This window comes from Sphaerodactylus townsendi, linkage group LG02, assembly GCF_021028975.2.
Source record: "Sphaerodactylus townsendi isolate TG3544 linkage group LG02, MPM_Stown_v2.3, whole genome shotgun sequence".
Lineage (NCBI taxonomy): Eukaryota > Metazoa > Chordata > Lepidosauria > Squamata > Sphaerodactylidae > Sphaerodactylus > Sphaerodactylus townsendi.
In genome coordinates, this window is record NC_059426.1 from 75701835 (window position 1) to 75846013 (window position 144179).

Here is a 144179-nt window from a genome sequence, read left to right on the forward strand (position 1 = left end):
ATAAAGTGGTTGGGCAACCCAGGATTTTTCAAAAATATCATTATTTTGGTGATTTTTGAAAAATCCAGATTGAGGGCAATATAATGGACCAATCTTGCTTTGGGAGAGGGATGCAAAGCACTTCCCCAAACTGGGATATTTTTGTTTATCAATCTGTTATATTTCTACAGTGCAGAATCCTGGGCCTGGTACTTTTCAGTATTTTTATAAATTGTCTGGATGAGGGTGTGGAGGAACTACACATTAAATTTGCAGATTATACCAAATTGGAAGGAGCAATGAACACTCCAGAAGATAGAGACAGAATTCAACAAGATCTGAACAGACTTGAAAAGTGGACATATATGAACAAGAAGCATTTCAGCAAGGATAAGTGTTGTGTTCTACAACTGGGTGACAAAAATAGGGAACATACATGCTGGATGGGGGACACACTACTGAGTGGCTGTGTGTGTGAACAAGACCTTGGGGTACAGCCAGCCAGTGTGATCCAGGGACAAAAAAGGCTACTGTAATCTTAGGGTGTATCAACAGAGGCATAACATCCAAATTGCAAGCTGTTATGTTAAGAACATAAGAACATAAGAACAAGCCAGCTGGATCAGACCAGAGTCCATCTAGTCCAGCACTCTGCTACTCGCAGTGGCCCACCAGGTGCTTTTGGGAGCTCACATGCAGGATGTGAAAGCAATGGCCCTCTGCTGCTACAGCTCATGAGCACCTGGTCTGCTGAGGCATTTGCAATCTCAGATCAAGGAGGATCAAGATTGGGAGCCATAGATCCACTTCTCCTCCATGAATCTGTCCAAGCCCTTTTTAAAGCTATCCAGGTTAGTGGCCATAACCACCTCCTGTGACAGCATATTCCAAACACCAATCACACGTTGCGTGAAGAAGTGTTTCCTTTTATTAGGCCTAATTCTTCCCCCCAGCATTTTCAATGAATGCCCCCTGGTTCTAGTATTGTGAGAAAGTGAGAAAAATTTCTCTCTGTCAACATTTTCTACCCCATGCATAATTTTATAGACTTCAATCATATCCCCCCTCAGACGTCTCCTCTCCAAACGAAAGAGTCCCAAACGCTGCAGCCTCTCCTCATAAGGAAGGTGCTCCAATCCCTCAATCATCCTCATTGCCCTTCTCTGCACTTTTTCTATCTCTTCGATATCCTTTTTGAGATGTGGCGACCAGAAGTGAACACAGTACTCCAAGTGCGGTTGCACCACGGCTTTATATAAGGGCATGACAATCCTTGCAGTTTTATTATCAATTCCTTTCCTAATGATCCCCAGCATAGGGTTTGCCTTTTTCACAGCTGCCATGCATTGAGTTGACATTCCCATGGAACTATCAACTAAGACGCCCAAATCCCTTTCCTGGTCTGTGACTGATAGCACTGACCCTTGTAGCGTGTATGTGAAGTTTGGATTTTTTGCCCCTATGTGCATCACTTTGCATTTTGCTACAATGAACTGCATTTGCCATTTCTTAGCCCACTCACCTAATTTATCAAGGTCCACTTGGAGCTCTTCGCAATCCTTTGTGGTTCTCACCACCCTACATAATTTGGTATCGTCTGCAAACTTGGCCACCACACTACCCACCCGTACTTCCAGGTCATTATGATCCTGATAGCGGAGCCAGGAGAGAATCCCGCTCCTGGAATATGTCTGAACTAAAAACGATTGGAAAATTTATTCTGTCTTGTATTTGTTTAGGTAGAAACTGATTTGTATTAGGTAGAAATAGGATTTGTAAGTTTCCCTGTATTTGTGCTTGTATGGAACCTCCTTGGCCCAGGGCAGGGAGCCATCTCTGCCCCACCCGGACTTATCCCATTCACGTGTAAAGTCTCCTGATGCACGCGGACAAAGGGAAACCTCAGCCGAAGCGCCTTGCCCTGCCTAATCTCGTCAGCAGGCAGATAAGGGGACTCACGTCATCGCTCTTTGCTTCCTGACCCCGGACACCTGGAGAAAATCTTTGTGTGTCCCCCGTCAGTGGACACGTCATCGCCTCGCCCTGCTCTGGCGCGAAACTTGGGAAGAGGATGCCTATCGGACACTGATTGGTTCCTGCATGTTGCAAACGAATGATTGGTTGTTTTGAATGGTGGTGGGCTGTCTTTGATTCTCCCGGGCTCCCGACGGGAGAAAGTGTACTTAAGGTGTTGTAAGGCTGCTAGGCAGCGCAGAGTTTGTGCGGAAGGGAGGTGCTGACACTTAGGTCAGCATCTCAATAAATCACTTTTATTTATCCGAGCCTTGTCGGGTCTTGCTTGGGTTCCTGGGCGCTGCCGAGAGCGGGATACCTCTGGAACGGAAAGTGTTATCCTGAGCAGCGCGGTAACAATCCCACTGTACACTATATTAATCAGGCCTCACCTGTATAGTTCTAGAGGCCTCATTTCAAAAAGGATGTGGATAGATGGAGCAGGTGTAGAGGAGAGCAAAGAGAATAACCAGGGGCCTGAAGATCAGGGGCCCTATGAGGGAATTTGGAGGGATTTGGGAACATTTAATCTGGAGAAGAGGAGATTGAGGGTGGACATGATTACTCTCTTAGAGAAGGGCAGGGAGCTGTTCTTATTGGCAGCAGAGGACAGGACTGGCAATAATCAGATTAAATTAAAGGAAGAAAGGTTCCAACTGGATATTAGGAAAACTTTTTTTTTACATTAAGAATTGTGCAGCAACTGAAAACCATTTGCAGACTACCTACTGAAAACATATTCAAATAGAGAAATAACGGCAGGATTTGAGATTTAAATTAAAATTGCGGACTGGACTAAAGTAATTTTACAAGAAGGACTAAAAGTGAAAGAAATGCAGAAATTAACCATAAACATGAAACTACTGTATATACTTGCATATGAATTGACTTTTTCAGCACATTTTTTGTGCCGAAAAAGCCCTCCTCGACTTATACACGAGCCACCCACTGCTGCTGCCTCTGCCCGTCATCACCCTCCCTCCCTCCCTCCCTCCCTCCCTCACATTTTCCTTTCCCCGCAGTCTCTGAGGCTTGGCTTCAGGGAAGCTGCTGCTTGGGCAATGTTCTTAAAAGGGCAATGTTCCAAAGATTGCCTAAGCAATCCCTATAGCAGCCCCAGCCCTTGACTGTGCTGGCGTTTCCTTGCTTGCAAGCAAGGAAACATCAGACAGAGGAGTCGTCTGCTTTTTGGGTTTCCTTGCTTGCACGAGTCAATATACACAAGTCAATAAGTTTTCCCAGTTTTTGGTGGTAAAATTAGATGCCACGACTAATACATGGGTCGACTTATACGCAAGTACATACTGTAGATTTGTGTTTGGATCCATAATAAGGTAGCTGGAAGTCACCATATATATGTAGGGATGTGTGTGTCAGTTTTTCTTTTCTTTTTACTATGGAGTGACAGGAGATTAGCGTTGTCTATATGTGTTGCCTATATGTGTAAAATAAATAAAACATTCTTTTTTAAAAAGAGTTGTGCAACAGTGGAATCAGCTGCCTGGGGAGGTGGTGAGCTCCCCCTCACTGGCAATCTTGAAGAAGTGGCTGGACAAATACTTGTTTGGGATGCTTTAGGCTGATCCTGAACAGGGCTTTGGACTGGATGGCCTATATGGCCCCTTCCAACTCTGTGATTCTTCAGTTCTATGGATTTTCCTGTCCTTTATCCTTCCTATCTAATTTTTAAGTCTCCCAACTTGTATAGATATTATTTATCCTTCAAAGATATGCTTCCCAAAATGCTTGAAAAGTTAGCATCAACAGAGTGGTTTTTGCTGCCTCATTAGTGATAGCTTTCATTAATAACCAGAATGAGAATTTATTAGTGATTATCTTGATCTGACCTGGATGGCCTAGGATAGCCTGATCTCATCAGCTTCCAGAAGCCTAATAGGGTTGGATCTGGTTAGTATTTGGATAGGAGACCACCAAGTAGGTCCAGGGTTCAAAGCAGAGGAAGTCAATAGCAAACCACCTCTGCTAGTTTCTTGCTGAAGCCAACCTCCCCTCCTTTCCAAGAGAGTAAATGGCTGCTTGGATGCAGATGCTGTATCACTATTACAGCAGTGTTTCTGCAGTGTACATTGGCTATTTAGTTATAATTTATAGCACAAACCATTTAAACAGAAGTAGTTCAGATATTTAAGCTATTAGTGGCAAAGTCAAATCAGCAGCTGATAGTATTTTCACACAGTGGAAATTGGGTCTGGATTTGTCCAACCAGACTGCTTCTAGAAACCATCTTCAAACTGTATGCATTTACTCAGTAACCATGTCCCTAGAGATAGGTGGGTGGTTGTCATATCTGAGGAATAAACATCATGTTTGAGAAACTCAAGAAAGGTCAATAAACAAGGAAAAAGCAAATAGTACCTAAAGCGTGGTGCAACAACATCAAAGGAAGATAATGAGGCATCCAGTTCACAATCAAAATAACCAGGAAAAGAAACTTCAGTAAGTTTTATTTATTTATTTAAAACATTTTATGCTACTTTTCCACCCAATCAGGCCTACAAGGCAGCAGACATTAAAAAGACAGTAAAACATTTAAACATTTAAAATATAAAATTTAATTAAAACACATGAACACATAATATAAAATTCAGTTTAAAACACATGAACAAACAACACTAGAAGGAGGGCCAAAAACTGCTATTGTGGATTTGCCAGACAAAACAAGAAAAGTCTTCACCTGCTGGCAAAAGCCACCAATAGAGTGAGACAGAGGAAACAGAAAAATTTCCATGGGGAGGGAGTTCCAAAGTTTGGCTGCCACTGTGGAGAAGGCCCTTTCTTGGCTCAGATGGCAGGGGCTGAAGAAGGGCCTCTAAAGATGACTGGAGTAAGTGGGTAAGTTCATATGGAAGAAGGAGGTCCTTGAGGTATATTGGTCCCAGAACACAAAGGACTTTAAATAAAGATCGATACCAACATCTTGAATTGAGCTTGGGAGCCAGTATTGGTGGAACAACATGAGTGTTATGGTCCCTAAGGCCCACTCCAGTCAATATTCTGGCTACACCATTTTGTACCAACTGAGGCTTACAAACAGTCATCAAGGGCAGCACATATACAGCATGTTTCTGCAGTCTAATCAAGATGTTTTCAGGGCATGCACCACAATGACCAGATTGCTTCTGTCCAGGAAGGGCCACAGATAGCTCATCAGCCAAAGCTGGTCACCCTGCCACCTGTTCATCCAATACGAGGCCTGAATCCAGGAGCATCCAACGCTATGAACCTGCTCAGAAATGGCAAATGCAGTTCAATGTAGCAAAATGTAAAGTGATGCACATAGGGGCAAAAAAATCCAAACTTCACATACACGCTACAGGGGTCAGTGCTATCAGTCACAGACCAGGAAAGGGATTTAGGCGTCTTAGTTGATAGTTCCATGGGAATGTCAACTCAATGCATGGCAGCTGTAAAAAAGGCAAACTCTATGCTGGGGATCATTAGAACAGGAATTGATCATAAAACTGCAAAGATTGTCATGCCCTTATATAAAGCAGTGGTGCGACCGCACTTAGGAGTTACTGTGTCCCAGTTCCTGGTCGCCTTGCGATCCTCAAAAAAAAAAGGATATTGAGGGAGATAGAAAAAGTGCAGAGAAGGGCAACAAAAGGATGATTGAGCAGGGACTGGAGCACCCTTCCCCTATGAGGAGAGGCTGCTGGCGTTTGGGACTCTTTAGTTTGGAGAGGAGGCGGCTGAGGGGGGATATGATTGAAGTCTACAAAATTATGCATGGGGTAGAAAATGTTGACAGAGAGAAATTTTTCTCACTTTCTCACAATACTAGAACCAGGGGGCATTCATTGAAAATGCTGGGGGGAAGAATTAGGATTAATAAAAGGAAACATTTCTTCACGCAACGTGTGATTGAGGTGTTTGGAATATGCTGCCACAGGAGGTGGTGATGGCCACTCAACCTGGATATTAAGCTTTAAAAGGGGCTTGGACAGATTTATGGAGGAGAAGTCGATGCATACTGGCTCCCAATCTTGAGTCCCTCCCCTTGATCTTGAGATTGCCAAAATGCCTTTAACACAGACCAGGTGATCGGGAGCAACAGCCGCAGAAGGCCATTGCGTTCACATCCTACATGTGAGCTCCCAAAGGCACCTGGTGGGCCACTGCGAGTAGCAGAGAGCTGGACTAGATGGACTTTGGTCTGATCCAGCTGGCTTGTTCTTATGTTCTTATGTTCTTATGCTCCTTTAAGAGAAGTGCAATCCCATCCAGAGCAGAGGATAACCTGTTTACGGGTCAGATCTCCTCCTTACTGATGGTACCTCCACTTTGTTGGAATTAAGTTTCAGCTTGTTAGCTCTCATCCATTCCAAAACTGCCTCCAGCCATCTGTTTACAGTTTCTGCACTCTCCCTGAGATCTGCTGATAGTGAGAGATAGAGCTGAATATCATCTGCATACTGGTTTTTAGGCTGAAAAGTATGGGGGACAAGATGGCACCTTGGGAAACCCCATAGGGTCAAAGGTCAAGCTGTGGAGCAGCAGTCCCCCAGTAAGACAATCTGAAACCTATCTTAAAGTTAGGACCAGAACCACCATAGAACAGTGCCTACTAGTCTCAGTCCCAAAAGGTAATCCAGAAAGATACCATGATTGATGGTATCCAAAGCAGCTGAGAGGACAAGCAGAATTAACTCCCCTTGTCCATTCCCCAGCACATGTCATCCACCAGGGTAACTCAAGGCTGTTTTGGTCCCATAATCAAGCCTGACACCAAATTGGAATTGATCGAACGCTGGCTTGATATTTCACAATAGAAGCTTCTAATTAACGATCTCCAGCACCAGGGATACTGGAGATATGGGCATAGTTTTTATGTTTTATTTTGTAAATATTATTTTAGTATATTTAGACTGCAAATCCTATCAACTTCTTTATAGCATATAAATAAGGGGGTTGTCCATTTTCTTACTTTTTGTTAACAGTGAGGAGAATACTTGGACAATAGTGTTTTGCTGGTGGGCTTTCCAGAAAGTGCTTCTTGATCTCTTTCCTCCTGATCTGCCTGATTTATCTGAGAAGCTTCACTCCCCCCCCCCCCTCCAATCTCTGTAGTTGCTTCATTCCTACATTGATTGGAAACCAATGATTTTGTCAGTCATTATGGGTTTGTGGCCCATGGAGTCCTGAAATGTATTCCTTGATTAATGTGAAGTTCAGTTTTAGTAGAGATGGTGGTTACAGGGACATGGTTCTGGGTATCTGCCATAAAGAGAGTGCTATCACCTCTATTTGCCTGTACAGCTCCTTCATACATACTGAAAACGAGGAATAGGCTCAGTCCATTTACATGGCAGCAAAACTCACAGGAGTTAACTATACTATTAGCACCAGCCTCACTGAAGCTCACCACCCCTAGTTTGTTGCTTGCTATGCCCAACCACCCTGATAATTCTAGCAACATCTAGGCCAAATTTATCTGGACATCATGACAATTACACAGATAAAACATAGCAGTGTCATAGCCTGTGGCCTATACAAATTCAAGCCTTTGAACATTTTAAATAGATAAGTCAAGGACTATGTCAGACAAGGCTCTATGGCCTCTGAGTGACATGCTTGAACGTTTCATGTAATAGGGCGCTCTGAGTGACCTTTCTGATCTTTGTCAACATGCATACAACTTACGCACATGTCGTAATTTCAATTGTTAAATTGTTTCTCCCTTGGAGCTCCTACAGTCTTTTGTGATAGCACTAGCATTACCTTGTAACCTTAGCAAAGGGCACAGACAGCAGTTTTTGCACACTGACAGATTTATAGAAAAACCTGTTACAGTAAATCGCTGAGCAAGTACTTAGAATAATTCCATCACCTTTAACCTACATTCTTGAGTAAGAGTTACAATTCAATAAATGCTAATCCACTTTCCAAACAGGTTATTAGAAGACACGTTACAAAATATTTATTTTTTTCCTGTGGGCATTCTTGAATAGGCAAGTTCATATCATAGCATCAAACAATATATATCATGAAGCAAAGTACCAGTGCCACAGAAGTTAGTCACATTTAAGTCCCAATGAAAACAACTGAATGAGACACTCTTGCAAACAGTAATATGAGTCCAACAGAGTCCAACTGTTTTTTGTTCACCCGTCCCATTTTTTACATTTAAAATATTTAACCCACCTTTGTATAACCTCAAAGCATCTTACAACTGAACATCAAAATCCAATAGGTTAACCCAAACTTACAGGCTACCATCAACCAGCTGTCAGAAGATGTATTAAAACAAGAACACAATTTATTAGGGTTCACATGATAGCAGTGAATTACTTCTATATGGCTGATTATGCACAAAACATCTGCTATGCGATGGGGGCAAATTTCTGCTGCAGTACCCTTCCCATTCCTCACACTGCCATCCATACGTTCCTCTTTGGTCCATTCCATATTGCCTGTTCCTTCCTGCTTCTCTAATGTTCATTTTGATATATCGATATAACAAAGGCTTTTGCAAGGGACAGCACAAGCAGGGTCTGTTTCTGGTTCCAGCCCAGCCCAGCCCAGCCCAGTCCCACCTCCACTCTGCTTCTACCTTTCCTGATCATCGGAAGGGCTTTTAAAATCTTTTTTCCAGACAAGCCTCTGTTTTAAAAAGAAGCCTCTCTCTTGCAACAGCGGCGCTGGCAGCAGAGAGAGAGAGAGAGAGAGAGAATATCAGGTCTACAGTATTAGGACTACTGAGTATTATGAGATCTGTGGCTTTAAGAGGGGCAAAGTTAAGAGAACCAGGAAACAGAGGCTTGTTGAGACTAGCATGTGGAGCTAGGCAGCCTGGCTGTGGGTGGAGGGGAGAGGTCCAGGGCAAAGCTGTGCTCATTAGAACATTTCCCTGTTCTGGTGGCAAAGCAAAATTAAATTTGAAGTAGAAGTGGTCTTGATTGCTGCAGGGAGACTAGAAAGTAAAAGTGGGGCAAGACATCGCATCCATACAAGAAATCTTGTTGTGACAGACATTTGCCCCATGGCACAACAGGTGTTTTGCACTTCATCAGCCTATGAGAACAAAGCGAGGCAGGTCTGCCTAACCTCTCAACTCTCCAGAACAATTCTGGCTCAGGGGATTTTATTCCTCTAGTCTGTACCTGCCCCTGCAGCCTTCTATGTGAGACAGATAAGGGACTCGCTATCTATGAACTTGTTTGAAATTGATTTAGAGCTGATATTGAAATCTCTAAGAATTGTACTGCTTGAGAACTTCCATATCTATGTTTAAGCCACCTTAGCTGAATCAATTCAGGACTTCGTGACCACCATGACAACCATAGGGCTGTCCCAGGACATTCTTGTTTCACTAATGTTAGAGAATATATGCTTGGTTTGGTCTTCTGTACTGATCAGATACTAGATGTTCTGATAGCAGGAGAGACTCATAAAGTTCCCATGTGCTGAACTATTACCTAATGAGGTTAACCTTAATTGGGACTCAGCAAGAGAAAAGAACATTGTTTCCCCCACATCTGTGCTTTTCTCTTGCACATCCGTGCACTCAGTGCTTCAGATTCATTTAGAAGCCCTGAGATAAAACTAATACCCCTTTGAACAACAGGAATTATGAAAGCTGCTCCATTGCATCAGCCAAAAGCATTAAAATGTGAGTTGCATTGCCTGGGCAAATGGCCACCTGATATAATTACTTTGCTTGTTTACATCACTTCTGAAACATTACTTTTCTTTGGGGTCACCCAGTCTTTCTCTGATCAAACAGGTGATGAAGTTCCTGGGCTGTAATATATTTCAAAACGTTGTGATAATGAACTACAGTTAATTTGCTGCAAACACAAAGAACAACAAGCTTTGCTTTCTCATTACATTGCTTAAAATATACCTGCCTTTTCCAGAAGGGTTAGGTTTATATAATGAAATACATGACGATCCCTAGCATGGGGCAGGCAGGAAAGTCTTTTTTACCCCACTAGCAGTAAACTACAGAAGCTGTACATTGTGGCTCTCAGATCAAAATAAGGACACTGATGAGATGTGTCTATCCTTTCATATCTAGGACTCCTACTGCAGTTTACTCTAGAACAGGCCTTGACAAATTTTCTTTGGATGAAGGAGTCAGCCCAAAAAGTTAGGATCCAAGTTCCTTTTTCAACCATCAGTTTTATGTTTTAATAACCAGTCAGTTAATCTTTACGATGGTCATAGACGAGCATAAGATAGATAAAATACAACCAATTAAAATACAAGATATATTTAAACAATTAATATATATTTAAAGGAATCCACTGGAAAGAAAGAAATGGAACATAAGAAAGGTATCCTTATACATAATTTGCTAAGGGTTTGGAATGTCCAGTGATGAACCCTCAGTTAATGAGCATTCAGTTCACAAAGTGAGTCCTGTATGCCCATTGGTTGGAAGTGCATTCCCCCTCCCATCTTTACTCCCCCTCCCATCTACAGCCCATTTTATGTCATTTTTAAATGGGCTTTATGCCTAGTAGGAACATAAAAGAAATAGGATAAGGTAAATTAAAAGGAAACAAAATGTTTAAAAACTAAAAAGGGGACAGGTATAAAGGAACAATGAAACTGTCAGAGGACTATTGGCCGAGTCCAGGTGGGGACAGGAGTACCCACGTCAGCAGTGGGGGAAAGATGCCAGTGGCCCCTTAGCTCTGCAGCAGTGAAAGCTGGAAGTCTGGGCTCCCATGGAGCTGCACTGATGGCCCAATTGGACACCAATGTGGGAGAAAGCCAGTGGTGGGATTCAGCAGGTTCCCACCACTTCAGCAGAACCGGTTGTTAAAATGGTGCTTGTAAACAACCAGTTGTTAAATTATTTGAATCCCACCACTGGAGAAAACGGGTGGGCTGGGGCGTTTCTAAGGATAGAGCCAATGTTAGTTGGCTTCCAACCCAGGTTTGTGACTAGTTGTGCCTTGGCCGGGGTCCTGGACTTAAGCCATGTGTGCACCCTACCACGCCCCCACATCAGCACACGCCCAGTACATTGTGCGCCCCCCCCCCCGGTCCCCTTGGTGCTATGCCACTGGTGACGAGATCTCTGCCTTTTAAGAATGACTTGATGGGCAGAGTTAAGAGAACTAGGAAAAGCAGACCTGGGAGACACCAGCAGACAAACTGCACAGTGAGTGCCTCTTTGTGTGTAAACAGAGAAATGCAAGGAGACTCCACTACAACCCCACTGTGCAGTGAAGGCCCCTGAGGTAAGCATTCCATGCATAATGGGCCTTTGTTGGGTTGTAAGATTCTTAATCTCTGTCCCTTATTTTAATGACCGTATTTAAAAATATTCCTGCTACCACAAAACCTAATCCTAAATGCATCACACTTCCTTGTAATTTTATTAAAGTTATGACAAAAGTGTTGTAGTATAAATAGTTATATGGTTAACCCTGGTTGTTATTATCACAACATGACTACAACTTATGGTTGGTTGGATAGAGCTGAATATTTTAGTTATGTAGTTGAATTGCATTTTGGTATAAATATGAACAGCCATGTTGAGCTGTGTAATGTAACGGCAATTATATTCCTCAAAAAAGCAGGAACATAAAAGTTCTCTTGTGGCATGTGATGGCATAGGGAAGGAACGCAAGGGCTAGATAGGGCAGAGGTTCACAGCAGGCTGGGCAGATGGCAGAGTTCCATCCCCAAATAAAACCTAGAAGCCCTTTACCAGCCTTGTAGTCCATTTATTGCTTCATCAAACTCTTACAACTATATTTATGCCAAACTCAGTCTAACCTACCTCACATGGTTGTTGAGAGGAGACAGTAGAGGAGGTGAGAACTATGTAAGGCACTTCAGGTACCCATTGGAGGGAAAAGTGGAATATAAATGAAGTAAAACAAAACAAAAAGCTAATCTCTGAGCCTAACCTAATTTATCACTAATTTTATCATAATTCCATCCTTGCTTTGAAAAGCATGACTTAATTGAATCTTGGCTCCAGTATAGCAAGCAATTACTTAAACAATTTCATCCACCACCACCAAAAGGTATAAAGTTTACATATAAACAAGAGTTTACATATAAACAAGTAATGATTAACTTCATGCACATTTTATTTTTGTCATACAGCAAAATATTATGATTAAAATGATAAGCTTTATACATATTCTGACAAATGCTGGGACACTTCAATAAATTCATTAATAAAAAACAGGCACACTATGAAATTTTTGCCATGGCAACCTGGCATCTGAGATTTTTTGAGCCCTGCATTATAGAATCATCTGTACATTTTTTTCTTTACAAATAACCTGCCAACTTTACCCCTAGTCCAGACTTCATCACAACGATATTTCCTCCAACGATTGTGGGCAATTATTCACAAGTGCTCTATCCTTCAGTTTCCTCTGGGGCAAAATTTTCTGTACTGACGTGATCCCACTTGCAGCGCTGAAAGTCTTGAAAGCCACTTGGTTAGTGAGAGCAGAGGAACCCTGACATTTCCCCCTCGTTTTAGGGTTTTGCTTCTACTGGGTTGCTTCCCCGCCCAACACAAGAAGATTGCTGGCTTAAAAAAAAACTTTAAATGTAATATATCAATATTGTGCAGACTCATATCATTACTGTTGTTTTTAAAGAAAATACCAGTCATCAATCCCTGTAAGGAGTGAGAAGAAAAAAAATAAACAAACCTGGCAGTGGGGGCAGGCAAGCTATGCAAGTGCATAAACAAGAAAACATGAGGAGACCCACTGTGAAGGCAGTGTTGGGGTGAGCAGCAGGAAGTGATGTGCATAATGGGCCAAAATCACAATTGTCCCAAAACATCACTGGTACTATTCTGTGACAGCACAGTAAAACAATGAAGAAGAGTTTGGATTTATACCCTGCCTTTCTCTCTTGTAAGGAGACTCCAAGGGGCTTACAAACTCCTTTCCCTTCCTCTCCCCACAATAGACACCTTGTGAGATAGGTGGGGCTGACAAGAGTTCTGAAGAACTGTGACAAGTCCACAGACATTCAGCAGGCTTCATGTGTAGAAGCGGGGAAACAAATCCAGCTCACCAGATAAGAGTCTGCCATTCATACAGAGGAGTGGGGAATCAAATCTGGTTCTCCAGATCAGAGAAACTGCTCTTAACCACTGCACCACACTGAGCATCCTATTACAAATAAAGGCTACATTCCTGGAGGTAGGATGGATTGGGGTTTTTTTGTCACATCCATGTGCCTAAGATATTTTCAAACAACCCTACAGAACTAGGAGATCTGTCTATAAAACTTGTTTTCTCAATAGTTTGCAATGTTCTGGGCTGGCAAACAGAATCAAATTACATTACTTAGTTTTCCAGGCTTCCTGCTTTGTTTTAAAAATAAACTAAAATGGTTGAGGTCAGAGGGTACAACCTGCTTCTCCAAATACTGCGCTGCTTCTGCAGCCCCCGCCCCCCCCCCCATTATCAAACGATAGTACCCACGTAAATCTATTAATATGGCAGTCGTGTGCTTATGTTGGAATTCTCTATTATTTTCAACTCAGCCACGAGCAAGCCACTATGTCAGAACTGCATTCCCTCAACACTTCACAACTTTGCTGGATCAATGATTAAGTACTGTATGTGAAGCCATCCGTCGACTATGGCGAAAAAGCCATGATGATAATGATTAAGGTTTTGTAAAAATGGAAATCCCAGGGCTGCCGGAGGGAAAGGGCAAGCCAGTTTTCTACATTTAACGGCGGCGCCACGAGGAACTTGTTTCCTTTTTGAAGTCCAGCCCCCGCTCAGCGAACAACGGGCCCAACAGAGGAAATAGGCTTCGTTCCGGGAAATTAGCTTTTCGCAAGTACAGTTGATTAAAGGAACTCCTTCTGTGTCACTCAGCCACACCACAGAAATAGGTGCGGAGATTCTCCCTCCAGCAGAACTACTTCAAACACTACGTGCAAAAGCCCCACCCCCTTAGGACAATGGCTATCCGCACGTTACAAGACAACGCTCCGCTCCCTCCCTCTCGCCATCGCTCAATACAAGACTTGGCAACGGGGCGTGAAGGAGAAAGGCTGGTGTTGCCGCTTTCCCTGCCTCCTTCCACCCCAGCTCCTCCCACGTGCTCCGGACCGTCCCAGCGCGCGCCCCTGCCGCGCCCCTCTTTCGCTCTCGTTCGACCCAGCCGCACTGCAATACAACCACCTCCTCTAAACCACTAATCCCGCGCGACTCCCCCCTCCCATTTTGGCCAGCGCCCCGCCTACTGCCCGCTCAACCAATCCGGAATCAGCCGGTAGAACCCGCACTCCTGGGGCTTCGCTGCGCGCGGGCCACACTCTCGCGCGCTTCTCCCTGCGCTCTCTTTCTTTTGCAGACGGACGCCTGCGGCACCTCTCCCCCTTCCGCCCTGAGCGTCTCCCCTCGAGCGGTAAGCGACACTTAGGTTTTCTCCACGTGCCTGTCGCCTTTGTGGCTGTTCTGCCCTTTGAGAATTGGAAGGAGCCCCACGAAAAGGGTGGGGTGGTGGGGAAGAGGAGTATTATGCGAGGGGATATGACAGATTCCAGGGTGGGAGCGGCCGGGAGCGCATTTTGCTGTCAGTATGAGGGACTGTCTAGGAGAATCTGCTCTTCGCGAGTGTCACCTGCTTGGCTTTCCTGGGAGAAGGAAGTCTTAGGGGATACAACAATCTTGTGCAAAGTGCAAAAAGCATGGCATAAAAGTGCAGACTCTGGGAGAGAAAGCGACTTAGAATGACGTGGATCGGCCCCCCCCCCTTGCACAAGTTACAAGTGAAGATCATGAATGGGGAGGAGCTTCCTTGAAGAAGCTTCAGTCCAGCTGATTCACTGACGTCTCCCCTCCCCCCTCCTTTCAAGCTGTCCTTGGCAGTGCCACACCTGTGTAAATCTGCTCCTTTTCTTCCTGTGCTAAGCTTAAACTAGCTGAAAGTGCATTCTGTTCAGTGTTACTATGTCATCTTTAGCCAACCCAGATGTGTACTTCTTGGAGTACTGCAGTGTTCACCTGACTTAGTAATTAAGCCTTTAATAATTATGGATTAAAATCCTTCCTCCCACCCCCCATTAATGGACGAAGCAGGAATAGAAGGACTCCCTGCTTATGTAAGGCTAACTTGTTTCACTCTCTTTACTAAATTTTATGAAGAATAATTTGAAAACAGATGTTTCCTTGTATCCTTAACCAGTTGGCAGTTTTGAGTGTGGAGCTACTGTGTTTTTCCTGTTCTGGTGTGTCAGTCAGTCAAACAGGGAATACTCAGTTCATATAAGCATTTTAAAAAATCTGTTATCTTCTACAATACTGTTAGGATTTTGACCTTTTAAAAATGTTACTGAAGATTTGCTGTATGTTTGCTATTTCAGATTCCCATGTTTATTAAAAGAAAACATTAGACGACCTTATCTGAACCGTGGGTCACGTAAGAGAATTTTTTACCAGTCAGTATTAACAGGCAGACAATGCAATTTAAATAAGCTTCATTGTATATAAAACAGAATCAGTAGATTAAAAACCTGATAAAAGGGTTAAGAACATAATTTAATTTGGCTAAGACACAGGTTAGTGCTCCAAAAATACAGTGTCATGTTTCCCAAGTAAAATTCTTCAGTGTTTAAAATGAAATAATGATTTTTTTTCCAAAGAGAATTTCCTTCTTAGGAAGGGCAAATTTATATCCCATATAATTGGTGTAAAATGAACTGGCTGCATTTTTTTAGCTCTTGATTTCATATTAGTTAAAAGCTGAAGGTGTGGGGATGCATGATGGGATCAGGTAAATAATATGTAATCTGTGGTATTGTGTACTGGTAAGTCTATACCTGTAAACTTTAGAGAGTCTTGGAACTGCATCTGTTCAGGTTGCCAAGAAGCATTTCGGCCTTGTAGATACCTGTTTTGATAATGGGGAAACAAATGACATTGTGTAATATCTGGGATTAAGGACATTTCTGTTTAAATACAAATTTTATATTTGTAGAATGTGGTGACATTATATGCTTGGTGAAGGGAATCAGGGATTCTTGCTTGGCTGGTCCCTGCAAATATCACCTGAAAATCTTCATTTAGAACTTAATATTCCACTATTTTCTTTTTGTGGCCATACATGTCTGGTATCAATTGTCATCAACAAGTATGGTTCTGGTATAACTGGAAAAGCTGGATAAGGCTGAAAAATGTCCAGAATTGCCTTTGGTAAAAAAAAGAAAAGTGTTTTTAATGCTTTTCAGAATTCTTTAGTAGATAGTATACTACGTTGTTTATGTAGTTAAGCAGAAGTGTCAGAATGAGCAAAATTATAGTAATCTATTATGGTAAAACATGCAATATATAGAACCTAAAATGAATTGCAAAGAAAGTGCTAACTCTCCTTATTTCACCTACCAAGACTTCAAGTCACAATCTTTCTTGTTTCTTGTTCATACTACAATTTGTTCTTTCTTCCTTTGTCAGATGATATAGAACAGGCAGTTATGCACCCTAATCTCCAAGGTACTTGGGGGATGTAAAAAATGGAATTTTGTTCATTCTTGTGTGGAACAGCAGATATGCTGGACTAGAGTCTAACAAATCGCAGCAATCAGGTTGCCAAAGTGTCTGGACAGCTTGTTGTGGCACCTAGTGTTTTTGTGGCAGCAATAATTAAAAAATAACCTGGTGCCTAAATTTTTGGACTGGCTTCTAGAGCCAAAGAAAGTTTATTAGGGCATGTGCTGGACCATTTAGTTTTGATCTAGAAATGCTGGGATTCTTAGCTATATCCACAGTACTTACTCTAGATCTGCCTCAGATCTTATTCTGTAGAACAGTCACAAGTACTTTTCATAAATGGGCTGAATGTCCTGCCACCATATCTAGATAATTACAGCTAGTTCCCTGTGCATATTTATTTATTTATTTATTTATTTATTTATTTATTTATTTATTTAATTCGCTTTTTATACCGCCCCATCCCTGGGGGGCTCTGGGCGGTGTACAGCATTTAACAGTGCAATTAGATAACATTTAAAAGCAGCGGTAAAAACTCCCAATATGGTGTTTAAAGTAATTTTACTCCTAATGTTGCATTCTGTCCGGGAATGCTTCAGTTCTTCCAAGCCTTGTGTGAGAAATGAAGCCATGCTTATTGGAGGAACATATATTTTGTAAATCTAATTTTGTTGTAACCAGGTTTTCTCCCCAGTGGGGACCCAAAGCAACTTCCATCATTTTCCTATGCTCTATTATATCCTTACAATAGCCCTGGGGAGCAGGTTAACCTGAGAGTATGTGATTGGCTCAAGATCACTTAGCAAGCTTCCATGGCAGAGCAGAGATCTGAGTGTGGTTCTCCTATATCATAGTCTGACACTCTTACATATGTTGACTCTATTTTATCTTCACAACAATCTTGTGAAGTGGGCCATGCTAAAAGCAAGTGACTGCCCAAGGACACCCGGTAAACCACCATAACCAAATGGGGATTTGAACCTGGATCTTTCAGATCCTAGTCCACATTAACCACTGCAGTGAATAGCTAGATTCCAGTAACACCTCAGAGACCAATACAAGTTTGGGGTATGAACTTTAAAGAGTCAAAGCTCACTTTGGTGGACATAGCTGTGGACAGTTCCTGCTTTGACTGAAAACGAAAGAAGTTAATGAATCTCTGCAGTGTAAAGTGAGTTCTTAACGTTCTTTTAGGAGGGAACATAATATAAAAAATCCATCCAATTACTAAAGACAAAAGTTCAGAAACTTCAAGTAAAAATGCTTTGAGTGTTCTCTCTGGTATAATTTGTAAAACAAATTATATTTGAGCAACCACAATGTTCACTCACCTGAATTCATAGCAGGGCAGTCAACATACAGTTTCCATATTATACTCAGAGTTGCATAAGAAAACATGCAATTACCTATCTAGCACAAAGTGAGAGGGAACAATTAGAGTAAAATAAATCCTTGCTGATGAGGTGGTATGATTTCTGCTTACTAGAATTTGGAATGTTGAATGGAGTGAATCTAAAAGTTTGTAATGAATTTACTTGTTGAGCTGTCTTAGGAAATTTTATCACAAGGAGGCAAAGAAAGGGTGTGAATTTGTATGTGGGTTTTTTAAAGCTATTTTTCATATTTTCTCTTTTCCCCACATTGGCATTTTAAAACAGTTTGAAACCAAAAGTGGCTTTGAGATATTGTGACAGATTTTACAGTATTTAGAAGTTGAGTTTGTGATTGGCTTTTGAGTGCAAACTGCACAGAGGTTTACGAGTTTCTTTGTTTATATGAATTGTAACTTGAGAGAGACAGATGTTTGACTATAGATGGACAGTTGGAGGATAAGAAAACTTAACTTCAAGTTCTGAGGTTTAAATTCAGAATCTAATAACTGCAGTTTGCATGTTTTTTTAGATTTCTCAGTGATTTATTCCCCAGTAATTCCTTGTGGGGCTCCTGTCTAAGTCATTTTCTCCAAGAACTATAAGGTCATAGCGACTCAAAGTAGGTCTTTCTGCCCCCCCCCCCCCCAATTTGATGTCTCACTTCCCTTGGCATTGTGTACTTCCTACAGTATGGGTGAAATTTACCAAGCCACATCATCCTGCATTTTTAGAGAATTTTCCATACTAAGGATTCTCCACCATATTTCACTGACCTGACTTTAGGTGCTCGATCCATGTCATTTACTATTTAGAAGGGATGATTGTCTCTGGATAAACTCAAATGCTAGTGAGATGGTAGGGTGCCTTTATCTTCCTACCAAAAAAGTACATATTCTTCCTAATTTGGTTGACAATGTAATACATTATTTTAACTTTTTGGAAGGTTATTAGATTGAAGAAGTAATTATTGCTAACAATATCCTAATGACTAGACTCCACATGTGGGATATTAGCAAACTCAAATATATTATTTTTTCTATTTTAAGTATAAAAATGCCTTAATTAAAATGTAGTCTCCTGTAACAAATTTTTGTTGTATATTTGTATTTAAATTAATGATACCAGTAGTCATTGTTACTTCTAACACATACACAATTTGTGCTTACATTTTATCCTGTGCTAAAACTGAGAAGATCAAATTGGCTGCTAGATTGGCTTGAGTTGAATGCAGACATATTTTCCTTTCATGCCATTTTGGCATGTGCTTATTCGGAGTTGATCATAGTTTTCATGGGAAGTCAGTGTTGTTTCCTGTTTTGGTAAGAAGTGGGACACAGAAACGGAATTTTTAGTCCGGAGAATGAAAGACAAATCAAGCTTTTGCAGTCTAGTGTTGTGTTGATCATCAGCATAACCTTTTACCCACTTTTCTCAGTCTGTCATATGATCTTTCTTTGCTTGTGGAGGAAGGGTGGAGTTTCAAGAAGTTCACTGCCTTGCAGAAATGCCTTTGAGGTGACGTTGTGAATGGCTTCATAAAATTAAACCACAATTCTCAACCAAATTCTATAGGTGGGCTGGAGCTGGAGTAAGTACGGGACTGAAAAAGACACAGCAAACAACTGTTTCTGGAACTTAATGGTTGTGTGTATATTTGCTTCTTGATCCAAACAGAAATAATAGGATTGTTCTTTAAAGTTCTACTTCTGGAGAATATTCAGTATACACAGGCAAAAGTGGCAGTTTACACTGTAGCTGTAGGTGTCTGCAACATTGCTAGTTCCAAAGTATTAGGGAATTCTCTCCTGAACGTTTATTTATTTGATTTTTATCCCACCCTTTCCCAATGTAGCTCAGGGCAGCTAACAACATGTAAAATATTCAGTAAAAAGGATGCCCTATATAGTGTAAAGGCTAACATTAAAATCCTGACCAAATGTAAAATGTAAGACAGCACACTATAAAACTGATACCAATAATAGGGAGAACAATCTGGGAGGTGACAAAAAGAGAGGGAAGGGGGAAGAGGAGAGGAAGGGGGGCACAAGGAGGAAGAGAAAGGATGGCACAGGAGGAGGGAGGCCAACTAGGGTGGAACTGTAGCTCATCCATAGGCTTGGTAGAAGTTAATTATGTTCCTGATTCAAAACAATCACTATATTGATATTCAGCTGTTTGCCAGTAAAGATTATGTCTAAATGTCTCTTCTTTCCTTGTTTAAAGGGAAACCAGTTTGTCAGTACACTTTCTATCCTTAACCACACTATAAAAATGATTCCATGCGCTTTGGCCTCTTCGTGTTATGTAGTAATGTTATTGAAAAAAGCATCAAATTACATTCCCTCGTACTCAGGGTTTTTTTTAAACCATTTTTTTTAGTTATTGGGAAAGTATGTGAACTAACCAAAATAATGGTTAAGTAATCAAAGTTGTTTCCTATATATTGCCTCAAATGCATCTTTTCTTTTGCTACTGTTTCCATGCAGCTATGATAAGTATACACAGTGTCCTTCTAAGAATGATATGTAGACTCTGTAGTTGCATGAGTCCAAAGTTTTCTCCTTACCTTCTGAACTGGTGAATAATTAGTGAAGTATTATTTACTTAGGACTTAGAGCTGGAGAAGAGATTGGTTCCCTGACTCTTTTATGAGAGGAAAGGGGCTGGTACTACTGCCTCATTTGTGAAAAATTAACTATTTTTATGAGTAATCCGAATCATTGGGTTTTTTTTTAACATTAGAGACTTTATAGCCTATTATGCATGCAGTGCTTACCCCATGGCTTCCTTGCAGGGTATTTCCCCTGGAGTTGTTTGTTTAAACTATGGTTTCTTCCCTAGCCAAGCCAGCTGCTTTCCACCACTTCCGATGTTGTCTGCTGCCTTTTTTGTTTGTTTTGGCCCTAATTTTTTTAAAAGAAAGAAACCCTTTGGGCCTTTCTGCTGGTCTGTAGAGTGGTAGGAATTGCTATTGGATAAGCAGGGGAAGGAGGAAAAAACAGTAGGTATGAACAAAGCCTAAGTGAGCTGAGGAAAAGTCACACTTTTGGAGGTTTTGGAAACTGCAGTTGTTCTCTGATCTGCAGTGCAGTGAGTTTAGGAGTGGGAAAAACATGTGTGCAACCAAGAATCTGACCTGAAGGGAATGTGCACTTACTGTGGGGCAGATCACAAGTGCATAAATGACCCATGTATACATCTTAACATGAATCGTTAGTCTGCTTCCCTTTGTTAATCTGTGAATGTATGCATTGGTGAAGCCACATAACCCATAATATAATAATGTCTTACATCTCTTCTGCATGGGCATTTCCATTATAAACGTTGCTTGTGTCCCATGAGAAGCAGCCGTACAGAGGTGATAATCTATTGTGGTGTTTGCTTTTGTCACCAAAGCCTGCTTTGACATACATGCATGAAGGCTGTAAGGAATGACATGTCTGTTTATTGTAGGGTTGTTGTTGTTTTTTTGGTAAATGTTTTGCACCATATCTCCTGCCCATCCCTTACAGTTCATTTATGATTTGAATCTATTGTTTCTGCTTTCTGGTCATCTTAAACCCTTTAGGTCCCAAATTTGGCAATAAAACAGTCCTGATCAAAAACTGCAGAAATTTTTGTGCATAATTCATAGCCTAAATTCACTGTGGCTGTTGTCTACCTAAATCTACAGAGAGAAAGGTAAATCCTAGATAGCTGAATGAAATTACACAATCATGGATTGCACAATCCTGTGATCTAGTAGGTTTGTTCCAGATTTTCTTTGAAGCTTTGGTTCATTAAGGATAAGCTATTCATCGTAAGGTTTATTGGTCAGGGGCAAGCTGGGTTTAAAGGATAACCTTTGTTCTTGGTAACAGAATGACAAACATATTAGCATACATTGGTGGAGGTCAGATAAGGAGAGATTCTGTTTTTTCACAGTTCAACCTGTACTGTTTTGTATGGCTAGGAGGCTATTTTAGCAATTTGAATTTTTATTACATTGTAAAAAATGGACTAAGGCTGTTGTTGGGTCCAAATTAGAGGTCTTTCTCTGTCTCTTTTTAAAGTCCTTTGTGTACCTGCAAATATGAATAAAAATTTCACCCCTGCTCAATTAAGCTGTTGAAATCATTACTCTAAGGAACGAAACTGAAGTTGGTTTCTGCTTCCTTTGAGTCTTTCACAATATAGTGTGTTGGCTCCAAGCTCACACAGCATGAACAAATGCGTAACTCTGCTGGCCCAAGGAGTAAGTGTATGGGGGAGGGGAGAGGGAATTCCCACAGTTCCCTCTTCTCACTACAACCTCCTGTGCTGCATCGTATACTATTCTCGAGAGTCATCTTGAAGCTTTCAGGGAGATGCAGGGCATTGCAATATGGAAGAACAGATAATATTTCTTTAATATTTCTGTTAATATTTCTTTGGATCAAATACATTATTCCCATCCTTTTTTATAATATTTTGCAATGAGAACAAAGGAAATGATTAAGAATGGACGTTTCTGGCATAGGCAACTCTAAAACTATGAAGGTTTGCAAGTGAAGCGACTGAAAAGCTCTGCTTTTTATAGCCCACGTCTTAATATCCTTAGTAAGAATTGTACTCAGATATTAAAGCGATAACCACTGCAGCCCAAATAAACATGTTTCCTCTTCTTTCCATTTGAGTAATTTCCTGTGGCTTCTGCATTCCTGGCAGCAAAGAGATCTGCATTTCTAAATCAAGACGCATGCTCTGTAACACTGTCCCCTTTTACCTACTTTTCTGGATAAACACGTGACTGCTACAGAAATGTGGAGGCGGGGAAAATGCTCTGCAGTAGACTATTAAAAGCTTGTTGCAGAGCAACAGAATGATCTCAAAAGAGATATGAATAGCCCAATCCTATGAACATTTCCTCAGAAGTGATTCCCTCTGAATGTAAGGATGCCTACTCTCAAACTCTGACTCCTGGGTTGTATTGCATAGGATTGCAGTGTCCTTTTTGCCACAGTGTACTTTTCTGTGAGACTGGGATTTTTTTGTCACAATGTGCATTATGCATGACATTGCCATGTTTTGAAGGCATGTGCCTCTCAATTTATATCATAGTTGTATTTTACAGCTCTTGAATATGGTTCTGTATGTAAGGGAGAATACTCTATTTGAGATTTCTAGTGCAATTCTAATTGAGAGGGTGGCCAGGGATGGGAAAGCTGCCACACAACCTCCAGAGGGCTTTCTGGCAGTGTGTGGAGGCAGAGGAAGCAAAAAACCTCCCTGGCTCCCCAAAAATCCTCTAGAGGGGAAATGGTTATGCCAGCAAGTCCTTCTTCCCTGCCGCTGGTGTTCCTGGGGCCAAAGCCCAGTGACTAACGTTGGCTCTGCGTCTGGAAGCACCCCCTAATTGTCCCCCAGTTGCATTGGCCAGAAGTGGGTTGGCCACCATGGAGGTCCGCAGCGCCTCCCTACTTCCCTGTTTGCCCTCCCATCTGGCGTAAATGCCGCTTACACTGACCAGGAGGGCAAACGCATCTGCTTAAGCCCATGCCACCTTGTCTGGCCATTCCACCCCCACCCCTTGCCCATCTGGACTGGGCTGCTTGTAAAGGTGAAGCATTCAGTTTTTAATGTCAAGAAGCAGCTGCATTTTCAGTATCTTGAAGGTCTAGCTGATTATCGCAAGAGAACTGTGACAAGCCCAAGGTCACCCAGCTGGCTTCGCGTGGAAAAGTGAGGAATCAACCTGGTTGTCCAGATTAGAGTCAGCCACTACACCATGCTGGCTTTCACCAGCATACTCCTTTGCATACTCCTTGTTGCATCTAATGACATTCTTTCCCCTATGTCTTTCTCCAGCTTCTCTTTTCTTACCTTATGAAATATTTTCATAGTTTATTGTTGCTTAACCTAAAATGCACATATTTATTTTAAATGCAACTACTGAAGATTTAGACTATAATGTGGTAGTGAAAGAAATGAGCTGTGAGGAAATCCTTCTGTCAAGTCTTATCTTGCCCAAGAACTCAGTCAGTGATCTTATTCAGCATAATACTTCTTAGGCTGCATTCAAATGTTTTAGAACCTCCCCTCCCTTCTGTTGAGGAAGCTTGGCTTTGCACCCATTTTAACATGCAAAATAATAGAGTACGTAGCAGTAATTCCAGAGCTGAGACTCACATTGGCTATCCCTCTCCCCTTGTGCTGCAGGAGGGCTTGCTGTATTTTTAAAGTTTTGAAATACAGCATGTGCAGTTAAATGTTAATTTTCAGTTAAATGTCATGTTAAAAAGCCCATTTTTAAAATGGAAACACTTGTATAGAATAGAGAGTAGAAGGTCATTTTATGATATCCTATAAGCCAGTTGGTTGGCACTCTGTGAATTTGCAGCAGAGGATGGCTGTGCAGAACAAGTTTTTTTCTGAGCTTCATCCTGAGAAGAAATGATTAATCTGATCAAAATGAAGTGAGTGCACTTCTGAAGTGTCCCCACTGCTCAAATAATGTTTCGCTGTGCATGTTGGGCTATTTTGCAAGATGCAGGTGAGATATGATTATGAGGTACCACATTCAAAAGATTCTGAGTGCTGTATGCAAAATGTTGTATGCGTTGTCCGTCATTATGAAAATTGTTTACTGTATCTGTGATATTGGCTTTTGTGATTTCAAATGCAATAGTCATATTTTGGGAGTTACTATAGAATATTTCCTCCTTAGTTCTGCTGTGTTCTGTAGTTGTTATTGCTGGATCTGGGCGACTCAGGTTCAGATTCCTTCTCTGTCATGGAAGCTTGCTGGGTGATCTTGAGCCAATCACAGTACCCTTAGCCTAATGTGCCTCACAAGGTTGTTGTGAAAATAAAATGGAGGAGAGGAGAAAGGGAAGGCAATTGTAAGCTGCCTTGCCATTCCTTAAAAGTAGAGAAAAGCAGGGTATAAAAACAGTTTCTTAATTGGGGAGAAATGCAGGTTATAAATGAAGTAAATCTATATACTAATAGCCAAGTTGGCCCAATTGAGGATACTTAAATTTGGTGACTGGAGCTGTGACTGGGCAAGACATACCTTTCTATCAAACCTGAAAAAGACCCCAGGTTTGCAGAAAAATGTAAAGTCATTTTAAAAAACTCCTCCCCCACAAAAAGCTAAAAATTAAAAACAGAGTACCTATAGCTTTAAGCAATAGATTTTCTCAGTGGCCATTTTCTAGCAACCACAGATTACAGGCTTGGTTCTGTCAGTAAAAGCTGGGGGCAGGGCTCTTTACTGGATTGTCTTTGGTCTTTGAGGGAGGACTTGTTGGGGTCAGGCCTGGTTAGGGTTGCTAGCTCCAGGTTGGAAATTCCTTGACCTTGACAAGTTGGAAATTCTTTGACCTTGACAATTTGATGTGGAGTCTGAGGAAGGTGGAGTTAGGGGAGGGGAGACACCTCATTATGTCTATGGATGAAATGCCACAGCCCCCAGAGCAGTTATTTTCCCCTGGGAACAGGTCTCTGTTGTCTAGAATTAACTTGGAATTCTGGGAGATCGCCAAGTCCCACCTGGAGGTTGGCAACCCTAGACCTGGAAACAACCACTGGCTGTCACAATATCACCCAGCTTGCATGGTTCAACTAGGCCTGATTACTTGTTACTGTACAACAGCACCCATTATGTGAAAGGCAGTGTGGTTTAGCTGTTAGCATGCCAGAGTAAAGTCTGAGGTTGATTCCACATGGTACAAATATACCAGGTTGACAAAGGGAAATACCTGGGCAAATATTTGGGCAAGAACTTTGTTTGGCTCCCGTTCGTAAAACAGGATTATCCTGTGATATTTCCCTCGTCTTGGGTTTTTCAAAAACTGCTAAAATGTCGATCTTTTCCAAAAATCCCATATTGAACCTGCTTCCATGGGAACACCACAGGTGCCCAAGCGCTTTATTTTCCCCACCCTGCTGCCTGTTCACCCTGCCTGACAACATTTCAGTTTTGTTTCTGTTGAACTGCTGACCAGCATGGCAACTCACCCTTTCCGAAACATTCCCTAAGCACGTTTTCTGCCCATGGCAGCGACCGAGTGCCATTTCACCCAAATGTGCATGGGAGTGGATTCACAACAACGTTTCAGTGCTTCAGCCAAGCAGATCCAGCCGGCATTGCCGCTGCCACTATGCACTGTGCAGGATGCCTGGCCTAAAAGTCTCAATGGCCTTTGACAGCTCTTCTGGGACCCCAGCAAGCCAGCCCATGTGGGAAAGCACGAGCGCTCACCCCGTTCCTGCTTTCTCTTGCCAAGTGCCGCTTGCTAGCCAAGCCACAGTCTGGCTAGCCCAGTCCCGCAGCTCCAGGTTCACATTCCCAATGGGTGTGTGGGAATTTTAATGGTAAGGGAAGTGGAAATAGTGGGAGAGAGGGAAATGAGATGCCTCCTGTTTGTCCTTTCAGATTCCTACTTGTGAAATGTGGGATAGGCTACTGCATTTCTTCTTCAGATCAATAATCTTTCAACCTATCCCTTCCATAAGTTGTGGCTGGATATTAAGACTATACTCAAGTTCTTCCAGGTCTTTCCAGTGGTTTGCTAACTTGCCCTTGATAGTTCTCATGAGAAATGACTGACTTGAATACAGAATTCAGGAACTCTGTATTTGTTCTGATGTTCGCATCTGTGTATGTGGGGGGGAATCTGATCTAGCCTTAGTGAGGTAATGTGACTGTACCACAGCATAGCTTCTCTGTTATCTACTACCTTTGGCCAGAAGTTTCCTCTTGTTATTGTTAGCAAAGTTTTTACCTTCCATACTAGGAATGCCTGTGATATAATCTGAATCCCAAGAATGGCACTTGGACAGTATCTTCCTTGAACATCTGTAAACCCCCCCCCCCCCCAATATGTTCTTGGTCTGCACAGTATAGTATTTTAGATTAATTATTTCTCACATAATAAGTGGTTATTAATATTTATCCTTTTGCTCAACAGATACAGTCTAACCATGGCAGAAGCCCATCAAGCAGTCGCATTTCAGTTTACTGTAACTCCAGATGGAATTGATCTGCGCATGAGCCATGAAGCTCTCAGGCAGATCTATCTATCTGGGCTCTATTCCTGGAAGAAGAAGTTCATCAGATTCAAGGTAATCAGTAATTCAGGACTGAATCTGTTCCTAAGACAAAGTGTGGCCTTTTCCACATGTGTAGCTTACCACAGATTTTTCCAGTGATCAAACTTTGTGTCTTAGAAACATTTTCTGTGAAATCACCCCACACACCTCCTTTCCCCTGTTGGTTTGGGATTCCACCCCCCTTGTCTTTTCAGTTGCATTTATTCCACATGCTACTGTTGAAAACTTATTCCTGATGGTGGTGGGATGCATGATGCATAAGAACAACCTTCCTCAGTTTCCTTCTGCACAGGTGTTCTAGTGTTACTGTGCAGCTACGTTTTGAAGCAGCAATTAAAAAATGACTCAGCCTCCATTTCTACTGTTGAGAACAACCAAACCAAAATGGAAGGCAGAACAACTTCTAGAGCAGGAAGGAATATTCACCACCCCCAAGAACCACATTTTTGGGCCAAATTTGATTTGCAGTAATGCATTATAGTTACTGTAGCAGTCCCTGATTACACGCAGCAATTACTTTTAGTCACCCCAGTATCTCAGCATTCTATTGCTGGTGAAATTACTCTCAGCGTCAAAATTACTCTCTGTTTTAACATTATATATTAAGAAAACCTGGTTTATTTAGGTAATATGAACTCCTGCTCTTAAATATTTATTACCCTGAAAGGCTGAAGTTGCCTATGTTTCTGCCTACCACTTCTGCTGCTTCTCACACCCTATTCTATTCTGTCTAACTGAACCCTTGAAGCATCTTCATCAAACCACAGTTGTTATTGATGTACTGCATCGTCTTTTAGAAGCCTATCTGTTACCTTGAACACTCTTGGGCCTTTTCTGCATGTACAGTTTACTGCAGATTATCCCAGTGGTCAGACCTTTTGTCTAGAAAATGTTTTCCGTGAAATCATTCCACATATCTGCCCCCCCGCCATCATTATGGTGGGGTTCCCCTTGTCTCTTCGGTTGCATTTATTCCACATGCTGCTGCTGAAAATGTCTAATTCCTGATGGTGGTGGAATGTCATCCATGACCCAGAAGAACAACTTTCTCTCCCCCTTTTTTCTTTTGTGCAAGCACTTTATAGAGTTAAATTTTAAAGCAGTAATTCAAATTGTCACAACCTTCATTGCTACTACTGAAAATTACCAACCCAAAATAGAAACCAAAACAACTCTTGGAGCAGGCGCCATTACCCGAACAAACAGAAATACATACCCCCCCTGCCCCCACCACACAGACGGAACCACATTTTTTGGCAAATTTAGTCAGCAGTAAGGCATGATCATCATCTCAGCAGTCCCTGATTACATCCAGCAATTACTTCTAAAACTCTTTTCAATCGCCCAAGCTTCAAAATAACTAATTGCCCTAATATTACACTGCTACTTAAAAATGACAAAGAAAAATAAAAAACACTTTCAAAAATGGAGGAGGAGAGGAGAAAATGACTGAAGGGGAGATTGGGCAACTACACAGGGTATGGATTAGGGCCAGGTGTTTGCACAAAATGGAAGTAAAAAGCACCTTACTTACCATATTTTTAGCCAGATTAGAGCTGCAGTAACATCCAGCCTGTGTCTGTACCCTAACATTACAACCCTCGCACGCACAAAATCGATCCTGCTTTTTTGCATCTGTGCCTGAAGGTACCATTGCATGTTCTGTATGAAACTGAAAAAGCTGATCCAATTGACCCTGTTTGTGTGTGTCTCTGCCTGAATGTTACATCACTAGTTCAATATGACAAGGGGAAAAAATCATTTTAAAAATGGAAGAGGACGGGGAGGAGAAAGTGGGTGAAGGGGAGGTTGGGTGACTACATGGAGGTGTAGATAAGGGGCTGGTGTATGGTGAGATAGAGAACTAAAGATCATTAAACATGATAGTACGCTCAAGGAAATCTGGCTCAGAAACATAGAAAAAAAACATTATGGTAAAAGTGCTCAGGAAAACAATGGAGGAAAAATGAAGGGAAAATGTTTCCAGAACCAAACAGAAGAAGAAATGTGAGGATTTTTTAAAAATGTAGCATTGAGTGGCAAGATATGTAATAAATAACTTGTGCTGCAGAAGGCCTTTGCCAGTTACCCCTTAGATAGTGCGGCCAAGAGCTGAAAGAGATCAAGAAGTCCTCATGTCTCCTTCCTTCTGCTGAATGACGTTATCAATGTCTTTGTTGCCTCTGAGAGTGTATTTTCCTTTGCTAACGTCTGCCTTTCTATGGAAGCAGGCAGTCAAGTGGGAGGTGTGGCAAAATTGTGAATTCCTTCATGTCCTCTGCTGTTCCCCCTGCCCACTTCTTCTCTCACTGTATATTTTTAGGATGTCAGCAAAACTGTCTTAATCCACCTCTGCCATGCTTAAGAAATTTGCTCACTTGCCCAGATCTTTCAGTTTACTTATAGTATATAAATAAAGCTCGTATGAGGTGTTGTGTGGTTTCTGGGCTGTACAGCCGTGTTCTAGTAGCATTTTCTCCTGACGTTTCACCTGCATCTGTGGCTGGCATCTTCAGAGGATCATATGGAAGCTTGTATGTATTCACATAGTTACATTTACCTGTCTGTTGGGTTATTTCAAAACAAGATTTCTCTTGGAAATATGAAATGGAAGCTTCAGAAAACATGAAACAAGTAAAAATTATTTTTCTTTGTAGAATGGCATAATCACAGGAGTTTATCCAGCTAGCCCCTCCAGTTGGCTTGTTGTAGTGGTGGGAGTTATGTCAACAATGTATGCCAAAATAGATCCTTCATTGGGCTTAATAGCAAAAATTAACAGAACCCTTGACACAACGTAAGTATATCATGCCTTCTTTTTTCTCTTTAATCATATTTTTCTGGTTACATGTGAAGTATTTAAACATCTTTTTCCAATAAATAGTAACACAGGAGTCCATGTTATGGATGTTTATGTACATGAAGTGAGACACATGGCATTGGTTTGGCATTTTTTCTATTACTAGAACATTGAAAGACTCTCATCACCCACCTATAATTCTAGTCCTCCTGGCTATTTGGATCTGTTGATTTCGGCCATATTACTCATTTTAATAGTCCTCACTGCTATCATTTGGGTTATCTAAGAGACTCAGGTTCAAATTTCCACTCTGCCGTTGAAGTTCATTGGGTGACTTTGGGCCAGTTACACATTCTCATTCTAATCTACTTCACTGGGTTGTTGAGATGAGGATAAAATGAAGGCAAACAATGTATGTCACTTTGGGTCCCTTTTGAGGAGAAAGGTAGAGTACGAATGGTATAAATAAACAAACATCCATCAGGTACACATGTGGGGCCAGTTCTTACTCTCTTTCTCTGGATGAAGTGAAATGGCTACTTGCTGGGCAGTTCTGATAGGAGCTTGCCACTTCCTGTAAGAAACTCTAATATTGGACATGTGTGCTTAGAAATGTAGGGAATAGGAGTGGAATAGTGCAACTGACTGGTGTCTCCCAGAGCCCCAAAGTTTCAAGTTTCAGTCCTTTTTCTGGTCTGCTTTTGTTCCCTCTGGGGTAGAAGTATACCCGTTAGAAATGACAGGGAAAAGAATCCCAAAGTGTAATGCTCATTCACGTGAATGCTTATATTGTTCATGTGTCATCAAGTTGCAGCCAACTTATGGCAAGCTCAGCAAGGAACTTTCAAGGCAAGTGAGAAGGAGAGGTGGTTTGGCATTGCCTTCCTTTGCAGAATCTTTCTGCTTAGCTTCTGAGATCTGACAAAACTGGGCTGTACCATGCAACCTTCCTTCCCTGTTGTTATTCTACTGTTGCAATTCTCTTCCTGGAGGTGGGGAATTCTCTGCTCCAAGCCTCCTTCTCTGGCATCATTCGGCTGGCCTATAGGGAACTTACTAGAGGTCAAGGTCGAAATGATGACACCACTTCCAGAAGTGATGTTATCATGTAGTTAATGATCCCAGGGATGCTCTGGTATTCAGGCAAACTCTATGGTAAAAAATGGCTTGTACCCTATAATTTTTGTCCAAAGGGAGCTTTAGAAGTACCCAGGACTTTGATTCTGCAGGGAGTACTCGTTCAGAAACATTATAGAAGGATGTTTGGCCCAATAACTCCCAACATTTTGTGAACGGCCAAACGTATAATGACAGCCATTTTGTAGATGACTTCATTCCCCATAGCAGCCATTTTGTGGTGGTCTCCATTACCTGTCTTTAAATGTTTGAAAATACCCATAGGTTCAGCAAGGGTGGAGACTTCTGGCATTAGAGCCTTTATAAAATCTCATACGAGGTATGCATTTAATATATATATATATATTTAATTTAATATTGCTATTATTTTAGAAAATTATGCAATTCTACTTATTTTTTTAGGTAACATAACGTTCATTACTCCAAATAGAGCTCCTCTCACAACTTGCACCATAGTAGATTTTTATGGACAACTACTGATTAGAATCAACACTAAAAGGTTGCAGTGGATGGTCCTTTCCACTTTAGTATACTCCTTTCTCTTTGTCATGTAACTGCCCTGCTCTACCCTACAAAAGTAAATCATTTCAGCCAGAAGCAAATGGTGATAATAACAGATATTAGGCAGATGGGTATTCTTCAGGAAATGGAAGGCAAATATACGTTTATTCGAGTCATAAATATATGTAATTAGAGGACTGAGCAATTTGCAGAGGTCAGGAAGTTACTAGATACAAGATAGAAGTAAAAGGTTATCGAGACAGATCAGTAGGTGACCTCAGGGGTAGCCACTAGTATAAACCTTACGTGCAAGTAAAAAGACTACTGTGTTGATTACCAATGAAAATATTTCTCCCAGATTTGTCTTTCAGAGAACAGCTTTTCTTAAGTTCCTGAGAATATAAGTTAAGTTCCTGAGAATATAAGGGTGTATATTTCTACTGATCAGGTCCTATTTTAAACCAAGTTATTTTTACAAGAAGAGTTCATAAAAGAGGGTTTAAAAATCTATTTCATTTTTATCCACCAAAAGTGTAGAGCTTGATATTTTAAACAATACAGACTACTGTATAAGTTACTGGAAAAAACTACCAGTAGAATAGTCACCCCAAGATGAGTTACTACTGATAAGTTACTCTTTGTATCCAGTTGATGGTAGAATTACCTTGGGAAAAATTTTGAGTTGACTGACACACTGTGGCAAGAACATTTTGTTTGGTACAGTGGGAGTTTTTACTAAACCAAATTGCTTATTGCTTTTGCAAGAAAGCTGTAAAGAAATATGTCAGGTAAATGAAATTATTTATACCCTGTCCCACCAAAAGATAAAAAATGTGGTTCTATGTTGTTCAAAGGAAGTGAAAGCTTGATGCTTCCGCTGTAGGAAAAAAAATCAGATATTAAAATGGTCTCTGCGGATAAAGCAACTTGTATCTCTGGAATCCTGAGGATTCTCCCCCACTCATCATTTTTTTAAAATTCAGACCCCCTCAATTTTTTCAAAATGGCTACCACAGTTAAAAACACCTGAATCTCTGGAATCCCCTGGACTCAAACCTTCCAATTTCATCATTTTTTCTTGGTCCCCGTAAGATGGTTACCACCTCCTTTCAATACGAAGAAGGTTGAGGAAGTGGCTGCAGAATGATTCCACATTGTTGTTCATCCACGTTTATAGGGATAGACTTTTTAAAGTCTCCTGATTAGTACTGAGATTACAGGTTTGACCTCTTTTTTATGACAGCTCTCTTAGCTATTTAAAAAAAGAAAAAAGAGGCAGGAGGATGATTCAAAGCCCTATCCCTGGTTGGACATCTGTGATTCCACCATGTATCTTTGAGGCTACATGTCTGTCTGAGGAGAGCAGTCTGGTTCCTGATTGAAGGCTTTATTTCATTGGCTATTTATACAGATCCAGCCCAAGTAATCTCAAGTAGAGTCTGTCTTTAGCTACCTGGCTAGATGCTTGCCCTTCACTACATTGTATGTTATTTAGCTAGACTCTCTTCTAAATCAGAATTTCATACCAAACCCTGAAAGTTCCAGCTGCTTTAGAGTCTTGACCGGCTTAAGAAACTTTTCCTTCAAATGGCAAAGCCCTCATTGATTGTTCCTTAAGCTTGTTTCCAGATTATAACTGAAACAGTATCAGGATCTAAAACTATTAAACTTTAAGAAAAATGAGCACGAAAGGGCTATGAGTGTCCAACTCGAAAGAACCAGTGGCAACCTCAGAGGGGGAACTGGAGGCTTTGCTAAAGAAGGAGCAGAAAAAGTGGCAAAGGCTAGCTGCTGACTGACAGGACTTCCCCCCTCTTCAAGGGCAGTGTAAAATGATGACTGAAAGGTTGTTTCTAGGGGAGTACATTAGCAGGGTGGGGGAGGGGGCAGTTAGAAGTCTGCAGTGAAATGGAGGGATCTGTGAGACCCCCCCCCCCTTGACATTTTCTATGGGATTCAGTCTTTTACTTTGTGAGGATCCAGATCTGGGTGAATGAAAGCAAGTGTCTAAAAATTAACTTCTGAAATTAATGGGGTACAGGAAAATAAATTCAGACCAGAACAAGATCAGATACCATTAAATATTACCTCTGTCACAATCTGGAAACAAGCTAGTACAGAAGTATTACTGGTCAAGAGAAGTTTGATAAAATAAGAATATAATTTGCTGTGCATAACAGCTGTTCTATCCACCCTACATTTTTACTGATATCTCTCCCTTGTGATACTGTCTGATGAGTGAACTCATTGGAAAATCTTCACTTTCTGGACACCCTTGGTTTTCAGAACATGAGTGAGAAATGAAGGATGTTGTAGGATTTTCTGTTAAACAAACAGCAACAACAAAATAAAACTGAAGATAAGATTATTGTGTTCATTTCAATGCTGTTACATGTTGTTATTCCCATAACAGGATATATTGTTATACATAATTTGTACAACTTTCTGTGGGAACAAAGTGGTCAGTTTAGTTCGTAAGAACCAGATGGAAGGACTAAAATTTGTGGGGCCAAGGCTTTGTACTTGTGGAGATTAACTGATGTGTTTTGAAATATGTTGCCTCTTTAGCGTCCTGCTTGAGGAGGCTTCTAAATTAACCCTTCCTTTTCCTCTATAATTAGTACTCTGTTCACACAAGCAATCTCTCAGGTAAACCATCTCAACCTAACTGATTTCTTTTAGATGGTTTATTAACTCTAGATAAATAAGGTTTGCAAACATGTATATATATATATGGTTATAGACGAAAGAAGGCCATAAAATGCAAGAATTATACATTGTGACAAGATTATGTGAAATTCAAATATGGATGAGAAGAGTACAGTGAGCATTTACAATAGCATATTTTGAAACATTGAAGGTTATTCTGAGTAACCTTTTTCAACTTGCAGCTGCAGTGAAAGATAGAGAATGCTGAATGAATTATTTGGACCATCACAATGAGTAGCAATAACTTGCATGCTGGTAAAGAAACATTATAGTTTTTAGTAGCTACAGTTTAGCCCAAATTAAGCATGTTAAAGTCTTACTGTTTTTTAGAGAAAGAATTAAATAATTTTAAACTTTGACTGGATTGTGCTTTGTGGATTTCTATTTTTCTTTACTGTATGTTTAAACAGATTTCTGTTACAGAACATACTGTTACCTGAACTGGTGGAAAGTCTCCCTTTTAGAGTGGGGAATTAGCAGGAGCAGACTCTAGGCTAGCAAAAGGTCAGGCAAGCTTGGAATCTTGGTTGCCTATGTACACAGAGTCTGCTTTCTCAAGAAACTTGCAGGACAGCGAGTAAAGTTTAAAATTTTATTAAGGTATAATGGGAGTACCCAAGCACATAATAAAACAGCAGAACACACACACAGTCCTAGGAGATAAACAGTTTTGAGGGGATAGGTATGGAATAGATGAGAAATATATGGGGAAGGGCACTAAAAATTGTGGTCACCTGATCTTGGAGTGAAATGGTCCAAAGAACAGAACTGAGCAACCCACACTTAGCTCTGGAGGAACAGCTCTGTGGAACAAAGAGATGTCCAGAGATACAGAACACTGACTATTGGGAGAGTGAGCTTCTTATAGAGAAAAATGGACTCTCAGGGTTATACAGAGTGATCTTTAATCTCCCTAGACAAAGGGATTTCCTACCTTTCCTGGGGAAGACAAGAGATAGACATCGACCTTAATGGTTGTGTCGTTGATCTAATGGTTTGAGTCATCAGCCTGATGTTCCAGGCACGAGAGTGTCTCCAAGGGGGAAGTTAGCTGGTGACATTACAGCTGTGAAACAGTGACAATGCAAATAAGGTCATTAAATGTATTAGTCAGAGGAAGAAACATTAGTTAGTACAACACTGGGCAGGTAAGCACATTAGCATATCCATTGTCCCCACTTGGTTGTATGGTCCAGGGCTAGAGATGGAATCTCTCTCCAGGGCAAGGTCTTTGTGTTGACTTAATCCGGTCAGGAAGAGTGTGAGAGAAGCATTGTGCAAGCTGATTTGGAGGGAAACAAATCCAGACATAGTTCTTTCTCCTTAGGATGCACTGAGCAATGGACTTCCTATTTTGGCACTACACTGCTAGGCCCTTCCAAACAGGATTCCCTTGGTCCAACATAGGTCAGTCCGACAATACTGGGTATAGTCCTTACCATATGGGTGTGGTTCATGTGCATGGATTTATTAATTAAAATGTTTATATCTTGCCTTTTTTCATGGAGTAGCAGACAGAACAATTAACTGCCCCAAGAGTCCTACGGGATGGTAGGTGGGTTATAAATAGTTCCTACCTGAGGAGATTAGGAAGGCTTCTACATTGTGGCATTCCACAAAATCTATAAAACTTTGCTATTCAGGAGGGCAGTTCTCTAAATTCACTAGAACCATGTTTTAATTGAATAGTGGACTTGGGGGGGGGGGGCTCTTATAAAAAGAATAAGAGTTTTAACTATATCTCTGTCTTTATATAATATATAATATAATATATAATATAATATATATATATTATATAATATATAATATATAGCATATGTTATCTGTTTGCTGGATGTGCCATCCTACTGTTAATGCCTTGTTTTCATACCTATGAAATAGATTTTCTGCATTGTTATAACGTATCATGCATAAGATTCTGTGCTTTGTTTCAGATTGCTGTAATCCTAGTATATTACTTATTAGATATCTCATCCTTTTGATAGCATCGATTTACATTGTGTAAACTACCTTGATTCTCAGTGAGAAAGAGATTATGAATAACATAAACAAATAAATATGCCTCGTATGCAGAAAAATGTTGATCAGATCCCTTGTATGTTCTCATAAAGGGTGTCTGGTAACATATCTGGGAAAGCTCTGCCTGTGACCATGAAGAACAGCTGCTAGTTGGAGTGGATCTGACTGCACATGTGGCAACTTCATATGATCAAATAGTTATTGCTAACTAGAATGCATCCTCTCAATTTATTTCTTTGTTTTACATTTCCCCAGTATTTTTGGAGTGACAATGTGTGCTATTATTTTTTTTAATAGTGGTTATATGTCCAGCCAAACACAGAATATTGTCAGTGGGATTCTTTTTGGGACAGGACTTTGGGTGGCCCTTATTTTCACAATGCGCTACTCTCTAAAGATGCTGCTTTCCTACCATGGGTGGATGTTTCATGAACATGGCAAACTTTCTACAGGAACCAAGATATGGACGGTAAGGATTTGAAAAATCATCTTCTATTTGAATATGGAGTTGATATTCTTGTCTTATAATATCTACATTTGTTGGAGCATATTCAGTATTTTTCTTTTTAATTTCTTCTTCCTCTAGTAAGCATCCTTCCTTCTTCATTTTTAGTGGAAATCGCTCAGTTGTCGTAGGTGTTTCTTTCCCCCCTAACATTTCCCCATCAGTTGCTTTTTCATAGAATGGCTCTCAACTTTAATATAGCTTAGCTACACTTGACAACGATGTATGAATAGTTAAATGCTCATTATCGTTAGTCTCCCCAGTAGACAGGGCTTTTGAAAATGTCTTGAACATTATAATCAGCAGTGGAGAGGTGTCATGAATGTCAGGCCCATGAGCCAACTCTTACTTTGAGACTTTTGCACCTTTTCCTCATGCTGTAAGAGAGGACTTTCTCTACTTGCTGTTATGCTTTTGGAAAAGGAAGCAATATTTTTTACATGATCCACAGGAAGCATTTTGAATGTGTGTCGGGTTGGTGGCTTAATGAAATAAATAAATAGCTGAATAAATAGAATAGTTTAATGAATCCTATCTGTATTTTTTGCATGCAATCTTTGACTGTAAAAGGGATCAGCTGGAACATAATGTAATAGTATTTTGAATATTTTCTTGGAGCAATGTTTGTTACAAATGAAATGTCTGATAGTTTTCCTCAGATATGATTCTAAGAGCCTTCTTATTTGAATACAGGTTCTGTCTGAATGGTAAGGTCCAGAGTGTTATGTCAACATTGCTTGGAATTGGCTGGATTTTTGGCATGTCTTACAAATTCAATACTTTTTAAAAAGGCTGTTCTATTATAATGCTAAGCTTCAGCAGTGTGAACAACTATGCCTAATTTTCATTTTATATCTGAATTATACTTGTAGATATCAGTTAGAAATTTCTCTGTCACTGTGACTGGAATGGAAACTGTTAAGAAAATGTAGGTGTACTGTTGCTTTTGATCTACCAGGACACAACTTCTCAGATAATGGAGATATTTTAACCTAACTGGCTAACTAACAAGGTTGTAGCATTTGTTCTCACTAAATAGTGTGTCCCATTCTAGTAAGCATCCTTTCTCACACACTACTTTTGTTCCTGCGTGTTTCACATTTTTCTTTGTTCCCTTGATTTAAAAAAATAGAGAGCTGGTCATTGGCCGATTATACACAAAGTCTTTGCTGGATATTGGAGGCCAGTGTTCCCTGCAGCAAGATTTCTTGCACAGATCTATTTTCTGGAGCCCCACATTCACTTTCCATTCTCTTCATGGCAAATGAAACCACTTACACCCCTATTTAAATTTTGTTTTGCTGCCAGAGCAGGACAGATTTGCAAGTGGGCACAGCTTTGCCCTGGACCTCTTCCCTCTGCTCATGGCCAGCCTTCTCACTTCCTCACAGCACTTTGCACGTTTTCCCTCTCACATCCCCCCCCCCCACTTCAAGCTGTCGGCTCCTTCCTCCCTTAATGTGTTGATCAAGAGATTGATAGATCGATCTCATATCTATCTATCTATCTATCTATCTATCTATCTATCTATCTATCTATCTATCTATCTATCTATCTATCTATCTATCTATCTATCTATCTATCTATCTATCTATCTATCTATCTATCTATCTATCTATCTATATATATATATATATATATATATAGTAAGGGGAGAACCCCCCCATCTCTAACATCTGTGTTCAGTCTCACCAGCATAGCCACAGCACTGCCTTAGTTGCCAGGTGCCCTGGAGCCTTCCCCTCCGCCTCCCTCTCCATGTGACTGGCTCCTTCGTGCCTCTCTAAAGTGAACATATTGGAAGATCGAAAGATCGTTTTTTCTATTCAAACTTACAACAAAGAGGTCTTTTGCAAGGAACAGTACAAACAGGCATCCTTTGGGCTCCACCTCACATCCCCTGCTTTGCTTCTGCCCTCCCCGATGGCTGAGAGGGCTTCTAAAACTTTATTTCAGGCAAGATTCTGTTTTAAAACAAGGCTATCTCTTCTCTTGCAATGGTGGCAGAGAGTGTGCATGTGTGGAGGGGAAGGGAATGCAGAAGAGAATATCAGCTCTGTGCCTTTAAGGCTGTTGATGGGCGAATTTAAGAGAACTGGGAGAAGCAGAGACCCAGCAGAGTTCAGCAGAAAAACAGCGCTGCATGCTGTGGGCTACTTCCTCCTATGTAAACAGAGAAATTCGAGGAGAGTCCACTACAAGACCACTGCACAGGGAACAGGCTTGGCATAAGTGTTCTATGAGTATTGGGCCATTATGAATATACTGATCTTTGCTGTTACTATGAGAACCGCAGCATTCTGCACACATTTGGAACATCTGAATTACTTTAGTCAGATGTACTTTGAGGACTGGACTTTATTATACTATGTTAGAAAGTGCTCCTGCATAGTGACAGTCTACTGCAAAGGGTACCATTGTGAGGATACTGTGTAAAACAGGTTGATATAATCTTCTCCATGAGTACAGATCACTGCACTTTCAAGAATGCTGCAGCTATAAGTATTTGCATGCTTGTATTCTGTCATGCAGAAGCTGCAAGATGCAAACCCTTGCTGAGCAGATAGAAAGTTTCTCAAATTATTCTAGTTGGAAATGAAGTTTCCAGCTCCTTAAAGACAACAAATTGATGTCTGAACTGCCATGGTATAGACAAAAGCTAAAACACACATTTAGGAAATAAAGCAGTGACATTTATCTCTGCAGTCCCAAGTTCTGCAAATCTTTATTTTCTTGACCATGTAACGTGTGCTTTGCGTGTGTATGTGTGTAAAGTGTTGTCAAGTCACAGTTGACTTATGGTGACCCCGTAGGATTTTTAAGACAAGAGATGTTTGGAAGTGGTTTGCCACTGCCTGATTCTGGGTGGGCTGAGAGAGTTCTGAGATAACCCAAGGTCACCCCCGCAGGCTTCATGTGGAAGAGTGAGGAACTGAACCCAGTTCTCCAGTTTAGAGTCTACTGCTCTTAACCGCTACAGCATGCTGGCTCTCAAAAATGTGTAATACTGCTTGTTATATTTCATTTCAGACACTGGTAAAACTTTTCTCAGGTCGTAAACCAATGCTGTATAGCTTCCAGACATCTCTGCCACGTCTTCCTGTTCCAGCTGTTAAAGACACAGTAAATAGGGTATGTTATACAGTTTGAAAATCTTCCTCTTCAATTTAAATCAAAAGGTATCAGTGACTTAAATTTGCTTTTTCTGAAAAAAATGCATAAGAACAGAAATATGTGATTAATTTGGTTCTAGGCTACGTTTGGTCGGCAATCCCATACAAAGAAATCAAGGATAGCCATCTGCTAGCACACCCCTCTTTTATCTAGTGTTTATATGCTTAAAGGCACAGTGTTCAAAGTCTTCTGATTGGTATGTCTTTATCTGTCTGCATTGTGTAATCTTCAAATGGCTTAGAGTTTTAAGATTAGCTCATCAGCCAGCTTTGATCTGACAATTTCATCAGGCAAAGAACCAACACGTGATGTATTAAATGTTTTGATTAATTTATTAGATAGGAGACTAGGGGGTCTGCAGTGGGAGGGCAATGGAGATTCTCATCCCTACCAGAATTTTAAATTTGCTGTAATGTACTCTGATGCATGCATACTTTCAATAAGTCAACAAGAAATCTAGAATGACCTGTGAGTGATGTCATTCCCAATTATTTATGCAGATGTGCTTGCTTTACTCTTGACTATAGTAGCAAACAAGTGTGAGAGTATTTAATAGCTAATGCAGACTGCTGCTGTAAAATAATTGATACAAAATACTTTCTTTGAATTCATTTCCAAATAGTCTTTGCAAATTGGCATTTGGTGCCATGTCCAAACATTTGCAGTAAAAGGTTTTGTAGATTAAATGAAAATGTTGGCAGAGGCAGAGCTACAAGGGGGCTGGGGTGCGCGCATCACACCGGGCGCGCGCCTGGGGGGGGGGGAGCAAAAATGTCAGGTTTGTTTTTTGTATTTTTTAATGTTTTTCAGTTTTTGGCCTGCAAGGGGTTCAGTTTTTTAGGCTAGCAGCACCAAAATTTCAGGGAGTTTTCGGGGGACTCTCCTGATGATACCACCCAAGTTAGGTGAGGTTTGGTTAAGGGGGTCCAAAGTTATGGACTCCCAAAGGGGGTGCCCCCATTGTTTCCAATGGAAGCTAATAGGAGATGGGGCTACACCTTTGACGGTCCATAACTTTGGCCCTCCTGAACCGAACTTGACCAAACCTGGCTGGTATCATCAGGATAGTTTCCTACAGAGATAGTCTTCTGAAATTTTGATGCTGCTGGCCTAAAAACTGTACCCCCTGCAGGCCAAAAACTGGAAAAAAAACACTAAGAAATACAAAAAAAACAAATGAACATTGTGGGGAGGGGGCAGCAGAACTCAGATTTTGCACCGGGCTCAATTTCCCTAGCTACACCTCTGAATGTTGGTGACATATTTTCACATTCCTCAGACTCCTTTACATGGAATAATTTTCGTACCAGAAAAATATGTGTCCACTTTGTTGGTGTTAGCCTGAGAAAGAAGTCAGTTGGGGCATCTCCAGTGTCCTGGAGCACTGCAACCTCCAGGGCTGCATCCTGTTCCTTTCTAGTGGTCTGTTGCTTTAGTGAGAATGATTCAAGATATTGCTGAGTGATGTTAGAGGGCTTCATCCAACTCCCTTCTCACTGTCAGGAATTTGAGTATGAAGCTACCTTGTCCTATACACTGTATTTTTGTGACTGTCCAGTCATCTGTAGTACAGAGGTGGCTCACAACCCCAACAAATTGCAGCTGCCGTTCTTGTTTGTCATACCCTGTAGCACTAACCGTTGATACTTTCTTGTGAAATCCTGTTCAGAATATTATATTCATCGATTGTCTATATGTGTGAGAGGGGAGAAAACAGGCTTTTATGGGGAACCGTGTGGCAGTAACACTTTATCTGTTCTTGAAAATTCTAGTATTTGGAGTCAGTTAAGCCACTTATGAATGATGAACAGTATAAAAGAATGGAAGGTCTTGGCAAAGATTTTGCGGTTAATTTGGGACCAAAACTACAATGGTACTTGAAGCTGAAATCCTGGTGGGCTACGAACTATGTAAGTAGATGAATTAAACTCTTGTGAAAATACATTAATTTATGATCTCTTAATACTTAATATCCAGCTTGCTGGGAGTGAAGTGTAGACAACTGGGGAAAGCAATGGCAACCACCTCATAAACAAAGTCTAGTAAATGATGTGTTGTGATATCACCCAATGGGTCAGTAAAGATCTTTAGCTTTTTATACTACTTTAGTTCTCCATGTCTTCCTTCATTTAAAGAGATTACTTTTCAAAAGCAAAATATGTTTACAATTTCTAGGCCGATCGTTATACTGCCTTTCTCGATCTTAAAGAGGCCTTTGACACAATTACAAGAGAGCTTCTGTTGCAGAAACTTGAGGCCTTGGTTATTGATCCCAGACTTTTAGTGCTTATAAAAGCCTTGCACACTAACACCACATGCCAAGTGAAATGTCTGCCCTTTGGCCTATTGACTCCTAAAATCTTAGTAACCAAAGGAGTCAAACAAGGATGTGTTTTGTCCCCTTTTCAGTTTGATTCTTAAATCTAAGAATTTAAGAACCCACTTAAATCTAAGATTTTGGTCTTCTCAAGCATTAAAACAATATTTTAAAATCCTATAATTGCCTAAGTGATGGAATGATGCGATGAGAAACCATCCACCATTCTGCTCTTCCATTGGTGGGCAACATTCCATTCCCTACCTGTTTCCCCCCAGCCCAGGAGCAAGCCTGACTCTGCCTTGCTTCCCAACGCCCTCCCAGTCCCCCCTACAACCCCCAGCAGCCCATCCTGGCCTTCAGAAAAGTGGTGTCTGCTGCTCTGCCGGCCTGGCAAAATCTTCCCAGCTCTCCTCCAACAGGACATTCCGGCCGGTGGAGCAGCGGCAGTTTGGCGTCTGCTGTTCCACCAGCCTTCCTGTCTTCCCCACATACTTAACTCCAGAACTTAACATACTTAACTCCAGAACTAGGGCCAATAACAGTTATTGGGGATATGCCAAAAGTCTTCATCTGCTGGAAGACAGCAGGAGAAGGAGACAGGTGACTTTTCCTGGGAGGGAGTTCCAAAGTTTTGCTGCTACAACAGAGAAGGCCCTTTCCTGCATTTTAAAATTTCTCAAAAGAGGCCCCTTTGGGAGATGACAACATGATGCACTATCTGTCTTCCAACCTGTTTCTCTTCTCCATCTTTCAGTTATTAAGTAGCAAATAAATATCCCCACAGCTTGCTACGTAATTCTCCACATTCATAATGAAAAGGACCAGTGACCGCTCATTTGACTTGATTAGCTGATTAGCATTTAGTATTTTTCATTTTGAAAAGCCAACAGTGAAGCCCTAAGCAAATTTACACCCTTCTAACTAGACTGACTTCAATGGACTTAGTAGGGCGTAACTGTTTGGGATAACACTATAGATGTCTGATACATTTGAGATGATGTTGTTATCCTAATTATTAGAGGCTGTTATTTAACTGGTGACATTTGTTGATTTGAAACATAAATCCTATTTATTCTTGTTGTAGGTTAGTGATTGGTGGGAAGAATACATTTACCTTAGAGGACGAGGCCCAATTATGGTTAACAGTAACTACTTTGCAATGGTGAGTAAATTGAATCCATTTTAGGGTGGTTATCATACTTCCCATGATAGAGAAAGATTGCAAGGATCCATACTTGTCCAAAGGGCAACGGGGGAAGATGATTTTTATTAGGACCAACCAAAATGTCACAAAACAATGTTACTATATGGATTCCCGCCCCCATCCCCTTCTTTTTTTTTGCTCTCATCCTCACAAGAGATCCATGTCTTAAATTTTGTACCGGAGAGACTTTTGATTAACTTCTGCCTTTCATGTTAACAAAGCAAATAGTGCATTTTTCTTTTCTGTTGAAACATGAAAACCTATTTTACACCTGCCACCATCTACTAATTCAGTTTAGACTGCACAGATCTACTTTTCCATTCTAAAAATACATCTGCAAATATTAACTTTGCTCCCACGTCATGAAACAGTGTATTTCCTCTTCTCTTCCTTTGCTTGTTTGTTTTTTTGTACTGAACATCTAGTCTGATGTGGTCTTGAAGGCTTGTTTCATATTTTGGTTGGGTTCTAATAAAGAGAAGTACACGATTTTTGTTCTTGGTGTACTTGCCATGGAGACACTTCCTGTTTCAGTCTACCACTTCTCATGGGCATACAGTTATGCCTGCATAAGACCCTACATTATACTACATGCCCCTTGTCAATTTCCCCAATTTGGATCTGTAGAGAATCACATATCATTTTTCAAACATGTGATGAAGCCCTGTTTAAAACGAATAATGTTTTTTTTTAAGGTTAATTTAGTGAAAGCCATATTGGACCATAATCTAGCCGCAACAGATATTAAGAACATATAAGTACATGACTTCAGTTACAGACTATGAAGTAAAAGAACAGAATCATGAATATAGGTTGTATGTCAGGAGCTGTGTAAAATGAAAACAGGCACATGTGGCATTTGTAGCAGTAGGGTCCTGTGCATTTATGATAGATCTTAATCGTGGACACAGTATGAATCTACTAATGGTAAATTCCTTTCTGTTATCTTCATTCTCTAGGATTTCCTATATTTTACTCCCACCTCCGTCCAGGCAGCTAGAGCTGGAAATGCTATCCATGCCATTTTGCTTTATAGAAGAAAACTTGACAGGCAACAAATCCAGCCAGTATGTACATTGTCCTCACATGGTTATATATTCAGGGTTTTTTTTAATTTATCGTACTTGCTACCTGATGGAGAAGTAACCAAGGGCCTGGAGTAAGGTTCCATTCTGTCCAGTGTAAATGCCATTGACTGTCCAATGGCCATTTTTGGCTGGCAAATGAGTGCTTCCACTTGCAGAGGTCCCACAATGCAGTTTGTGCCCAGAGCTATTCCTGGACATTTTCCAAACCCAAGGGGCAATGTTTGGCTGATGCAGAAGGCTATATTTTATACATGGATCTTCACTCATTGTTGGTTGGATACAACTCTGTGTGCAAGGTCTTATTTTCTAATCTTAGTTAAAATTGCTTCCCATAGTGAAAAATATGAAAATAACTGGAGATCAACAGATGCAAACAAACATTGGCTTCAAGGGCAAATGAGTGGAGCACCTGTTCTGGCCACCTTGGTTAGATTGCTGCTATTGTCTGCCTTTAACTCAAGGTGACTTCCTATCCTATCCACCTGATACTAGGGTAGTTCCGTCACTGTTATTATTGAATGCTTTGGTTGCTTTGGAGGGACTCTTGTGTGCTACTTTTGTGCTTCTCCAAGCGGACCTTGATAAATTAGGTGAGTGGGCTAAGAAATGGCAAATGCAGTTCAATGTAGCAAAATGTAAAGTGATACACATAGTGGCAAAAAATCCAAACTTCACATACACGCTACAGGGGTCAGTGCTATCAGTCACAGACCAGGAAAGGGATTTGGGCATCTTAGTTGATAGTTCCATGGGAATCTCAACTCAGTGCATGGCAGCTGTGAAAAAGGCAAACTCTATAATTAGGAAAGGAATTGATAATAAAACTGCAAAGATTGTTATGCCCTTATATAAAGCAATGGTGCAACCGCACTTGGAGTACTGTGTTCAGTTCTGGTCGCCACATCTCAAAAAGGATATTGAAGAGACAGAAAAAGTGCAGAGAAGGGCAACGAGGATGATTGAGGGATTGGAGCACCTTCCTTATGAAGAGAGGCTGCAGCATTTGGGACTCTTTAGTTTGGAGAGGAGTCTATAAAATTATGCATGGGGTAGAAAATGTTGACAGAGAGAAATTTTTCTCTCTTTCTCACAATACTAGAACCAGGGGGCATACATTGAAAATGCTGGGGGGAAGAATAAGGACTAATAAAAGGAAACACTTCTTCATGCAACGTGTGATTGGTGTTTGGAATATGCTGCCACAGGAGGTAGTGATGGCCACTAACCTTGATAGCTTCAAAAAGGGCTTGGACAGATTTATGGAGAAGTCGATCTATGGCTACCAATCTTGATCCTCTTTGATCTGAGATTGCAAATGCCTTAGCAGACTAGGTGTTCAGAAGCAACAGCCGCAGAAGGCCATTGCTTTCACATCCTGCATGTGAGCTCCCAAAGGCACCTGGTGGGCCACTGCGAGTAGCAGAGTGCTGGACTAGATGGACTCTGGTTTGATCCAGCTGGCTTGTTCTTATGTTCTTATGATTCCCTTCCAATTGGAGGTGGGCAAATGTGACATTCTTGCTTGTGTATCTGTGGATTAAAGACAAATCAGCAGAGCTCTCACTTAACTGCACTACAACAAAGAAAATATGGTTTCTGTAAGTGTTGTAGTACCACAAGAATAAATGAATGACCTCAGTTTCCATTAGCTACTTGATCTTTGAATAACATTTTATTGAAATATTTTTCATGTGATGTTAGACAAAAACCAGCTTTTCTACACCCAGTTACCCACCTGTGCAGAGGTGCTTGGTGGGCAGGAAGCCCATTGAGATGAGATTTCTTGTCCCAAAACTCTTCCTCTTGCCCTGAGTATGCTTCTCACTTTCTCTGGGAAAAGCAAGAGCACTTCTGGCAGGACTTTTTGCACCAGAGCAGAGCAGGGCCGGGGAATACTGGCTGTGGATAATAGGCCCAAATAAACTGTTTGCTTAAAATGCTGTACCTCCTGAATAACAGAATTTGATTTTGTCGTTTGCTATGTCACTGTGGCTCAGGTAAGTAAAGGGAGCCCAGTTTACATCATCTTTTATCTGGCCTGATAAGTTAAATGACAGGGGATGACAAGTATTTAATTAGTTTTCCCTTTTGTTCAGACCTGTCCCATAATTCAAAAGGAACAATGTGGTAGTATTACTTCATGTCTCAAATAAGCCTAGACAACCTAATGGATTTGATCCTGCACAAAATTACCTTTGTCAGAAGAATTTCAGTCAGCCAAATATGACTTTCTCACCTTGCCATCCTTCCTCAACCCAAATATCCTGTAAAATGCTGTTCCTGAGAGATGCAAGACCCACAACATGAGGAAAAAACAGGAGGGGGCAATTGAAGGTCTGCAGTGTGTGTTATTGGGTGGAGGGTTAGGATGGATTGAACATCATGAATCTTAAAATTTCTTTCACCATAATAAATTCAAGCTTTTATAGCAACCTGGGCAGGGCTAAATCAGCTGCAGTTTAGAAAAATCCTTGCTGAATTTTTCCCTGTATTCAGAATATTTAGATTTAGACTTATGTCCGTGTAAGTATTTCACTGACTTTGCATGGTACAATGCTTAAAGGCACACACATGCAGTCTTTCTCTTTGATGCTGTGAAATCTTCTAAGTGACCATTTTCATGTTAGTCTCTGTGGTGGTTCAGTGTGCTTATTCCTGAAAGAGCACTTGTTCAGCTGTTAATTCAGAGTTCTCTCTGTTGAAATTATTTAAGTTTCTTGTTCAACAATGCTCTTGCCAAACCTTCAGACTGCTTTTTAAAGTTTGTGAGTTTGGTAGGGGTAACTTCTGAACAGGAAAGTCACAGACCTGTGATATGCATATGGCTTTTGAACAATGTCTGAAATTGGACCAATTGTAAAAACTGATGGATTTTAAATAATTGATTTTATATTTGTGTTCTTTCAAATGTGTTTTTATGAGTTGGTTGTCTGTTTATAGATCTGATCCTTTCCCTTTTTTTGAATTTCAGTACTTGATCTCTGCATTTATTTGGCACTTTAGTGGTCATATATGGGATGTGAAATCTATTTTTCTACAATATTATAATTTAAAGGATATTGGAAAAAGACCTGAGTATGAAAACAATTGTGTTTAAAGTGTCAAGGCATAAATGGTAGTCCTTATCTAGATCACATAAACTTAATGTACATGTTGACGTTTAAAACAAATTTGACATTTTAAACACAGCCAAGTAACTGTCATAGATTCTGCTGTTGATAGATATCTAAAAGAGCTGTAGGGGAATATTTTTTTGGCAGCTGGTATTCTGAAAGTTGCTTCATGCAAGACAAAAAAATCTCCCAGAGGGACACATGTATGTTTTGTGAACATGCAACAGAATACATAAATGCATTATTCAGAGATAATAAAGTACTTGTGAGGTTCGTGACATTTCCTTCTCATGGAACTGATTCCTGCATAGGAAATTTCAGTTTGTGTGAAGTGATCCTAAACATCTCCAGATCTTCTATCTTTCTAACAAGCATGTGTGGTTTTTTTTTCTCTTCACGTGCTAATTGTATCTATTAAAAAAATAACAATGGGAACACTCATTGACGGCATAGATTCTTCTGATGGGATCCACTGTTCCACTCTGCTCAGCACAATGGGAGAGGATGTTTAATGCCTCCCGTATTCCAGGAGAAGAAACAGGTAAGGAGCAGCTGAAGTCCAAGAATCTTAGGGAATCCAAAGAGTATGAAATCCTTGACAGCGTTCTCTTGCATATATTAGGCAGCTAACAAATATTTGCAGTATATAACTTGAGGAAAATTGAACAAACTGTGCTTTTGAAGTAGGTGGTAGCCACTGAGAAAAACCCAAACCATGTTAAAATATGTTGCTTAATAACCAAACACTTTAACTTGTTTGAAACACTGCTCATTCTTCTCTTTTTTTAAAAAGGTGTTCCTGGGAAATGATTTGCTATCATTTTTTGATTTTTGTGTGTGTGATCATTCCTATTTATGTTTACCTTCCTTCAGATCCTGTTGGTTTCCGTTGCCTTCTTAACCTTCACGGGAGATCGTATGTTCCATATAGCATAATTGTTTTGAAAATTTAGAGTGTGGGGTTTTTTTGACTTTCCTTTTTTCCTTTCAGCTTATGATTTACAATACTGTCCCAATGTGCTCTTCTCAGTATGAACGTATGTTCAACACTAGCCGTATACCGGGCACTGAGACAGGTACAGTGTTAGTCCTGTCAATGTATTTGGCCCCTGTTTGCATTTTAATTTTCCTCTGTGTGTCACAAACGTTTGACTTCAGCCTATAATATTTGCATAGTGGTGAGGCTGTGTGATTTTTAAAAAAATTGAGAACTCATTTTAATTTTACCATTGTGTGCCACAAGATTCATTTCTTAAATATTACGAACCTTTTCAGAATTAAGGCAATTCAGTAGTAAGTTGATTGATGCAAAATATAGTTAATGGTCAAAGCTGGCTTCAGGCATCCGAGCTAATTGACTTCAGCATTTCTAATATGTTTTAGGCTGCCAAGGAAGCATTGAAGGCAGAGCGCCGCATAAAAAATAAAAAAATAACCCAGTACAAAAGAAAAATGAATGCAACTAAATTAGAAACCATTTCTCAAAATCAGTAAAATACAATTTTTTAAAAAAGCATAGTACCAAAAAATATCCCTAGGAAACATATCACGATACAATCAAATCAGGATACCTGCAGCCTCTACTGAGGCTCTCAAAGAGACAGATTTTGACTGGTCATCAAAACAGCAAGGGAAAATAGCCTTATCACCTTCTGGTAGGAATGTGTCCTAGAGCATGACGTCAACAGGAAGAAGGCCTTCTGATTTCATGCCCTTACGTGTTTTTGATAGCAGGGACATTGAGCAAGACCACCAATACAGATGTAAGATGAGAAATGTATAAAAGGATGTTGGTGGATATTTTCCACATGGTTTTTTTCTTTTTTTAAAAATTCATATGATGGGGGGATGTGTGTGTGTGTGTGAGGCTGATTGTGTGAAACCAACCTGAGCAGTACTACCAGTGCCTTCAATAATACTCCTTCTTTCATGTGTCCTTTTTCTTAAGCTTTGCTCAGCATGTTAATCTTTGCTAATGAAAAAAAATGATAAATATTTACATTGAATTATTATTTGCTTGATTTCCTTTGAAACAATTATTTTTCTCTGCATTAGTTAACTCATACTTTTTGCTTTAGTGAAAGGTTTGGTATCTGTACCACTTTTCTCCATAGCATGTTATGTGGCAATATTTACATTGCTTGGCTGGAAAACTGTATAGTTAAACTGTATAGTTGATTTATTTCCTGTGATTATGAATACTCATCATGCCCCTTGTAAAAACTTCAGAGAAAATGGGGGGAGGGGGAGACTATCTTCCTCTTTGATTTATAGTTCAATGCTCACATGAAGTCCTTTACGAATTATTCTCTGTGTACAAGAGTGCTATAGTATTCTTTTGTAGTAAAGGGCTCACTAGCTCAGCCAATGAATCTTTGAATCTTTCCACAAAAGGGAGAAGTGAAGAGGGTATAGACTTGTCTTTGAAAAGAAGCATATATGTGTACTTCTGAGCTGTTTTTATGTGAATATTTTGTCAGATTGAGGGGGTATGTAGCTTACCTGCTCAGGTTTTTTTAATGTATTAATTAAGATATTTATTACCCTTCTTTTCTTCATGGTTGAAGGCAGTTTCTCAGTGGAACTTCATCAGAGTTCAGCATTCTATCCCAATCAAATTCTGCAGAGATTCCAAAACATAGATTAAATTGGATAGCATAAAACAGGAGTCCTTGCCTTTTTGAGCCTGCAGGCACCTTTGAAATTTTGACACAGTGTGGTGGCCACAGCCACAAAATGGCTGCCACAGTTTACCATGGCATCACACATTGAATATTTTTATGCTGTAGCGGTTGCTGCTTCTAAAGCAACATTTTTTAAAAACCTGCACAACTAATTAGAATCCCTGCTGGGAGAAAATCCATCTGGTCCTGCACGCTTTCTAAAAACACTTGATAGGCACTAGAAAAGGTGTCCACAGGGACTATGGTACCCACAGGCGCTATGTTGGGGGCCCATGGTTTAGAGCATGCAAATAGAAGCTACTGGTGAGCATAGATCACAAAAAAGAGTCAACTTTATACAGCACAGCATTTGAATATTAAGCATCTTTTTCATGTACATTTTTTGATCAAGAATGAACAGTAAGACTGGGCAAATGGTTTTTTTCCTTAATAAATTATTTTACAATTTTGAGTTGTACTCTTTTGTTCCAAATTGTATACTACCAAATGCTTACTCAATTCTAAACTTCGGTTTGTAATTCTAGATACCGTCCAGCATATAAAAGACAGCAAACACATTGTTGTGTATCATAAAGGATGCTACTACAAAGTGTGGCTCTATTATGATGGCAGACTATTGACTCCACGGGAGGTTGAACACCAGATGCAATGGATTTTATATGACAAATCAGAGCCCCAGCCCGGTGAAGAGAAGTTAGCAGCTCTTACTGCAGGAGATAGGTGTGATCATTTTAAATTGCTGTTATTTTGCATAATTGACAACAATGTAGGCCTTTTCCAACTCCTAAAATAATATAAACAAGTTTGCTTCTATGTTTTTTCTAAACCATTTGTGGCTTGCTACTGTTAAATGTCAGTAGAACTCTTCTGTATAACATGTTCTGTATAATATTCAAAAACTTCAGAACTCTGGCTTCTTCAAATTGATTGCATGATACTGGCATTAAAAGTAAAGTAAAGCTCTAGGTGACCACTACAGTATTCAAAAGGTTCATGCAAGGAGTGGGTGTCCCTTTAAATACCTTGGTCTGTCATTGTGTGGATCTTAAGAACATAAGAACATAAGAACAAGCCAGCTGGATCAGACCAAAGTCCATCTAGTCCAGCTCTCTGCTACTCGCAGTGGCCCACCAGGTGCCTTTGGGAGCTCACATGTAGGATGTGAACGCAATGGCCTTCTGCGGCTGTAGCTCCCGATCACCTGGTCTGTTAAGGCATTTGCAATCTCAGATCAAGGAGGATCAAGATTGGTAGCCATAAATCGACTTCTCCTCCATAAATCTGTCCAAGCCCCTTTTAAAGCTATCCAGGTTAGTGGCCATCACCACCTCCTGTGGCAGCATATTCCAAACACGAATCACACGTTGCGTGAAGAAGTGTTTCCTTTTATTAGTCCTGATTCTTCCCCCCAGCATTTTCAATGAATGCCCCCTGGTTCTAGTATTGTGAGAAAGAGAGAAAAATTTCTCTCTGTCAACATTTTCTACCCCATGCATAATTTTGTAGACTTCAATCATATCCCCCCTCAGACGTCTCCTCTCCAAACTAAAGAGTCCCATACGCCATGCCTCTCCTCATAGGGAAGGTGCCTCCATTCGCCCAATCATCCTTGTTGCCCTTCTCTTTGCACTTCTTTTTTTTTCTATCTCCTCAATATCCTTTTTTTTTGAGATGCGGCGCACTCAGAACTGGACACACAGTACTCGGCATAGTGCGGTCGCGACCACGCAAGTTTTATATAAGTATGGGCATGACAATCTTTGCAGTTTTATTCTCTCAATTCCTTTCCTAATACTATCCCCAGCATAGAGTTTGCCTAGTCTTTTTACAGCTGCCATGCATTGAGTTGACATTCCCATGGAACTCCATTTCAACTAAGACGCTCTAAATCCCTTTCCTGGTCTGTGACTGATAGCACTGACCCCTGTGAAGAGTAAGTATGTGAAGCTTGGATTTTTTTTGCCCCTATATGTGCGCATCACTTCTACATTTTGCTACATTGAACTGCATTTAAGCCATTTCTGAGCCCACTCACCTAATTCTATCAAGGTCCGCTTGGAGCTCTTCAAGCAATCCTTTGCGTTCTCACCAATTCCTACATAATTTGGTATCATCTGCAAATCTTGGCACACCACGCCTTTTACTCCACCCCCTTACTTCCAGGTCATTTATGAATATGTTAAAGAGCACTGGTCCCAAAACGGATCCTTGGGGGACACCACTCCTGACATCTCTCCATTGTGAGAACTTCCCATTTACATCCACTCTTTGTTTCCTGTTTCTCAACCAGTTTTTAATCCATAGGAGGACTTCCCCTCTTATTCCTTCATTGCTGAGTTTTCTCAACAGTCTCTGGTGAGGAACTTTGTCAAAAGCCTTTTGGAAATCCAAGTAGACAATGTCCACCGGGTCACCCCTGTCCACATGCCTGTTTACACCCTCAAAGAACTCTAATAAGTTTGTAAGACAGGATTTGCCTCTGCAAAAGCCATGCTGACTCTTTCTCAGCAGGTCTTGCTTTTCTACATGTTTTATAATTCTTATCTTTAATGACAGATTCTACTCAATTCTTACTTCAGGAACAGATGTCAAACTGACTGGCCTGTAATTTCCCGGGTCCCCCCCTAGATCCTTTCTTAAAGATTGGTGTGACATTGGCCATCTTCCAGTCTTCAGGGATGGAGCCTGATTTCAGGGATAGGTTATATATTAAAGTGAGAAGATTCAGCAATTTCATGCTTGAGCTCTTTAAGAACTCTTGGGTGAATGCAATCTGGGCCAGGGGTTTGGGTAACATTTAGTTTATCAATGGCTGCCAGAAACTTCTTCCTCTTGTCTACCACTATCTTTGCTAGTCTCCTCGGATTTGCCTCCTAAGAAGCTTCTGGTTCAGGTGCAGGAATGTTCCTCACCCTCCTCTTGGGTGAAGACAGATGCAAAGAATTCATTCTGAAGCTTCTGCAAAATCTCCCTGCCATCTTTTAGCACACCCTTTGTTCCTTTTGTCATCTAACGGGCCTACCGCTTCCCTTTGCTGGCTTCCTTGCTTTTGATGTACTTGAAGAACTGTTTGTTGCTGGTCTTGATGTCGTTCACAGCCATGCTTCCTCTCATAATCCTTTTTTTTTTGCCTCCCCTTTACAGCTAACTTGCTTTCTTTTGCCACCATTTGTGTTCCCTCTCACATTCTTCATCAGTCAAACTGGACTTCCATTTTCTTAAAAGACATTTTCTTTTTTTCTGATAATTTCCTCAACCTCTCTTTGTTAACCATGGTGGCTTTCTTTTTGGACTGGGTGCTGCCTTTTCTAACCTGTGGAACACATTCCAGCTGGAGCTTTTATTATTACTGTGTTTTTAAATAACTCCAAGCATCCTGGACACGTTTTTTTGACTCTCTTGATTTTCCCTTTCAGCTTCCTACACTCATCCCCTCATCTTTGAGAAATTTCCCTTTCTGGAAGGCTTTTAATGTAACTACATTAGTAGTTGCCACTTCTGTTTCTGCATTGCTGAGATACAGAATCTGACAGCGTTGTGGTCGCTGTTCCCTATCGGCTCAACAACACTGACTCTCCTGCACCAGGTCAGTCCTCGGTCCCACATAGAATTAGATCTAGGATCACCTCTCCCCTGGTTGGTTCCACAACCATCTGCTCTAAGCCACAGTCATTTAGCATATCCAGGAATGCTCTCTCCTTACTATGACCTGAACATGCATTTTTCCAGTTTATCTGGGGATAGTTAAAATCACCCATTACCACTACATTTTTGTTTTTGTTGGCCTCTGTAATTTCTTTTTCCATCTCAGAATCCTCTTGTGCACTTTGGTCTGGGGGACGATAATATATTCCTAATATTAAACTGTCCTTCACACCTGGTATTGATATCCACAGTGATTCTGTAGGGGAACCAGCTCCCCTTGCATTGTCTATCTTAAAAGGCCATAACCAGCTCCTTTAGCACAGATTAAATACGTGCTCTGTAACTTATGCCATATTGTAATCTTGCTGCTGTGTGTTGAAGTATTTGAATGTTTCAAAATGTCTTCAAAAACAAACCTACATAGAACACATTGCAGTAGTCTCACTGGAATGTGAGTAGAGCATGGTTGACAGTTGCCATCACCTTTCATAAAGAGGGATTGAGTCTAATGAACCAACTGAAAGGGATGTAAAGTGTGACAACCCGCAGTAGATTTTTGTAGTTTTCAGCTGGGCATTTCCAGTGGGAGGTATATAGATGAAATAAATTTGGAGAGCTGTGTATACAGACTGATAATCTCTGAAACAGTCTTTAGATGATGATAATCACAACCTCTGAAATGTGTCCGTCTGACAAATATTGGGAGATGGCATTTGACTCTGTGACCCCCTTTGACATCTGGATGTAAAATGTGATGCCTGAACACTGAGATAACTTGTTAAACATATAGTGTGTGCATTGAGGGGAGCAGGGATAGAGACTGACAAATTTGAAACCCACTTGTGATTTTATTGCACATGAAGGTTCTTGTTTATCGGAATGTACTTTGAAAATCACTGTCTTACAGAGATTGTGTTATTCAGTGTTGTGGGTGCTATAGCAATTTTTGCTACTAGTTCATTCAAAACAAACAACTTAAATATTTGAGAAAATCTGATATTCTTTTTGAGGTTGGTTATACTCACTAACTAGATATGACTTCTGTGTATTGTGCCAGAGTACCTTGGGCTAAGGCTCGCCAGACTTATTTTGCCCGTGGAAAGAACAAGCAGTCTTTGGATGCCATTGAAAAGGCAGCTTTCTGTGTGACTTTGGACGACACTGTTCAGGGATACAGGGAAGAGGATCCGGTGACATCAATGGATGCCTATGCGAAGGCACTTCTGCATGGCAAATGCTATGACAGGTACATTACTGAGTGCATGGACAGAAATTCTCTGGGATCTTAAAGTTATGTACCCAACCTTCCTTTGCAGTAGGCAGAACAGTAGATTTGTTTTATATCCTGTGATTTTTGTGTCCTGTGTATCTCTTGCTCTGAGGTTCAGCATAGTGCAGAAAGTTTTTCTGATTAGCAGTGTGTGCATGGATAGTATGATTTTCTTTAACATAGTTTGGTACAGGCTTCACCCAGAGAATATTTACATGTAGATGATGGCTTTTATTTTGTAAATCTGTGTTAAGATGTATGATATTTTTTCTTACATTACCATTCAGTCAAGTATTCATGAATCTGTCTAGAGACATATGTATTTTATACCTGTATAATTATCATGGTTTTTCTCAAAGATTCTTAGGAATTGTAGTTTCTGATGAAGATATTCAGAATCGCCCCCCACCCCAAGTGCTCAGTTGCTTGGGAGAACAAGGGGTAGCTTGTTTGTTATATAGATATGCCAGAATTATAACTCTTGGTGAAAACCAACTTTGTACCAATGATCAGTCTTTGTTTTGTTTTCTTTTATGTAGAATGTAATTAAGCCATATCTCCTAGTTACAGGCAGTTATAATAGACATGAATATATTTCATGTTCAGATTCTTAAATATTCCCTATAATGATGAACTTGTTATATTGCAGACTGTTGTGGATTTGCTGCTTTATATTTACAGCTAATTACTTTGGCATTTCATCTTAGGTCAGTATCATGTATTAAAACTCAAAGATAAATCCTGAGGTATTGAATAACTTTATGTTGAATGGGAAACTTTCTGTCTTTCATAGGTGGTTTGACAAGTCTTTCACTTTCATAGTGTTCAGGAATGGTAAAATGGGCTTGAATGCTGAACACTCCTGGGCAGATGCTCCTATTGTTGGACATCTTTGGGAGGTGAGTGTTGACAGTGAAATAGAAGTGAACTAGCAGAAATTTTTGTTAAACCTGTCTTTTGAAACAAATTAACCAATCATTTCACTGCTGAAATGAACTTTTAGGTAGTAGCTCCTCCTTAATTATGTATTTTAAAAAATCTGCCCACCCAAAACAGTGAAAGTTCCTGTAACATGAAATAGTCTTCACGATAAAACGAATGAAAAGTAAAATACTAAAAGGTTCAAGGTGGTTTCCTTCTCGCATCACCATCCTGTTCTTGTGATAAGAGTATACTGCAGTTAGGTAAGTGAAGAAGTTGGCAAACCAGTGCAGTAGAACTTAAAGATTCCAGTATTCTTGGCAAACAAATTCAGAATTTTTACAGTGGTTCTGAGCACCTGGTATGCTAAGGCATTTGCAATCTCAGATCAAAAAGGATCAAGATTGGTAGCCATAGATCAGCCCGGAAAACCCACCAGAACCATATGAATCCGGCCATGAAAGCCTTTGACAATACAGAAAATCATTTAATAGAAAATTTGACAGCAGTAATTGTTTATTAGAGCTCAAGAAATTCCTTTGAAATTAAAGAACCACAACGTACATATGTGTTTTCTCCTCCAGAATGTCATGTTTACTGACTGTCTTGAATTGGGGTACACAGAAGATGGCCATTGCAAAGGAGAAGTTAATTTAGGCATTCCTTTGCCTACAAGACTACAGTGGGAAATCCCTGAAGAGGTAAGCACAAAACCATTCATGCAATTGTTATTCTCCTGAATGAAGTATATTTCTGCCTGGTTTTGAATAGAGATGCTTGTTGCTCCGATTAGTCATTGGGTGCATCCAACTAGGGATCTTTTTTATGAGATCTGCCTACAGAAAAAATGTACTGTGGTGTTGGCATGTAATGAAAACATAGAAGTCCTATAAAGATGTTTAGTGGTGATTTTAATTGGGTTGGCTTTTACTTTTTAGCTGGATCAATCTCATTCAGTTTCCCTCACTTTTCCGGCTTGGTAGAGTGGTTAAGAGCGGCAGACTCTAATCTGGAGAACCAGGTGTGATTCTTTACTCCGCCACATGAATTCTGTTGTGTGAGCTAGAGTCAATCACAGTTCTCTCAGAAGTCTCAGCCCTACAGAGAAGCTGAACAGGACTGCTTGTCTCTCCCTTGTAGAGAGGAACCTCACTGATTACAAAGGGATTAGGTTTTAACCAAACCCCATACACACCCACCCCAGATAAAAAGGGAGTGTCTGATGTATGAAATAAAGACTCCTGGGAGACTACCAGCCCAGGTCTGGAGGCAGGAGTTGCCTCCAAGATGTGGAGGGAGCCAAAGAGAGAATAGAACACCATCTTGGAGCAGTGAGGCCTTGGAAAGCCCTGCAGACTTGACTTTCAGTAACAAAAGGAGAAACTGAAGAAGAAAGCTATGAAATTTCAGTGCTTAAAGGTAGGAATAAAAGACAGTGAGAAGATCGCTTCATTCTGAATAGTAAGAATTTCTATTACTTTATTCTGTGATCAAGCAGTGACAGGGGCAGAAGAAAGTAGCCTCTGGAAAGAAAGGTCTGGTAAAGAGGGAGTCACAGTGAAGTGTATGTGGATAAGAATTGGACTTTAGGGGACTGGCACAAAGAAATTGAGAGGAGAGGAAATACAAGAGTGGAAAAGGGTCATAGCATCATTAAGAAGGAAGAGGGGAGCAAGCGAGCAGAGAAAAATAAGAAGAGAAATGGAACCTAAGCCAGAGTTTGGAAACAGAAACAGTAGTTGGAATAAAGAGAAAAAGTTTAGAGACAGAGAAAAGTGGAGGATAATGGATAATAAATAGCTATAAAAGGTAAAGGCATTTGCTGGACAAAGATTGTCTGAATGAGGTTAAAGTCTTGGAGAGAATGATAGAAGAGCAGGGAGACCCAGAACATGTCTGCTGACCGAGAGTGAAAGAATCATGGTGAGGAAAGGAGTGAAAACTGAAAGTGCTGTGGAGAGATTTACATAAAATAAAATTAGTAAGAAATAATATTTGGCTTAAGAAAGAAAATTGGCAAATACAAGGAAAAATATTACAAAAGGGAATAATGCAGTAGAATTAAAGATGGGTGCTGTGTGGTTTCCGGGCTGAATTAAAGATGCCTGAGAATTAAAGATGCCTGAGAATTAAAGATGCCTGAGAAAATGTTAACAGAGCCATACCAAAGGCTAGAACAACTAATAGAATTGACAGTTTCCAACAAGAAATGTTTCAATCGATTAGACAACAAACTCAAAGAGATGAAAAAAGAGCTGGGACAAATGAAAAATATTGAAAGTTCAACAAAGCAAATAAATGATGGACTTAAAGATACAAATGAAAAGGTAGAAGTGATAGAAGACAAGTGGAAAATTTTCCAAGAACAAGTAGACAGTTACTTAGATAACATGGTTCTACTGGAATTGAAGCAAAAAGATAATATATTAAGATTTCGAGGTTGAAAGAAACAAGAAAACCAAAATGTAAGAGCAAGAATAGACCAAGCACTGGCAGAATTTCTGGGATTGAAAATGGTGGAGACAGACATGGAAACAGAATGTTTCATGTAAATCCAAGATTTGCAAAGGAAAAAGGGGAAAAAGGCATTCCATTACTTTAAACAGATGAATAATGATGTAACATGTATACAAGAAACATGTATTTAAAAATCAGGAGAAATATTTAAAATGTGATTAACTGGGAACTTCAGTACATGCAGCTAACACAAAAAAGAGTAGCTTCATGATTGAAAAAACCCATTTAAGTCTAAAATTAATTTTTGCAGACTCAGGGGCAAGGTATCTGGGAGTGGGAATAATAGTTCAAGAGATTAAAATGCTTGTGGTTGGTGTGTACGCACCCAATGAAAACAAAGCAAAATTTTATGAAGAATTTCTAAATAAATTACTAAAGTACACATATGAAAAAATGGTGATACTAGGAGACTTTAATGGCATAGTCGCACCAGGGGTAGATAAGAAAGTGGAGAAAGTGAATCAAAGCTGAAACAAAATATATTACCTAAATAGTTTACAAACTTCATGCAGAAACTTGATTTAAAGGAAGGAAAGGCTAAGGATTTTAATTTCTTTTCAAACAGACACAAAAGTTTCACAAGGATTGATATAACCTGGGCATCAGGACATTTATGCATGCAAATGCAGAAAATTAAAATTCCACCCAAATCAATATCAAATCATAACCCAATTCAGAGGGAAATAATAATTGGACATAAACAAAATAATTGGATGTATTGTCAAAGGCTTTCATGGCCGATTGAACTGGTTGTGGTGGGTTTTCCGGGCTGTGTGGCTGTGGTTCGGTTTTGCCTGCATCTGTGACTGGCATCTTCAGAGGAGTATCACAGAGGGAAGTAATTAAAGGATGGCTGTTACAAAATAAAAAGTGAAATACTGTGAGAAAAGTTTAAAAGAATTTTTTGAAATTACCGTATATACTTGCGTATAAGCCAACTTGCATATAAGCTGCGGCACCCACTTCTACCTCAAAAAACTGGGAAATGTTATTGACTCGCTGAGGGTGGGAAAGATCCATATAAGCTGAGGGTGGGAAAGATCCATCAGGAGGCGGGGTGCTGAGCTGGCAAAGGAACCACAGCTGGAGGAAAGGAGCGCCCCAGAAGCCTTTGGGAGGCTTTTTAAGGAGGGGCAAGGCGGCGCGCACGGGTCTGGGGAGAAGGAAAGTGGCTGAAAGCAGGAGAAAGTGAAGCAGAGAATGCCTCCTTCCCCTCACTAACTCACGCTTTCTTTCTTGCAGGCTCAAAGTTTCAGGGAAGCTGCCAGATTTCTAAACTCTAAGTCTACAGGGAAGCTGCCACTCGAGGCAGCCTGTCTATGGTTTCCTGCAGCATTGCCCTTTTAAGAAAACCATAGACAGGCTGCCTTGAGCGGCAGCTTCCCTGTAGACTTAGAGCTTGCAAGAAAGAAAGCCGGCAGCTTCTCTGAAACAACATCTTAAACTTTGAGCCTGCAAGAAAGAAAGCGTGAGTTAGTGAGGGGGACGAGGCTTTGCCACTCATAAGTAAGCGCTGTGACTCTGCGCGGCGGGGGGAGTGGGTGACCCGCGTATAAGCCGAGGGGGGCATTTTTCAGCCTAAAAAAAGGCTGAAAAATTCGGCTTATACGCGAGTAGAAGGCCCCACCATGGATACAAGTAAAGCTTTAATGAGAGGGATTCTCTTACCAAAAAGAGTTTTAAAGAGAAAAGGAAAGGGAAAAAAAATAAAGCTAATCACAGAGGGGATTGAGAAAAAAGGAAAAGAATTACAAAAGACCCCAAACAACAACAAAAATAAAACCAGTAATAACAGGATTGAGAAAACAACTAGAATTACAATGGACAAATGAAATGACTACACAATTGAAATATTTGAAACAAAGATTTTGAATTGGCAAATAAATCTGGTAAATGGCTAGCAGCCAAATTAAGGAAGGAAAGGGAGAAAAAGATAAGACCCCCAAAGGGGAGAAAAGACTCCCAAAGGAGGTGCTCCCATTGTTTCCAATGGGAGGTAATAGGAGAGGGGGGCTACACCTTTGAGGTCCATAACTTTGGACCCCCTGAACCAAACTTCACCAAACCTGGACGGTATCACCAGGAGAGTCTTCTAAAGATACCCTGAAATTTTGGTGCTGCTAGCCTAAAAACTGTATCCCCTGCAGGCCAAAAACTGAAAAAGCACTAAAAAATACAAGAAACGTAAACGAACATGGGGGGGTGGGGGGTTGTGCAAAACTCAACTTTAGCACCGGGCTCCATTTTCCCTAGCTATGCCTCTGCTGTGTCATTTTGTGCTCGTGGGTTGCTTAGTCTCTGGTAGAGCTTTTCAGGGACTCAAAAGGAGCTGCTGGGAGAAGGGGAAAGCATGGAACAATCGGTTTCTGCCAGTAGAGAACTAGAAAGATCAGCCTGTTACCATTTTCAAAACCTAAATAACATTGTTAAATCAAAATTTTTGACTTTTCATTGTGTTTGTTATTTTGTGCTGCTTTTAGCGTAATGTAAAATTTATGTTGCTGTTTAGTGCCAAGAAGCGATAGAGATGTCCCTGGCCATTGCAAGGCCTTTAGCAGATGATGTGGATTTTCATTCTTTTCCTTTTGATACATTTGGGAAAGGATTAATGAAGAAAACAAAAACTAGTCCTGATGCGTTTGTGCAACTTGCGCTACAGCTTGCTCACTACCGGGTAGGTCCAGCTGGTATTTGCTTGTAAAACTAGTATAGAAAATGTTTTTATTCATGATTACAGTTAGACTCTGGTCCACCTACTATTACTTTAATTGGAGAGGAAATTGTACTAAGCTCTTAACGATCTGCTGTAAAGATTCGTATGGTTCCATAGATTGTGATTCACAATTAATTTTGTGATTCAGGTAATTCATTCAGATGCATTGGCAGATGGTATCTTTATGTGCTGTGTGTATATGAGGAAGTGTGAGCACAGATTTCACAAAGGCAAATCTATCCATACAATGTTCAAAGAATCATAAAAAGCATGTGATGCTATTAGCTTTATAATTTTTTCTTCAAGATGTTTTTGATGGAGTTTGTCCTGAAATTTTCTAAGGAGAAATGTAACAAATGGGTATGAGCTTATGTTAGTGATGATGGCTAACATAACTTTCACAATGAGGTAATGCACTTAATTGAGTCTCTCAATTTGGGACCAGCATTACTTAACCTCAGATATTCAGGCAACTAAATTGCTAATTCCAAACTATTATAAATAGTAAAATCTAAAAGGATCTCTCCAAAATGGGTGTCTCTTTTATTTTATTATTTATTTATTCAGTTTTACAGTGTAAATACAGTAGTTGACATTTTTGAACAAAAAAAATCCCAGTAGAAATATAGTGTAGTAAAATAAAAAATAGAAGGATAAAAAGAAAAAAAGAAAGAAAAGTGTAGCTTGGAAGTACACCTACTACATAGATTATATGTTGTGTAGACATACTGTGCTTTGAACAGGGATTGTTGAACACAGTCAGTTACAAGGAGCATTGAATGAAAATAATAGATGGATCAGATCAGACATGTTATTAATGTGGCTTATACATTTCCTCAGCACTTATGTGTTTCTCACGTAAAAGTAATTCACAGTGTGATATTCAAACATTGTGTTCTGGTTTTCTGATTGCTTCCATAAGAATCCTTCTGTGCATTTTTCTTTTAAGGACATGGGAAAATTTTGCTTAACTTATGAAGCATCTATGACCCGCCTCTTCAGAGAAGGTAGAACAGAAACAGTTCGCTCATGTACTGTTGAGTCATGCAACTTTGTGCATGCTATGGATGACACAGCAAAAAGTGTGAGTTTATTACAGCAATATATGTTCATTACATGTAAGTCTTTTTAGCTGCATTCAGCTGCTCAAAAAAATCAGTATAATAAACTCTTCCTTATTGAACATATCATTAACTGCATTCATGGTGAGATGAATGTTGTAATAAATTGTCCAGTTACCTGTCAGTTGTTTTTCCTCATAGGTGTTAGTTGCAAATATCTAAGCATAAGTTCAGATGTTTTCAGGCAATCTTGAGCCATCAGGAGAAACTATACAACTTTACAAAAAGAATTTTACCTGATTCCCTACCCATGACACCTCCACCTGCTTAAAATAAGTGTATTGTTCCTCCTGTCTGATGTTTTCTGTCCCCATCCAGCCAACTGGGAAATGATCCCTGGCTCTCTGCGTGCAACGTATTCCCTCTGCCTCATTCTGTAACTTGTGTGCCATGAAGCAAATCCCTTTTCTGCAGCAAGTAGCATGTGATTCACCCTCGAGTAGTAGTCAATGGAGAGCTCGCTGGTTGAACCAGGTGTGACTGGGCCCCCAATAAAGCATTTGATGCGCTTGATGTCAGGACATCAATTCCACAGAACTGTTTGGGATCCCAGTGGGCCGCAGACGCTACCTGATGAGCCCTGGTTCTGATTATAGGATTGATGAAGTGTAGTGTGTCTGGAATCATAGAATCATGATTGGTCATGCCTGCCTTGACCCTAAAGAGGCAGGGGTCAGCCCCTTGTATAGTGGTGACGGCAGACTTAAATAAAATCATCCACCACTAGATTCATCAAGGTTGTCACTCCATGCTCAGCATCCAGTTCCAACTCAGTTTTGTAGCAAAAGTCACACACTTGCATCCTGCTCCCTGTACTGGCTTGCACTAGAACACCTTGCAAAATGTGAGGGAGACTTCGGCCTATTATGCATGCAGAACATACACTGTGGCTCTTTTCTTTACAGTGCATTTTTGCTGTGGTTTTCATACTGGGGATTCTTCTACTACGAAGCTTCCCCAGCTCAGCCAGTTGCCATTTCCCTCACCTTCACCCACAACTTCTCTTGTTGCCTTCCACTTTTTCAGTGATGGAGCACCAAGGGGGGGTGCGTCATGCACCGGGCCCATGCCTGGGGGGTGGAAAATAGCCCCCGGCCCCTCCCCCTTTTCCCTGTGCCCCCCTCAGCCCCCCGCGGCGCCCCCCCCACAGCACACATACACCCCGCCCCCTTCCCACACTTACCTACGTTCCTTTTCTTTTTTTTAGTACTTTTTGAGGCTGAAAAAAGTGGCCTATTTACAGTTCAGGGAAAAAACTTCCTGAAGAACTACAGTTCCCAGGAGACCTTGGGGCTCACAAGGTCTCCTGGGAAGTATAGTTCGTCAGGCAGTTTTTTCCCTGAACTGTGAAGAGGCCCCTTTTTTCAGCCTCAAAAAATACTAGAAATAGAAAAGGAGCATAGGTAATTGTGGGAAGGGGGCATGGGGGCACCGCGGGGGGTGCTGGTGGGAGGGCGCCATGGGGGGCAGAAAAAACACACTGCGCACCGGGCGCAGTTTGGCCCAGCTACGCCTCTGCACTTTTTCTCTCTCTCTAAACACAAAACAAAACTCTTTGGGTTGCTCGGGTGCCAAGAATGGGAGCAATTGCTGTCGGATGGGCAGGGGAAGGTGGGAGGGGAGAACTAAGCTGAAGTGAGTTGAACACACAACAAAGGTTGCTTTCTCAGCAACAAGAAAGGAAGCATCACACTTTTAGAGCTAATGGAACCTGTGGCACTTCTTCGATCCACAGTGTAGGGAGTTCAGGGGAGTGGGGTGGGGGAAAACATGCACAACAAGAATCTGACCCAAAGGAACTGTATGCTCACTGTGAAACAGACCACAGGTCACATACATGACCTTTGTTGCCAGTGAAATATTTCAACCAAGAAAAGACTAAGAAAAAAAATAAGCTGAACCCCTTGTTTTAATTGTGAACTGAACAGCTTTGCTTTACTGAGATAATGTTTTAAAAAGTATGCTCATTCTGGATGCAATATTTTTCAGTAGTTATTTCTGAAATAGGTATGAAAACACTTCTTCCCTAGAAAGCAGCTTTTTCTTCCCTGTGACGTTTCCAAGGGATGCAGAAGGGGAAAAATAGTGTTAAATACGTTGCAGAAGTGCAAAATATAATTTCATCCCCTACTTTTTCCCTGTTGAAACATACTGTTTTCTCCAATTACATCATACTTTTCTACCAGTCATTAGAAGGTAATGTGGATTATAGATGCAGCCACATCATGAGTGAATCTCTTGACGATATAAATATTAATAAGTAAGATGGAATGGCTAGTCATGTTTCCAGAAAGATGTATTTGTGTTTTTCTTCTAGAAGTGTATACCAACAGTCATTAGACTGTTGAAAGGATAAAGGACTCAGCTATGTTGCATGAGTTGCATGAGTTGCATGAGTTGAAATCATGTGTAAATACTGTTCTGAGAACAGCAGTATGCTATTTAGTGTAATTATCCTTATTCTGATCAGCTGACCAAATCTAAACTTTTAACAGTGACAACTTGTACTATGGGTGCTGTGTGGTTTCCGGGCTGTATGGCCGTGTTCTAGCAGCATTCTCTCCTGACGTTTCGCCTGCATCTGTGACTGGCATCTTCAGATGATCCTCTGAAGATGCCAGCCACAGACTAAGCTAGCTATCGAGAGAATACCCTGCTAGAATTCTGTTAACTCCAGCTACAACATAATATTCGGCCATGAAAGCCTTCGACAATAACTTGTACTATGCTGTAATTAGCTCTTGCTTCCAATATTGGCTGGAGTGGCTATTTTGTTGCAACTTCATTTTTGTATGTAAAAATATAGAGACTACATACAGAAGGAACCCATTAATCATCAAACTAAAATAATTTTCCTTTGGATTATTCCTGTTAGAATATACTTTTTTAAATGAATATGTTTGTTATGTGGATTTTGTCCTGTCTAGATATTGCGTACAGATACCCAACTGTGCTGTTTCCCAATTTTCTACCCCATTCTCCCATCATTGTGCCATTCCAGACAACCAACAGTCTTACTATAATACTCACAGGTGTCTCAAAAGCCATTTGCAGTGTGGTTATAGTTGTAGGATCCTGCAGGTCAGCAAAGCGGTGGGCAGGGGTTCTCTTGGCTTGATTATTTTAACAGGGCTTTTAGGATTGGAGCTGCTGTGAATATTCTTGTTGTAGGCTTGACAGTTATTGTAATAGTATTTTAAAATGGGGGTCTTGGGTTGTTTTTTTTAGCCTGAGAAGAAGTCCGCGCTATTCAAGGCTGCTGCTGCTAAACATCAGCTTTTATATCGTCTTGCCATGACTGGTGCTGGCATTGATCGTCACCTCTTCTGTCTATATGTGGTATCTAAATATCTTGCTGTTGACTCTCCTTTCCTTAAGGAAGTGAGTAATCAAATAATATGTACTGATAAAGCAAATGGGTGAAAATTATGTATATTATCAAGAAGTAAAATTTCCAGAAACCTTGCAAAATAGAACAAAACTGCTTTTCAGGGGGGAAAGCAGAAATTTGGCAGAGAGGTTAAATTGAAGCAGTATTTTAACAGTGTTTCATATTGTTGAAGTACGTAGATCTTAGCTCTACTAGCAGCTTTCTTGTTGTGCAAGAGGTCTGCTTACATGAAAATTTAGCTAGAGTAAACTTACTGCCCTGATGAAAATCTAAGAATACTGGTGTTCTAGAGTGTTTGCATAACTCGCACTCCACTAGTCACAACTGATAATGCAGTGTAAAAGTAATGGTATCATCGTTGCTTGCTGAATTACTTCCACTATTAAAACTTTCAGATTACCATGTCTTTGCTGAAAATTGCAACACAATCGTTACAGAAAGAAAGGGTTATTTAAGAATCTCTCTTCTCTTTCCTTTCTGCTCCCCCAGTAATTTGGTCCTGTGAAATTAATATTTGTTAGAATGGAAATAGATTCAAAAATGTTTGAGTCCAGTGGCACCTTTAAGATGAAGTTTTATACTTGGTGTAAGCTGTATCTGAAGAAGTGTGCATGCCCACAAACACCTATACAAAGAAAAAAACACCTTTGGTCTTACAGGCCACTGGACTTAAAACTTTTATTCTGTTAGAATGAAAATTTTCTCGTGTCAAAATTACCCCATATTGCAAACAGGTCACAAATGTGCTACTCTGTTTTCATGTGTCCATTTACTTCATTTGTTAGGTTTTGGCAGAACCCTGGAGACTTTCAACAAGTCAGACACCACAACAGCACATTGACCTGAACAAAAATCCTGGAATGGAATCCAGTGGTGGTGGCTTTGGACCTGTAAGTTTTAATGACTGAAGGCACTTGTGTTTGAGAGGGGTTGGTAACAATTGTGCCAGTATAGTAGCAGTATACTGTGCCAGTATATCAGTCTGGTATCATATTAAAACCACCAATGTAATGTTGAGTTTTGTGACTCCCAAGACATAAAATGTGATCCAGAGGTGTAGCTAGGGAAAATGGAGCCCGGTGCAAAATCTGAGTTTTGGGGGGGGGGGGGCATGTGATGGCCTCCCCCACTACCATCAAAGAATAATTTTTTGCATTTCATCCCAAAGTCACAATCACACTATAGAACATGCCCCAACTCACAAATCTGAACACATGCCCCAACTCACAAATCTGGGCTCCCTAGTTGAAACAACATTGAAAGGAATCCACCCTGAAACAGCATCACTTTTAATGTTGTTTAGACTAGAGAACCCAGATTCTCCTTTTAAATCCACCTTAAAGGGAGCATCTGGGCTCCCTAGTTGAAACAACATTGAAAATGATGCTGTTTCAGGGTGGATCCCCCCTCCCCCCAGCAACAGCATCACTTTCAATGTTGGTTGTTGTGGGTTTTCCAGGCTGCATGGCCATGGTCTGGTAGACCTTGTTCCTAACGTTTCGCCTGCATCTGTGGCTGTCATCTTCAGAGTTGTATCACAGAGAGAAGATACACTGTGTCCAGACTTCTCTTATTAAATACTTTTCTCTGTGATACGCCTCTGAAGATGCCAGCCACAGATGCAGGCAAAACATTAGGAACAAGATCTACCAGACCACAGACACACGGCCAGAAAACTCACAACAACCAGTTGAATCCATTTGTGAAAGCCTTTGACAATATGGGTGCTGTGTGGTTTCCGGCCTGTATGGCCGTGTTCTAGCAGCATTCTCTCCTGACGTTTCGCCTGCATCTGTGGCTGCCATCTTCAGAGGATCTGATATTGGGAAAGCAAGTGGAGTATATATATCTGTTGGAGTGTCCAGGGTGGGTGGAGAAACATTGTCTGTGAGTAACAAAGAAGGCAACCAGGTCAATAGTTGAGGGCATCTGAATAGAAGTATGAGTAACAATGAAGACTATAGCATGGGAGTAACAATGGAGATAGCAAGGTCACTGGTGGGAGCATCTGAATAGAAGTATCCTGGCCTTTGTTTCTTTTGTCTATGGTCATCCTGTGTTTGTGTGGAGCTGGTTAGACACTGTCTTGACTCTAGTATTTTTCAACACTGGCAGCCAAGTTCTGTTCATTTTCATAGTTTCTTCCTTTCTGTTAAAATTGTCCATCTGCTTATGGATTTCAATTGCTTCTCTGTGTAGTCTGACGTAGTGGCTTTCAGAGTGGTCCAGAATTTCTGTTTTTTTCAAATAATATTCTGTGTCCAGGTTGGTTTATCATGTGTTCTGCTATTGCTGATTTTTCTGGCTGAAATAGTCTGCAGTGCCTTTCGTGTTCTTTGATACGTGTCTGCGCGCTGTGTTTGGTGGTTCCTATGTAGACTTATCCACAGCTGCATGGTATGCGATAGACTCCTGCAGTAGCTACCCAAGTGATTCTGGCTGTGAAAGCCTTTGACAATACCTTCGACAATACTTTCAATGTTTTTCAATCTAGGGAGCCCAGATTCTCCCTTTAAATCCACTTAGAGGGGACCAGAATCTGGGGAAAATTTGAGGGTTCCTCTCAGGGGAGCAATGTTTACGTTAGCAGTACCAAAATTTCAGGCTACTTTCAGGAGACTATCCTGATGATACCACCTAGGTTTAGTGAAGTTTGCTTCAGGGAGTCCAAAGTTATGGACCCTCAAAGGGAAGCCCCAACTACTATCAGCTCCCATTGGAAACAGTGGGGAATGGGGCACCCCTTTTGGGGGGGTCCATACCTTTGGATCCCCTAAACCAAACTTCACCAAACCTGGCGGGTATCAGAAAGAGACTATCCTGATGGCACCACCCAGGTTTGGTGAAGTTTGGTTTAGGGGGTCCAAAGTTATAGACCCTCAAAGGGAAACCCCATCTACTGTTAGCTCCCACTGGAAACAATGGGGGACGGGGCACCCCCTTTGGGGGTCCATAACTTTGGACCCCCTAAACCAAACTTCACCAAACCTGGCTGGTATCAGAAAGAGACTATCCTGATGATACCACCAGGTTTAGTGAAGTTTGGTTCAGGGGGTCCAAAGTTATAGACCCTCAAAGGGAAGCCCCATCTACTATTAGCTCCCATTGGAAACAATGGGGGATGGGGGCACCCCCTTTGGGGGTCCATAACTTTGGATCCCCTAAACCAGTGGTGGCGAACCTTTGGCACTCCAGATGTTAAGGACTACAATTCCCATCAGCCCCTGCCAGCATGGCCAATTGGCCATGCTGGCAGGGGCTGATGGGAATTGTAGTCCTTAACATCTGGAGTGCCAAAGGTTCGCCACCATGGCCCTAAACCAAACTTTACCAAACCTGGCTGATATTATCAGGAGTGTCACCTGATGATAACCTGAAATTTTGGTGCCACTAGTCTAAAATTGCGCCCCCTGCCGGCCGACAAAGTAAAAACACAAAAATATTTTTTAAAATGCATTTTTTATTTTAGCGCCCCCTGCAGGTGTGCGCCTAGTTCATCGCGCACCCTCCCCCTCCCCCTGGTGGCTACACTTCTGATGTGATCTGATCATTTTGTGCTTATAAGCAGTCATTCTATGTGTGAATTTTAATTGTTTGTCTCTTAGTAGTAGTAGTAGTAATGCAAATCAGCTGTGAATTAGGAACACCTCAGTGCAAATCTCATTTCATGGCATGATGGCAATTTGAAGCTGGTTCTATCAGATTCTGCCCAGATCTTTAAACACTATACGACACCAGCTCTAAAGGTTATGTTTATGGAGTAAAATTTAGTTTTATATTCATGTGGTTCAACTATTTTCTGTGTATTGTAATGATTTTCACTGGTTTTAGTTTGAAACAGTTTATTATATTGCAGCCAGTATGATAGTGAATTTTGAAAGTAAACTAGTTTTATGTGAACAGTGGCTTTCAGTGGCCTCAGAGCTAAAATAGTCTAAATGCATTTTCTTCAGGTTGCTGATGATGGTTATGGTGTGTCGTATATTATTGTGGGTGAGAATCTTATTAATTTCCATGTATCCTGCAAGTTTTCTTGCCCAGAAACAGTAAGTATGTTTATAACATTTTTGTTCACCAATAATATCACCATATCTAATAGCTAAGAGCCCTGGCTCATTCCGCACATGCAGAATAATGCACTTTCAAACTGCTTCCATTGCTCTTTGAAGCTGTGTGGAATGGCAAAATCCACTTGCAAACAGTTGTGAAAGTGGTTTGAAAACGCATTATTTTGCATGTGCGGAAGGGGCCCCTGTTTCTTGATTTTACAATGTATGTATTCTAGAAAGCTCACTCTGAAGGACTGTATAAAAATAGCCTTTATGTTTTGAAAAAAATGTCTGGTAATTGTGGATACTATGGACTTCTCTTCCCCCCAAACATGCACATTATCTTGATCAGTGATCCCTGACATGGTGCCCATGGGGACCACAGAGCCAACTGATATATTTCCTAGTATCCACTTTTTGCTTCTTTAAAGCAAGAAACCTTTAGTAGCTTTCTTCTTTATTTATTGGAACTGAGGCATTTCAGAAGAATCCAGAATTCCAGGCGTATGCATGAAGTGCTCATTCATAAATGGCTGCCCCCATCATAGCAGTGCGCTTAGCCTGAAGTCTTCCAAAATGTTGTGTTTGCCCTGCACAGCAGCCATTCTAAAGTAAAACTCACTACCTTTTCTCAAAATTTCAAAAGTCCTCTCTCTTAGGTTGGGAATCCTTGATACAAATAGTTTCTGCCACATAGTTCTTCCCAAAGACAATGTATGAAAGAACAAATTAGACAAATCCACAACATGTTGCCAGTTTTCTATACCAGCCTCAAAATAGAGCAATTATGTGCCCTTTTCTTTTAACCTTTCATAAATGAGCAACCTGGTGGGGTTATTGCCAAAGATGCCCTTGATCTGCGCTTTCTTGCGCTGCCCTGGACTTTACATTTAACCTCCACCAGCTATCCTGGTGCTAGATGGGTAGCAAAATGGAAAGGGTGTAAATTGTGTTATGAGCTTTTCAGAACATAACAGCTGGATCTTGTTTCATCTAGTCCAGTGTACTGCTTTACACAGCAATCAACCAGTTATCCTGGAGAATCAATAAACAGGGCATTAGGGCTCTGAGGTTGTCTCCCAGCACTAGTATTCAAAGGTTTTCTGCTTCTGGTGAAGGTTCCCTTTAGACTCTATGGTTAGTAGCTGTTAATAGAGCAATCCTCCATAGATTTATCCAGTTCCCTTTTAAAGCCATCTATGATTGTGGCCACCACTACATTGCCAAAGGCTTTCCCAGAAGTCACACAACACCCCATCACTACATTCTCTGGCAGTGAATTCAACATTTTCATCACTGATAGCAAAAATACTTCATTTTGGCCATCAACCTCATGGAATGTCCCTAAGTTCTAGTATTTTGAGAGAGGGAGAAAAGTTCTTTCTGTCTCCCCCCCCCCCCCCCCCCCCCAATTTTATAAACTTCTATCAAGTTCCTCTTTGGACATTATTTTTCCCCTCTAATTTGGAAAGTGCTAGACTTTTTAGCCTTTCCTCATAGAACAGGTGCTCTGACTTTCCTCATAGAACAGGTGCTCTGACTTTCCTCATAGAACAGGTGCTCTGACTTTCGTCTTGGTTGCCCTCTTTATTGCTTAGACCTTTTTTGAAGTCATTTGGATTACTTCAGGTGCAATTTTCTAATGACATAATTATTGAACGTAATAGCATTGTGGTCACTGTTTGCAGTTGGTGCAGCTATATCTACATCACACATCAGATCTGTGCACTATCTTGTTAATGCTCTTGTGTTCCATGGTTTTACATGCTTTTCGTTGTGCCTGTGTAATTGGTTTTTATCATTTTTTCAAACCATTTTTAAAGATACTGTTTTATTTACTCTGCTTGAGTGTATATCACAGGCAAGCTATAACTAAATCCATTGTTATTTAGATGAAATGATGTCATTTATGTTTGGATCCATAGCTGTTGATTAAACAACATGCTAATTTAATTTGGTCTTGATAATTTCAGTACTTGGGTGGGAAATCATCAAGGAAGTCCTGGGTTGCTGTGCAGAGGCAGGCAATGGCAACTAACTCTGAATGTTTCTTTCCTTGAAAACTCTACAGAGTCTCCATAGATTGGCTATGACTTGATGACCCTTTACATATTTATACTATTATATACGATTATATCATCGGGGGGGGGGGGGGGGGGTTGTCCAGATTTTTTTTGGCTTATTTTTTAAATGAAAGTTCTATGCAGTTATGAATCCAGATTTCTGATTCTTTCTCTTTTTTGGTTTAGGATTCTCATCGCTTTGGAAGCAACATCAAGCAGGCTTTGTGTGACATCAGAGATTTGTTTCATCTTGATAGAAATTCTACTAAGTGACTTCTAATCAGCAGGTCAACCAGTCACCCCGTGTTGGGGGGTGAGAACTCTTCTGATCAGTGAATGAAAGAAAACAAGGCATGTTAAGCAGCACTGGGAGAGTCCATTTGGTCATCATCCTTTCAAGGATATGTACATAAGCATTTAGTATCAGGAGAGATTCATGACTGTAATTGTTCAGAAGAGTTTTCTTTTCCACAAAAGATAATTTTTGACATTCTGTGTATTAGTAAGAGCACAGCAAGATGGTGAAGCATGTATTATGCTAGGCCTGTTTTGATCTGATGTAAATTTGACCATTTTCTACAAAAATCTGTTTGTATTCTGTAAATGAAGGGATAAATGAAACATGTATATTTCAGTCTCGTAACAACAACAGAACTTTGTCTTGAAATGTACCAGTAGCAGGCAAATATCTGCTGTTTTATTAGTGTGAAAACTTGGGGCATTCACCTTAAATAAAGACATTTCATTAAGCTGAACATTTTTTTAAAAAAATCTTGCAATTTTAATGTAGTGAGTTAAGTGGAGAAATGCTTCATTGCTTGTAAAAAGTTTATGCTGTTACAGATGAGTAGTAAAGCATTTGCTATACCTAAAACATAGGCAGTTAATACTTTCATCATATTATTCTTGTCCTCATACATAAGAACATAAGAACAAGCCAGCTGGATCAGACCAAAGTCCATCTAGTCCAGCTCTCTGCTACTCGCAGTGGCCCACCAGGTGCCTTTGGGAGCTCACATGTAGGATGTGAACGCAATGGCCTTCTGCGGCTGTTGCTCCCAATCACCTGGTCTGTTAAGGCATTTGCAATCTCAGATCAAAGAGGATCAAGATTGGTAGCCATAAATCAACTTCTCCTCCATAAATCTGTCCAAGCCCCTTTTAAAGCTATCCAGGTTAGTGGCCATCACCACCTCCTGTGGCAGCATATTCCAAACACCAATCACACGTTGCGTGAAGAAGTGTTTCCTTTTATTAGTCCTAATTCTTCCCCCCAGCATTTTCAATGAATGTCCCCTGGTTTTAGTATTGTGAGAAAGAGAGAAAAATGTCTCTCTGTCAACATTTTCTACCCCATGCATAATTTTGTAGACTTCAATCATATCCCCCCTCAGCCGCCTCCTCTCCAAACTAAAGAGTCCCAAATACATTTCCACATACATTTCTACATCTTAATTTTATTTGGTAAATGGACCTGCATGTATGTGTTTCAACACCTTAAAGGAGGCTCTAAATACAGAATGTTATTACACAGTGGATTACAATAGATGAGAGTTCTAAGCTGAATCTTTGTTAGAATACCTGTATTCGCAGATTATCTAACTGGGTAAAAGTGAGCATGTATTCATATAGCATTATACATAAAAATGTATATTCATAAAAATGGAGCTCACTTCCAGGTCAATGAGATTTACTATTATTACACCTCCCTGGGCTTTAGGAATTGTAGCAATCAGATATAAAAGCTGCTGGACAATCCCCACCATACAAGACAAAGCCTGACAAATATTGTAACTTATCCTCTTTCATGCCTTAAACAGATCTCATCATATGTGCAATCATGGAATATGGAGAACGCCTTTATCATAATAAATATTACACTTCAATCCTTCAAACAAGGAATTATCCTACTCAAAGATGTCGAAGAAGAGAAAGGATGATAAATCATGAGAGATTTGTAGAAAAGATATGTCGTGGAACTTAAAAATTGAAGAAACATGAGTGACATAAAGTTAACCATAAGCATTATGAAACATCTTTCTAAAAATCTTTTAGGCAGTCCTTGCATAAAACAGTCCAAAGGTTTGTCTCAGCAACTGCAGCTGTCTTTCTGAGTACAGTGGTTGTGAAAACATGCAACATCATTTGAGGCTTTAATTTTTAAAAATTCTGATGCACCAGACCTTTTAAAAACTACAATGAATGAGGAAGATATGTCATTCATGTTCACTAGCACAGAACAGAGTAACTTCTGTTTTGTGGGCTACATGGCTAATATGTTTTAAACATCTTGGCTTGGAATGTTAATGAAGAATCAAATATATGATTTTATAAGCAGTGGTATTCAATGCTCTGACAGGAATGTTGGAACAAGTTTTGTGTGAGCAAATACATTAAAAAGGAAAAATATTATGGGAAAGAATGTATATCTTCTAGAATGCAGCATGGTATCCAGTAAAAGAACTGCAAAGAGCAGTATGTATAGACTCTTTATATTGACCACTGACCAACAACTGATAACCTTAAAATACTCTTGTAGGAACTTTTTAAAGGAGCACCCTTAGGTTTTACTCTCAGGTTTTAGGTGTTTCATTTGTAATCATAATTAAATTGTGCATTATCATTGCAGATTTGCAGGAATGTAAATATGTAATTGGCTGCAGATAACCAGATTTTTATTGCAAGTATTTGAAGGACTGCCATGCGTTTTTTTAATTTGACAAATTCGTAAACAAGCTACACCTTTATGTTCTTAGGATGTCAACTGCATGTAAATAATGTTCCTTTTGCTGTAAATCTAAAATGCACAGTAAACATAGGCTATGCTTAAATTAATATTTGAATGTGTGTGATCTTGTACACAGTAACATTGTTTTTCATTGGTTCGGTAGTAATTCCAGAGGGAACTAATTTTAAAAGAATTGTCAAGGAATATGATCAGTAGTAGGTACTTAACTGCTGAAATGTGTTGATCTTGTATTTCTTTTTAAGAGCATGCTTGACAAATGTCAACATGGACAATATGCATGGATAGAAATTAATAATATCTAATTGGCTAAATACTTGTGGCTTCTGGTAATCCATAAGATATTAAGACAATTTTTGTAACTCACACAAATGTTTGTAACTTAATTAGAAATTCTATACTGGTTCGACTACTTTTAAAATTGCCTTGCTTGGGCTCTTTATTCCATGTTTGCTACATTCATAAGTACAGTATACTTTTTAGACTACAAATGATCCTTTTTGAAAGCACCCTAATCTTAAACATATGGCGTAACTGGCTGTGTGCTTAATGTATCTTGCAGATGTTTAGACTTAGTTGTATTATTTAATTACAAAAGTTGGCATATCCAGACCCTGCTTAATTCTTGATACAATATTTTCAATAATAATACATTAATCTCAATTCTTTATTAAATCCAATATTATTATTCCAAATTGGTAAGGAATTTCAGAATACCTACATGTAGATTACGTGATGAGATAGGGCTGTGGACTAAATGGCTGGCTCAGTTCTCTCAGGAGGTATTAACTTGAAGGTAGAGAAGCCAAATCTGGGCCTCTTCTTTTTCCCCACAATAAAATTACTGGTGCAGTTTTGAACCCCGCATCAATATAGTGGTATAATTCCTCCTCTATGTAAGTATTAAACTGTCAGTTGTTCCTATGAAGAAGAAGAGTTTAGATTTACACCCCCCCCTTTCCTGTAAGGAAACTCAAAGGGGTTTACAATCTCCCCCCACCCAAACACCCTGTGAGGTGAGTGGGGCTGAGAGAGCTCTGAAGAGCTGTGACTAGCCCAAGGTCACACAGCTGACATGCCTGGGAGTACACAGGCTAATCTAGTTCCCCAGATAAAGCCTCCACAGCTCAAGTGGCAGCGTGCGGAATCAAACCCGGTTCTCCAGATTAGAGTGCATCTGCTCTTAACCACTACACCACTGCTGCTCCTGTGGATTACATCAAGAAGTGGATTACATCAAAATTAAAGAGCCTTAAGGGTAAAGTATCACATTTCACTTGCAGGCAACTTATTAAAGATTTATTTGAAGAAAAAAATATTTGTTGGTTTCAGGGAAGTATTGCTATTTTATTCATTTTTGCAAGGTATGGAATAGCACGGTCCTAGCAGCTACCCCATCCCTTTTCTTTTTGCTCGATTTCATTAGAAGTACTACAGCTGTATGCTATTTTCAATGCACAAACATTTATAACTTATCAGATGCCATTGTATAAGCCTTATTGGACTTCTAGCCATAGTTTGTCTATTCCATCCTTCTGTAAGAAACAAAGTAGGGTCTTTTCTTATTTTCTTGCAAAGCTAAAGGATGCAAATGAAGCAGACTGGATTTTTTTTTTTTGCAAGTGTGTATGGTGGTTTTATTCTGGTACTGAATCGTTCAGTACGCTTTATTCTTTATCATGGTACTTAAAATCTATTTTTGATTATTCATATAGCTGTTCTTACAAAACGCCCATGCTCCAGCGCCCTTGATAACTGATGGGGCCCAGGGCAACTGCAGAAAGATTTGTTCAAAATGCAAGCATCCCTATCTCGCTTGAGGTTCAGGCAAAATTTTCATGGGCGAGCCTGTCGCGGACGCTGCATTCCTTTGTTAGATGCATACTCTAAAACTGCAGGAAGGCAGGGAGCCTCGCCAGCCCATTGTTCCTTGTGAATCTACGTCCATGTGGTGAAACAGACAGAAATATAGAGCTGGAAGGGGAGGAAAACAACTGTCCCTTCTCACTGGGTGCACGTTTTCCCCCGAGATTGAAGGAGCGTTATTACTTTTCCTGCTCCAGCTCGGTCCGTCCTTTCAGCAGGGGGAAGAGAAACCAGTCCCGTCTTTCAGGCTGGCGCGCGCCTCCCTGGCTGTTTCCCAAGAAGCTCCGCAGACCCTCCCAACGGCTCTTTCATAAACTGCGACGGAGTGCTTATGATGGAAAGAAAAAGGCGGGAAAATGTGGAGGGAGAAGGTGAGGGGGGAGAGAGAAAACGACATCAGTGTTGACAGTCCTACAGTATGTATGCAGAAAGAGCCGGTGCAAACCAACGTTATGTCTTATTATTAGGAATGAACACGCCAAGCATTGAGGCAGGTGCCTGAATGCTGTTTCTGCTGTGGCATTCTTGTGAAATACGAGCAGACAGTTAAACATTTGTGCACATATGCGGAGCTATGTTGGATACAGTCGCCGTGTAAAATATGAAGTCTACTTCAAGTGGGGGGCAGGGTGCCTCGCCAGCCCATTGTTCCTTGTGAATCTACTTACATGTGCTGAAATAGAAATATAGAGCTGGAAGGTACGTCAAGAGTAACCTAGTCCAACTCGTCACACAAGGAAGGAAACGCACAACTACCTTTCCCCACTCCCCCAGTGATCTGTGCTCTATGCCCAGAGGAAGACAAAATATGTCCAGGATCCCTGGCTAATCTGGCCTAGATAGAAATTCTTTCCTAACTCCTAAGTAGTGATTGACATTACCCTGGGAATGTGAGAAACTTAAAACTTAACTTAAACAGTTAACTTTTAAGAAACTTAAAAAGGAGAGCCTACCATCTGTTAAGGAAGCCTGTTCTACTGAGGAACTGCTCTGCTCTTCCTAAAATTTAGCTGAAAACTCTTAGCAAACAAATGATTTTGTTTTCATAGCCATTGTATTCAAGCCCTTCAAATTCTCAAAGATGGCTATTATATTACCTCCCAAATTGTCTCCAGGTTAAACATACCCAACTCCTTCAACCTTTTCTTATATGACTTGGTCTCCAGACCTTTCACTGCCCTCCTCTGGACGCATTTCAGTTTGTCAAACATCCTTCTTAAATTGGGGTACCCAAAACTGATCACAATATTTATTTTATTTATTTATTTATTTATTTTTCAAATTTCTAGACCGCCCCATCCCCTAGGGGCTCTGGGCGGTGTACAGCACAATAATGATAATATACAATAAAACAGTTGAAACAATTAAAACCTTTAAAAGCAGCGATAATAAAAACCAAATATAATAGTTAAACTAATTTTAAGATGGCATCCGGTAATCTCATTTTCAGACCCTCTATCAGATTGCAAATGATTGCAGATTGCAAATGAGGCCTAACCAGAGTAGTATAAAGTGATATCATCACTTTACATGATCTGGACACTACATTTCTGACAATGTGGTCCAAAATTGTGATTGCCTTTTCAGCTACCACATCACACTGTAACTCATGTTCAGTGTATAGTCTACTAAGACTTCTAGATCCTTTTTGTGTGTACTACTGCCAAGACGAGTCTCTTCCATGCTATAAGCATTTGATTTCCCTTACCTAAATGGAGAACTGTACATTTATCACTGTTGAAATTCATTTTGTTTGTTTTAGACAGTTTGCCAGCCTGTAAAAATCATATTTGTATCTTGTCTTCCTTCCACTGCACTTGCTGTCCCGCCCAAATTAGTGTCATCTGAAAATTGAATGAGTATTCCCTCTATTCCTTCATCCAAGCCATTTATAAAACTGTTGAACAGCACAGAGGCCAGGAGTGATCCCTGAGGCACTCCCCTTGTCACTCTTCTCCAAGAGGATGAGGAATAATTAACAAGCACTCTTTGGGTGCAATCTGACAACCATTTACAAATCTACCTAACAGTAGTAGCACCCAAACCATATTTTTACCAACTTGTCAACAAGAATCTCATATGTAAGCATATCAAAACCTTAGTGAAATCAAGATAAACTACATCCACAGCATTTCCCTGATTCAACATGGTAGTAACTCGCGCAAAAAAGGAGATATAAGTTAGTCAGGCCTAACTTGTTCTTGAGGAACCCATGCTCACTATTAGTAATCAGAGCCTTCCTTTCTAAATGCCTAAACTAAAGGCAGATTGTTTGATCATTTGTTCTAAAATGTTTGCAGGTATGGATATCAGGCTGATGGCTCAGTAGTTACCTGCATCCTCCCTTTCCCCCTTTTTGAATATGGGGACATTTACCTGCCTCCAATCATCTGGCACTTTACCTCTTCTCCAAGAATCTTCAAAAATAATGGACAGAGGCTGAGAAATTACACCATCAAGTTCTTTTAGTATCCTTCGATGCAATCCATCTGGCCTTGAGGATTTAATTTTCTTTAAATCTGGGGAATTCAGATTATTCAGATTAGCCTGTACACTCCCACACACGCCAGCTGGGTGACCTTGGGCTTGTCACAGCTTCTCGGAGCTCTCTCAGCCTCACCTACCTCACAGGGTGTTTGTTGTGAGGGGGAAGGGCAAGGAGAATGTAAGTCTTTGAGTCTCCTACAGGAGAGAAAGGGGAATATAAATCCAAACTCCTCCTCCTCCTCCTCCTCTTCTTCTTCTTCTTCTTCTTTAAAGAAAACTAGGTGTTTATGTACCACTCCTATGCCTATCCTAGGCTGCAACTGCCTTCCCTCATCATATGCTCCTTTTTCCAGGCTGAGCACCATTTCCCTTCTAAGAGAAAACTGAGGCAAAGTAAGATTTTTTAAAAAAAGAAATTGAGCAGTTCTGCCCTCTCTTCATCCCTTGTTAAAATTTGACTTTCCTCTTCCTGCAATAGGTCTACCACTTCTTTGTTCTTTTTTTATTCTGAAATTAACCAAAGAACCCTTTTTTGTGGCATTTAGCATCTGTCATTATCCTAAGCTCATAACTAAGCTGTAGCTTTCTCTCCCTACAAGTACTGTTATTTGTTTATATTAATATTTCATTATTAGACCCTCCTGCCATTTCCTAAGTGAATCTTTTGACATTCTCAGATCTTTAGAAAGCTGTTCATGGAGCCACCTAGTTTCTTTAGATTCCTCTTATTTCCTTTCTCATTGGAAAGGTTTGTGATTGTACCTTCAATGTCTTACTTCTAAGAACCCCCCCCCCCCTTGAACTCTTTTCTTTTTACTAGGGGATTATACCCAGCATAACTTTAAGTTTGTTAAAATTAGCTTTTCTAAAGCCCTGTTTTTCCCTTCCCCTTAAATTCCAAAATTACATAGTCATTATTACTAAAGGTGCCCACATCTTTTACCTCATCAATCTTCTCTGTTGGTGAGAATCAAGTCTAAGGCCGTTTCCGCACGGGCAATTAATGGCGGCCTGGAGACGGTAAAAATGCCATCTCCAGGCTGCCATTCGCACAGGGGCGCAGCTGCATTGCAGCCGCACCACCCTCGCGCCGCCCGCCCGTCGCGAAGCCAGCATTTCCCCAGAGCGCTTGGAAGCGCTCTTTTTGGGGAAACGCCGCCTCGAAGCCGCTGCCGAGTGAATGGCAGCTGCTTCGCGACGCCTCCCCCACCCGGTACTTACCTTGTCCCCGGGCCTCCGGCGCGTCGCCGAGGCCTGGGGACACGCCCCCTGCACTTCGGCGACGCGCCGGGGCCCGGGGACATGCCGGGTTGGCCGGGCGCCGGAGCTCTGCGGTGCCGGCTGCCCGGCTGTTTCCAGGACCGTCCATGCAGACGGTCCCAGCGTCGTCGGGTCGGCATCGTCAACGCCGACCCGGCCGCTTCCGCCTTCGTGCGGAAACGGCCTAAGATAGCAGATCCCTTTAGAGAGCCAGCATTGTATAGTGGTTAAGAGTAGTAGGCTCTAACCTGGAGAACCAGGTTTGATTCCCCATTCCTTCACATTAGCGTCAGATTCTAAACTGATGAACTGTATTTATTTCCCTGTTCCTCCACATGTGGTCCACTGGGTTCTCTCAAAACTCTCTCAGCTTCACCTATCTCACAAGGTGTCAGTTGTGGGAAGGGGAATGGAAGGAGTTTGTAAGCTACTTTGAGACTCCTTTAGAGTAGAGGGAAGCAGGGTATAAAAACCAATGCTTCTTCCTTTCTTCCTTCCACTCCACCTTCTGGAAAATGAAGTCAGCAGGACAAGTGAGGAATTTATTTGACTTTTATTTTAGCAGAGTTTAACTTCCAGCAGATACATAAGTAATTGAATCTCCCATGACAATTATGTTCTGTCTCTTGGAGAACTTGTAATTTGGTCTAGGAGTGTCTCGTCCAAGTCCTCTTTCTGCTTGGTGGTGTATATCTGACCCACACGATAATATCCCTATTATTTCTTACTCCTTTTATTGTTACCCAGAGACTTTCAACTGACTTTCCATGCTCAGTTTCATGCATTTCCTCACAATTATGCACATTCCTGACAAATAATGCTACTTCTTCCTCCTTCCTTATTAGTCTATTCCTTTTTAAAAAGTTGTACCTTTCAATTCTAATATTCCAATTGTGTGTGCCATCCCACCAAGTTTCAGTAATGTCTATGAAGTCATGGTCCCCTTCCTGTATTGAGCTTTCAAATTCCTCCTGCTTGTTTCCCATACTTTGGGTATCAGTGTAGAGACATCAGAATCAATGGTTTATGTGCCCTCAGTGTTTCATCTCTGCTCTTACCTGCAAATTAATTATTCCCTAAATATGTGCCATTCCCCACACATTCTAGTGTTCTTATCTTCAGTTATTTGCATCATACTAGGCTTTGGATTTTTGTCTCCTTCCCCCATAGGACTTAGTTTAAAGTCCGCCTGTACATGTTTGCAAGACTCTTATCAAACACATTTTTCTACCCCTATGAGGTGCAAGCCATCTTCTGTCAGAAGATCTCCATCTCAAAAGTGTAAGCTATGGTCTAGAAAACCAAACCTTTCCTAACAACACCATCTATGTAGCCAGTTGTCTATTTTCAGTATTCTTTCCCTGCTTAACCCATGGCCTTTGACAGGAAGAACGGACAAAAACTCAGCAGGTGCTCCCAGGTCCTACACCTTTGTACCCAGAGCATCATAGTCCCTTTTATTATGTTCTGGGTTGTGCCAGGCAGTATCATTTGTTATCACATGGATAACAATTTAATAATCTGTGGGCTTGATGCATGTGCCTGTGGGCTGGATAGATGTATCTGGTAAACAATATACCTCTTGAGATGACAAGTCTGGTCAGCACACTTTAGCCTCTACCCCTCTGAGAAGGGAATCCCCAATTAACCACCACTCCTATACTGTGGATTAGAAACTCAAGTCCTCTCATCCACAGATACCTAAAAACATGTGGTAACTTCACAGTTTTATTGTATAAACTAAGATGGCAAACCTTAAACTATGTGCAATGTACCACATGAAGCAGCTACATATATTTATAGTCCAATGCAATAGGCCAGTGGTGGCGAACCTTTGGCACTCCAGATGTTATGGACTACAATTCCCATCAGCCCCTGCCAGCATGGCCAATTGACCATGCTGGCAGGGGCTGATGGGAATTGTAGTCCATAACATCTGGAGTGCCAAAGGTTCGCCACCACGGCAATAGGCTGATGAAATAGGTAAAATCATAGCAGACTTTTCTTAGTAACAAATTCAGTAATTACCACAGAACTCATGTTTGATACTCACATTCATATTAATAGAATGGTTTTAAGCAGATGCTTTGTAAGCAAAGAAATGGTTTTAAGCAAAGAAATAACTGACTGGAAAATTGTAGAAAGCTGATATAAAAGGACGCTGCATTTTATATTAAATGTTTGTTTTCTGTTACATGTACAGGTTATTGGACTCTGTCCTGGATAGCTTTGGCTAGCCTGATCTAATCATATCTCAGAACCTAAGCAGGGTTGACCCTGGCAAGTATTTGAATGGGAGACCATCAAGAAATACCAGGGCTGTGACATGGAGGCAGGCAATGGCAAACCACCTCTGTCTTCTGCCTTGAAAATCCTATAAGGTCGCCATAAGTCAGATGTAATTTGATGGCAGGCCCACATGAGTGTGCACCTGCACTTGCACCTGCACACGCACACACACACAAACACCAAACAGATTGTTGGTGCATACTAGATTTTATGCCTAATATTGGAGCTAATAGTACCAATCTCAATTGAATGTAGTCATATTTCAAGACAGCAGTCTCAGCTGTGCTCATGACCTGAGTCGGTTTCATGCAGCCAGCTCAAGGTTGATTTAGGGTTAGGGTGTTTTATTAACTTTTGCTCATATAATAAACTATGGGAAATTAACCAGCTTATATTGGTATAAAATATGCAAATGTTCTTGTTAAACAAAAGTCTTCAGGGATAATAAAGACAGCAGAGCTGTAGCAAAGGGGAACTGTGCCTGGGGCACGTGTGTGCCCTGCGCCCCTGCCACATCCCACCCCCGCACTGGTGTGTGCCTGGTGCAAGATGTCCCCCTGTCCCCTGGGTGCTACATCACTGCGAGACAGAGATTATTTCACTATATCTAATGGAAATGTGTGGCTGAGTAGATAGACTCTAGCCCAGTGGTGGCAAACCTTTTCGAGACCGAGTGCCCAAATTGCAACCCAAAAGCCACTTATTTATCACAAAGTGCCAACATGGCAATTTAACCTGAATACTGAGGTTTTAGTTTAGAAAAAAATGTTTGACTCCAAGGTGTGTGTTACTCGGGAGTAAGCTTGGTGGTAGTCACTGGCTTTGCTTTGAAGCAACCCTGCAACTCTTCGAATGGGTGAATCACGACCCTAGGAGGGTTTACTCAGAAGCAAGCCCCATTGCCAGCAACCAAGCTTACTCCCAGGTAAAGGATCGTGCTTTAGTTCTTCACATGAAAATCAGTGGGGTTTAACTTAACAGGGTTACCTACACTGCTTCCCCAAAACTAGGTCTTAGGTTTAATGCTAATAATCGAGCCCAGCGGCCCAGGCCATCCTAGATGTGTGTGTGGGGCACTCTGTTTGTGCGTGCCCACAGAGAGGACTCTGAGTGCCATAGGTTCGCCACTACTGCTCTAGCCTAATAAATCATTTGGGACTTCAGACATTTAGGCCCTTTCTGCATGGCCATTGGGCCGCCCCTGTGCCGGCAGGAATTCTGCCAGTGCAAGGGTGGGGGCTGTTCGCACAGAAGCGTGCGAACGGCCCCCGCAGAGGCCGGCGCAGGAGAGGCGGCTCCGCATGGAGCCGCCTCTTCCCCGTCCCTCTCCCACTCACCTCGTCGCCGTCGTCACTTTGCTGGCCTCCGTAGACCCGCCCATGCTGCCCTCTGACCTCCAGGGGTCGGAGGACAGCTAGGGAGGGTCATCGGAGGATAGCAGGGCGACGACGGCAATGAGGTGAGTGGGAGAGGGGCGGGGAAAACAGCACATTCCCGGCGGTGCCGTTTGCACCACGCCTCCGGGAATGCGCTGTTGTTCCAAAAACCTCCCTTCAGGAGGGAGGTTTTTGGAGGCGGCCTGAGGCCGCCCTGGGGGAGGGGGAGGGGAGCCAGGTCGGCGCTGCTGCGTTTTGGCAGCGCCGCCTGTGTGAATGGCTCCCTGGGGACGGCATTTTTGCCATCCCCAGGGCGTCGTTAATGGCCCGTGCGGAAAGGGCCTTAGAAAAGGCTAGCAAGTCTGTAACAATCACTTTATAAGTAAGCAGGCATAGTAGTACTATTTGACATAAATACAACCAATAGCATATTGTCAGATTACTTAAAGTAAAGTGTTATACTAGTATTTTTTTAAGCAGTGCTTTACCTACTGGCATTTGCAAAGTAGTTAACAGTGAAAAAAGCACTAGATATTTCTCCAGTCTTTCTAAGAAAGTTTATATCTGGAGTAAGAATCTAATTTTTTAATTGTTTGTATAAACCAATGGTTGTTTTTTAATTCCAAATTCATATATGTGTGCAATCATATGAATGTAGTCTAACAGATAAATGAGCATATTTTAGGACTAGGGTTTGTGTTGGATATATTCTGCTTGATTATTCATTGAATTATTTATTTTGAAGTGGACTCACCTACCAGGATGAAAAATGACCTAGGACAATTAGATGTCTCCACAGAGAAAAAACACAAACAGATTGAAAGTCTGCCTGTATATGTGGAAAAACATATAAATAGTATGGATAATGGATTTGTAAATGAAGTATTCAACCAGCAGAAGGTATTTAATTTTGAAAAGTTTAACATGAAGAGTGATTTAATTAATAAACCAGTAGACAGATTCCACTATGGTAAATGTACCTGCTTAAGCAATGTGGACAAAACTTCAGTTGATCACTTGACATATACTCTTAAAGAAACTGAAAGTATAGTTCTTGAAGTCAAAATGCAGTCACAAGATTGTGATGAGGACTTTGGAAAACATTAGAGATTACTAGAACAAACTATTTCAGAAGAATCAACATGTGCATTGTTACCTCAGCTGCAATTGCAGTTCTACAATATCCATTTTCTGTCTTCCTTAATGACACAGCATAGAAATTCTGTGTTATCTCTTGATACTAAGTCTTTTGAGGAAGCAGTCAATACAAATGTTGAAATGATAGCAATAAGATTGCCTAAATTAATAATTTTGATATTTGTTCTAAGTAAAAACATTAGTATAAATGTATTCAGATTGAAACAGAGAAGTAACATGAACATGAAAACAACTTTTTCAGTTTGACTGTTAATAAGGCAGACATTCATAGAGCTGACTAAAGGAAATAATGACTCCTTGATTACTTTACTCAGTCATGTTAATATTTTATTTATTTCATTTTTTTTTTCATTTTTAAACCGCCCTCCCCCGAAGGGCTCAGGGCGGTGTACATCAACATAATAATACAAATATAAAACAATTATAACAATTTTAAATTAATAGAATTTAAACAATTTAAATCTCTCACATAGATCACATAATATGCTTGCTTTCTCCAGGTACTGAGACCATCATTAACTTCAGTTGCAGGTGTAAATTGTGTGTCTTGTGACCAAATTAAAGAAATTATTAATAGTTCTCTACCATCAGAAGTCCTACCAGCTTGCTCTGGTGGTAAGTGATTGAAATATTCTTGTGTGTTTGTTTCTATTATTTGTTGGCTCTTTTTTGACCAAGATAAAAATGTTCTGTGAGCAGGTTTGCTTCTGTATAATGCAATTATTAGTAGAAATCAGCATTGATTTATCAAAAACAAATTCTGATAGACTAATCTCACAATTTTTTTTAAAAAATTGGTTTTTTAAACTAACCAGGGGTCGATTCCCCACTCACTATTAGAATGTAGATAGAACCAGGAATGTAGATAGAACGCCTTGATTAGGTGTGTTTGAATGCAGAATAGAAACAATTTTGTCACCCTGGGTTTGCTCATTCTCTTGCGCAGACACACAGACGTTTTATCAAATAAAAGTTCTCTGCCCTTCTATTTTTTGGACTCTCATGCACAGCCCTTTTTAAACTTTCATTTTAATTGTTAAAACGTGTGCGTGTCTGCTTGAGAGAACAAACAAATCCAGGGTGAGAAAATTGTTTCTATTCTGTATTCAAACACACCTAATCAAGGTGTTTTTCCATCAATTAACCACCAAAATTCCTGTGGTGCAATCAGTAGGGCATTCTGCTGCAGACTGAAAGGTTGGTGGTTCAAAACAACCCAGTTGCTTTTATTTTTTATTTTTCTTGGAACTTTTTATTTTTAAATCAGAATTGGGGAAAGGGGTTAGGAAAAAGAAAAAGCAGAAAGCTGATTGTGAGGTGTCAAAACTGTCACGGGCAAGGAGTTGCTAGCGATCAATACTGGAACAGTGTCAGATTGGCAAGGAGGAGTTGGGAGCTCGGCTCACCAGCCCTGCTGCATGCTAATCAGGCCAGCCCGCCTGCCTGTCCGGCTTTGCCCGCCTTCCCTTCTCTGCTGCTTTGCACAAATCCGGGGGTGCCCGAGCCTTCCTCACCCAAGCCCCCTTTGCAAAGTGGGAAGTCTCCTGTTGCTTTTAATAATTGCAACCCATCACCACTTCCACCATCTGCATTTCACGCCACATTAATGTGCCGAAGCCAGGGCCCCCTTTGTTTTGCATCCTGCAGCCATGGTTCAGTGCAGAGTTTGTAGGTCCCTCCAAGTCTCACGAACGCTTCCTGCTGCACAAGCTGGTTATTTTGCACGTTAAATGTAAAAGCCTTAAAAAGTCCCTCCATTGCTGTGTATCCACATATCCACGTGGATCTTGGGTGCGTGAAATAAAAAAAGGGCTGCGCGCACATCGTCACAGCCCACTGCATCCTGATTGGGTGGGAAGCTCCACATCACTTGCAAGGGCGGGTAGTTCGAATCTGGATTCACCCCCCCCCCCCAACTTCCCCACCACTCCAGATTGCACACGCATTTTTTGAAAAGGTCTACTTCCTTCCAGGTTCTAAAATAACACGTGCTGGGCGGGGGGGTGTGTGTGGGGGGGGGAGCGGCAGAACCTGGATGACTCCGTGTTCAGGGCTGGTGTAGTGGGTAACTCTGCTGGAAACCTGGATATTTGGAGTGATGAGTACGCAATTATCGTGAGTGTGGAATCGACCCAGTTTTTTAAAAAATTGGATTGCTGATCAGGTGTATTCACTTTTGGTAGAAGAGCCATACTTCAAGAGTGCTGATCAGTGATACTTTGCCAGTCAAGATAGTAAGTCATGAAAGGGATGTCCATTTCTGGAAGTTCACTTCAAGAAACATGTAGACAAAGTGGGAAAAAGAGGGCAACAAAGATGGCTGAGGTTCTGGAAAACAAATCTGTAAGGAAAAGTTGAAAAACTGGTATGTTTAGCCAAGTGAAGGGAAATGATTGTGCTGTTTAAATACCTGAAGAAATGCCACATAGAAGACAGCAAGGATTTGTTCTGTGCAACTCTAGAGGGCAAGACTAGATCTGATAGAATTAAGTTGCAGGAAGGTTAATGTTATTTGAATAATGTGAAAAAGTTCCTCATGGGAAGAACAGTTTGACTATGAAAATAGTTGCCTAGTGTAAGATAGGGGATGGACTCTCCCTCACTGGGGATCTTCATACAGAGACTGGACAGCCATCTGCTGTGAATATTCTAGTTTTAGATTTCCTGCATAGGCCTAGGTAGGCCTGTAAAGCCCTCTTTCAACCCTGTGATTCTGTTATTGCATTTTCTTATTGAAGATCCAAACCTCTGTGAATGGAACAAAGCATGTGGCAGGCATCTTCACTAATCAACCTTTCCCTCAGAAAATCACCTCCTAAAAGTTGGCAAACCCTTGGCAATAGCATGGGATATGGTGCTTGTTGGAATTGTTTATGTATAGCACACAAAGGTAGGAGAAGAAGATCCTGCAGGGGGCAGGCAAGTGGTCAGCTGTATAGGACAGTAGTGTTAGGGACCTTTATTTATTTATTTGTTTGTTTGTTTGTTTGTTTGTTTATTGAATTTGTAGACCGCCCCATCCCCGAGGGGCTCTGGGCTGTGCACAACAACAATATTCATTACAATCAGTAAAATTATTAAAAATTTCCATCCCTTTATGGCCATTTATGCATTTGTGGTCTGCTCTGCAGTGAGCATACATTCCCTTCGGGTCAGATTATCAGTTGTACACACATTTTCCCCGCTCCCGAACATACGGTGTCACAGATAGAGAATCCCTGCAGTTTCCAAGAAGTGATAAAGTGCAACTTTACCTCTACTTTCACTGGGAAAGCTAAGGTTATGGGTGATGCATTGCTCTTTAGGTTTTCTTGCTTCACCCTGCCATCTCCCTGCCCTACCCAACAGTTGTTCCAGTCATGATGTTCTTTTTTATTTTCATGCTTCTAGACTATCAGTAATTCAATAGACAATTAAATGAAATTTAATAGACAATTGAATTATCAATAGACCAAAAATGGCACCTTCCGCCACAGGCAGCAGGCAATCTCCCAGATGGAGGTTGCTTGGAAAAGAAAGGAAGTGGTGGGCGGGCAAAATGGTAGATCAGATTAGCATGGCTGAGGACACTACAACAGGAGACTTTCCCTTTAAATGGAAAACCATGGGAAAACCCCACTGTGAAGCCCACAGCTGTGCTGCAACCAGTAAGTGCATAAAAGGCCTATTTGTTGCTTCTTGTCTGTCTCTGATATTCTCAGTGGCAATTTCCTTGGAAACACTTCTCTCTCTTAGCCAATTATATAGCTAGAGACTATCCCTGACTTCATGCTTTCCTGTCTGACATGCAATTTTTAAATAAACATTTATTTTTATCTTTAATCAGAGTGTGTGGAATTTTTCTGTGACTTGCACTCTGATAACATATTGTTATGGAGCACCAAACCCTTCTCTACTGATTAAAGTAAAAGTTTGCCAGAAGCTCTGCAGAGCTAAAGGACAAAGGACCATCCATGGAGTGACCACCCATGGAGAATATTATGACCATCCTATCAGTTAAGTCTGTTTGCCTCATCCCAGCCTGCCTGCTGGGTGAGGGGGAGATCAAGTGGGATGGCAGATAGATGGATTCCACAAGGGCTCCTGCCACTATATGGTTCCCCAGCCATTGGAGTGAGGACACTTTGACAGCCTCCAGGCTGGGCATGTCTCCAAAGCACTCACCCAAAATCCCTTAAGGGGATCCCCAAAGATGAGGGGAAGGGGCATGCAGGCCTTTCCCTCCCCCCCTTGAATCTGACTCCATGCTAATACCACATAGTTGTGATATGAAAGGAACCTAGCAAATAATTAAAGTGCAACAAAGCAGATACAACAAAGCAAAAGGAGGACAGGGTGAGAAAAAACAACTAGGCTGACTGAAGCTTCTGTGGAGCAGTAGCAGCATAAACACAGCCAGGAAGGATGTGGAAGGAGCCCCTCCCCATAAGGTCCCCTTCCTCATGTCCAACCCCCGGCAGAGCCTGATTGGCCCAGCTAGGGGGAAGTAGGTCACCTGGCCAGGGAGAAGAAAGTTGCCCAGCCAGGAAAAAGGTCAAACCAGGGGACAGGCCCAGGCAGCCTAAGCCTGCACTGTGGCCTCCCTGACTGTTATGCCGACATGTGAAACAAGCCCGCTTGACATGAGAGGGTCACCTTTCCTCCCCCACACCCAGTGGTGGGATCAGCAGGTTCGGCAGAAACGGTTGTTAAAATGGTGATTGTAAACAACCAATTGTAAAATTATTTGAATCCCACCACCGGAACCGGTTGTTAAATTATTTGAATCCCACCACTGCGCACACCTGTGAGCCTGCAAATAAGACCCAGGTAAGTCCACGGCCCCTTGCTTATAAAAGTAAATACATGCAAATAACATAAAAGTAACACTGTGACTTTCATTGAACTGGGTAGAAGTGGTACACTGATGCAAATGAAGCTGTATATACATATTTGATGCCATTTGTTGCATGCAAGGAGTTACTCAGATCCACAATAACCGCTTTGAACAATGCCTTTGTGAATTTCTGTAAAATAAAATGAATGTTTCTTTGCTAGATATCACATATTTATGGTTTTCCTTTAAAATTAATATTTGAAAAACTTTTTATTTAGATACTGTCAAGGTGAGATTAAGTTTACTATAAAAAAAGTTCCCCAGTGAAATGCTTTTGTCAGGAAAGTTTAGATTTCAGTAAGAGGAGATGGGCTCAAACAACAGTGCCAGTTTTCCCTCCCTCTCCAGTATTTCTGAATAAGTCTGGTGTAATATACCATATATACTCGCGTATAAGCCGAGTTTTTCAGCCCTGTTTAAAGGCTGAGAAAAGCCCCCTCGGCTTACGCCAGTTACCATTTTCTATCCATCACAAGGAGGCTGAGGGTGGGGCCGGGACAACCTTTCTGCCACCTGGAAGCTGCTTGTTGCTGCCCTCCTGGGAGGGTGAAGGGGGAACTCCGAGGCACCCTGGCTGGCTGGGCTTGGTCAAACCCAGGGAGGCAGAGGGAGCTCCTTATTTGGGCAGTGACATCAGGGGGAGTCACTGCCCAAATAAGGAATGCCCTCTGCCTGCTGGCTGGGTTTGACAAAGCCCAGCTAGCCAGAGGGAGCTCCTTATTTGGGCAGTGACTCCCCCTGATGTCACTGCCCAAATAAGGAGCTCCCTCTGCCTGCTGGCTAGCTGGGCTTTGTCAAACCCAGCTGGCAGGCAGAGGGAGCTCCTTATTTGGGCAGTGACTCCCCCTGATATCACTGCCCAAATAAGGAGCTCCCTCTGCCTCCTGGCTTCCACCCTCGGCTTCCCACCCTGGGCTTATCGAGTCAATAAGTTTTCCCAGGTTTGGGCAGTAAAATTATAGAGTCAATAAGTTTTCCCAGGTTTGGGCAGTAAAATTAGGTGCCTCGGCTTATACACGGGTCGGCTTATACACGAGTATATATGGTACTCAGTTTCTAAAGAAGGCAGCATTTTCTGTTTGTTCAATTGTTTCTGAACTCAATAGATTTAATTTAAACTAAGGAGAGACCTAACATTGTCTGCATACTTTTTCTTCCATTCTTTTTTTTTTGTATTATAGAGTCTTGTAATGGTATCAGCACTTTACCTCAAGATACTGATGCTTTCTGTGATGAAATTGTAAGTATGCTATTTGTCTTTTTGCTGTTTTATTGATATTTATATTTTTGTGTCTCAGAATTTTTTTTTTATTATAAAGTCTGTGTAATGATGTTCCTGCTGTTGTTGACTGGTGATAGTCCCAGGGAGGGTTTAGATTATGTTGCTTAATGATTTTATAATTTGCATGTATGATGTTGGTTTTTAAACTGCTTTGGGAAAACCAGGATCCAGCCATTTAAAAACAAATAAATAGGGGTATAAAGTCATGTTGTACTAGAGACATACTATCGTTTCCCTGATAAACTATATGAATATGACCTTGAAATGAAATTTATTAACAGTAGATTCAGAGCAAAGAACCTTATGCATTGTCCTTAATTCACACAACGCATAGTAAATTAACAAAATTTGCTGCCAAAAGATGTGGTAATGGCTGGCCATTTACTTAGGTAGTATTTGATACTTTTATAGAAGATATAAATATATATGGCTACCACTAGCCATGTTAGTTAAACAGAACATGTAGAGGCAAACCAAAAATAAGAAATGCAGTTGCCTTCATTGCTTGTGTTTGTATCTTTCTGACTAGCCACTATTGAAAACAGGATGCTGGACTAGATGACCCCTGGCTTGCAACTAGAAGGGCTCTTACATTCTTACGAATTAATGCTGCTCCTTAGACTCGGGGAAAATCTTAAAAATCATTACATCTTTAGGATTAATATAGCTGAAAGGCATTAGTAATTCATATCATTTCTGTAATTTGTTATCACTTTTATCTAACTGGTGCAATTCAACAGCATACATGTCTTTCAGATTGCTGTATTTTATTTTTATTGTTTAGAATCATCATGAAACAAAATTGAGCTGTAACAATTTGCATTACCCATTCTACCTATTACTTGAGCATAATGGTTGCTGTCAAATTTTTTATTTATAAAATTTAGATTTTTAAAAAAAATCTCATTTTTTAAACATTGCAATAGAATGTGTGCTTTTAAATTATGAAATTGCATGTATTTCAGGCAGAGGTGAGAGAAGCAGTTGTCAGCATTATGGCTAATAATTCAGATGAATTAGTGGGTCAAAGTACAAACTGTGGTGAATCCAGACACAATTTACCTGCTTCACAGAATGCAATGGAGGAACCCAGCTGTTCACACAGAAATTATTCCAGTTCTCAAGTGGTAATACTCACTACTTTTTCCTGACAGTCTTTGAGGATTCCCTGCCATGCAAGTGGTCTTGGTCCAGTAGCTGGCATACCAATAGGACCATAGTTTTCCTAATAGAGGCTGCTGGGGGAGGAAAAGGTTAAGACAGAGGGACAGATAAAAGTTGGTTGACTGTTAAGCAGGAAGGAGATAGGGGTCCCAGCTGAAAGTTTGGAAATTCCTTAGGAGAGAATAAGTGGAAAGGGGAGGGGGGGCTTTCAAAAAAGAGAAAGAGGGAATAATTGGGGAAAGTGCTTGCTGCAAGTCATTACAGGTTACTCTTTGCAGCCTTCTGTGCAGACACACATGGGTCTGTGCATGTGCAGACCTTTAAAGAATTTTCCAGAAACATTCCTGAGTACTCCCTCCCCCTCCCCCCCCTCTGATGTGTGGGAAAATTCCCACCCAACGGTCACAGGGTATAGGCGGGAGAGCTCCCCTCAGTTCTCTTTTCACCATCATGACTACAGGATGTTGTCAGTTTCTGTAGATGACATTCCTGGTTGAGAGCTTCTGATTTAGCAAATGATATCAAAACTAAGCTAGAGGACATGCGTTTTGATGGGAAGAATCTGTTTCACGAACAAACAGATGGTGTATTACAGAATTGCAAAAAAAACCCTAACACTGTAGGCAAGGGAATCACATCTCAATCATCCCAAACTTACAATCCTAGTATTTTCCCAGGCATGCTCCTTATTATTGGAGGAGGGAGGGCAACCACATAACAAGCCTTCTTTTCTAAGGGGTTCTTTTAGGCCTTCTTTTCTAAGGGGTTCTTTTAGGCTAGGGGTTCTAAAACATTTTGCCAATAAGGGAAAGAGGCAATTATGTTCCCCTCATGCTGCTCAACCGAAGCAGAGAAAGACCTTGTGACTAGGGAGGCAGCAGTTTGGTGACCACTTATCTGAGTTCTCATGGGAATGGGAGTTGATCACAATAGATGTTTGGGTTTATCCATAATAAAACATGGTTATGTTTGTGTTCTATTCCTTTGCATGGGGAATCAGAGCTTATCTCTGCAGCACCTCCCCTTCTATTGGTTGAGGAGCTGCAGGCCCTGTCGGACAAAGGGGTGGTAGCAGAAGTATCCCCTGCCCAGTGGCATACTGGACTATTCTCCAAATTTTTCTCATAAATAAAAAAAATCTTGGGGGAAGTGTCCTATATTGAACCTATGCAGTTTGAATAGACGCCTGAGGGTGAGGAAATTTAGGATGTTGTCATTATCAGATGTCATACCTCTGTTATATAACCATTCATGGTTTGCAACTATAGATCTCAGATGCAACTATAGATCTCACATTTTCACGTGTCTACTGCAGGCGTTTCTTCCAGTTTAAGTGGGGGATTGCTGATCCAAGTTCAGAGTCCTTCCTTTCAGCCTGGCCACTGTACCATATGTGTTCACAAAATGTATGGCAGTGAGCTACCATGGGTTGTCAAGTGTTCCCCTACTTAGATGACTGGCTTATCATATGGGATTCTGTGGATGGAAGGACAACACTGTTTGGTGTGTGCTACTTTGCATATGTTAGGTCTCTTCATTAACTCTGACAAGTCAAAATTGACTGCATAACAATCTATAGAGTTCATTGAAGCCCTGCTGGATGCATCAGTGGCCAGGGTATCCTTGCCAGTCCAGAGGACTCGGACTATTGTAGCCTTAGTCGGTAAATTTCAGAGAAAAAGATGTCAGAAGGCATTGTATGTTCAGAAGTTGCTAGGTTTCATCACATCTACTACTGCAGTCCTTCCTTTTGCTAGGTTACATCTAAGGGTATTGCAGAACTGGTTTATCTGTAATTTTGGTTGTTTCCCCACTTACCTCGACCAAAGGTTGCTGCGCGCTACTCCCAGCACGCATCATTTCTGACACGCTCCCGGGCTTCCCCATCAAAAGGCGCCATTTCGAGGAGTGCCAGGAATGACGCGCGCTGAGGGGGCGTGACAGCGGCAGCATCGGGGCGACAGCGGCAGCGTCGGGGCGGCTGCATTGTCGCCGCCCCTGTAGTGGGGAGCGCCGGGGGACCCCGCGCTATTTGGTGACAGTAGCGCTCAGCAGCAGGTAAGTGGGGAAACGACCTTTGAAATGATGCAAGACTCCCAACATAGGAATCTCTGTGTTCCATGATCAGTTATTGCATCCCTCCTTCGGCATCTATGGACAACCTTAGGAAGGGAGTACCTTTTAGAGGGCTGCCCCCCACAGACATCATCCCGTCAGGGTTGAGGAGTCCATTGCAAGGGTAATTATGCTCAGGGCTATTGGTCCCAGGCAGAATCCTCACTGTACATAAATGTCTTAGAGCTCAGAGTCATGAGGAATGCTCTTTCACTCTTTTTCAATTCTTTTTGTGGGCAAGTAGGTGATAATTTGGCCAACAACATGGCCACGAAGCTCCACATAAACAAGCAAAGTAGGACAGGTTCCATCTGTCTGTGCATTGAGGCACACCTCCAGTGACTCTGGGTTATACAACAACAAATTACTCGAACAGCAGTGCACATAGCAGGGCAGTCCAACACCATAGCAGACAGGACCTAAGTCACTAACAGGATTGGTCTTTAAACAAATCCTAACTAGACCTGTTTTTCGACATGTGCGCGGTCCCCAAGATCAATCTGTTTGTTTCACCCCACAACAAAAAGTGCCAGGCCGACTGTTCAAGGGTGGGAGTGAGTGAAGGGTCTTGGGAGGGGGGAATGCATTTCAGTTTGTTTGGAACAGGGATTTTCTTAATATTCCCCCCTGCTCATTTCCCCTGTTGTCTAGGACAGTAACCAAGATAAGGACCTATCAGATGCCCTGCATACTGATCGCTTTTTTTTTTTTGAGCAAGTGCCCATAGTTCTTGACCCTCTACAGGGTAGCCAGGGGAGAGTGTTTATGTTCCCAGAGGCAAAGAACATAGTCATAACATTGGTCAGGAGGGTGAGCAACCTAAGGTCCCTCCTTGCGGGCCCTCCGTTTTTGAACTTCCACCCAGATAATGTTGTCTTGCACTCAGGTCTAAACTACCTGCCCCAGGTGTAAACTATCTGCCAAAGTAGTTTAACCTTTATACCTTTCCCAGAACATTATCCTCCCTGAGTCCTTCCCAAATCCTTTTACAGATGTGGAGTGTGCTCTGCATTTGTTGGATCTTCGTACAGCCCTACTTTTTTATAAAGGGGGAACCGGCCATTTCATCAGGACAACAATTTGTTTATTGCCTTTTCAGGATCTGAAAAGGGGAAAGGTATATTGTCACAACATTGTCCCATTGGGTGTCAGAAGCCATACTGAAGACTTATGATGTGGTGGGATTGGATTGCCCTATTAGAGGTGGGGCACATGCCACTAGAACCCAAACTTCATCAGCTGCCTTCCTTACCCGGGTTGGCATTGTAGATATCTGCAAAGTGACAGCACAGTCTTTTTCTTCAACTTTCATCCAGCGCTATGCAGGGAATGTGGACTCAACAAGGGAATCTGTAGTGTGAAAATGGTTGTTACAATCTTTATTAAAATGAGTGCAGAAATAAAACTCTGTCAGTTACTTGGCTGTTCAAGGTCAAAGTACTTCTTGTGTAACAGCTGCACATCACCACCTTTGGTGTTTTTAGCTTGCTACTCTCCCTTGTGATCTTCTGTGCAGGCACACATACCCTCCCTCCTGCCCTGCTGTGCTCTGTTCCGCAACTTTTCATCATTGTGTACTTGTACTTGGATATTATTCTGCAGCAGCTGGCAAAGAGCAGAGTGGAGTGCTCCCTCCTATACCCTATGACCATTTGGGCAGGAATTTTTCCACTCATCAGAGGAGGGATGGGGAGCGAGCACTCTGGAGAGTTTCTGAAGAATTCTTTAAAGAAGCTTGCTAGTTTCCTCCATGGCAGGTTTGTGCATGTGCAGCCCTAGGTGTGCCTGCACAGAAGACCATTCAACCAACAACAGTTTCAGGTAAGTGCAATGCTGTTCTTCTAAAATGCAAAAATGGTCATTATCAACTTTCAAAATTGACAAGCTGACTTGAACAAAAGTAACTATTCCAAAGAGAACTTCTTTGCATAAATGATTATGCTATCTTAAGAATGAAAACTTCATTATGATAACAATGATTATGCATTTCAGGTTATCTTCCAGCTGAAGGGTGGTGCTCATATACTCTGTGTAAACAGTGCTGACACAATGAAAACTGTTCATCTGATCCCCCAGTTTCAAGATCAGCAAAAATATCTTCAGCCAGGTATCAGGTTTTTGAAAAATATAAATACAACAGATGTAGTCTCAAGTATTTATCATATAGCAGCAAGTTATATTTCTGTATGCAACTTTAGGTAAAGACAGATTAAATACTGTAGGTAATGACAGCTTTATCTGTTGCAAATAATGATGAAATCTGTTCAGGCCACAGCACTTTGTAGAAAAATTTAAAACCTGGAAGGATTTGGGACCATCTAAATCATCCATGCAGCTGATGAATTGGGGCTTACAACTGGGATATGACCTCATCTTTGGTATGTCATGTTAGAGTAGGATAATTGCATTTTAAGGAGCCCTGTGGCACTGAGTGGTAAGCTGGAGTACTCAGTCAAAGTTCTGCTCACCATCGATTCCAACAGAAGTTGGTTTCAGGTAGCCGGCTCAAGGTTGACTGAGCATTCCATCATTCTGAGGTTGGTAAAATGAGTACCCAGCTTGTTGGGGATAAAGTGTAGACAGCTGGGGAAAGCAATAGCAAACCATCTCATAAACAATCTACCTAATGAATGTCATGATGTGACATCACCCCCTGGGTTAGTAATGACCAGGTACCTGCACAGGGGACTACCTTTATCTTTAATTATCTTTTTAAAAGGAAGGAGAGATCACAAGAGAAGGAAAAAACTGACAGACGAAATGGAATAAAGGACAGCCTTACTTCCCTTTACACCTTTTTGTATTATATAAATATTCCTGCACCTTTATATTTGTATGGTTAAAATATTCTATTGCTGGTTTTATAATGTAAGCTGCCTTGAGCACCTTTGATCAAAAATAAAGATGCTCAGTACAACATTAAAAAACAAAAACCCTTGAACATACATACATGAAGACATACTGATGGGGGGGGGGGAGGATAGCTCTGTTGCTCTTTCTAAAAAAAAATCCAAAAATGCATAACAGTACTGGGATAGCACAGCAGAGGGTGGATAGTCTTTTGCTGTTTCTTTTTTTTTTTGCTGTCAAGTCAAAACTGACATGGTGACACTATATGGTTTTCAAGTAAAAAGACATTAAGGTGGTTTACCATACTTCTGTATAACAGACCTAGACTTCCTTGGTGGTCTTCCAAGTACTAACCATAGTTGACTTTGAGCTATTCCGTACAACTCCTGATTTTCTCAGCAGTCCATCTGCTAACATTTAAATTAGCATGCGAAAATTGTTCTGCACACCTGCCCTTTCCTCTGAATCTCTTCTGCTGTGGAGTTGGCATGTTTCTTCTGCACATGGCCAAATAAACAGGAATATCTAGCGAGGGTGCTGCATTTTACCAGTTGCATTGCAGATCCAACCTTCCCTTTTTATTTTTTGCACATGAAATCTAATGCTTCTGCACAGAAAATGCTAGAGACATCTCCACCACCAAAACTGATGTCGCATGTAGTTCTCTGTGTATTGATTGGATGATCAGTACACACATGAGAGAATTCTCAACAAAATGGCTTCTGCATTCATTGGAGCCATTTTAAATACTATACGAAGCAAAATTCCTTCAATGTTGTAGTAATTAACAGAAGCAGTTTCCCTTCAGAATGGCCAGTACAAGTGGCTGCTCACCGCATTTTTTTTAAAAAAGGACAGATTTGCTGATAGAACACAGATGGGGAGGCACGTGTAAAAGATTTGGGAACAGAATGCTAAAGCAAATGGCTCTTGAGTCAGCATTTCTGGTGCAATTTTAAGTAGTGCACGAAGGATTGGTGTCTACCACTCCACCTTGAAGATGAATGATTTTTTTCCTTTTTAAAAAGCAACAAAATATTGCTAGATCACTGGAGCACTGAAGCAATAATCTTAGCAGGTTCTCTGAATTTCCAGCTTTCAGGTTTTTTTTAAAAAAAAGTTTCTCTTCCTTTGTGGAGATATGCCCTTTATTTCTCACTGGGGGAAGGGCTAGAGACTTTAAAAAAAGAGAGAGATGGAAATTCAGAGATTCTGCTGAGACTATTCCTTTAACTCTCCAGTGATCTAACAATATTTTGTTGCCTTTTCTTTTTTTAAAAAAACTGACCAGAAAACTGACCAAACAAACAAAAATCATGCATGTGCAGTAGACCTCTGGCTGACTTCCAAGACTGAGAAGCCTGGGCTAATCTGGCAATCCACTCAGTGCAGATAGTCAATAAGGGCATATATTCCTTTATATTAGAATGTAAATGCTCACAAAATGGTATGAGTATTGAGGGTGGGGTGGAGGAGATAAATGATGTCTCATCACTGGTGAAACAACCATGCTCTCGTCCTCCTTTCCCTTTGTACCAAGAGGCACACAGGATGTGCTATATATTCTTATATACAGATTCTTCATCTAGACTGAGCTGACAGTTTGGAAACAATGTAGCATTTGTTGCACTAAGAAATGGTTGTGCAGAAAGGCCCTTTGGAAACAATGAAAAGTTCATGTGCTATCTGCATTTACACAGAACATCCTCCTGATGTCACTGTTTTCAAACTATACAAGCATTAGATGAGGCAGTGTAAGGCTTTTGATTTAAATAGTAGTATGTAGATAGTTCATTCTCAGTAGGATTATCCTGTGTGGTACAACTCCCTTTACATGATTGATCTGATCAGAACTTTTGCATTGCCCTGTCTTATCATAGTCCAAGTTTTTATAATCAAAGTTTTTTTCTTCTAGTTTTTTAAAATGATGATCATTGTATTCATTCACAAAGGTGACATCTTTTAACTTCGTTTTAGAAACAGAGTAAATCCAGGTCATTTATTATTCTAGAACAAGATTTTCCCTTTGCAGACTAATGCATCTGAAAGTTGCACAAACTTAAGAAAAAAAGCCTGTCTGACTGCTATTTATCAAGTGCATATGAAAGGGAAATGTATAAACATAAGTACTGGGACAGCTAGGAAGAGCTGGTTTGGCCAAAGTTTTAGAAGCTTTATCCCCAAGCTCCTGCTATTCCTGCTGAGGTTCAGGAGCTTGCTGCATGGATATTTTTATCCTTTATTATCTGTGCCTTTTGTACTGATATTTAATAAATATTCATATTTTTATCTGGGGAGAAAAATTGAAGGGTAGATGTCAAACTCATAAACTGTTCCCTTCTTTAACAAGCATCAAACTTATAATCATTTACAGCATATGATTTCTTTGAAATCTATATTGTGTTTACACAAATATGTATTTGTTTAAATCTTTATTGCATTGACGTCAATGAAATAAGCATTTTCTTATTAGATTCAACTAACTCTGTGACATCTGTACTGGGACAGTTTTTACCAGTTGGAGGGAAGATGAATAATTGTGCGCAAGAGGTGAGGATGTTCCTTTCGTCTCCTCTTTAAAAATTCTATTTGACAACCATTCTTTTAATGAATTATAAAAGCAAGACAAAATACTGACCTTCCCTATAATATCATTTGAGACAAATAAACTTATGTGTTCATTGAAAAGTTGCAGGTGGTTACTCCCCCCATATCCTTTCTCTTTCCCTTTTAGTGCTTCAGAGTTTGTTTGTTTATTTGTTTTTGTTTTTTAAAAAGGATTTAATGTCTGTGGAGAGGACACATATCTTTGGACAGTACCACATTGCTGTTCTCCCACTGTTTTCCTGATTTTATTTATTTGTTTATTTAAGCACTTTCACCATGTTCTGAAGGCTGATTCTGCCCTAGCTTTACTAGGGTTTGGTCTCAATGATTTCCGAAGCAACACACACCATAAAACAAAAGGAGGCTTTACTGAAGAAATGTAAGGAAATTATTAAAAAAGGCATATAATTCAGTAGCAGGGAAAGGTACAAAATAACAGAACTGACTAGCTATCTTTCTTGAGTCCTAAGAAAGCCTAGCTTGTTCTTAAAACAAAGAGCTCCAGAGCATAGAACAAATACCTTCTTGGCTGCAAGGAGGAGTAAGAAGGAAAAGGTAAAGAGATAAGAATTCTTCTGCCTAACCATACTTATGGAAAAACGCTGGCTGTAACTTCACAACCTTCCTATATCAGATTCGCAAATGAACTGTGTGAGATAATTAACATGCTCATGTAGACAGCCTTGATGAGAACCTGCCACTGTGTGGGGGGGTGGGGGAGTGCGAATGTGGCTAAACAGAGAACAGTGAACTTAGCTAGAACTAATTGGAATATTATGTTAAGATGACTTCTTTATTAATATATTCTTTCCTTTGCTCAGTGCAGACATAAAGTGGCTTACAATATCATGAAGAGCAACAACAGAAAATCAGTTCTACAAAAAATACATAAAAGTTTCTAAACAAAAATACTGGTCATTAACAACCCTCAGGGAAGGGGGGGATAAAGCAGGTGATAAAAGCTCTGACCTTAATTAAAACAGTCTGTCCTCCAAACAAGCAGTCAAGCAAGCATTTGTTTCCCTCCTTTCAGCAAGCCACTTCCCTTGATCTTTCTGGGAGCTGGAGGGCAGGGGCAAATCAGATTGTTACAGCTTTGCCCATAGTGGAAATAAAAAAGAAGCAAGCAGGTTGGTAGGCAGGTACTTTATTCTTTACCCTTCATCCTTCTTACTTTTTTACTTTCATCTTTCATCTCTTCCTTGCTCCCTGAAGTTTCTGATTCATCTTTTCACCTCTTTCCTTCCTGCTGTCTCCAACAATGTTTCAGAATCGCTTAAATGCCTAAGTTAAATGCCTTTAACTTTTTTCTTTACCCCCACTTTATCATTCTTTACATTTATGACATATGTCATAATTCTCTCTCTCTCTCTCTCTCTCTCTCTCTCTCTCTCCCCTGAATTCCACTACTCCATCATATTCACACTTGCCACTTTCCTTATGCTGTTTGGATGTTCTCTTATTCCCATTCCCATCTCCACCTTTCTCCTACCTTCCACCTGCCATTGTCCTGCCCTACCTCAACCTTCTTCCTTCTGTCCCCACCCAACGTATCCCACCCACTAAAAGAGGTCTTCTGATAGTTGGAGGAAGGCTTAAATCTGGAGCTTATCTTGATCGACAACATTAAAAAGCTGTGTCAGTGCCTAATTGTGTAATGGTGTGAACTGTACTGTAGATTGAATGTAAGATTCCAATATGGCAAATCATAAGAGAATTCCAGGATTTGCATATATATGAAATTATGAATGCTTTAAATTTTATTATTTCTGTCTGTTTATATGTGTTTTTCCTTTTCAATCTGTAAACAGTAAAATTGTGTAAAACACACAATGATGATACACATAATCCCAACCCTCTACCCTGGCAAAACTGAAACCTGGCATCACTTCATTGGCCTCAGGTGTGTGGAAGTTGCTAAGGAAAGTTGCTCTGTTCCCTGGCTGTGAAGTTCCCTGCATGGTAGAACCTCCTACACTGTCTCCTTCTTGACCTTAGTTCAAGTCCACATTTAGAGAAATTTTTCCACACTTTTCTCACCTCCATCAGTGGATCTCCAGTGACTCCTGTGACCCTTGCCAAGTCTCCTCCCTATAGGAAGACCTTTTCCACCAGTTCCACCCTAACTTTCTGGTTTCTGCCGCACCCACAGTTCTTTCCCAGGGCTCTTTTGATTTGACTGTGGTGGGCCTTAGTTAGTTCTGTCCCACCCACTCTCATTCCTTTGCCTCTGCCATAGCTCCCTGCTTGGAGCTTGCCTGGGCCTTGCTGGCAAGCATCAGCCTCAGAGAGGGCTTGTTTCCTGCAGTTGGGACAGAGTGGGTGTCCTATCAGTCCTTAGCCTCTGAAGCTGTACTGTGGACTAGGTTGGTCCTCAGAGGCTCACAGGATGAGTCTGGGTTGTTGGGATGCTTCTAGGGTGGCTTCTAGGGTGGCCTCCTGAGGCATGCTAGGTGCTATCAGGGAGGCTGAATTCTGCCAGAGCTCATGGGGCATACACAGCAGAGAGCTGGGTGCTGTCATGGCATCTGAACCACTAAGGAGAACCCTGAGGATGGCCACAGATGAGCAGGATGCTGCAGGGAAAGTTCAGGATGGCTGGGGCTGTGATGTCCCCAAACAGCATGGTTGTACAATTATCCCTACAATATTTTAAAAAGATAGTTTTCAACAAAAACAGCATTTTATGAACATATGCTTATGTTGATATCTGCAATTAAGTTCTACTGTATTATTCTGCATAATTTCAGTAATATCTGGGATCCTTGACATAGATCTGATGTGTGTAAGAAAAATCCTTGTTTGAATTTAGCATTATATAGTCAACCTCTTGGTTCAGGCTACTTGTTCAGTTATTGATCCATGAAAAAATCTTTACTCAGTGTACCAACAAGTTATGTTACTTGAACAAAGGGAAGACCAGTAAGAAACCTGTATGTTAAATGCTGTCAAGTCACTTCTAATTGCATAGGGTACACTTCTGGCAATCTGAATGTCCTCCAAAATGTCCTGTCATTAACACCCTTGCTCAGGTCCTGCAGCGCTGTGGCTTCCTTTATGGAGTCAATCCATCTCATGTTGGGTCTTTCCCTTTTCCTGCTGCCTTCAAGATTCTTAGCATTATTGTGTTTTTCTAGTGACTCTTGTCTTCTCATAATGTAACCAAAGTACAATAGCCTCAATTTAGTCATTTTAGCCTCTAGAGAGAGCTGAGGTTTGATTTGATCTAGAACCCACTTATTTAGTTTTTTGCCTGTCCACAGTATCTTTTAAACTCTCCTCCAGCACCACATTTCAAAGGAACCACCTTCTGTCAACTTGCTTCATGGTCCAACTTTCACACCTATGCACAGTAATGGAGAATACTATGGCATTAATTAACTTGATCTGGGTTGCCAGTTTATATTCAACCTTTTCTTGCTCCTTTCTTGCGTCCTTCCCCATTTTAATCTGATTTCTTGGTTGCAGTCTCCCTTTTTATTGATAATGGAGCCAAGGAACATACATTATTATTATTTATTTATTATACTTGATAGACCGCCCAGTCCCCAAGGGGCTCTTTAACAATTTCTTTGTTAATCTTTAACAATTTCAGTTTCATCATAATGTCTCCAGTGTAGTCCCAAAATGGGACTGTGCAGATGCAGGCCAACTGTGGCATCCTGACCAAAAAGCTTCTAGAAGCTTTTGAGCACTTGAAATGTTCTCTCCACTCCTCTCCAAAGCTGGTTTCCTGCCCAAATGGTCATATGAAAGAGAGGGAGAGAGCACTCCTCCCTCAGTTGCTGCCATAGAGAGAGGACCTGCTTTGCTGAATGCTTCAACTTACCTCAGAATCTTTTCTCCTTTGACAATGGCGTTACTGAAGAAGCACCCCAAATTTGACATGAAGATGGCTCAGAACAATGAGCATGAAGAATGTCTCTTCTGCATGGGGACGTGGGGGGTCAGATGACCCTGGGCACCGGCCATTTTGTCATGGGTGGGTGTGTGTAAAATCGCCCCCCACACCCCTCCTCCTCCCCGCCCATCTATACACCCTCCCAACCACCCCCAACTCAAGCCAGGCCACAGAGGCCCCGAAAACATCCACCCCAGTCCTGCCCTCTCCCACCCCAAACCTCTTTGGGCTGCAGAAGGCCTGGAGAAAGTGCTCCCCATCCCAACTCAAGCCAGGCTGCGGAGAGCCTGATACATGCCTGTCTTGTTGCCTTTTTACTCCAAAGGCCAGACATGAATGGAGTTCGAGGCTTAAGACCTCTCTGTGGAAAAAAGTCTCTCACTTTGTGGATACTCCCTCTAGTAAGTATTCAAAGAGGACACATACTCCCTCTTCAGTCTTTATGATTCTGTCTAGGCCGTCTTTAGTGATCTTTAGTGATTACAAGGGCTGCTTTGGAGTGCTGTGTTAAGAAGGCCAAAAAGTAGGTTAAAAATATGGCCAGGCTGCTAACTTCGGGGTCCTAAGACTCATCACTGATGCATCCATAGTCAGATTCCTCAATTTGTCTACTGGAGGTCTCTTATTGACATTGATTGCCATCATCTCCTGGACTTTGAGGCCCATTGCAGGTACATCAGCTTGACTCTGTGATTCGGCAATCTGATGTCCTGTCTTGACGTTGATCTTCCTTGTCTTCTTGACAATGAGATACTCCATCTCATCCATACCCTTGATGCCTCCTGTCATAAATCTCCTCATTGGAATTCTCATCATAGTTCTGGTTGGAATCCAGGAATCTCTTGTCAAAACTCCCACTCCCCTCACCATCCATTGTCATTGTCTCCTGTCATGGACTCTGCCATCCCTGTCTGTCCCCAGTTCCTCCATCCTCTGAAGACACCTTCTCCAATGTTCAGCAGACATTCATCTCCCTTGTCAGGAAATGATGTTTTTAAAATCCCTCTGCCACCCTTAGATCAAGAGGAACAGTTGATGCTGGAGATTCGTTTGTCTAGTCAACTTCAAGGGTCAATAGAACAGCATGCAATTTGGCTCTTAACCATGCACTGACAGGACACATTTTTACAAGAATGTTTCTACTATAAACATGAATTATATTTACAATAATGTGACCCCAAGAAAATTGCAGGCAAGAACTAATAACCAACTCTGAAGAAGTGGATTTAATATTTCCAGGAAATGAGCATAGAACCAGGAGGCCTGTCCACTTTGACTACTTGGATATTCAGCGTTTGGATGCTCAAATTGGACTATATGCTTTGCAGGGATATTCCTTTCCCCTGAACTTTGGGTTCATAATAGATGTTTATCTATTTATATGTGTGTATTAAGTGTACACTGTATCTTTGCATGGGCATTTAAGATTATTTGGAGCATTTCGTAGCCTGTGGTATAGTTTATATTATTTTTAGTTTACAATATTTTTAGCTCCAAAAGGGTGCCATCAGTCAACACCCTTTTCTGGATAGAGCTTTTATGCCAGATATGTTTCTTTTTGTTAAGAAAGGTAGTATAAGAGGCCTATCCTGGACTTTAGCCATCTTAACAAATTTTTACACATTTGTAATTCAAGTTGCTTTCCCTTTCAGATTTGTCCCCTTATTGTCAGGGGACATTTAGTTTGCAGTCCTTGACCTAAAGGACATCTATTTTCACGTATCCATTCATAAATCCTATGTAAAATTGGTAAAGTTTCAATATGGGGGCAACTTTTATGAGTGCAACATATTACTTTTTGTTTTAATAGCAGATTTCAAAAGGCCATTCATATCCCAAAACTTCTAGGATTCATGGCCTCTACTAATTCTGTCATTCCACATGCTAGATTAAATAAGATATGTTTAAATAATTGGTTCCTAAAGGAGTTTGGTCCTAACATCGATTCTCAATGTCATAAACTCTCAATACCCAGAAAAGTTCTTAAGTTCGTACATTGGTGAGTGTCTCCAGACAAATTGTTTAAGGATCTTCAATTAGGCACATCTCCTCATGACCTCACCAGTAGTTGTTTGAAGTCTCCACTATTGTTTTCCAGAGCAGTGGTGTCATATGTTTATTTCAAATTGTTAATGTTCCTTACATCAATTTTTCACTCCACCTTCATCTAAATCCAATCCAGCTTTCCTTATGATATGTTTTGCATATAGTTTGTAGAGCTAGGGAGCTAAAATACATCCTTGCCAATTGGATTTGATACCTTTGCCAATTGGAAACCATTTTGCTTTTCCAAATTCTGTCCTAACAGTAGCTCTTGTCCAGAATATAGGTTGTGCACCAAAACAATATGTGTATTGCCTTTCCCTCTTAGAACAGTAGATTGTGAGGACCAAAATATATGTGATGCTAGTTGGGTCACAAGCTGCCACCCAGCTTGTAGCAACATGAATGATCAGGGGAACTCACCTTTGAAGTATTCTGTCGCTCTGTTCAGCTCACCTTATGAGTGCTGAGAGGAGGAAGGAAGAGCTTGATGATTACTTCTCATACTTTTTTCGCCAGCAGCCATGGAAAGATTTTATTTGCCTCCCAGGAGCAGAATGGAGTAACAGAGTACTGTAAAGGTGAGTTATGCTGATGATATTGTAACCCAACTTGTGTTGGGGGTTTATTTGCAGCAAGATCAACGGGGATTATATGGCAAACAGATCTTTACATGGAAGGAATAAAGTTGGGAATCCTACTTTCTTCTAATTCCACTAGTATGTGAATATCATCTCCATAATAGGCATTGCTCTATGAACATTCAAAATAATATCTTTCTATAGGTATAGTTGTATTTTCTGTTTTTGTACCTGTATTATTAGAGCATTGATTTCACTTTTAATTTACAATTATTTAGGTTGCCTTTCAGTTCCTGGGACACAAAGTCTAAAAAGCCATGCAACTGTACAAAATCACAGTGTCTTAAATTGTAAGTAGAGTTCATGTTATTGAAACATGCATTTGGTATGTAGTGAACTTCAGATATAAGTAATCTATTCAGATAATATACTACCAGATGTACTGGGCTTGAAACTATTCAAATCAACAAAACTATAATACAATGTCTACACAAAGAACAGTGTTGGATCTGTTCTTAGCATACCAGAAGTGACTTTTTTTCTTTTCTTGTATACTTGAGGCTTCATTCCACATTAACTGAAAGTAATGTCTGACTTTATAAGCATGTTACGAAGCCTCACACATACTAAATACACTTGTGTTAATTTACTGAAAAATAATCTCGTTACTTTTATATGACATTCATTTTTCCCTCTTTCCCAATTTGATGGCCATGGTATCAAGAATCTTAGCTGAGACTCAGAATAAATGTTGTTTAGCACTTTATTAAGTTATTAATTTAGTTGGAGCATTTCCCACCCCACTTTCTTCCCCATTGGGGATCCAGAGTAGCTTATATTTTCCAGTAAATAAGGCATACCAATGCTGACACATAGTAGTATGACCAATGCAAAGCACCATATGTAAGAATTATAATGTCCTTCCTCTGGTTCTTGAAGATTCAGAAAGGCCATTCCGAGGCATCTTCCTTCTGCATCTGTCATGGAAGGATACAGCAGCTCCACTCTACTCCAGTGGAACACAGGCAGGATAATGCTGCTTCAGTCGTTTTGCTTGTGGCCCTCTTCAAAGCACCTGGTTGGCAACTGTGTGAACAGTCACAACGTGACTTTAGCATGGCTTTTCTTATGTTCTTATGGTAGCTATTCTCATTCAACAATAATACAGGCTTCACATAACCCCATAATAAATGGGCATGGAGCACTAATTTAAGCAAAAGGGTCAGGATGTCATGGGGGGACAGGACAAAAATTAATATCACAACGAAAAGCATCTTTCAGAAATTCTTATTAGGTGGTATATGACCTTGTTACATATGGAGCACGTATCCCAGAGCTTCTATTTTAATGGAGGAAACTTGACTTTATGGGAATGGTACATGTGCTGCCAATCTCCAAACTCCAGCTTTTTTGAGATGTACACATGGAAGGCTCAAATATATAAACAGTCCAACATTTAGTGCTTTTCAGCCTCATGGATAAAATGAGTCACAACTGAAAGTGATGAACTTTTATAAAAATGTATTCTATATGTTGTCTTTGTTAATCACAGATACTGTGATTGTTTTGCCAGTGGTGATTTCTGCAACAACTGCAACTGCAATAATTGTTATAACAGTCCACAGCATGACATAGAACGGTTTAAAGCAATTAAGGTAATGTAAATGTATTTTTTCTTTCTGCTTTTTCCATACAAAATAGGCTGTTTATTCTTTTCTTAAGATATGCTAGGACAGTAGTTCTCTTATTTCTAAAGCATATACACAACTGCCAATAATTTTATCTTTCAATATGAAAAAATTAAATGGATTTATTCACGCAACATGTGATTGGTGTTTGGAATATGCTGCCACAGGAGGTGGTGATGGCCACGAACCTGGATAGCTTTAAAAAGGGCTTGGACAGATTTATGGAGGAGAAGTCGATCTATGGCTACCAATCCTGATCCTCCTTGAACTGAGATTGCAAATGCCTTAGCAGACCAGGTGCTCGAGAGCAATAGCAGCAGAAGGCCATTGCTTTCACATCCTACATTTGAGCTCCCAAAGGCACCTGGTGGGCCACTGCGAGTAGCAGAATGCTGGACTAGATGGACTCTGGTCTGATCCAGCTGGCTTGTTCTTATGTTCTTATGTTCTAAAATATTCCTATTTACAGTACAATCCTGAGGACTGGGAATTGTGCTGCAGCTGACCATGGTGCAATTAAAGTGAAGCTGCTCTGCTCCTAAAATGATACTAACATGGCAGCCAGAGGGAAAATTAAATACTTTATTTTCTTTTTTAAAAAACTTGCATTAGTGATGTGGCTCAATTGCAACCTGCTGTGGAATGGGGTGGTGGAGGCAGGGCCCCGATGGATAGGGCAGCTGCTGCCGATCAGGGGGCCAGAGGAATAGGAATAGAACAAGCTGGCTGAACCAGCTCAGGGAAAAGAGGGATGGAACAAGGCAGATGAGCTGCCAGTCGGTGTTCTGCCCCTACCTCCGTAAAGGGACCATGGAAAGGATGGCAGTCCATCTACAAATCAGAGATCCATTCCTCCAGAGACCATGGCTGAGTCAGAGGGTGGGTTCCATTGCAACCCCAATGGAGGTGTCTCCCATTCAAGGATTCTTCCCTGACAACCCTAGATCCAGAGCAGTCTCAGGATCCTTGGCACTTGCTGCTCTTGGTGTAGTCCCCAGTTCGCCCATCCAACCAATCCACCCACCTAAAGCAGCACCCTTGTGCATAGAGGGCAAACAGGAATGAAGAAGAAGAGTTGGATTTATATCCCCCCTTTCCCTCCTGCAAGGAAACTCTAAGGAGCTTACACACTCCTTTCCCTTCCCTGCTCCCAACAAACACCCCATGAGGTAGATGGGGCTGAGAGAGCTCGGAAGAACTGTGACTAGCCCAAGGTCACCCAAATGGCATGTGTTGGAGTGTGCACGCTAATCTGAATTCCCCAGATAAGCCTCCACAACTCAGGTGGCAGAGCGGGGAATCAAACCTGGTTCCTCCAGATTAGAGTACACCCGCTCTTAACCACTACGCTACTGCTGCTCCTGGGAGGACATCTAGTGCCAGAGGTGCCTTGCCACCCCGAGTGCCTTTCAGCAACTTCATGCTCTAAAATGGATGATGCAGCAGCCTCTAGATGTGCTGTGGCCCATGGACTTTCCCCCATAAGAGGCAGCAAGGACCCTGCCCCTCAAGTGCTGCTTCTCTCCTTCCCATGCCTGGACAAGTGCCACATTCAGGTGAGGGTGGCAATAGATAAGGACTTCTTGTTGACATGTGCTCCCATCCACGTTCCCTCGGATTCGTATCCTGGCCACAGTTGTCTGGGAAAGTGTGGGGAGAAGCTGTGATCTGTAGCACTGACCTCTACAGCAGAATACTGCACTGAAGGTACATGCCAACATGTGACAGGACAGCCAGATGACTAGAGGGGATGGCCATAGGAACCCATGGAGGGAAAGAGAGGAGCCTTCCAAGACTCCCTCCAGAGTGTTTTGTTCTGGTTTTGACTATAGTTTTGTTCTATAGTTTTGATAAAGGGGAAAGGACTTCAGTGACTTCAAGCTAGAAATTCCTACATCCTCTAAGTAAAATATATAATGCCTTTTCAGCACATGGATTTGTTTCTGAACTTCCAGACAACTGGGGATGTAGAGGATAGAGCACATCTGTACAGATGGCTGTTTCCTCCATGGAGCATTTCCCTGAGAACTCACCTACAGTGAGGTTGATCTTTCTAACTCTGAGGGCACTGGGCTCAGGGATGAAAAAGAGGTGACTGAAAACCAGCAGACCATCTATTCAGAGGGCATTCATCATTAGGGTGGCATTTCATCCAGCATGGCCAGACGGAAGCCTAAGCTTCACAATGAGAGCTGACCTAGACTGTTTTGCAAGTGGTTCCTACAAAAGCCAAACTCCATGGCTTTAACTCACTCTGGCCCTTCATTAGCCTATCCAAAATGGGGCTGAGAATACTGGGAGCTATGGCCCTTGCAGGTCTCCATACTGCTAGACCCCCTGAAGTTGACCTGTCTAGCTTTCCATTGTTGAAAGACAGCCATTCAATTCTTAAGGGGCCTGAGAGCCTTTCCTCTGTTTTAACCCTTCCACTGCTCTGCAGAGGGAGTCTTCTGTCCTTGCTTTCAAGACACCAATGGTGGAAGTGTCCTTCAGTAGTGGAAGCCCATCATTGGATACAAGCCACTAACAGGGCAAAATATAATAACTTGTGTCTCAGCTTTTATTTAGACAGTCCAAGAAGTTACTGTAAAGTGTTAGGAAATGTTATATCTACAAATTTCTATTATTTACAAAAGATTATTTTAGTGACTGTTTTGGTAGGTTTGTCCTACCAAATCTTGAAAATCACATATTGGTAATTTTAAACTCATTGTGATTTCATTGTATACAATGAGTGATCTGATTTTCAGTTTTACAAGATAATGCATTAGAAATAATTTTGCAGTAGATTTACCCTAAATTATTAGAGTTGCTTGTAACACAAGTGAAAATGCCAAGCATCAATGAAAACTATCCATGGTATATTTTACAAGTAAAGTAACTTTCTTTTTTCTTTATTCAAATGTTACTTCTTAGCTACACATAAACAAAATGTTTTGTTTTAGGCTTGTCTTGACAGAAACCCAGAAGCTTTCCTGCCAAAGATTGGAAAAGGGAAAATGGGGGATATTAAGCCTCGACATAATAAAGGATGTAACTGTAAGCGTTCAGGGTGCCTGAAGAACTATTGTGAATGCTTTGAGGTTTGTTATTTGGCATTCTCTAACTTGATTTTTTCTACCCAGAAAGAGGCACTCGGTAGCTCAGGTCCATGATTGCCATGTGGACTGGCAATCACACTACAATTACAAGTTTCCCGAAGAAACTTCATTCCAAAACACCACAGGGCCATGATTCAGGACAGCAGTGTTGCGGTAGGAGCTTCAGCCTTCCAACTCATACCACAGTCCCAATCCAAATTGGGTCCCTGTGGCACTTTGGATACAGTTTCCACAGGGAGCTTGCAGTGGCAATGTGACTTCCAATCCCTGTGACAATCATGTTGGACATCATATTTCGTTCAGAACTGAGGAAAAACACACAGGATTTGGTCCCCAGGAGAAACAGGAGACTGCGGCAGTATAGATCCCCAAAGCTGCTGAGATGATGGTGGGTGAAAAAACTGGATTGGAGAGTACATGCCCTACTAACAGATGCAAGTGTGGTATCTTGGGAAGCAGTATGTAAAGCTGAACTCAAATGAGGAAAGCTTTGTTGGCTGATCATGTGATGAATTATAGGCTACCCTATGCGAGAAACCAACCATAAAAAGATCATAGGTACTATCTGATGTCTGGAAATATCTGAACAAAAATCTCTTTATGCTCTCTGTAACATTACTAACTTGTGCTGTAGTATAAAACACGGTAAATACATTTAGAAGAATATAATGAACAGCTATGTTCCTCACTCCTACTTAAAATTTGTCCCTTGGAATCTCCCCAAGGGATTTGTGTCAAAAAGCATTGAAATAATTGAAATATTTCTTCAGATTATACCCCTTTCCAGTTCTCTATAGAAGAGAGATTTCAACTTCTCCCCTGTACATCTAACATCTGAGAGAGAATAATAAATATTAGGCTATCAGGTCAAGCCTGAGAAGATGAGCATTTGAAAATTAATTTGATTTATTTACTTTTTCTACAGCCCAGAGCAATAGTTTGAAGAAGTGCTGCACCATAGTTGCAAACCTCTGCACACTTATTTGAAATTAGGCTGTATTGAACTCAGTGGGATTTACTTCTAAGCAGGATCAGGTTGCAGGGCAGCCAGACCTGTTTGTGTGTTTTTTCTCCTATTACATATTATTATTCAATAATGTTAGTATCTATATAAATTGAAGTATTTTGCATCTTTTAGGCTAAAATTATGTGTTCATCTATCTGCAAATGCGTTGGTTGTAAAAATTATGAAGAAAGCCCAGATCGAAAAACTCTAATGAATATGCCAAACCATATGGAGATTAGAAGTAATGAAGGAAATGACTCTGTATCATTTTCTACCTCTGAAATATTAGCAAAACCCAGAAATGACAGGTGAATATTAAGAATTATCAAAACGATATCCATTTTTTTCTAAAACATATCTTGAAATAGCATGTTGGTATTTATGTATTAGTATTGATTTTTAATTACAGTGTCTGCTCCATTTTATCTGTTTGCTCCTTTTAACATGCTTTATTCTATCTACAATTATTCACTTAGAGCTAGATATTGTTCCAGCTACATACTGCAGCAGTGGTGAGGGAAGTTAACACTACAGCTCTACTTTGAATCAGCTTTGTTACATACGCTATTACATCATAACTGGTTGCCATGTTTTCTTAAATATTAGGTTGAGATATAGACTGATTCAATATAAAAAATTACATCGTATTTCAGGATGTCTTTAGCAAAATGTCAGTTCTACTAAAACTGTAGTAGTAGACTCATAGGTAAGCACTCAAAAACTGTTGCACCGGAAAAACGAATTCTGATCTGCCAATTCTAGCAGATTGTCCGGGTGCGGGGGTAGCACCGACCCCCTCCCCGGCCTTGGCCCCCGCCCCGCAACCGCAACCGGCAGACGACTCACCGGCGGCGCGAGAGGCTGCTGGGCAAGAGCCGCCGCGCCGACGGCTCGGGGGATCGCCCCACTCCTCTTCTGGCTGGCGGAGCATGCGGAGGCTCCGCCGGCAAGGCACGCCACGTTGGTCGGCCAGCAAGGAAGCCGGCCGACGAAGAGCCGTGCCGCCGCAGCTGCGAGGCAAGGACCGCGCCGGGCGAACAGGACCAGCTGAGCCCTCTTGGGCTAATTAGGGGCGGCGGCTGGGAACACAGAGGCAGAGAGGCGGGATTTTCAACCCCCGCGTTAAGGAGCAAGGGGATAAGAAGGGGGAAATCCGGCGTGCAAAGGAAAAAGGACGGGAAGGAGGGAAGGAGTGGGAGTGTGTGTGTGGGGGGAGAGCTGGAAAGAGTTGAGAACAGGCAGGGGAGAGTCTTGGAGGAGAACCCCCTAGAGGGGGAAGAGGAGCAGAGGCCAGAGGGAAAGGACGGGGGAAAGAGGAGGAGCGGCGGGCAGAGAGAGCAGCCCAAAGCCAGGGGGGAGAGAGAGACCGCGAAGACTGGGGTTGGCAGGGAGGCTTCCCTGCTCGCCTGGCTTAGTGTTCTGTGGACCCTGGGCCACCCGTGGATGGCAGGGGCATCCTGTGGCTAAGACGGCGGTCTCAGTTAGTCCACTCCCCGGAGAACGGGAGTGAGGCCGGTTATTCCAGCAACCGGGCAGGGGAAGGTGGGTTGGCAACAGGGGTCCCAGAGGGGACCCGCCCCGGGCACAGGACACAGATACTTTTAATATTGTCATTTCTCTTGAAATAAAGAACATGTTTATTCCAAGCAATTAAGCATGAATGACTGAAATACAAAAGAGACAACTGACAAGGCTCAACAAATTTCTACTGGGGGAAAATGTTTAGAACCTTCAGTTCAAATCACATCTACCTTCTTTGTATCTGTTCAGTGCTAGGCCAGGTTTCCAGATCCCCAAGTGTGTTTAAATAGATGGAGCATTTTAATATTTTTTCAGTAATTTACATATCTAAATGTTAAATATATTCATTATGGTTTTTTCCCAGTAGGCAGTCTACTACATGTATATCATGGGAAGTGGTTGAGGCAACATGTGCCTGTCTCCTGGCTCAAGCTGAAGAGGCAGAAAAAGAATCTTACTCTGTTTGCCTGGCTGAACAAATGATCTTAGAAGAATTTGGGAGATGTTTATCACAGATTCTACACTCTGAATTTAAATCCAAAGGGCTAAAAGTTGAATAATGTGCCTTAGCTGTGAAAACACAATATGGCTTGATATACCCTTTGATAACATTTATAAAAATCATCCTCACTGTTGGTATATCACACTACCTATTCATTATTTCAATCTTATAATAGTTTATATTATCATAGCTGGTAATTTGTTTCAAATATTGTTTTAAATTGACAATACAATCAAAAATCAGTTAACATAGACTGTAGATTTCTGTTACGACTGGCTCAAAGGAGAGAACAATTTAGAATAGAATTTATTAAAATATTCTATAGAACTAGTTTGGGGATCATGCATAAAATTGCTTACAAATTACTTGGATTTGTGACATCACATGCAAGCCCATTTCTTGAAAATAATCTTTAACACAGTTGAAGTTAAAGGTTTTTTGTTTAACATGACAGGGATCATTCAAGGCTCCCTTTTAAATTTGTTACTTTTGCATATTCCAGTAGGAGGTTTCACAATTAAAAGTGCAAAAGTGAAGTGCCTCAAGTATCCTCAAATATTCGGTCTCACTATTTATTTATAATGCTGAATTGTTGGAATTACTTCAATAAGAAAAAACTGTTTTCAGTTTACTAGACTTGTAACGATGAAAACTGTGATATGACTAATGAACATCTTTAATAAGATTTTTTTTCTTGTGCTCAAAAAAAGAAACTTGACAGAATGTAAAAATAAATGTTGAAGTCAGGGAAGTCACAATAAAAATGAATTCTAATTTAAAATCACAAAACTTCTTAATAGGAATCTGCTTTTAAATTTGAAATAAATATGTTGTTAGTCAACATATTCTATAAATTTTCAGCATTTTCATTTGAACGCAACAGTTAAGAAGCTACCTATACTGGGACAATACCATAAAATCAGGACTGGATCTATTTTTTTAGAAAGGAGGCAAAAGTACAAAATGATGCTCTCCATATATGATATACTTTATATACATGTGTCTATAATTGACATATACTATACATATTTAGTCAATAACGTTTTAAAGCAATAGAATAAATTGTATTGACCTCTATTGTTAATAATTACACTTTTATCTTATCTATTGTGCTGTCAAGTTGCAGCTGACTTAAGGAAGTGCCTTTCAAAGCAGGTTTGAGGTAGAGGAGGTTTGCCGTTGCCTTCCTCTGCCATTTTACTTGGAGGTCTCCCTTCCAAGTACTGAACCTGCTTTGCTTCCGAGATCTGGCAAGATTGGGCTATACCATGCTGCCTTCCCTCTCTGTTATCTTTGAATAATTACACTTTTGACGCTTGCAAGCTGATTGGGCTCATAGGTTCGGAGCCTGGAGGATTGGATTGATACTTTTCATAAGATCGATGGGGAAAAAATCATTAACATCAGCCCACAGGCCCTCACTGCATAGCAATGAGGAGACCAGTTAGAGGGGCAATGGAGTGGATGACTTCCCTAATGTGAATGGGTGACTTTATATTAACCAACAGGTTATAATTAGTAGATGGGTGAAGGCAGAGGTGGGATCCAACCAGTTCTCACCACTTCTCTAGAAGTGGTTTCTAATTTTTTCTGAGTGCCAAGAAGGGGTTACTAAAGCAACCTCCCTGCCCAATAGGGACTGGAGGTGCGTGTGTGCGGCGGCGCCACTGTTTGAATCCCACCACTGGGTAAAGGTGGTGGAGACTTTAGGGGAAAGTGACTATTTTTGTACTTCAGATCAGTTAGGTCATTGGTGGACGGATAGTTCTACCTTGGGCAGGGTGATGGAATTAAATCTTTTTCATTCCCTTACACTTCTATTGTCTATAATTTTAATTTCCTCTAGAATTCTTATGTCAGGAGATCAGTGTCACAGATGATATCTGTGTATAACAGCATCTCTGGTTCAATTGCTGGTATTCCCAACTAAAAGGACATCAAACAAACAAATCTTTATTGGCATAAACAAAGTAATACCAATATACAAGATGAATTAAAACTGAGTGGCTAAAACTAATACATAGATTTATCTCTGCGACCAAAGACTTTATATAAAAACTTGGCAACCATCTCTGTGGTATGTAGATGGTGATCACTCAACAAATATGATACTGTATCCCTATCTGATGTCACTGGTTTCCTCTTTAAAATAGCTTCGAGCAAAGAAGAGCGAAGATCCACTGAATCATTGCAGTGAAGAAGCACATGTTTCAGGCAGACCGGCAGTACAGGAACATACTCTATTCTCCTGTGGAATATTATGGATCTACCCCTTGTTTGAGCAGTTGGTAGTGTATTCAGTTGAGCTAGCATAAAAAATCTGTGAAGATAAGGAGTGGTCAAGTTGCTCATATATTTAGGCATAAGACCCTTAAAGGTGGCAGAATGCCGTACAATATAGGAGAACAGATTCTCCTGGCTCTGGCTATGAGTAGCTGGCCTTCAATATCAAGGCTTTGCTGTTTCAGAACCTTGAACGCTTGTCTTTGGTCTAACAGGAGAAGTTGCTCAAATGGGATTCCTATGTTTTTAATTTGGCTGAGAATTGTAGTGTGCCAAATAGAGTTAAAATGGTCGCTTATCAGGAAGTATGACAAGCTGCCCAAAGATACTCTGAAGTGAAGGCAAAGCCAAAATTTAAACACAGAAAGCCAATCTTGAGAGGAGATCATATTAGCTCCAGTTTCTAAGCAAAGGACTTGGTATGTTACAGAGTTTGGAGACCTAGTAGGCGATGAAAAAACAAAGATTTGATGGCAATAATCACTCCCCAGATACACCATAAAGTAACTGGGGCAGTAGTTTAGATTGAAAAACTTTCATCACAGCTGGAAAAAACTGACCGCCTTTGGTGTAAAAAAATCTTGATATTGCAAGCACTTTGGTTTGGGTTTTATTCAAAGCTGTGTGGATGTGAGAGGACCATGTCAGAATGTGGTGGAAAGTGATTCCTAGATATCTAAATGAGTAAACCTGTTCAATCGACATGCCATTTATTTCCCATGTGCTAAGTTTTTTTGACTTCGAGAAGACCAACACTTTTGACTTGTAATTTGTCAAAAATATTGTTTCTGCAATATGTAGTGAAAGCTTGAAGAAGTCTTTGTAAGCCCACCTTGGACCAGGACAACAAAACCACGTCATCTGCATAGAGAAGCTGATAGGTTGGCCTTTGTCCCAGAATAGGTGCATGGTTGTCGATCAAGGACAGATAAGGGGCAAGATAATTTAGATAGAGGTTAAACAAAAAGGAAGATAACATGCATTCTTGCTTAGCTGTTGGAAATTATTGATGAAGTTAAATGGCTGGCACAATCAAAACGAACTTGACAAGTAGTGGAGGAATATAGTTGGCAAATAAGAAACAATAATCTCTGATCTATACCGAATGTTGTCAGTTTGTTCCAAAGCTGTTCTCTGGGGACAGAATCAAATGCACATTTCAAGTCCAAGAAGGCTACAAAAAGTCCCCCCCCCTTTGGGGGAGCTATACTTCTCTGCTAGGTGATATAAGATCAAACAGTGGTCGATAGTGGATTTACCGGTGGCGTATCCTATCTACTCTGGGCCCAACACTTAGGAGGACCATGTAGTTAGGCGTGTCCTAAGATACCTTGTATAGAGCTTACTGGCCACAGAGTGTAGACTGATTGGCCGGTAATTAGATGGATTCAGTGGGTCTCAGCACAAGAAGTCATTGCAGCAAATCCAGATAGTACAGGAAACTAAACAATAAACTAAAAAAGCATAATCTTGCCACTTCCTTCAGAGAGAAAATTCATGATGGAAATAAAAAACGTCCTTTAATTGAACATTATACACCTATCGTATCTTTTATATGCACTGACCTACTTTGCATAATCAGGACGAAGAGCCAGATTGGTCAGTATGGCCCCATATACTTCATATATGTGGGTGTGGTCTCTTCCTTGCATGAGAAAAAAACAGGAGTGACAGCAAGCATATGGTGCTTCTATCCCATCTCCAAGATCACTCGTTAGGGCTTTAATGGTCTAAAAAAACCCTACAAACATACAAACCAATAGGTTTGGTCCAATTTGTGATCTGATTTCAAATAAAATGCTGGAACTGACAGCATAAACAGAGCCCATATTATCTGTATTGTATATGCATGTTACAACCGGGTACATCAGCTTCACAGATGTGATGGAGGGGCAGGAAGTTAATGCAGACCCTAGCTTCTACTCCCAGTCCATCATGCATAGGATAGTGATTAAAAGTCATTGGGGTCATGACTTGGGGTTAAAACAAAAATGCCTCTGAACATATATAGAAGGTGACTTTAAAATTACTTGTGTGTGAGTGTGGTGGATAGTGTCAAACAAGGATCCAGAGGGTTGAATTCCGACTTGTACTATGGAAAGTACTGGGTGATTCTGGTCACCACCATCTCTTAGCCTGGGTTACCTCATATGATTGTTTTTGTGAGAACAAGGAGGAGGGGTGAACAGTGTTCTAAGCAGCTGAGTGTCCAATGGGGGGCGGGGGACAGAAAGGTAAAGTGAAATATAAATGCATTAATGTATCACATATATATGTAAGCTTGCTTGAAGCAGTTGGATAAAAATAAAATAAATAAATACAAATCTGGGATGGGATCAGAAGGCTTTAGGTTGCCTTCTGAGATCAGGATGTCTTCTGAGATTCTAACACTTTCTCTTTTTAGAAATCAGCCATGGCTAACAACATTGCTGTAGAATCCCACAAAAGGAAATCAAGGGCTGCTTCCGCACAGCCACGCTGGGGGTTGGGTCGGCGTACATGACGCCAACCCAACCCCCCCGGGACCATTCGCATGAACAGTCCTGGTAATGACAGGGAAGGCGGCACCGCACTGCGTCGTCGCCTGATCGACTTACCTTCCCTGCAACCGGAGTCGCAGTGCAGGGAGGGCGTGTCCCCAGGCCTCGGCGATGCGCCGGAAGGTCGCAGGGAAGGTAAGTCGATCGGGAAAGGGGGGATGGTACCGATGGTACCGTTTTCCAAAAACCTCGCTCAGGGTTCCAAAAACCTCGCTCAGCTGCGGCCCCCATGCAAACAGCTTCCTAGGGAGTGCGTTTTTGCCGTCCCTAGGGTGCTGTAAACGGCTTGTGCGGAAAGGGCCAAGGTTTCACTTCAGGATCCTTTTGGGGGGAGGGGGGAAGGCATAGAAGCCACGGCCATAATTCTGGAAAGGGATCCCAGTAAGACATTCAACAAAAGTGATGACAAAGGACTCAGTAAATCAGCTGCCTTCCTCAACCCCCACCCCCTCAATCCTCTCGGTCAAAACTCTAATATTTACTTATTTGTTTTATTTATATCCCTCCCTTTCCCAACCAGGTTGGGTGTGACAGATTAGGCTCTTATGGCATTATTTTGCAAAGGTGCAGTTAGCCAGAGCGCAACCTGATTGGCTGGGCTGAGATGTTATAGCTGGCAGCCACAGATAGGGTGCACTAGCTGCTATAAAAGCAGAAAGAAGCCTGTCAGAAGGGTTTTAGTGGGAATTGTGTCTGAGTGGAGAGACACGCAGATTCAGTAGTCAGACACAGATCATGTCAGCTCACAGATCCTTCAGTCTGGAGATCGTGTCTAGTGGCAGTGAGGCCAGTAAGAGAGAGGAAGGCTAGGTGGCCAGATTCCTCTAATCTCAAACTGTCAGGGAGAAACACTGGTTGTTATAGGCTAGATAGCCTGGATCGCTGGATCGCCTCTTTGTTCCATTTGAGAAGCTAAACCAGTCTGTAAATAAAATGTAGTTTTGTCTTAAACTTTAACAAGTACCACAGTGTAACTGATTGAGAGAAAGTGGTAGTGCCTGTACGATTTAAAATCCATCCCTCAAAAACAGAGTTTCCCTCCTTTCTTTCAGAAGGCTCTGTTTTCTCCTCAGAGTGAGAAGGGGTTGTTGTTGCATTGGGCTTAGGGTGGCTTCCAACAATATATCTTACAATGTAAAATATGTAATATAAATTGCCCTGCCTGCAAATTTCAGCAAGCACCAGTTATACATATCCCACTGCCAGATGAATTTCCAACTTTTCCTTCCTGCATAGCATAGGCATCTGGGAGATGTAGTTGTCTGATGGCTCCTTAGTGCTCCACTTTTTCTCAAGGACAATGGACTTTTATATGTTCTCAATTATCTTGTGTCTAATTTTCTGTTTCTTTGGGGAGGAGGATTCCGTTCTTCAATTGTTTTGACCCCTGTGATTATTGATTCAACATCACACAGCTTTAAATAAATCATTTCTCCCCACAGTTTAAATCAGTAGCTTTTGCACTTGATAAAAAAGGAGGAGCAAAACATATGTAGAACTGGAAAAAAACCTGAGGAAACAGAAAATTAAATGTGAGGAAACTAAGAAGACATAAAAGCCCATTGCTGAGTATTAAAGAGGGGTGGATGTGGTGTGCAGTAGCTGGGTAGACCTCTGCCTGCCTCCCAGGGCAGCTGCCTACTTGGCCTTCCCTAGATCTGACCCTGCATAAAATATTGCACTATAGTAAACCCCATGCATGATTACTCATCCCCGCTTACTAAACTTGTAAATTATTATTGTATATCAACAATATATTTCATACAGGCATGTTTCAAACAGAACAGCAAACAATAGTTTGTTGCTACATAAAATGGTTATGCATTCACACTCATGTGCTCCCTGCCCCTCACAAAAGTCTAGATAATTATCTCCACTTTACAGCAAACCATAGATTACCATTAAACATGAACTGGTGAATTATGGCCTTCACTTTCCCTGCAAAGCAAATTCAAGATAGAGGCTTACTTTGATAAGAATGTGGTTTAAAACACTGACTGTTTAACATATGGAAATATGATAGATGTTTAAGGAGAAAGGATGAAGGCAAAAAATTACAGTGGCTATTATACTTTCAAGATTAAGAAAGGAAAGGGGAGGAAAGGGCATCCAAAGGGGGAGGAAAGGGCAGATTGTAAAAAGGAGATTACTCAACAAAAAGAGCATTTACTAAGATGAATTTGTAAACTGTTGCTTCAATTTGATACAGAAACAGAACAAATGAAAACAGGTATGGTGCAGATGGATGCAAAACTTTTAAGAAGAAACATCTGTTCAACAATGAGAAATCTTATGTATGAAAGTTATAAAATTTACAGCCAACCAAACATTAATAGAAAATTGATTCAGGATGTCCTATGGGTGGTATATAATTTCAAAGAATATCAAGAAGGTTGGTAAGAATTACAAAGGGAAATACTGGAAATGTAAAGAGGTGGATGGTGTTTTTTTAATCACATGTGGTGTATGTGTAGAAAAGTTGAAAAATTCTGGAAAGAAATTCATGCAGAAATTCAAAAAAATCTTAAAAAATCAAATTTGCTAAGATTGTTATTATTTAATGACATCACCCAGTACTTGCAATAAAATGGAAGACAAAAGAATGTCCAAGTCAAGAGAATAGGGAAAATAAACCAGTGGAATATGCAACAATAGCCAAAGTAATGAACCTTGTAAATAAATGACCAATTAAAGAATTCCAAGAAAAAGAAAAACATATTATTATAAAAGAAAAAAGAAAATGAATATTGGTAAAAAGTGAAGTATATTATTGAAATTATATATATAAATTAGTATTAACTTCAATTATACGTTGTATATCAGATTAAAAAGGGTTTAAAGGGAAACAAATGATTAATCGCTTCATGAAAAATATGAACACGTTAATACAACTTTCTTTCTTAAGACATTTTTTGCAAACTTTTTGGTATCAGGGAGGTTTGTTTTGCATTTTCAGTCTCCACGCTGCCAAAAAGCCCTCTGGAGGAGACGGGGCAGTGTCACAGCAATGTCATCTCTGACTAACCCAGGGCTCTGGAGACTGCCCATCTTTGGAACTAAATGTAATTATTACTTGATTCAGGATTTTTTTTTCTGTTTTGTTAATTTCTATCTATAAAAATACATTAAAAATTAAAAAGTAACACTAATAGGGTAGGAATAGGAGAGATCTCTGCAAACTGTGAGAAGCTTATCCAATGCAGTGGGTACTATGACTATGACATATAAGCACTAATGGAAGCAGATCTTCTTACGCATCACCCTTCCTCTCCCACACAAACCCAAAGTCATTCTATGCTATGGACTTTCTCAGAGGAGTAAAGGTCCTCCCCTCTTCCTAGTCTTTGGATTGAGCTGTTAGAAATTAATGATAATAATTATTTGTCAGTTATTTTATCTATTTTATCTATTTGATTTTATGTTATAACACACACACACATACAGAGTCACACCTATTTTTAAAAAACTTTTCAGATTTAAAAAAAACTGTGGAACTATCTGTGTGGCGTAAGTTTGCATCCTATCTGTGGATTTAAGTTTCTTCACATTTGAAATATCTACAAATAAGGTGCACAGTTGGGAATTAGATATATAGATTAATGTTTATTGTACTGTCATGCCTTTGCATTCATCTTATAATTGTGTTCCTGCTGGGTGGGAAAAGGCAGGATAAAAGCATTGTAAAATACATAATTAAAATAGAAACATTAATTATTGTTTTTGTGCAGAAGTTATGCTGCCAATTAAATGGATATGTCTGCCTATTTAAACTGCTATCTCTTAAAGGTGAAAACTATCCTCATGAATCTTTATATAATGCTAACATATGAGGCCTTGTTCTTAAGAGAAATCACTGTAATGCAAATAATAGCAATATTATATTAGGATAACAAAGGGATGCAGATTAGTCCTGAAAAGCCAAAAGCTGGTTGGAGAGAACATTTCAAAATAACATTTTTCATAAATCTTAATTATAATGCAGATTTTTGCTATCCCATAGTATCCACTTCAGAGACAAATGTGACTCACTATTAAATTACTACAATCAGTACTGATGTGAGAGCAGTCCTAACACTATCTTTTTGTGAGCCATTTTTGTCAGAATAATTACATTAGTAATAGCTGATTGCACAGTAGTCTTATGTTCCTATGAAATTAAGGTAATTACTGTAGCTAGAAACGCATCCATCTAGGTTACGACGAAATCTGGAAACAAAACAGAAGCCATGCAATGATTTCATGTCTTTAAAGCAGAAGCTCACTATGGTAAAATTATTAATGGAAAGTTTTTCAAATTTGAGAACAGGAAAACTTCACATATTCATCCAAGCCAGAGAAAGGACACTTAAATTCAAATTGAATCTCTGCTTATAAGGAGAAAGTTAACTGGAAAAATATTGTTACTGATGGAATACATCATATTTGCCAGTCAATAGTTATTCAGAACTTATGCTTGTAATTATTTTTGTTTGTCTGTTGAAAGGGCTGGCCACCCGGACGTGGTACCACAGCTGCACTGCCCAGCTGTTCCCGAGTGGGCTTATGTCAGCATGAGGAGGCAAAGAACACAAAGAAGTTTCCCTGCCACCAGAAAGTCCCCATTGGGACATGCTCCACTGCTGTGGAGGGCCACAGAGGCTGCCTGATGGCAGATTCATCCCTCTGCCAGTGCAAGTGCTCTGGGGAGGGCGAATACATGTCCCCATGTCACTTCCCATGTCACTTCCAGAGGCAAATTTGCCCCCCCCTCCTTTGAATGGGGCTGTTAGACTCTTAAACATTTTATTATGCCTTCAACTTTTTAAATAATTTGTCTCACCTATGTATGAAAGGTTTCGAAGAGATTTCAGGTACCATTGTTGATGTACAAGAAGAGGCCATCCCCCCACCCCCCGGGGCAATAAGGCTTTTTGTTTTATTTTTAATTTGGCAATTGAATATAGTTAAAGTGATATAACATTACAATGATCTATATAACAGATTCTCGGAATTTCTGGCTTACGTTAAAAAAGAGTAAGTCTCTAGTATCTTCATTGCAAAAATATAAGGGGAAAGGCATATCTCAGCAACAAAAAGGCTAGAGACTTATTTTTTTAATTGAATGCTGGAAATTCAGAGAATCTGCTACTCATAATTTTATCTTTTAAACAAGATCCAAGATATAAATATATAAAAAATGTAAAAATAGAAGATCTAGGTATTTGCAGTTAGGAGTCACATGATGCTATTAGATATATCAGTTACTGATATACCATACTATGAATACTTGGAATTTCATATCTTCCATCTTGATTCTATTCTATTTCTAATAATAGGTGGTCAAACTCTTGTTTATACTAACAGTTCAGAACTACAATGTACTATATTTTAAAATAATACCCTACTAGGAAGGATTCTTGTTCAATTATTTTAGTTGTACAGCATTTTCAATATGATTAAAGTTAATATTCTCTGAATGTAGTAAGGTGTTTGGTGCAAAACAGGAACAAATGGTTACCTGTGGTCATCTGGTCATGTTACATATCTAAAAAGGAAGTGGCTGAAACTGCAGAAACAATGTAAAACATTTTATGTGAGTAAGAACAATAAAAGAGTAGTTTTGGTAAAGCATTGTAAGTTGCTGTTTTAAAGAGTTTTCTGTAGTTCGCAGGCCGCGTTGGTCACAAGGCAATGTAAGAACGTAGGCTAGGACAGCGGAGATAACATCTGGTGGAGATAGCCAGCAGCGGGGAGCCCGGAGGTCCGATGTTCCTAGCGAGAGTCTCAGCAGTGCTGGTTCCTGGCACCTTTTATTGTTATTGACCTATAGTGTAGGGAGGGAGGGACCCGGGGGGGAGTTCAGCGGAGAGCTGGAGGCCCGAGGAGGTCGGAGAGATCATCATGTGATGCATGATCTCACCTGGCTAAATCTTGAGGAGAGGAGCGTAAGCGTCTGAGCCTAATCCTCACCTGGGGGCAAGACCATTGTCCCTGCGCCCGGTGACATGAGCCAGATAGTTCATGGACCCGTGACTCATAGAGAGGGATGGGCGAGGGTAAGTGCCCCGGTCGCGACCAGAAGGCCGCATTGGAGTCCCAAGCATGCCGTTCCAACGTTTCTACCACCCGGTGCTGCTGGGTCAGCAGTGCATTACTACATCTCCTCCTTTTACATTTTAGAAGGGGACCGAAATGCTATAAGGGTGATTTAAAGTGGCAACGCTTTGTCTCCACTATGCCCGTCTGGTCAAAGCTGACTTGAGCTGCTTGTGTAACATTAGAACTTGGTTATGTGGGGTAAAAGGGGAAATTGAGGGAGCTTCTGCACACACATTACAGGCAATATTATTGCACACATTGAACGTAGAAACAAGATCCGATAACGAAGGCACAATAATTAAACCAATGCAGAGCTGCACAATAGCACTCCAACCATCCTCCTGACAGCCAGCTCCAGAGGGGCTGACCACCAATGGGAGCAAAACATCATATTTCAGATTAGATACAACTTCTTGCAGCTCAATGACTTCTCATATATGAATCCAATTGGGAATTACTGGGGAAAGATTAAAACAACACATATTATTATGTACATTCTCACAACCTTGGTGATGTAATAACAATACAGTAGTAATCAATAAGCGGCACTGATTGGTTCTAGGGTCTAGCTTTAAACGGACCGAAGTTCCTGCTGCCTGGAGGCCAAGAGCATCCAGAGCAATGGAGGTAGAGTTGATGGACTTCTTGGAGGGCACACAGGCTAGCCGGCCAATAGTCTTAGCTGCATTGTAAGGGCAAGGAACGGGGACTCCCACTAGGAAGTTAAGAGGAGACGTAACTCCGCTTTGAGGAGAGAGGCGACCCAGCGCGTGCAGCTCCGACTAGGAGGGGTCAAGGGCAGAGCCGGGAGCGGGCGGCGGCGGGGCGCCCGGGCTCCCGGGTGTGGAGCCACCTGGAATTTGTAGGACGGCGATGGGTGAGAGCTGCACTGAGGCAGCAACAAAGAGTTCGGCAGAGAGTCGGGCGGGAATGTACTCAACGCTCTCCTACCTGCGAGGGTCCAAGAACCAGCCCCTATAGGGGAGCAGGATGTTTCCGAACACCGGGGATGTCCTCCCATGTGACAATGTGCAGTTCCACTTAGCCCACCGAGCAAACCCGAAGGAATGGGCCCGAATTGGTCGGTTCCTCGCTTGGCTGCTACCCGGTTGACAGCGGGCTGCCAGGTGTTAGGATCTGTGGGTATGACAGTCTTGGGTGACAAGGGAGAGAGCGCCAGTCGGGAGGGTTTGGACAGACGTGGGTCCCCAGTCGAAGCTACTGGCAGATTACCTGGATGGATAGAGGCATCTCATGAAGGGGTTTAGCCCAGAACTCACAGCTTAGAGAAGTCTCAGGCGCTGGTAGACGCAAGGGAGCAGGCAGGAGCTTAGCAGGCCTGGAACTCCTGTGGTACTGGGCTCCAGGCAGAAAAGATGAGGCGTTGGCAGCTGGCAGCCAAAAACTGCTCCTAGATGTTGGTCTGGTGAAAGCTTCGTCAGGGGTGGCCGCATGCGCCATGCGGCAGGAGGCAAGCAGAGCAGGCAAAGGATGGTGGCAGCTTCGAAGTTGGGCGTGTGATGATCGTCCATGAGAAGCGGTACAGAGGTTCCCGGGTGTCTCGGGTGGTAGTCTTGCTGGGCACCTTGCAGCTCTAGGAGCTTGGCTGGTGAGACGCCTGGACGTCTCCCAGGGTCATTCTTCGGGTCTTTGGGGCGCGTGGGCGCAGCGGAAGCGTTCCTGTTGAGGGACCCGCTGGGCCAAGGGATCCTTTAGAGAGAGATATGTTCCATCTCCGGGATGGGGTTAGTTTCCTCCCCACGCCATTCCATGGGTTGGCCTGTCATGGCTTAATCCCGGCCAAGTCCCACAGGGACCTGTAGGGAAGAGGTGGGACTGAAACACACCCCTTCCCCAGGTTATGGGGGGGGCGGGTCCCGGGTCCAGGCTCCAAAGGCTCGGTAGGAAGCGGATGGCGGGGAGATCAGGATCGGGTTTTTTGTTTGAGTTAGGGGTTTAGAGTTTGTGGAGTTTAATATAAGAAGGCTTTGCTCTTTGCAGCCTGTGAAGGTTGCTTCTTAATGCAATCCCTACTGGGGGGCCGGCTACTCCCTCTTTCTTTAATTGTTTCACAGGGAGGGGCAGGAGGTGGCTGGCTGACCCTGGAGGTGAGGAACTGGCCTCAGAAGCGTCATCAAGGTGCGTCATCAGGCTGCGTCAAGGAGTCCGAGCCTCGAGGGGAGGGACAGGAGTGGGTCCTAGGGGGGGGATTGTGTGGGTCATGCATGCTTAATCAGCAGCAACACAAAAGGGGGCTTTTGGGAAGGCGCCTTTTTTGGGGGGATGGGTGCATCGAGGAGAATGATGCAATCAAGGCTGCATTAGAGGCAGATTCCTTACACAAGGAAAAACAAAAAGGGGGTTTCTTTGTGCTGGAAAGCACCCTACCGCGGACCTTGGTGGCTAACGCATGAGAAGCTGGATGGTGCTAAAAGTTTTGTGGGATCCGAATTATCTTGGGGAATTGCCGCCTGCCGGCCCGGCTCCTTGTTGGGCGAAACATGAGCGCCTGGCCTGCGTGGTACTGATAAAGTTGCTAGGCTGCTATAAGCTCCATAACCCAAACAAGGTTTTGCATTATTAGGGGGGCATAATGGTGGCAGCCCCTTTTAACCTGGGAGCCTGTCCTGGCAGTGCTGCGGCACTGTGGACGTGGGCCCAGATTTTTAATCCAGGGGAGGAGCCAGTCAGTTGGAAGTTGGCCCCTCCCGCCTCAACTGGCCTGAAAAAACAGAAGGAGAAGAGGAGGGGAGAGGGGAACAGTTTTCTAATGCGAAATTAGAAAGTAATTCTTCGAAGAGCACTCCATTAGGATCAATGATCTGTGACGGCTTTACCCATCCCAGACCAAAGAGTCGCTTTGATCTGGACTCCATGACGGTCCCCTTCCCCAGAGATTGACATGGATGTCTAAAGCGATGGGGCATGGACTGTATCGAGCTGCCGCTCGAGTTCCAGGGCTTGTATTGACCCGTGGTGGATGCATGGATGCTCCGCCTCGCTGGTTTGTCTCCCCCCACTCTGTGATGTGCTGTAGACAGCAAGCCTACGGGTTCGGCCACTGGTCGGGCTACCTTCGGCTGCTCTGATGACGGTAACATCAGCCAGCCGTGTGTCCACCAGGCCCTTGAACATTACATCCTCAGCTATGGCGAAGCTCCAGGTATGGGCGGGAGCTCCCCGAGAAAAACTCCACCCGCTATGACGGTGGTGTAGGAGCTGCTGCCGGTTAGCTGCTGGGGTTTGTAGCCCTTGCTATTGGCTTAAACAGCCAGGGCAGGCTTACGGGGAACCCAAAAGAAGAAGATCAACTGGGCGAAAGCTGGCTCTGACAGAGCAACTCCTGTGGGATGTTTGTCCAGACTTGGAGATGGATGGGTCCTTGGTGCGCGGAGTCAGATCACTCGGGGACGCATGAACAGTCCCCTTGTTCAGCGGTAGAGGCCTTTACAGCAGCACTAGCCCAATAGTCCCTGGTAGGATGATGGGCTACGAATCATACTTGGGTTGGGGCTGACAAGAACTCCTAGGGTGGGAGACTTTAAAGGAGATGTAGGCTGGGTGCATGACGGCCCGAGATGCCACAGAGGGGGGGTGGGATTTCAGGAGGCCGCCTTAGTGCTGGTGTTTGGGGTCTGCTCTAGTATTCTCCTCCTTGGTCCTGGAATTAGGGAGGCAGGCCTGGCCGGGGAGTTTCCCACTTGGCAGTCGCTTCTACTCCAGTGAAGAAACCTTTCTGGCATCGTGGGCACCCGGGTTTTGCAGGCCTTTCTCCTCCTCCTGGGGAGTGACCCTCCCTCCCATCTGGGGTTGTAGGCCCCCCCGGGCTGCACCTACACTCCCTTCCCGGAGAGTGTCCGGGTCTGCCGCCCAGTTAAAGTGAAAGTCATCCTGAGGCTGCCTCACGCCCGCAGTGGAAGGAGAGTGCTTTCCGGCGGCGCAGGGGAGGCTAACCTGGTGGGCGGGAGGATCCGATGTCTCGGCAAGCCTTTAAGCATGTCGGCCAGTTCAGGATTTTTTGCCCAGGTCTTGATTTCTCATGGCACTGGAGTGGGCTCGTTCTCTTTGGTTGGTGCATGCATGAGGAGCTCTGCCTTTGGAGCCTCTTCGCTATCTACCTGCCTCTTGAGCGCTTCCTGGAGCCTGTCTGCCAAACCTTCGGCACTGAGGGCTCTTGGGGTTTTTGGCCGGATGGTGGGAGAAACTCTGGAGTTGGCTGGCCTGACATTGGGGACTTTGATAAATGCCTTATAGGGTACACCCAGAGGCTGGCACCGGCAAGTGGTGGCCTCAGGCAGGACAATCTGATGCGCTAGGGCTTGGCTTAAAGCATGAAACCGTGCAGTTGGCGGCTGTGTAGGAAGAGCGCCGCTGGAAGGCTGCTCCCTGCTGGGATACATTGCTGGCGGAACCCGGCCTTCCCAGATCACAAATGTGTGCAGGGACTCAGGAGCATCGCGAAGGTGGTTTTCCAGTCAGTCCGAAACCATTAGGTGATTCCCTCAAGGATTGCCTCCAGCATGCCTCCCACGTGAGGGGGGGGCTAGTGATTCCTACGTCTGCGCGCATCGCTTCATGGAGCTCCAGTGAGGAATGTTATAGTTTAAAGGGCGGTAATTGGCTAACTCGGCCGAATGGTCAAACCCTCCCCCCCTGCATATCTGTGAAATGGACCGAGGGCACAATGCAAGAATATCGGTATTCGCCGTCTTCCGTCAGGGTTTCTAGCTCTGCAGATCGTGGCCAATGGCTCTGCAAGAGTTTTGAAACCCGCGCTATTCGCCGATATGGGAACGGAGCGGTGTCAGATGGCTTCGGAAAATGAAAGGCGAAGCAGCAGAGGGGCGTTGCAGTCAGCTGGAGAAGTTTGAAAATGGGCCCGAAAAGGGAGCAAAAAGGGGCAGTGAAGGGAGGACGAGGGCGCCCACTTTAGTGGGATAGAGAAAATTCCGGAGTTGGAAATTCGAAGGTGAAAGATCCGAAGGAGGGCGGCCTACAGCAAGGGAGCCATGGGTCTGGCAGGCTGATAATGGCTACGACCCATAACATTGTCTCCAGCGTCAGTAGCAGCCCGACATGTCGGTAGCGCTGTGAGGAGCTCTGTCCCGAATGAATGCGGAGTCCCTGATGTTTTCCAGATCCTGTAGTCCAAGATTCCAATGTCCCCCCCCCCCTCTGGAGTACCATGGACACTGAAGCTTCAATCTCCTCTCAACCAATTATGCGCAGCTCCCTTTCTCTTTACTGGGGACTCCTGCCGCATTTCGCTAATCGCCTTTCAGTTCGCCAGCGTGCTTGTCGCATAAAGCCCTGCTTTTGCAAGCTCCCATAAGCTCACTGCAGTGTTCCGTCGGACTGAAGGAGGAATTGTCCCTAGACGAGTGCAGCGTCTCTCTGGATCGCGCTGATCCAGAGGATAGGCGATACCAAACCGGGTGGTCCCTGGATCGCCCGAACATCCAGCTGGACCCCTCGGGTATCAGCGTCTTCCCAGGCGTGACGGTGAGCAGGGTGGAGGTTCGAGGATTCCCGGGCTCCGGAAAGGCACCAGCTTGTAGCTCCACTCCACGTGGTCACGAAGCGTAAGAACAGGATCGAGACAGCTGGAGATAACATCTTGGTGGAGATCGCCAGCAGCGGGGAGCCCGGAGGTCCGTGTTCCCTAAGCTAGTCTCCGCGTGCTGGTTCCCTGGCACCTTTTATTGTTATTCCCATCGAGTGTAGGGAGTGGGAGTGACCGGGGGGAGTTCGGGAGAGCCCGGGGAGGCCGGGAGGTCGAGAGGAGATCATCATGTGATGCATGATCTCACCTGGCTACGTGCGGAGAGGAGCGTAAGCGTCTGAGCCTAATCCTCACCTGGGGGCAAGACCATTGTCCCTGCGCCCGGTGACTGGAGCTTGTGCCAAATAGTTCATGAATCCGGCGTGACTCATAGGGGGATGAGGAGTGGGGGTGCGGTGCGACCAGAAGGCCGTAGGTCCGTTGGCGTTCCAACGTTCTACCACGGTGCTGCTGGGTCAGCAGTGCATTACTACATTTTCGATTTTTCAAAGTTTCATTGTTATCACTTTATCTAACCATAATGTGGGTGGTTTGTTCCAAGTGGGCTCTCCACATATAAGGTAGAGATTTCTACACACACACGGAGTACTTCTCAGGCATGCAAAAAAAAGCACTTTGTGAATTAACTAATGAACCACTCCTCTACCTGTAAATGAAATATATTAATGAAGACTGAGCATACACCAGAAGCAAATGAATGCTGAAAGCAGCTGAGAGTCAGCAAAAAGAAAAATAAATCTATACATATAAACATGAAATACCACTCACTGACTGACTGACTCATCAAAAGAACTCAAAAACCATCGAAACTCCAAAGTTGAAATTTGGCACACCAGTTCGTTATGTGCTTCAGGTGCTCGCTCAGAAAGGATTTTCCAAAATATTCACTTCCACTCGACTTATTAGATATTTACTGTTCAACTCTGCCCATCTGCACGAACATTCTAAGGGTGGCAGTTAAACACCACAAGTTTCATATCCTTCAACATGGTATTTTCGATGGTTTTTTAGTTCTTTTGATGAGTCAGTCAGTGAGTGAGTGGTATTTCACATTTATATATATAGCTTTGTTTCACAGGACATTTTAATGAAGGGCACTTTGAAGCTCTAACTCCATTTGTCGCATCAACAAGTTCTGCTAATGCCCACCAAACAACAAGCACGATTGATCCAATGGTGCGCCAACTGCATTCTAACACCACACTCCTCAACGCATACGAACCTGTTCCTTCTGCTGAAATCGCTAAAGGGAAAAGAGGAATTAAACGCAGAAAGTGATTTACACATTGTATTAGAAAAAGACAACTACAGGAAGCTGCTGCAAAATATGTGAAAACCAACCCATCAGTCCACAGACAGGCTGTGAGGAAATATGCTGCATGTCACCCCAAGAAGTATGCTGTAAAGAAGTATGCTGAATGTCACCCTGAAATTCATAGAGGCTGTGATGAAGTATGCGTAGTGAAGCACAGGTATCCTGCTAGTGGGGAGTGAATGAATTTTGCTCCAGGCGTCAAAGAAGGCTGGAGCAACTGTGTGCTAATATATAGGGAGTGTGCTCCACCCTTCCAGCTCGTGCGTATCACGCAATCAGGGCCAAGTGTGGCTCAGCTGCCCAGGGCACGCATGCTCACCCACCGGAGTTCACCATGTGCCCTGCCCCCTGTCGCAATTATGGCCTAGTTGATTCTAGGGCCATTATTTCACATTATTAACTTCAGTACATCCAAAACTTCAAATCTAATTTCAATAAAATTAAATAACTCTACTTACTAAAGCAAATTGAATGAAAATAATCAATATTTAATACAGCATTTTGCTTGGTCCAATGTAGTAATGGTATGAATAGGAAAAAAATAAATGTACACTATTTTGAAAATGTGAAGGAAAATAAAAGAAACAGTACTCCAAGCAGTCAGTGTCCATAATTTAAACTGTTAATGTTCTTCTGATATTCAGGAATTTACTGGTGCTGAACTTTTGTAACCTGTATAGATAAAAGAAATGCATGTTTTAAATGTTTATCCATATGAATCCATTTTCTTAAATTGTATACACCACAAACTCCAAATTCATTTAAACCTTTCTACTTCTTTATACCAGAAAAAATTACTTTGTAAAAAATTACTTTTATCATTGTTCCTTTTTTGTTTTTGTTTTTGTTCTGAGGCCTGCAAAGCTACGACAACACAACACAAGAATCTGCAATATGTGCATATTTGAGTTGCCGTAGCTTCACAGGCCTCTTCCTCAAAACAAAAAAGAAAAAACAACATGTGAGTGGGATCGCCAGGCAAAACAAACTTTATCCATATGCACTTTTTCCTGTGAAATCACACATGGATGAGCTGCAAGCAGAGCAAACCTTTTGGGAAACTCTCATCAAATGGAAGAGGCAGGAGGCTCCTGAAGAGGGCAAAAAATGATGGGTGCAACTGCAATGAAAATTAAAGTAAGAGCTGGGAGGCAGAAGAGATAAAGTGTCTCCTGCCTGCTTTTGTGCATACAGGCAAGCAGGAAACATCTTCAACCCTTCATCAGGAAAAAAAGAAGATATCTAGGTTAATGATTTTTGAAAAAGCCAGGTTGAGAAAATTAAGACATTTTGGGGGAGAAAGCTGTTCGAACTTCTTTCCCAAAACGCTTTTTATAACGTCCTCAAGACATTATATTTCTGCTGTGCAGAAAAGACATTTGAGATTGATAATAATGTACTTGGGAAGGCATGAGCTACAATTTCCACATAGCACATATAAAAACGCAGATTCCTGTGATAACTTGGATAGAAGTGATACTCCACGGAGTATTTACCACTCCATTCATGTGACAGGGCTTGGGAATGGATTCTTGCCTAACCCATGTAAGATTGTTATGCTAAATTACATTTAAATTCAACCCTAAATTACCATTTTCTAGTTAGTCAATCCCAAAATTGTTGCACCACTATAAATCCTATGTAACCAACATGTAATTTCAAAAATACAAAATAAAAACAAAACTTAGATAAACAGTTGACAAATTGGAGTCTGTAAACTGGATCCCAGACATGATGAATAAATAATTGGGATTTCATTATACTCATGAATATAAACCTTTCTTGTGAACTGTATTCAGATCATCCAAGTCAAGTTTGTTCCACCACTGTTGTTCATTATCAGCAGAAGCATATCTTCTTCCATCTGCATAAAAAAGAGGAAGTCAAATTACATCTAAAAATTGAGTTGTGTAACTATTTAAATATGAATTGAAGTACAATGATCCTGAAAAAGAGTGAATTTACATGTTCTTTTTAAAATACAGAAATCTCATCATAATGGGGGGAAAGCTCTGTGATTCTTCAATGCCTACTTGTTCTTATAAATCCTATCTGAAATGGTGAAATAGGGAAAACAGACTCTTCATATCAAGGGAAAGCTATGATTTGTTCTGTTACAATCTCAGCACATGAGAGAGAATCTGGAGGAATTTCAATTCAATTTATCCAAACAAATTCTGGAATGAGAAGCCTAGAAATTCAAGGAAACCAACTCCTTTTGGGTCCGTTCCCTTTAATAACCATGCAATTAAGAAATGTTTGCAGGTGCAATTTTTATCAATATTAGAATCATAGAATCACAGCATTGGAAAGAGCCATACAGGCCATGTAATCCAATCCCCTGCTCAATGCAGGATCAGCGTAGAGCATCCCTGAAAAGTGTTCAATCAGCTGCTGCTTCACACTTCTTGCAATCCATCCATACCCCTAGATCTTGTTCATACATTGTGTTATCCAGTTCCAGTGCAATATGAGTTACTGTATGCAAATAAGCATTTAGGTGTAAATTAATTAAGACTTGGGATGCATCTTCAAAGCAGCCATTAATTAATGAGTTACAGATAGGGTCAACCTATGTTATCCAGAAGTGTATCCCCCATCCAATATGCATGCTTCTCATTTTTGTTACTCAGATGTGGAATTCTGCACTTGTCCTTGTTGAATTGCATCTTGTGCACTTTTCTACCCGCTTTTCTAATGCATTCAGATCTTGTTGAATTCTGTATCTTCCAGGATGTTTGCTACTTCTCCCAATTTGGTATCATCTGCAAATTTAATTAGTCTCTCCATTCCCTCACTTAGGCTCATTCCGCACATGCAGAATAAAGCACTTTCAAACTGCTTTCAGTGCTCTTTGAAGCTGTGCGGAATGGCAAAATCCACTTGCAAACAGTTGTGAAAGTGGTTTGAAAACGCATTATTTTGCGTGTGCGGAAGGGGCCACAGATTATTTCTAAAAACATTGAAAAGTGGTGGACGTAGAACCAAGCCCTGTGGCATCCCTCTGGAAACCTCCCTCAAATCAGATGAAATGCCATTGACAAATATTCTTTGGGTGCTGTTCTCCAATCAGTTCCCTATCCACCTAACTATCCTAGAGTCTGCAGTGCTCCAGTTTACCTATTAGAACAGTGGTGGCAAACCAATGGCACCGGTGTGAGAGGTGGCACTCAGAGCCCTCTCTGTGGGCACGCGCACACAGAGTTTGTTTTTTTTGGGGGGCGGGGCGGAGAACCCCACTGATTTTCATGGGAAGAACTAAAGCATGATCCTTTCCCTGGGAGTAAGCTCAGTTGCTGGCAATGGGGCTTGCTTCTGAGTAAACCCTCCTAGGGTCGTGATTCATCCATTCGAAGCGTTGCACGGTTGCTTCACCAAGCTTACTCCCAAGTAACGCATGCCTCGGAGCCAACCGTTTTTTTCTAAACTAAAACCTCAGTTTTCAGGTTAAATTGCCATGTTGGCTCTTCACGATAAATAAGTGGGTTTTGGGTTGCAAATTGAGCACTCGGGTCTCGAAAAGATTTGCCATCACTGTATTAGAACATCATGTGGGACCCGGTCAAAAGCTTTACTGAAATCAAGGTAAACATTGACAGCATTTTCACAACACAGTCAGCTTGTCACTTGATCAAAGGAAACATAGTTGGTCTGGCAGAACCTGTTGAGAATAAATTCATGATGACTTTCCTGGGTCACCAAGTTTTCCGTCAGATGCTTGCAGATTGACCTCTTTAAAATCTGCTCCAATATCTTCTCTGGGACAGACGTCTGTACTGGCCTGTAGTTTTCTGGGTCATCATTTCTCCCTTTTTTGAAGATTGAGATAACATCTGCACACATCTCCCATTCTCCAAGTGGTCTTGAACATGATAGCTATTAGCTCTGCAAGCTCTCTAGAAAATTATTTGAGCACTCTTGGGTGCATCATGTCTGGCTTGGGGGATTTGTACACATCCAGTGCAGCTAAGTGCCTCTCAACAACCTCTCTGTCCATGGCAACCATTTCAACCAGCAACCTCCAACAACATAATGTGAAAAGCTGCACTCCTGCAATTGCTGGAGTCCTAATGGTGCCTCAAATAAACGATTTTTAACATCAGTAGAGTCAGGCTTTCTCAGAATATATCTTATATATCAGTACATTATATATGGAATATGATTTGGCTATAAGAATAATAAAAACAGTGCTCTTCTTGAGAGCATTTCAATGAAGCACAGAGGTTACTATATTGAGAAGTTCTGTGCCATTTCAAATATTTAAATAGCTTTAAATATAAAAGTCTAATGTAAGCAGAACAATTAAAGTCTTGGAGGGTAAGAGGGAGGCAAAATTCCAGCCAATTGTCAGTGTTAAAAGGCTTAAGTACCCCAAGACATCCATGCAGCAAACCTAAATGATCTACAACACATATGAAGCTGAAACAGATTGTTGGTCCATCAAGGTCAGTATTGTCTTATCAGACTGGCAGCTGCTCTCCAGTGTAACCCTGCCCTATATACCCTGCCTTATGAAATATTGGATTTCATATTGTTTCTTATGCTATGTGCTGCAAAATGCCAGTTTCCTTGTTTGTATGGGTGGATAGCAGAGTGTCCAAGCTGAAAGCAGGCCCCAGGCAAAAGGTCTGTTTAGCAAGATTAAATCAATGAATGAGTTACTCCAGTGAGAATCTGGAAGCCTCATTAACTATGGACATGATCTTGATTACCACACCTCACTGAACTACTTTGACACAATAGACACTGAAAACCTCCTTGGTATCTGATGCTACATTTCACTACACCTTTTCAGAAAATGGCTCTGCAACAAATGGTTGCTTCCTTGCATTTCCTCAACCTATTGATACACTTTTCCTAAAACCAATCAATCCCTTCCTAATCTGATGCCTCGGCCAAATTTGAATAACCTGAGTGGAGGCTCCAAAGAATTACTCTGCATAAAGCCATTCTGTGCTTCCTGATTTAATCTACTCCATTGTCCTGGGTACTTAGAACAATAGATAGAGCTTTTGATTAGCTCAAGCCAGCAAGTCCAGCATGGGAAATTCCAGAGAATTTAGGAAAATGAAACTTAAACTTACCTGTCCCTGCCCCTATCCACGCAGAAGGGTATAAAAGTACTGTGCACCTCAACTCCAGTGCTCAATACTGGCTTGCACCTCTCTTGGACTAGTTGGGTTGAGACACGATATCGTCCTTCGCCTGGATTCAGATGCTGGTCATTTGAATCCTTGCCTTCTACCAGATCTTCTTTGCAGATTTAGGTAATGTATAGTCCAGGGGTAGGGAACCTGCGGCTCTCCAGATGTTCAGGAACTACAATTCCCATCAGCCATCAGTCCACAGACAGGCTGTGAGGAAATATGCACTTGCATGTCACCCAAGAGGCTATGCTGTAAAAAGTTGTACTTTGAATGTCACCCTGAAATTCATGCAGAGGCTGTGATGAAATTATGCATTAGTTGAAGCTTTTACAGGAATTATCCCCTACTGAGTGGGAGTGAATGAATTTTGCTCCAGGCGTCAAAGAAGGCTGGAGCAACTGTGTGCTAATATATAGGGAGTGTGCTCCACCCTTCCAGCTTCGTCGATGCGTATCCATAATCTAAGGACCAAAGTGTGGCTCAGCTGCCCAAGAACACGCTGTGCTCACCACGAGGAGTTCACCATGTGCCCTGCCCCCTGTCGCAATTATGGCCTAGTTGATTCTAGGGCCATTATTTCACATTATTAACTTCAGTACATCCAAAACTTCAAATCTAATTTCAATAAAATTAAATAACTCTACTTACTAAAGCAAATTGAATGAAAATAATCAATATTTAATACAGCATTTTGCTTGGTCCAATGTAGTAATGGTATGAATAGGAAAAAAATAAATGTACACTATTTTGAAAATGTGAAGGAAAATAAAAGAAACAGTACTCCAAGCAGTCAGTGTCCATAATTTAAACTGTTAATGTTCTTCTGATATTCAGGAATTTACTGGTGCTGAACTTTTGTAACCTGTATAGATAAAAGAAATGCATGTTTTAAATGTTTATCCATATGAATCCATTTTCTTAAATTGTATACACCACAAACTCCAAATTCATTTTAAACTTCTTTCCACTTCTTTATACCAGAAAAAAAAATTACTTTGTAAAAAAAATGCTTACTTTATCATTGTTCCTTTTTTTGTTTTTGTTGTTTTTTGTTCTGAAGGCCTGCAAAGCTACGACAACACAACACAAGAATCTGCAATATGTGCATATTTGAGTTGCCGTAGCTTCACAGGCCTCTTCCTCAAAACAAAAAAGAAAAAACAACATGTGAGTGGGATCGCCAGGCAAAACAAACTTTATCCATATGCACTTTTTCCTGTGAAATCACACATGGATGAGCTGCAAGCAGAGCAAACCTTTTGGGAAACTCTCATCAAATGGAAGAGGCAGGAGGCTCCTGAAGAGGGCAAAAAATGATGGGTGCAACTGCAATGAAAATGAAAGTAAGAGCTGGGAGGGAGAAGGATAAAAGTGTCTCCTGCCTGCTTTTTTCTGCATGAGACAGAAACAGGAAACATCTTCAACCCTTCATCAGGAAAAAAAGAAGATATCTAGGTTAATGATTTTTGAAAAAGCCAGGTTGAGAAAATTAAGACATTTTGGGGGAGAAAGCTGTTCGAACTTCTTTCCCAAAACGCTTTTTATAACGTCCTCAAGACATTATATTTCTGCTGTGCAGAAAAGACATTTGAGATTGATAATAATGTACTTGGGAAGGCATGAGCTACAATTTCCACATAGCACATATAAAAACGCAGATTCCTGTGATAACTTGGATAGAAGTGATACTCCACGGGGTATTTACCACTCCATTCATGTGACAGGGCTTGGGAATGGATTCTTGCCTAACCCATGTAAGATTGTTATGCTAAATTACATTTAAATTCAACCCTAAATTACCATTTTCTAGTTAGTCAATCCCAAAATTGTTGCACCACTATAAATCCTATGTAACCAACATGTAATTTCAAAAATACAAAATAAAAACAAAACTTAGATAAACAGTTGACAAATTGGAGTCTGTAAACTGGATCCCAGACATGATGAATAAATACGGTGGATTAATATAATTATGAATATAAACCTTTCAGAACTGCATTCAGATCATCCAAGTCAAGTTTGTACCACTGCTGTTCATTATCAGCAGAAGCATATCTTCTTCCATCTGCATAAAAAAGAGGAAGTCAAATTACATCTAAAAATTGAGTTGTGTAACTATTTAAATATGAATTGAAGTACAATGATCCTGAAAAAGAGTGAATTTACATGTTCTTTTTAAAATACAGAAATCTCATCATAATGGGGGGAAAGCTCTGTGATTCTTCAATGCCTACTTGTTCTTATAAATCCTATCTGAAATGGTGAAATAGGGAAAACAGACTCTTCATATCAAGGGAAAGCTATGATTTGTTCTGTTACAATCTCAGCACATGAGAGAGAATCTGGAGGAATTCAATTCACTTATCCAAACAAATTCTGAATGACCTAAATTCAAGGAAACCAACTCCTTTTGGGTCCGTTCCCTTTAATAACCATGCAATTAAGAAATGTTTGCAGGTGCAATTTTTATCAATATTAGAATCATAGAATCACAGCATTGGAAAGAGCCATACAGGCCATGTAATCCAATCCCCTGCTCAATGCAGGATCAGCGTAGAGCATCCCTGAAAAGTGTTCAATCAGCTGCTGCTTCACACTTCTTACCAATCCCATCCATACCCTAGATCTTGTTCACATTGTTGTATTTATCCAGTTTCCAGTGCAATATATGAGTTACTGTATGCAAATATAAGCATTTAGGTGTAAATTAATTAAGACTTGGGATGCATCTTCAAAGCAGCCATTATTAATTAATGAGTTACAGATAGAGGTCAACCCTATGTTATGAAGTTATTATCCCCATCCAATATGCAGCATGCTTCTCATTTTTTGTTACTCAGATGTGGAATTCTGCACTTGTCCTTGTTGAATTGCATCTTTGTGCACTTTTCTACCAGCTTTTTCTAAAATGCATTCCAGATCTTGTTGAATTCTGTATACTTCCAGGATGTTTGCTACTTCTCCCAATTTGGTATCATCCACGAAATTCCCCAATTAGTCTCTCCATTCCCTCCCACTTAGGCTCATTCCGCTTTAATGCAGAATAAAGCACTTTCAAACTGCTTTCAGTGCTCTTTGAAGCCTGTCTTGGAATGCGCTAAAACACAAACAGTTGTAGAAAGTGGGTTTTGAAAACTTTGTTATTATTTTAGAGTGATGCTTGGGAAGGGAGAGCCACAGATTATTTCTAAAAACATTGAAAAGTGGTGGGCCATTAGGAGACCAAGCCCTGTGGCATCCCTCTGGAAACCTCCCTCAAATCAGATGAAATGCCATTGACAAATATTCTTTGGGTGCTGTTCTCCAATCAGTTCCCTATCCACCTAACTATCCTAGAGTCTGCAGTGCTCCAGTTTACCCTATTAGAACAGTGGTGGCAAACCAATGGCACCCAGTTAACTGAGAGAAGGTGGCACTCAGGAGCCCTCTCTGTGGAGCAGCAGCACACAGAGTTTGTTGTTGAAGTGGAGGAGAGCCCCACTGATTTTCCTAAATGGGAAGAACTAAAGAAGCATGATCCTTTCCCTGGGAGTAAAGGCTCAAGTTGCTGGCAATGGAGGCTACTTCTAGAGTAAAACCCTCCTAGGGTGCATTGATTCATCCATTGCGTTGCTGCGGTTTGCTTCACCAAAGCTTACTCCCAAGTAACGCGCATGCCTTTTTTTTCCAGGAGCCAACCGTTTTTTTCTAAACTAAAACCTCAGTTTTCAGGTTAAATTGCCATGTTGGCTCTTCACGATAAATAAGTGGGTTTTGGGTTGCAAATTGAGCACTCGGGTCTCGAAAAGATTTGCCATCACTGTATTAGAACATCATGTGGGACCCGGTCAAAAGCTTTACTGAAATCAAGGTAAACATTGACAGCATTTTCACAACACAGTCAGCTTGTCACTTGATCAAAGGAAACATAGTTGGTCTGGCAGAACCTGTTGAGAATAAATTCATGATGACTTTCCTGGGTCACCAAGTTTTCCGTCAGATGCTTGCAGATTGACCTCTTTAAAATCTGCTCCAATATCTTCTCTGGGACAGACGTCTGTACTGGCCTGTAGTTTTCTGGGTCATCATTTCTCCCTTTTTTGAAGATTGAGATAACATCTGCACACATCTAACTTTCTCCAGGTGGTCTTGTACATGATCGCTATTAGCTTTGCAAGCTCTCTAGAATTATTATTTGAGCACTCTCTGGGTTGCATCATGTCACCGGCAGAGGGTTTGTACACAGTCCGAGATGCAGCTAAGTGCCTCTCAACAACCTCTCTGTCCATATGGCAGCCAGCCATTTCAACCCAGCAACCTCCAACAACATAATGTGAAAAGCTGCACTCCTGCAATTTGCTGGAGTCCTAATGAGTGCACCTCAAATAAACGATTTTTTAACATCAGTAGAGTCCAGGCTTTTCTCAGAATATATCTTATATATCAAAGATACATTATATATGGAGATATGATTTGGCTATAAGAATAATAAAACAATTGCTCTTCATGGAGGCATTTCACTGTAAAGCACAGAGGTTACTATATTGAGAAGTTCTGTGCCATTTCAAATATTTAAATAACTTTAAAGTATAAAAGTCTAATGTAAACTAGAACAATTAAAGTCTTGGAGATAAGAGGGAGGCAAAATTCCCGGCCAATTGTCAGTGTTAAAAGGCTTAAGTGCCAAGACATCCATGCAGCAAACCTAAATGATCTACAAGCACATATGGAAGCTGAAACAGATTGTTGTAGTCCATCAAGGTCGAGTATGTGTCTTATCAGACTGGCGATTTCTGCTCTCCCAGTGCTAACCCCTGCCCTATATACCCTGCCTTATGAGTATGGCTGGATTTCATATATTGTTTCTTATACTATGTGCTGCTGAAATGCCAGTTTCCTTGTTTGTATGGGTGGATAGCAGAGTGTCCAAGCTGAAACGCAGGGCCCCAGGCAAAAGGTCTGCTTTAGCAAAGATTAAATCAATGAATGGAGAAGTTACTCCAGTAGGAGAATCGAGAAGCCTCATTAACTATGGACATGATCTTGATTACCACACACCTCACTGAACTACTTTGACACAATAGACACTGAAAACCTCCTTGGTATCTGATGCTACATTTCACTACACCTTTTCAGAAAATGGCTCTGCAGCAAATGGTTGCTTCCCTTGCACATTTCCTCAACCCTATTGATACACTTTTCCTAAAACCAATCAATCCCTTCCTAATCTGATGCCTCGGCCAATTTGAATAACTGGAGTGGAGGCTCCCAAAGGGAATTACTCTGCATAAAGCCATTTCTGTGCTTCCTGATTTAATCTACTCCATTGTCCTGGAGTACTTACAGAGACAATGGAGATAGGAGGCTTTTGATTAGCTCAAACCAACAAGTCCAAGCATGGGAAATTCAGAGGAATTTAGGAAAATGAAACTTAAACTTTTACCTGTCCCCTGCCCTATCCACGCATAGAAGGGTATAAAAGTACTGTGCACCTCAGCTCCAGTGCTCAATACTGGCTTGCACCTCTCTTTGGACTAGCTAGTTGGAGTTTGAGACACGATATGGAGATCGCTTTTCATTACCTGGATTCCAGATGCTGGTCATTGAATCCCTTGCCTTCTACCAGATCTTCTTTTGCAGATTTAGGTAATGTATGGTCAGGTTAGTAGGGCTACCTGCGGCTCTCCAGATGTTTCAGGAACTACAATTCCCATCCCAGCCCCTACCAGCATGGCCAATTGGCCATGCTGACAGAAAACTGATAAGGGGAATTGATAGTTCCTGTTTATCTGGAAAGTTCCCTACAATCCTCGAATCCCTAACTTTCCCAACTCCCTGCCTTCTATCCCACATCCCACCTATCTCCTCCTCCCTGTTTATATCCTAGGAACTGTGTGTATGTGCCTTGACTTCTAACTGTGTGATTGTTTGCAACCAAAATGTATATAAAAATATTTAAACTGCAATTTGGTCTTTTGTGAATTCTCTGCAGATATGTTTCAAGCCGTTTCTGGTATACATAGTCTAAAAAGATCCCTACCCAGCCTGCCTCTGCATTGCCAAGACGAGTTATTTTCCCCATTGCTACTTTAAAATAGTTGTGTGCTGTTACACTCTTAGCAGCTGGTGGAGATTTTTTAGAAATAAGTTCACAACCTGTGAAAGCTGGGTAACACCAGGGTTTTGGGTAGCTGTCTTTTGCATCACCTATAACCTGATCCTTTCCATTGGAGTTGCCAAGGATTGAACCTGAGACCTCCTTCATGCTAAGCAGATGCTCTACCACTGACACACAGCCCCTCGCCAACAGTTCGCCTACCATTGCTCATAAGACTCTGACCATTGTAAAATGATTGATGTCCTTGAGATAACTGCCAGTGAATTCCTTTGTCACCTGACATTTGTAAGGCTTTTGCTTTGGATGTAAACCTGAGGTGTTTTGTTTTGTTTTGTTTTGTTGCTTAGCATTAGGAGATACGTTATTTTTATGGGCTGTCCGGAAGCTCTTAGAAAAATAATAATGGGAGAAAATAAAACACTGGATTTACATCAGCACCCTGGATCAGTTTGTTTGGAGTTTCATTAATGCAGCACATCTAAAAGAGGTCATAAACATCATCATAACAGCTACTAGATGTCAAGGATCCTAAGAATTTAAATTAATCTTAGTTCAGGTAGACCAGAATAGGTCTAGCCACAGTAAATCTGATGCCTTAGGGCATTCATTAGAAATTATTGTCTTGGAGAAATTATGTTGATTGTCAATATTTTCCAGGTTCAGTTTAAGACACTGGTGTTAATCTTGAAAGTTCTCTATAAGATCATATAAGAAAACAAAAAGAGCATTACTGGGTCAGAGTACCAGTCCATCTAGTCCTGTATACTGGTCCATTCTTCACAGCACAAATAAGATGTCCTGGGGATGCAAAAAAAGACATCTTGGGGAGGAACTCCACACAACTTATTTCAGTCCCAGCCATCTTATTTTGAAGATGCTAGAAGGAGGACT

General features: G+C 41.3%; 2 protein-coding genes across 6 annotated transcripts; both read left to right on the top strand.

The window, feature by feature from the left end:
• The first annotated feature begins 14142 nt into the window (after positions 1 to 14142).
• CPT1A (carnitine palmitoyltransferase 1A) lies at positions 14143 to 72601 on the top strand. Of its 5 annotated transcripts, none has more exons than XM_048484033.1 (20): positions 14143 to 14373; positions 15332 to 15406; positions 26761 to 26914; positions 29560 to 29699; positions 36366 to 36537; positions 39604 to 39705; positions 41520 to 41657; positions 43152 to 43229; positions 44231 to 44338; positions 47926 to 48013; positions 50681 to 50876; positions 54859 to 55047; positions 55865 to 55970; positions 56577 to 56693; positions 61019 to 61183; positions 62172 to 62306; positions 65572 to 65724; positions 66520 to 66624; positions 69688 to 69780; positions 72033 to 72601. In XM_048484033.1, the coding sequence occupies exons 3-20, from the start codon at positions 26774 to 26776 to the stop codon at positions 72117 to 72119; spliced, it is 2313 nt and encodes a 770-aa protein (XP_048339990.1). In that variant the 5' UTR covers positions 14143 to 14373; positions 15332 to 15406; positions 26761 to 26773; the 3' UTR covers positions 72120 to 72601. The 5 variants fall into 5 exon arrangements, with proteins under 5 accessions (XP_048339990.1, XP_048339991.1, XP_048339992.1 ...); XM_048484034.1 differs by having other exon boundaries at positions 15332 to 15378; XM_048484031.1 differs by having other exon boundaries at positions 14144 to 14373; positions 15332 to 15387.
• A 12031-nt stretch (positions 72602 to 84632) lies between these two features.
• On the top strand, positions 84633 to 114323 carry TESMIN (testis expressed metallothionein like protein). Its single transcript, XM_048484559.1, has 10 exons — positions 84633 to 84915; positions 91086 to 91144; positions 92152 to 92313; positions 96458 to 96572; positions 99789 to 99865; positions 106691 to 106797; positions 108000 to 108102; positions 111081 to 111218; positions 112375 to 112550; positions 114128 to 114323. The coding sequence occupies exons 1-10, from the start codon at positions 84633 to 84635 to the stop codon at positions 114321 to 114323; spliced, it is 1416 nt and encodes a 471-aa protein (XP_048340516.1).
• Positions 114324 to 144179: the final 29856 nt, after the last annotated feature.

Excerpts from the sequence above, each read along its gene's own strand:
- CPT1A (XM_048484033.1), top strand. The coding sequence starts at position 26,774 with ATGGCAGAAGCCCATCAAGCAGTCGCATTTCAGTTTACTGTAACTCCA. Across the intron at positions 41,658-43,151 it reads CCTGGTGGGCTACGAACTAT|GTTAGTGATTGGTGGGAAGA; the intron begins GTAAGTAGATGA and ends TTCTTGTTGTAG. Across the intron at positions 66,625-69,687 it reads GTGGTGGTGGCTTTGGACCT|GTTGCTGATGATGGTTATGG; the intron begins GTAAGTTTTAAT and ends CATTTTCTTCAG.
- TESMIN (XM_048484559.1), top strand. The coding sequence starts at position 84,633 with ATGAAAAATGACCTAGGACAATTAGATGTCTCCACAGAGAAAAAACAC. Across the intron at positions 84,916-91,085 it reads TACTCTTAAAGAAACTGAAA|AGTCTTGTAATGGTATCAGC; the intron begins GTATAGTTCTTG and ends TTTGTATTATAG. Across the intron at positions 92,314-96,457 it reads ATTATTCCAGTTCTCAAGTG|GTTATCTTCCAGCTGAAGGG; the intron begins GTAATACTCACT and ends TATGCATTTCAG.